Here is a 144,179-nt window from a genome sequence, read left to right as displayed (position 1 = left end):
TGTGAGCTTTCTCCTTTAAGTTTCGGTCAACTTGATAATTTACCTGTTTGTTGATTTTTTCAAAAAGCAGCTTTTATATTCCCATTTTCTAACCTACTAACTTTTGCTTTAATCTTTCTTAATTATTTATTACATGTGTATGTTTGCATGTATGTTGTTTCTTTAAAGTTTATAGATTTGGGGACCTCTTTTATTAGGTAATTTGCCTTTCTCAACAGTGTGTATTAATTAGTGTTTGAAATTAGCTTTACTTGGAACACAGATCCAGTACTATCCCATGGAGCATGGTATGTATAACTTTAAATTACTCATTCTGCCCTGCTAAATGACTTGCATTCACTCTCCCCTCAAATTATTTTTGAGAGACACTTAAAGGAATTTTCGTATAGGAGTGGCTTATTTTCTCTCACTGACATCAGAGTATGTTACCTATACGACTAATTTCTCAATTTATTTGACAGTTTTATTGTGATCCACTACAATTATTTTTATTAGTGCCCATTCAATGCTGGAGAATGGGATATGCTATATATTTTCACAGCAAAAAATCTGACCTGCACTAATTTCCTTTTTCTGCACTAGCACTGGGCCATTTTCCAAATACTCTTTTTGCCAACCACGCCCAAACCTATTCCACACCGAGACTGTAGTTCCGCTGTGGAAACAGACCGTCCCCACAAGCTGTTTACAAAAAGTGCAAAACAGAGCAGCTTACGGGCACCGAGTACGAACTGGAAATGTTTCCCCTTTACGCCGTTCAAGTTCAGTGAATGGATTCAATGACAGGGGAGGCAGTCATCTCAGAGGGGAAAGGGGCACCAGGTGAAGTATTAGCATCTTTACAAGTCTGTACACCCACCACACGAAGCGCAGGCAGAGCAGACTTGCTTTTTCACGAGGTTGCAATCAAACCTTCTGGACAGACCCCGGGACCGAGTCCGCGCGTCCCTGTGGGGGAGGGGCCGCACACACCGCGCGCTCGCAAACCAGACGTTTGCGTGCCAGTGCTCCTTTGTTCCTGACTCCAAGGGGCCCGCAGCTGCCCAGCCGCGGTTTTCACCTGCCGTCACTGGGGATGCACTGGGGACACACTCGGGGTGCGTTTCCTAGTTCGTTCTTGGTGATGTCCCTGTTATTTGACCTCTTTCTGAATGAGCTGATGAGGGACAGGAAATGTCCTGTTTTTAAATTTCACCTTACTTCTTATTTTTACTCATGAAGACATCCATCCCAAAGAATACATTTCTGTTGTTTACTATATCTCCAGGATTAGAAGAGCATTTTTAGTTTTACCTGAATAACTTTTGCTGGAAAAAAAAAAAACTTGGTCTCTTTGAAATTATGACCATAAAGGTTATGAGCTCCATTTTATGAAAATAATAAAAATAATAATACTACCTTCCTTCAAGTTCCAAAGATTCCCAGAGAGAAAAACTGAGTGAATATTCATTCTTGTGTAAGCTCTGTTCAGGCCCCAAAACACACATCAGTCCCACTTTTATCGCTGCCATTTAAAAAATACCACGTGACTGAAGCTCCTTGCCCAATTATATTTGATCTTCACAACAGCCCTGCAAAGCATGTGCTGTTGTACCCATTTCTCACATAAAGAAACTGGAGTGTGGAAAATTAAACTAACCTGCTCCGGAATGCGTGGCTGGTAAGGGGCAGAGGCAGGATTCTAATTACCCTTTTCCTGTTGCCCAAACATTTTATCTCCTTTACTAACCCTCATCTCACTGAGCCCCCTGAACTTTTTCATCACTGTCTGGTGCAAGATCCCATTTGAATTAAAATGTGCCATTGCATGTAAGGTAGTGTGCATTAGGATGGGGTTCAGAGCCTCCCACGTGCAGTTTAAAAACCCCTCTTTGACAGCTTCACCAGCACTCGCAGCTCACTGTGAGCCTTTGGAATCCGTGCATCTTGAGTGGCCCCACGTCATCCTGTTTGCGAGTGGGTTGGTCATCTTAAGCCCTCCTGACCCTGTGTGTTTGGGATGAGGTGGGTGCATGTCTGGAGACATCCAGGGTCTCCTGATGGGAGAACTCTTTGAGGGAAGGACTATGGCAATGATGCCAGTGAAAGCAGGCTGAGATACTTCCATGTAGAATCAGGAATCTGGTAACAGAGGAGAGACAGTGCAAAAACAGGAGAGGCCAAGGCATATTCTGAGAAGGGGACCCAGAAACACTGAGCCTGGCAGCCCACAGATAATGCCCCGTGGCTCCCACACTCTGTAGGAGCTTGTTGTGCCCACCCCTCTGCTGAGCATGTATATGTGGGACCATCGTGACTGTGACCTGAGCATCTACTGTGTTTCATTCACTGTCCCACTAATTTATATCTATAGGATATAAATTATCACAGTGATATCAGCAAGTAATTTAACCTCTCTACCTTATTTACCTCATCAGGATGACAGAGGAAATTACAGTAAGCTGGTTCTAAGAATTAAATTCGTGTTTTACAGAGTGCTCAGTACATGGTAGAAACTCTGCAAATACATTCTTTGTTGGATAGTCAGCAAGCCTCCAGTGTATTTTCGGCTATCTGAGCCCAGGGAAGAGCACTCTTCAGTGAATTCACATAGCATTTTATACAGGCCCGTTGAGTTCTTCAAATCAGGCTGTTCAGCTCATTCCTTCCTTGTTCAGTTATTGAAAAGATGTATTAAAATCTGTCACTCAGGTTTTGTATTCTCTATACTTACCAATTATTTATTTGTATAACTGATGCTAAAGTTATTAAAAGAATACAAAATTGGAATAGCTTTATCTTCTTGATAAATTGTAACTTAATGTTTATGCGCCATCCTATTTATCTGACAATGCCTTTATCTTGAATATGCATTCTGCCTAGAAGTCACAGCATCTGCTTGATTATTTTTTTCATCCTATCACTTTTAGTGTTTCTGTATTCTGATACTTCAGGTGTGTGTTTTAAATAGTGTATAGTTTCATTTTAATTATAGTCAAGACTGAAAAATATTTCACTTTTACTTTAAACTACTTTCACTTAACCTAGTTATGGTGTGTTTGTGTTATAAACTTTCAGCATCACTATTGTATTTAGTTTTTGGCTCTTTCTAGATTTCAGGTTTTTGCCTTTCCATTCTTGTATTCTGACTAGTTTCAACATTTTTATTTTTCTTTCGTGATCTTTTCACTTCCATGCAGAAAACGTCTGTCAAAAGCCCATCGTGTGGATGGTCGAGTGATAACTGAGAATAGTAAACACAAAGCGTTGTGTCCAGAATTGTGCTGTGGCTACACGCACACACAAACCTGCATTTACAACAGCAGGGTGAGCCATTAATGCCATCATGGAAATCACCAATGTCCTACTTAGTAAGTCCTTTAAGATCTGTGCCATATTTGGCCAGATCGACTTGAACACCCTTTTTCATTAAATGCAAATCATGGTAGCCTGAGAAAGGAACGAATTATCCATTCACCTCACACTCACACAAAAGTGAATGCTGTCAGCCTTTGACCTTTAGCATCCAGTTCTGTATTTATTTTATTACACACACAGTATACTACATTACGATATATATGTCCTTTATATATATTTTCAGATAGATAACTTTTATACTCACTCATATGCATATATGCTTATATATAATTCTTAGATATATACTTCCACATATAATTTCACATCAAGTTAAGCAGGATGAAAACATGTAAACATATACACCTGGTTCTGGTCAAGTAAAACACAAACGCACGAGGTCACCACAAGTTAAAAAGTGCACTTGAAAGGAATCAGGGAAGGAACAGACATGTAAACAGCAGAGACGAGCAGCTGCACGCACAAGGCCCCCCGAGGGTCCATTTCTTAAAGCTGTAGCAGCAAAAACTTCCTCGTTCAGTTAAGACTTCTCCCTTCACCCTGTCCCATTTACTCTTGAGGGGCTTCAAAATGAGTGTGGAAATCCTGTAAACACTAGACTAGAACTGAGTCAATCCTGTTGAAAACAGAGATGACAAAATAAACCATAAACTGACAGCAATGATGCATTTCACCAAACAAGTTTAAAAACGTTTTGTGACTTTTGTGACACACCACACTCTTAGGAGGGAGAGAAATGGGGATGGGCAAGAAAACGGATGGATGATCTATAGAAATGGCTCCGACAGCTGCCGTACATGGTAGATGTGTCTATAAACAGGGAACAGGCAACGGCCGATGACAGAGCCTCAGCACACTACACCACATGCCACAGCGAAATGCCACAGACTCAAGCGGGGATATTTTCCCAGCGCCCCACGGAGCAAGTCCCACTGGGTGTCTGAGAAAAGCTCCTTATCTCCCAGTGGAAAAAAACACTTAAACAACAACAGACTGGCCAGCCAAAGCATGACAAGCTCTTTTTTACTGCTTTGAAAGAGCATGCTGCCCTCTCCCACCTGCTCAGGCTCCGAAGGTCTCCTGCGGTGACCGCCGGGGGCCCCATTCCCCTGCCTCTCAGGTTCCTCCTGCTCCTCCTCCTCCTCCTGTCCCTCGCCCTCAGGGTCTGCATGCTTGTAAAGACAAGTTGTTCCAAAGGGACAGCAACCCCTGCCTGGAATATGATACCTGCAGGTCTTGGTTCTCAGGGTCGCCTTGTACTTCCGAATAAGTTCCTCCTTCTCTTGCTCCTCCTCCACCCAGAACTCACTGGGAATGACAAGGTTGGAGGTGACCCTGCACTCCGGGCAGGATTTGATAAGCCTGTTCCTAAACTCTCTGGCAGTCCTCCACCTGCGGATGCACTTAAGACAGAAGGAGTGGTTGCAGTTGGAGAGGATGCCAAAGCGGCAGTCACTGGGGTTGGCTTTCTCATAGATAACCTCCATGCAGATGCCACACACTTTGTCCTTGCTGCGCTGCACGGCAAACGAGAGCTCCATATCTCTTTCGTGCATTTCAATGCAGGCTCTTATGTGGTCTGCCCGCTGGTCAGCATCCATCGGGTGCAAGACCTGCCGCCCACACAAGTCGCATATCTCTCCGTGGAGATACGCACAGCTCTCCCCACGAAAGCACTGCCCCATGGCAGCATCGCGGCAAAGCTGCGTCCCCGTGCCCAGAGCAACGTACTCCCACTCAGTCACCGAGCTCTGCGGAGGAGCTTCGGGGGCAAAAACGGTCCCCCGGCCCCGGTAGGGCTGCCCGGGAACAAACTCAACAGCATCCGCCCAGCTTGCCGCCGCCGCCGCGCCCGCCCAGCCTTCCGCACCCGCTCCCTGCGCAGCTTCCAGGCCTGCGCCTTCGGTCTCGGCTTCAAAGAAGCCCCCTTCAGCAGCCGCGCCAATCACAGGCAAGGAGCGTGAGGACGCAGCAGGAGGGGCGCACGCCACTTCCTGAGGCAGGGGCTCATCTTGCGCAGCCGCGCTGGGGCCTGGCTCTGCAGAGGCCCCAGGCGGCGACCCCCGGCCCTCCCTGGCCTCCTGCCGGCCTGAGAGGTCGTGGGAGTAGCGACAGTTCTCCCCCTCCTTGCACAGCCCATGCAGATAATACCTGCAGACGACTTGCTTTGTCCAGCTGCCGCTGCGGCGCGGGCCGGGAAGAAAGCTGGGCCCGGCCCCGCCCCCGGAAGCATAGGCAGGCCTGAGACGTGCCGTGCGGAAGGGGGCCGGGCCTGCAGCCGTAGGATGCCGGGTAACTGGGCGCGTCCGGTGGCTGGGCCTCGGAGCACCCTCACCTGCTCCCTGGGCACCTGCTGAGGCATCGTCCGCCTCGTGGGGTTCTTTGGGAGCTGCAGGCTCTTCCATTGCACCTTTTATACCCCAAAACGGCGCCAGAAAAGCCCCAGTATCGCTTCTTTTCGGGCTCGAGGCCAGGAGCCGGCACGGCGCTCCTTACTGGGAGGTGCGCACTTTTTTTCGGTCCGTGTCACCCCCACTTCCTGTTACAATAGGTTCCTACCTCCTTCTGCTCCCGGCAGGCAAGACGGACACTTCCGGTGGGTGCACCTGCAGTTTCCTACCCGGTCCGCGGGAACTGTAAAATCTTATCGCGGGAACTCAGACCTCGTGCTTCCTTTGTTCCCGGCAGGCGGGCTGCCTGCCTGTCGCTTGTCACCTGGCCTCTGCCGCCGCAGCCGCGCTGTATGTGGGCTCGTCCGGAGGATGTTACCACCACCCTTTGAGGTTTTAATTTAATCTCCTCTGCTATTCACGCAGACGCATTGCATTTGATTGTTCGTTCGGATGTATTTGTCTGTTTTAAAAATCATTGAACCATAACCATTTCTCCCTCCCATGTTGAAAAGTTCACCTTGTTTCTGAAACATCTCACACGTGAATTTTATGAATTACTTTACTGTTCATATTATGTCTGTGTGGGGCTTTTTATTTACTTATTTTTTGCCCCACAATAGTCACTGATGGAATCTTTGATTATTTTTGTTTTATTGACAAAATTTGTCCTGGTCTTTATTTTCTGGAAATTCGTAGGGGCTTACGTTGAGAATGCTTTTGGTCAATGAGGCGTGAGCAGGGAGAACTTTTTATCTGAGTCCATTTTGTGTGTGTGTGCCTTTATGGCATCTGTTTATTGGGATTTCTGATGGTCCCCTTTCTCCGCTGTGCAGAAGCGTCAGGCTTCTTCCTTCCTGATGCTGACTTAATAAGCCGCTGTTCCCTGTGTGACCCTGGCTTTTATTTTCTCGTGCTAGTTTAAGTCGTGGTTCCCCTTTGTTTCCCTGGCTTTCTTTCACCAGGGTTTGTGCTGCATTGTGGTAGGACAGCCTTTCACAGCATATTCTCTACCATCAGCTCACAAGTGGTGCTTTTTAATTTCCACCTGCGAGCTTTTTGTCATTTTGTAGATACATTTAATAAGTTTAGTAAAAATATTTTCTATTTCTACTTTGCTAAGGGTAATAATCATGAATATATCCTGAATTTTATCAGGTGGTTTTCTGAATATTTTTGAGATATTATCATCTGTTTCCTCTGTATTCTTTTAATGTGATTATTTGCACTGATAGATTTTTAAAGATTTAACTTACCATTTTTCCAAGAATAAATCTGGTATGATATATCATCATTTTATATAGTACTGAATGTTGTTTACTAAAACAAGTTTTTTAAAATGAATTTTATATCCTAAATTTATATTTTAAAATGAGAAAAAGTCTGGATATAGCACCTAAATCAGATTGAAGCAAATACTAGAGTTAGGAAATTAATTAAAAGAAAACAAGCATGAAATAAGGGGAGTGAATCAAACAAAATCCTTTGAAATGATTATTGAAATTTCTGGTGAAATTTATCAGGAAAAATGAATAAGGCACAAATAACCAGGATCAGAAATTTAAAAAGTGGTATCACTACATTAATGACACATTAAAAATTGTGAAGGAATCAGGAACAAGGTTAGACTATTAAACCTTAAATTTTATATGAAATGGTCATATTTCTAGAAACACATTTATTAATAAAAATGATGGGCAGAAATAAACATACATATTAATCTGTTGGATAAATTAATCTGTAGTTAAAAACAATTCTTTAAATGAAAGCTTTCAAAGATTTCTGCCTGAAAAAAAATAGAAAGGCAAAAAATCCTGTATTTATTTATTAATATTAAAATCCTGTATTATTTATTGTAAGTCCTTGCTAGTACAAAAAGGCAAGCAAAGAAAAGATGCTAAAATTGGAAAGGAATTTTTAATGAAAGAGAGCCAAAAATGAAAATAACTGATAAAAACATTAGGTTTAATAAATCCATTTAGCAAGGACATCAGATAGGACTTCAACATACAAGGTCAGTTGTATTTCTATACATTGTAACATTACAAAGGCATAATCAATGACATGAAAACATTTAAAATTCATAGCATTTACACCAACATTAAAAGATAACCATCTGAGGAATTAAACTAATTAAAGTGGTGAAATTGAGATCACTTTTGCTCATGAAGGACTTTCCCACCAAAAATGTAGGAATTTTCCTCCTTTCTATCATATGGAATTTTGTATTGGAGATAGCAGTTCTTCCGAGGTCTGACTCACTTGCATTCTCCGACCTCCTCTAAATACATTGGTTCATGGATCTTCCTCTGACGACCCCTAAGAGTTTTGCAGAAGAAAGATTTGGGGCACAGATACCAGGTTTAAGTTTCAGGCTTTTCACAGATTCACAAACATAAGAATCCTGAATATAAACCTATTACTTGTTTAACAGTAATATGTTCTCAGCACTGTGTAAATGATATTTGATCCCTGTTTTTAATAAGCCAGTTCTATGATGATTGTGTATATATGATTTTTAGTGCAATGGACACTCCATGTGGGTTTTGAGCAATTGAAATGTAGCTTGAGTGACTTAGGAACTGAATTTGTATTTTTTTAAAGATTTTATGTGTTTTATTTTTATACAGAGCGGGAGAGAAGGAGAAAGGGAGATAAACATCAGTGTGGTTGCCCTTGTGCACCCCCTGCTGGGGACCCAGCCTGCAACCCAGGCGTATGCCCTGACAGAATCAAAATGGCGACTCTTTGGTTCACAGGCCACCACTCTGTCCACTGAGCCATGCCAGCCAGGGCTGGATTGTTTTTTTGGTAAATTTCAGAGTTCATTTAAATAGCCACCCATGACTAGTAGCTACTGTACTAGACAGTGAAGTTCCAGGTAGTGCCTGACCATCTTATTCCCTCGAACAGGAGGGATCAGAGATTCCCTAACCTGCCCAAGGCTGTGCTGCTGTCACCAGGCACCGCTTGCTTTCCAGTCCCCACCTGTGTGCTTCCCAATCAAGTTCACATCCCACCATCTCACAGTGAACTGTACCATCTGGTTTTATAGTACATGAGACAAAATTACATGTGCACTATCAGAAACTCAAACCCTATCTTCTGCTGCCCTGGCTGGCGTGGCTCAGTGGATTAAACACTGGCCTGTGAACCAAAGGGTCGCTGGTTGGATTCTTAGTCAGGGCACAGGCCTGGATTACAGACCAGGTCCCCAATAGGGGGCATGCAAGAGGCAAGCACACATTGAAGTCTCTCTCCCTCTCTCTCTCCCTTCCCCTCTGTCTACAAATAAATAAATAAATAAATAATCTTTTAAAAAAATCCTATCTTCTGATTATAGCATGTGAAATTGAATAACTGGGAATATCAAGCAGTGCATGTTGGAAGAAATAAGCAAGGATTTCCCATCCCAGTCAAATTATAATCTTAAAGAACTTTCTCTGTCACAGTCCATTTTTCTGTCCTTTTTCCCCCCTGAGCACTGATGTTTTCATGCAGTCTCTGAACATAGACATCTGGCCATTTCTCTCAGTTTATTCTCCCCCCCCCCCCCAAAGCACTGTGTGCCTCAAGGGCTGGGACTTTACTGGGAAAAACTTGTGTACCCACAGCAGTCTGAAGGGCTGCACAGGATTTCTGGCTGGTCAGCATTTGGGGGTCCAAGTTGAAGGAAGGGAAGCGGCATTCCACCTGAGCAGGCAGTGCTCAGCCCCCTGGCGACCAGGGAGCAGAAGGACAATGTGAAAGGTGCTTTACAGCAACGCAATGGTGACATAGTCCAGACGGCCGAACAAAAGCCTGAGAGGAGGGAGCCTAACTCAGAAGTGGACTGTAGGGATAGACAGAAAAGGACAATCTTTTATCCCAACGGGCTGAGGCCTGCTGGGCAGAGCCCCACATGGCTGATAGGTCTGTATTCAAAGAACACATATTATCTCATAGCAGTTTCCCCCAGCACACACATCTGCTTCCAGTCCAGCGTTCAGGTGTGTCTGTGGGTTTGGGGAGTGAGCTGGTGGGAGGAGGGATTGAAGGCGAGTATCTAACATCAGGCATCAGGAGTTCAAATTCTGAACCCAAGAGTACATCTCAGGCAAATGAATCCCAGTCTTTTGCTTCATCTGGAAAACAATAGGAATAATAATGGCAATAGTGATAGTGCAGTGGTAATAATCACAGTTTGCTCTGAGTATTAAATGAGAGAATTCTTATAAAATAATTATTGCACCAGTGCCTGTTACAAGGGACAGTCTTGGAGACCCCTGTGATGTCTTTTGTATTTTAGAATCATCCCAAGAATCGAAAGTCACTGTCCACATCCTCCATTTTCGATGCTCTGCATGTAGCAGTAATATATCTACAAATCTTTGGAAGTTCGGGGCACATGAGAGGTAGTGAGTCAATACTAACTTTCTCATGCTGATAGACCTACTGACTTTTATTTTGAAACTTACAGAGGCAGGTGTCTCCAACCCTTAATTTCTACGTCCAAGCTCACCAAGTTGAATATATTAGTTATGTGCAGTATTTTGTACCTGTTATGCTGCAGTAAAGCTGGGAAAACTAAGGTAAGCTTTAAAACCAGGTGAAATAAAATGTTACTTAAAAAAAGAAGAAGTTCAGTGGTAAACATGTCTTTGCAGTGTTTTTTGTTTCTGGTGTTTTTTCCCCCTCTCATCCTGCATAGAACAGACTGGGAGAGGTGTGCTATTTCAAGGAATCCACATCAAATACAAGAAACTTACTCCAAAAAATGCCTTTCTAATTTGATATATCAGCATGGATATTAAAATACAAGTGTAACTTCCCTGGCCAGGTGGCTCAGTTGGTTGGAGCGTCACCCCATACACCAAAAGGGCTGTGGGTTCAACTCCTGGTCAGCGTACACAGGCTGTGAGTTCGATCCTCAGTGGGGGTGTACCAGAGGCAACCAATCGATGTTTCTCTCCCACATCTACATTTCTCTCTCTGTCCCTCTCTCCTTAAAGCCAATAAACAGATCCTCTGGTGAGGATTAAAAAAACCTGTAACTGCTGCTCAAATACTCAGTCTGGCATCATAAAAAATTGCTCTCATGATACACACTACACTGAATTATCTTCATTGTAATTAAACACTGAAATTTTCAAAAAATCTCCCAGGTGCTTTTCCACAAGTGCCAACAATTCAGCTATGTGTATACTTTAGTGTGTTTAGCAGAATTTTGTCATGTTCATATTGATATGGTTTTACCTAAATTTTTTCCAACTTACTTAAATTTTAATGTCTAGCTATGTGAAATAGCTTACATAAGGCTGATGTTTGTATCAGAGAAAAAGACACTGGGTAAATGCGTGAAATCAATGTTTGAAGGACTTAGTGTACAGCTAATTATGTTCAAAAGGCAGAACCCAAGAGAGCATGAATTAACCTAAATAACCTATGCATTATTGAAAAATCACAAAGAAAATTAGAAAGCAGCTTCAAATGAACAACAATGAAAATATAAAAAAATGAAGACATCTAAGATGCACGTAAGGTCATGCTTAAAGGCAAAATTTATAGCCTTAAATACAGGGTCTGGTAGAAGGAACACCCGCCTGAGTGTGGTTGGTAGGGTCATAATATCAGTGTAGTAATTTATAGTTTTAATTTGAACAGTTCCCCTAAAATCTCACATGGTGTGCTTGAGTGTGATATTGTTATGTTACAGAATGACATGCTTATGATTTTGTAATAAAATATTTTGTAATTAAAGAGTGTTATTTGTGCCAGACCCTGTCCATTAATAAGGAAGGAAGGAGCTTTGCTTCTGGGAGAAAAAAAAAAAACAAAGGCAAAGGGAACAACAGATGGGGGAAGACTGTCACAGTGATGCTGGAGTCCCACGCCTTCTTCCCTTTAGGAAAGCCCACAGGGGTCATGTCATGGGTGCACACAGACCTGCCTGCCGTGGCTGTATGGGAAAGGGACAGCTTTAATCTGAAGTTTGGGTCTTTAGAGGAGTGATTTTCATTTCTGAAAACATAAAAATACTTGCCCTGGCCACATAGCTCAGCTGGTTGGAGCGTCATCCCATACACCAAAGTTGGGAGTTCAAATCCCAGTTTGGGCACATACTTGGCTTGTGAGTTTGATCTTCAGTAGGGGCACATATGTCAGGCAACTGATGGATATTTCTCTCTCACATCGATGTCTCTCTCTCCTCTCCTTCCCTCCCTTCTTCCTCTCTGTCTAAAATTTAAAAAAAAACATTGCCTTGGGTGAGGATGTAAAAAATATACAAATATCAAAATACTCATTACTATAATTTGCCATGCTCCTTTTCCCCTGCAAATGTTTAAGAAGTGATTAAAGGGAATCATGAACCATCATCCGTAACTGCCCAGGAGTTGGAGTTTGTCATAAGGAAGTGCATTAATATTTCTGATCACTAAAAAGCAAGGTGGATTGACCGAATAAGCAGAGGGGAAAATCCAGAAAGGTTTGGGAGCTTTGGCACGCAGTTAGTACTACTGATTTAACTGATGTATATAAAACCACCACACCTATTTCATCTGGTCTGTGCAAACACACCAGACACTTAGGCTTGTCTGTAACATATGGACATAAAAGATGTCTCAGTCATTTCAAAGGATTGAAATAATTCAGAAAATATTCTCTGACCCCAGACTGGAATTTAGCCAGAAACCAATAATAAAATCTAACTAGAAATTACTTCTGAATTGGAACATTAATAAGCATATCTCTAAATACTTCACAGGTCAGAGAAAAAAATTACCAAGTTAGAGAATATTAGGCTTTGATTAATAATGCAGGTGCTTATATAAACATCTGTGTGCTGGTGGAAAGAATACTTCTTAGAGGGAATTTTATAGTTTGAAGTGAATGTGTCAGAAAATGAAAAAGTCTGGTTATTTCTGATACAATCACTCAATTCTGGTAATTACCAAAAAAACAATTTTTTTCAATCCTTACCGGAGCATGTATTTATTGATTTGAGAGAGAAAGATATCGATTGTATCCAATCAAGGACTGAACCCACAACGCAAGTATGTGTCCCGAAGAGGAAATGAACCTTTTAGGTGTACCGTAAGGTTCGCCAACTCTCGGCCGTGGACTGGTAGGAGTCTGTAGCTTGTTAGGGCCCAGGCCAGGAGGGATGCTTGCCTGAACTTCACCTCATGCCCCGCCACGCTCCCAGCTCAGCAGAGCCCCCTGCCCCGCCCAAACTCATCCGCGGCAGGCTGGGAGGGCGGCCTCGGTGGTGCTCGCCTGAGCTCTGTGTCTGCTCCGCCCCCTGCAGGCCATTCATGGAAAAGCCGGACCCGGTTGCCAAAAACAGTAGGGACCACTCATATACGGGATGATGGCTTCAGCCAACTTTGCAACTCTGCCAGGACAAGGCAACAAATCTAACCAAATAACAATTTATGGAAGGATTGAAAAAAAATAAGGACATAAATTAATAAAGAAAAACAAATATATGGAAAGCAGAATAGCCCAGGTTGGTTCTTTAGTAGAATCAAGGATGCAAATTAACCTCTGGCATGCCTCACTGAAGAGAAATGGAGATTTTGCAAGGGACCAATATCAAGATATTACCCAGTGATATCTCAAATGCTCACACATATTTTACGAAGATTATAGGATGGTGTCATGGACAACTTTAGGTTGTTAAACATGGAATTGTAGTTGAAATGGCTAGTGTCCTGGAAAACACAGATTACTGAAAGTTAAATGAAAGTAAATTGGAAAGATGAAAAGCTTCTAGCTATTAAAGGAATTAATTGTAATGAAAATGTTTCTTTTTTTCCCCCCTACAGGACACTTTTTCCTACAGGGCACTGAAAATGTTTCTTACAAAGAAAACTCTAGGCCCGGATAGAGTCACAATAAGTTTTATTACATCTGTAAAAAGGAACATTATAGATTCATGCTGCTCAGATGATTTGAGACAAATTAACAGAAAATTGAAAAAGGAGCTCCAACAATTATAAAAGATGAATAACAAGCAAGGGTTAAGTCCCTGGATTCAATGCAACGTCAATATTTCAAAAATCAATTTTAAAAGCAGGCTCATGACCCCTAACCCCTATCTCAATCTTTGCTTTTAACAACAATTTTATTTTAATCCTCACCTGAGGATATGTTTATTGATTTTTTTTTAGAGGGAGGAGGGGGGAGAGACAGACAGGGAGAGGAAGAAACATCGATTGGGTACTTCCTGTTCATGCCACCTGTCCATTGGGTCACTGGGCCAGAGTGCCTTTAACAACTCCTGATTGAAAGCCATCTGGGAGTTCAAGTTTTAAGTGATAACTGCCTGTTCTCCTGGCTTTAATCTGCACTGCAGAACTCGGTGTTGTGTTTGGCTCTCCTGCCTGTTGGGTGGGCACATGTCCCCTCTTTGTTGTGGTAACATGATGTACCCTTAGAGATGTTCCCAGGGTCTCCAATATTAATCTACCAGTATTTTGGTAAATTTTAAGTTGCTTGTGTCACTTTTCATTGCAGTATAGTACTCTATTGTACAAACACATCATATTTTAAAATAATCCAAACTACTGTTGATGGACACATGGACTTTTTTCATTTTTCTTAAGATTACAAAAAAATTTTATATCCACACTTCTGATCATATATTTTCATGCACATATGCTGACAAAGATGTACAGTGGACATTAGGAGTGTTCTTTCTTTTTTAATTTAATTTATTTATCTTTAGAGGGGAAGGGAAGGAGAGAAGGAGAGAAATATCAATATATGGTTGCCTATTGTGAGTCCCCTGCGAGGAACTGGCCTACAACCCAGGCATGTGCCCTGACTGGGAATTGAACCATGATCGTGTGGTTCCCAGGCCCGCGCTCAATCCACTGAGCTACACCAGCCAGGGCAGGAGTGTTCTTTTTTTTTATAAGGATTTTATTTATTTTTAGGGAGAGGGGAAGGGAGGGAGAAAGGGAGGGAAAGAAACATCAGTGTGTGGTTGCCTCTCATGTGCCCCTACTAGGGACCTGGCCTGCAACCCAGGCATGTGCCCTGACTGGGAATCGAACCAGTGACCCTTTGATTCACAGCCCACGCTCAATCCACTGAGCTACACCAGCCAGGACAGGAGTGTTCTTGAAAGTGCTTGAACGAACTTCATGTTCACCATCAATTCATGACAGTCAGCCCTTGATGTTGTCAGTTTTTCTTAAAAATGTGGCCTATTTGCTGGGAGTGCAGTTATGTGTTGTGGTTTTAGTTTGCACCTTCCTAATGGCTGAAGATGTTGAGCATGCCATTCATGAACGTGCTCATCGGCCACTTGAACATTCCCGTGTTGAGATGTTTATTTAAATGTTCTATCTAATATCACATTGGGGTGCATAACAAAGAGTTTGACTCTACTTTTGAAAAAATCGACACAAATTTATTGAAGCTTATTTGGTCAGGAGCCTGTAGATGGATTAACTGCGTTCTCTGCTCAGGGTCTTAGAAGACTGCCAGCCGCCGTGTTGATTGGCTGTGTCCTACCTTAGAGCTCTGGGGTCTTCTTCCAAGGTCCTTTGGTTGTTGACTGAGTTGTTCCCTTGCACCCGTAGTTCTGAGGTGCTTCCCTGCTAAAGGCAGGCCCTTCCCGTCAGACTGCTGGCCACATCTGGGCCAGGCCCATGTCTGTACAGCGATACTTCTATCTCATGTTTACTGCAGTTTGGGCAGCTTCCATGTTGTTTTCAGTTAAACTAAATAAAACACCAGGGGTAATTCTTTTTTTAAAAAAAGAAGGGGGAAGCTATATGATTTCTTTTGTAGAAAATTCCATTTGTGAAAACAACCATGAGTTCATGGTACATCAGTATCTTTATTTATTAATGCCCAGGTAGGTCACAAGAATAGGGCCCAAAAGGCCTTATCTTAAAACATGAATCAGTAATATATTTTTTAAAGATTTTATTTATTTATTTTTAGACAGAAAGAGAGGAAGAGAAACACCAATGTGTGCTTGCCCCTTGTGCACTCCCTACGGGGGACCTGGCCCACAACCCAGCCATGTGCCCTGACTGGGAATCGAACCCGCGACCCTTTGGTTTGCAGGCTGGTGCTCAGTCAGCTGAGCCACACCAGCCAGGGTGAATCAATAATATTTAAAAAATTGTAATTAGGTGCCAACACCAGAATTAAAATAATTATAAATAATACATTTAATCTGGATCTATAGTGGTCTAAAAGGATTTTGTAGAAGTTGTTTTACAACACTTAGATCTGGTCTTTGAAACTGCTGTGTGTTACTCAGGGACCACAGTTACAGTTCTGGTTGCAGTTAGGGAAGGAGCAGTTTGTTATGACACCGTGTTAAATTGGGGAAGCACTAGCTAGCAAAATTTTGTACACACCGCTCATATCCACGAGTCAAAGAAAGCCCCTTATACATGCATATTTTATTTGGCACAGAAATATTTTCAACATTTCTGTGTTTTCAAAGCAGCAGTGCTGGTGCAGCAGAATTTTCAAGATAAAATGAAAATTTACACAAAAGTCTATCACACACACACACACACGTCAATGAATAGGTAAGTAAGCCTCTGGCCTCACTATGAAAATGTAGACCAAACTTGTGTAAAAGGGAAGAATATGTGTTTAGGATGATCTAAATGCACTCAACTGATTTTAAAAAAGAAAAAGAGAAAAAAAGATTAAAAAATAAGAATTTAAAAGGTATTAGGTAGTAAAAACAGATACAAAGGCATTGCACTCGTGTTAATAAGATGGCAATCCATTTGTTGGTTCTTTTGAAACTCTATTATGAGAACTCGAATTCTGTGTCTTCAAAAGGATGGAAAGATGGCTAAAGCTGTTTGCCCAAGACAAGGACTCTCCCCTTCGAACACACTTTAATCAGACTCTCCGGAGCCCTCTGTTCTTCTAGTTCCGCTCGGCTTTCTCTCTCTCTCCCACGGAATCCAGTTAAGAATACTGTATCCAGCATCCATGCTGCTAAAGCAGCCTAGTGAACACCCTGGAACCTACCCACCCTGGGTGTATGACCAAATTTCTCCCCCTCCTCCCTCGATACCTTGATACCCCAGGCTGCATTCAGTTAGAATCCTGTCCAGTTAGCCTCACCAGAATCCCCCACTCCTAGTTCTGATGTTTCCTCTTAGTCATTTTTCATCCACTGACCCCCACCCTGCTCCTTGGATACAAGTCCCCATTTTTCCCTGTTGGAGGAGGAATGAGGCTCAATTTTGATCTATACAAAGCCCCATTACAGCCCTGGCTGGTGTGGCTCAGTGGATTGAGCACTGGCCTGTGAATGGAAGTGTCGCTGGTTCGATTCCCAGTCAGGCCACATGGCTGGGTTGTGGGCCTGGTCCCCAGTGGGGTGGGGGGCATGCTAGAGGCAACTGATCGATATTTCTCTCGCACTTCCATGTTTTTCTCCCTCTCTTTCCCCCTCTCTAAAAATAAATAAATAATTTTTAAAAAGAAAAAGCATTATTAAAAACAAAACAAACCAAAACCCCACTAGAGTACCATCTTTAATAAGAGTCCTATGGTCCTGAAAAAGAGCCATGAATAATCTTTCCTTTAACAATTCAGGAGCCTGCAACTCAGAGGGAGTCGTACTCATCCCTGGACCACTTGGCCTCTCCCCCAGGATGTGGGGTGGGGCCTGAGTCTTCACTCCTGGCCGACTGATGAGGAGCCGCTGGTAAGCACGACTCCTGAGCCGGGGCTCCGAGGACAGTCCCTGGAAGCACGGTAAGGACAGGTTTTGGTACTTACAATTCCAATGTGCTCTCTGAAGCTGGGGTGTGCCCCCAGGCTTCGTGAGAAAGCTACCTGATGGGCTGGGAGTCCTTCCTGGTTTCTCAGTCACCTGCAGTCCCCTTCCTGAGCCATTGCTGACCTCATGCTCCATCGACTCTGTCCACCTCCCACTTGCTGGTGTAATGTTGCAGAGGATCATTTGGAACTTCAGTGACATTTTGGAAAAGTTACGGGTTCCCTGTATTGGCTCTTGTAAGACCTAGACCTCCACATCATCCACCTTCCTCCTCTCAGGCACGTTTTTAACTTTATTTTTATTGTTGACATTATTACAGATGTCTCCATTTCCCAACTCCCCTTTGCCCACCTCCTCCCACCCCGCCCCCCTTCCCTCTGGCCATCCCCACACTGTTGTCAGTGTCCATGGGTCATGCATTTATCTTCTTCGGCTAATTCTTCCCCCTCTTTCATCCATTGCCCTCCAGCCCCTCCCCCTTTGACAGCTGTCAGTCTGTCTCATGTGTCCACACCTCTGTTTCTATTTTTGTTCATCCCTTTATTTTGTTCATTAGTGAAATCATGGTCTTTGTCTTTCTCTGACTGGCTTATTTCACTTAGCATCATAATCTCCAGGTCCATCCATGCTGTTGCAAAAGGTAAGATTTCCTTTGCGGCTTTTTTATCCATTCAACTACTGATGGGCACTTGGGCTGTTTCCAGATCTTGGCTATTGTAAATAACACTGTGTGAACACAGGGGTGCATGTATATACACATATCTTGAATTGGCGTTTGGGGATTCTTGGGATGTATTCCCAGAAGTGGAATCTCTGGGTCAAAAGGCAGATCCATTTTTAATTTTTTGAGGAAACTCCATCCTGTCTTCCCACAGTGGCTGCACCAGTCCCCATTCTACCCACAGTGCACGAGGGTTCCCTTTTCTCCACATCCTCACCAGCACTGGTTTGTGGATTTATTGATGGTGGCCATTCTGACAGGTGGGAAATGATATCTCAGTGTGGTGTTAATTTGCATCTCTCTGCTAAGTAGTGACATTGATCATTTTTCACATGTCTGTTGGCCATCTGTCTGCCCTCTTTGGAGAACTGTCTGCCCAGGTCCTGTGTCCATGTTGTCACACCTTTCCCTTCCACTCCTGCACCTCAGCCACCTAACTGTGGGCCCCTGACTCGCTCTGGAGCTCTCAGGGGACTCAGAGCCACCAAAAACTCCTCCCCGGGGCTAAATTGGAGATAGGCAACATATTTTCTCCACTAAGATGCACTTTTCAGGCATGAGTATATGCACAGTATATGCACACACACACACATGAGATGGGTCCTAGATGTGTCCTCAGCCTAAAGGTAGCCCACCCCCCTATTTGTGGTCATGCACCAGAGCAAAGGTCAACCTAAAAAAAATCATCTCCACAAATATTGGTAAAAAGCATTAGCCCTTATTGAGTAGGTAGCATCAGTTTGTCCCACTTTGGTCAGAAACATAATTTGGGGGAAAATATAAAGTGAAGATAAACCACTGAGTTTGTATTGCTATGTTACCAGACTCATAACTAAGATTTTGGAACGAAGGCTATAAGAATGGCTTGCATCTGTCCATATGTTTGTATGTTATGTGTATATGGTATTTTTCTTATATCTGTATGGTATTACCAAAATAATTTATTAAATCTCTTAAGTGAATTCTACTCCAGTTGGCTTATAGATAAATGGACACATGTAAATATTTCTAAAAGTCCTGGAAATATAGAAACTACCCCAAATGTTGTTCGACTTCTTGTGACTCAGGTAAATCTTTGATACATAGATGAGCTTACAGTTGTTGGTTAAGTGAGAATAGGTGTATCTTCAGGTGGGTAACATGATTCTCCCCGTGTGTGTGTGAGACGTAGGCTTCTGTGACCTGCACCACATGTGCACGATGACGACATTGAAACTGTGTGTCAGCGGGCAGGACCGTGCGTCCTCACGCAGCAAGTGAAGTGGCCTTGCCGTGGGAGCTCATGGTGTCGAACAAAAGGAAAGGCAACCGACGCTGGCGACAGTCATCTCTGTCACCACTTCACCCAGAGCTGCTGGACTTTGTCCCCTGATCCAGTAGCGATGTGGTGGGTCCGTCCCTGGTGGGTGGCGTTGCTAACAAACACACAGAAGTGTCCTGAACACCTTGTGTGGGTGTCTCCCAGGACCCTGGAGGGGCACATACTCCTCCATAAACACAAAGCCCCGTGGACGTTCCTGGGCCTCGCTGAGTGCTCTGGGATGCCACCGCGCCGGGGCTGTGCTACCGGAATTGTGCTCTGGAGGCTGAGGGACTTTTCCTATGGGTCCTGGGCATCACCTTTGTAACTTTTTCCTTTTTACGTGCTGTCCCGCATTCCAATATACTGTCTCCTATTTTCTTTTTTTGTTCTTCAAAATAGTTTAGTTTTTCCAGTAAACTATTAGTGCTTTTCAACTTGCATATTAATTCTTGTAGGATTTTTCACACAAGCAGCTGCTCAAGCCTCTTGTCATTGAACAACAACATCAGGTTCCCCAGCAGCCACAGCTTGGTCCAGCTCCCTGTGTCTCAGGGCCCTCGGCCGCTGGGTCTGCTGAAGGGCCAGGGAGAGGAGGATGCGGCTGCAGACGGCGTGCCAGCACCAGGCGGCCAGCACGGTGCCCAGCATTACATGTGGGAAGCACCACCCCTCAGTCTCCAACGCTGGCTGGCTGTGTGCACAGCTGTTATATACAGTTGCTATATCACATGTGATACATACAGGAACAGTACATGCACACACACACATGGAGAATGCCTGTGGGTACATGTATGCACTGATGATGTGTGCATGCACATACATATATATGCACGCACAGATATATGTGCAGAATGCATACACATATCACCATGCCTGTATGCATATATGTGAATCACACACAGGTGTATGTACAATATATAAAGCATGCAACACGTGCATGCATGCATATCACATATATGTATATATACACAATATACATATATATAGGTATATACAAGACATCCATATATACACATATTTTTCAGATCTTGTACAAAAGGCTTTTTGTCACTTCAGCTTGTACAGTTGCCCTCTGAATACACTTGAACTTCTCAATTAAAATTATGCTAAGAGATAACATGGATTATTACCTATGTTGTGTTTGCTTAGAAATTATGACATAAATAGGTCTCTGTTTATATTTCTTTGTGTATATGCCTGTGTACCTAGATATATACATATACCCTGGAGAGGCTGGGGCAACAGTAGGTTTCCAGTTGGAAAAAAAAGTGGGTTCTGTATGGAAAATAATATAATAATTACCAAATAATAATAATACAAAAATAAACTGTTTCTCACACTCACAGCTGTGCCCCTACCGTGTGTATATACTTAACAGCTATAGTTGCTGTAGATCTGAAATACCATAAAAGCTAAACCTTGTTTAATTTTGGTAGATGCTTGTCTTTTATCAATTTCAGCCATACTCTTTGTCTATAAAATGCCATTTATTTTTCTATATAGCTTCTGACATTTAAACGTTTCAGCTCCACACTTCTGCCTTCCACTTCTGCTTCAAAACTGGGGCAGGTGACTAGTGTCTCGGGCCCCTTCCTTTGGAGCAAGGGCAGGTGCAGACCATGCCTGTAATCCTCCTCTCAGCTCCGCCCCAACCCCCACAGAAACCCAACCCAGCCTCCCACCCCTGGTCTCACGAGCCAGTTTTAGGGCCTGCCTGGGGGCTGCCCTGCTCTCCCCAGAAAACCTCCATTTCCATATTCTCTTAGTATGTGTGTGTTGCTGATAGTCTAGGCATCAAAACCAAATTTTGGGTGAGGTTCATCCTAGCTACTGAAAATGTAAATCACCCTGGCTGAGGGGCTGAGCTGGTTGGGGCATTGTCCTGTGTACACCGAGGTGGTGGTTTGATTTCCGGTCAGGGCACATGCCTAGGTTTCAGGTTTGATCCCTGGTTGGGGTGCGTATAGGAAACAACTGATCAATGTGTGTCTCTCTCTTTCTTGATCTCCACCTTCCTCTCTTTCTAAAATCAATAACAATATCTTCATGTGAGGATTTAAAAAAAAGGAAATATGAATCAAGGCCACACGTGATTCTGCCGGTACTGAGGCCATGACACGACCCTCACCAGGATACCATCCCCTTTGAAGGAGCAGGAACCACATCACACATTCCACTTTTCAAAATACACAATGGTGGGCCCTTTAAAAAAGCAGTCAGTATAATTTAATCTCCTCCATACATTCCAGGAAGCTGATTTAATTGACAGAACTAAAGAGCTCTTCAAAAAATTCCAGTTTCAATTACAAAATGACAAGTAGACACCTAAATGGGACTCCCTGCTCCCACTTGTCCCCTCCTACGTTCCTCCTCCAGCTTCCCACCATGACCTTCTTCCAGGGCCTGGGACCATGATCACCAGAGCCGCGCTTTCCCCTTAGTCAAAAATAAGTACCATTAACCTTTCCATGTACCTGACTACCCTGTGAATTCATACATTCCAACAATGGAATGGCTAGATCTGCCACTATGACCCAAGATATACACCTAGATATAACCATCACCGAAATATGATTCAAATGTTTAACATACGACTTCACCAATATAGTGTTGGAGACTCCAGAAACTTCAGATTTTTGTGGGTTTTAAAAAATTTTTTGGCTAATGACATAAATCAGGAACTTGCTTATGGGCCAATCTATAAGAATTCCTTATATTTCTATGTGCTTTCTTCCTTTGAATTCTCATAATCAAATGTTTCTACAGTTCTGGGCCAACTTATGCTATATTCTATGAGAGATTCAGCTATTATTTAGGCCACTCAAATATGTCAAAGATTGCACTCAAAATTGTTGTCAAGACATCAAAAATTAATTGTAATCTAGTGTTGTTTTTTCCAGCTATTTTGAGATATAATGAATAACATTGTGTGTTTCAATGTGATTCACATCACATTGTGATAACATTGTGTTTCAAGTATACAATGTGATGATTTCATATATTGTATATATACCAAAATGATTACTACGATGTTAGTTAACACATTTACCACCTCACGTAGTTATAATTTTGTGTTGAGAACTTTTCAGATTTACTCTCAGGACCTGTCAGATTAACTCTAGTCACAGTACTGTATCCCACACCCCCTGAAATTATTCCTCTTATAGCTGGAACCTAAGGACACACACAGGTAGGACACACTCTGGCCCCTTAGGAGCTGAAGACTAAAGCATCAGGTCACAGGACAAGGACATTTGTCTTTTTGCTGGGAGTAAAGTTTCTTTCTTTTCCTTTTTTAAAATTGATTTGAGGGAGCGAGAGGGAGGGAGGGAGGGAGGGAAGGAGGGCCAGAGGGGGAGAGAAAGACATCAATTTGTTGACCAACTCATTCACAGCTTCATTGGTTGATTCCTGCATGCGCCCTGACTGGGGATGAAACCCACAACCTTGGAACATAGGGACAATGCTCTAACCAACTGAGCTTCCTGGCCAGGGCTTGGGAGTAAAGTTTTTATAAACTTATTTCAAACGTGGCCATTTAGTTCATCTCTCGCTTAGATTTTGAGTCCGCTGAAGGCTGTCAACCTGTCGCACATTCTCAGGACGGGTCTCCATCAAGCGAGGGCGAGGGCGCAGATAGTTATGGGACGAGCACTATACTGGCGCGCATGCGCACTCTCTGGCTTTCTTGCCGCGGGTCCCACTGCCAAATCTTTCCGACCCAGCCTGCCAACCCATTTCCCACGTCCGCGCCCACAGGGCCTCCAACATCTAAGACCCAGGCGTGTTCCGGACACCGCTTGGCCCAAGTCACCTCCGGAGCAGGGTCAGTTGATTTCTTAGGACTCTGACAAGGAGACCAGAGCAGAAAAGCCTGGGAGGGAGCTGTGTGGACTACATTTCCCATAATGCCCCGGGAGACCTTCCGTTTTCTACCTGGGTGAGGGTACTTCGGAGGTGCCCTTACCTAGACTGTAATACGCGAAATCCTCTTATTTAAATATTCGGCAGAGATTGAAGATAAAGAATATGTAAAATGGAGTTACTTTAGCCAAGCTGCTAAAACTATTAATATTATGAAGGAAAGAGTTCATGTTTATTCTAACTAGCCTGGGAACTAAAAATCAATTAGGACTTTGCTGCCCATTCTCTACGTGTATTAAAATGCTTTTCTCTGTTTTTTTTTTTCCCCCAGCCTTTCCATTCCTTAGTATCCTGTGTAATTTTCCATGGTCTGTATCCTAATTTATTAATTTTCTGTTGTTCAATCTCCAGCCAAAGTCATGCAATATGAACTCATCCAAACTAAGGATGATTATGTTTTTGACATGTAGAATCTACGTGTTCCCTTTTCAAGTCTTCTTTGTCATTTTATTTAGGTTCCTCTTACGTTCACATGTAGACAAGTTGTGAAAATAATAGTTTACAATAGTTCTTTATAGTTTACAATAATATTACTCTCTGAGAGTAATATTTCAGCATTGCATTATCTGGAAGATTGTTCCTGTAGGTTCTCACTTGCAGTCCCTCATACCTTCGTCTGTTTTTTTTTAATTTATTTATCTTTAGATGGGAAGAGAAGGAGAGAGGAAGAGAAATATCAATGTATGGTTGCCTTTCGTGCGTCCCCTGCTGGGAACTGGCCTGCAACCCTGGCATGTGCCCTGACTGGGAATCAAACCATGATCGTGTGGTTCGCAGGCCCGTGCTCAATCCACTGAGCTACACCAGCCAGGGCCCTGTTTTTTTTTTAAATATATTTTATTGGTTATGCCATTACAGTTGTTCCATTCTTCCTTCACTCCCTTCCACCCTGCACACCCCTCCCCCACCATTGCCCCCCTTTCCTTCATGTCCATGTGTCACAAGTTCTTTAGATTCTATATTTCCCATACTATTCTTGCCCTCTCCCTGTCTATTTTCTACCTACTGTCAATGCTACTTGTTCTCTGTACCTTCCCGCCCTTCTCCTCCTCTCACTCCCCTGTTACTAACTCTCCATGTATCTCCACTTCTATGGTTCCACTCTCAATCTAGTTGTCCTCTTAGTTTGCTTTTTCTTTTTCTTTTAGGTTTTATTTATTTATCTTTAGAGGGGAAGGGAAGGAGAGAAGGAGAGAAACATCAATGTATGGTTGCCTCTGGTGCATCCCCCGCCGGGAACTGGCCTGCAACCCAGGCATGTGCCCTGACTGGGAATCGAACCTCGATCACCTGGTTCGCAGGCCCGCGCTCTATCCACTGAGCTACACCCGCCCGGGCTAGTTTGTTTTTTTTTTTAGGTGTGGTTAATAACTGTGAGTTTGCTGTGCTTTCACTGTTCATATTTTTTATCTTCTTTTTCTTAGATAAGTCCCTTTAACATTTCATATAGTAAGGGCTTGGTGATGATGAACTCCTTGAATTTGACATTATCTGAGAAGCACTTTATCTGCCATTCCATTCTAAATGAAAGCTTTGCTGGATAGAGCAATCTTGGATGTAGGTCTTTGGATTTCATGACTTGAAATACTTCTTTCCAGCCCCTTCTTGCCTGTAAGGTCTCTTTTGAGAAATCCGCTGACAGTCTGATGGGAACTCCTTTGTAGGTAACTGTCCCCTTATCTCTTGCTGCTTCTAGGATTCTGTCCTTCATTTTAATCTTGGCTAATGTAATTCTGATGTGCCTTGGTGTGTTCCTTCTTGGGTCCAACTTCTTTGGGACTCTCTGAGCTTCCTGGATTTCCTGGAAGTCTATTTCCTTTGCCAGACTGGGGAAGTTCTCCTTTATTATTTGTTTAAATAAGTTTTCCACTCATGGCTGTTCCTCTTCTCCTTCTGGTACCCCTATGATTTGGATGTTGGAACATTTAAAGATGACCTGGAGGTTCCTAAGCCTCTCCTCAATTTTTTGAATTCTTGTTTCTTCCTTCTTTTCTATTTGGTCATTTTTTTTCTTCCTTCCGGTCCACTCCCTTGATTTGAGTCCCAGTTTCCTTTCCATCACTATTGGTTTCCTGCGCATTTCCCTTCATTTCAGTTTAGCCCTCATTTGTTCCTCTAATTTGTGACTAAAATCAACCAATTCTGTGAGCATCCTGATCAGCAGTGTTTTGAACTGTGCATCTGAAAGGCTGGCTATTTCTTGGTCACTTAGAATTATAGACTCTGCCCTGGCTGGTGTAGCTCAGTAGTTGAGCACGGGCCTGTGAATCACACGATCACAGTTCGATTCCCAGTCAGGGCACATGCCTGGGTTGCAGGCCAGTTCCCGGTTCCTGGCAGGGGACACACAAGAGGCAACCATACACTGACATTTCTCTCTCTCTCTCTCTCTCTCTCTCTCTCCTTCCCTTCCCCTCTAAGATAAATACATAAATAAAAATCTTTTTAAAAAAGAATTATAGGCTCTGGGGCTTTGAGCTGTTCTTGAGTCATGTTTGATCTGTTCACACCTGTTATGTATGAGGGGCAGAGCCTTAGGTGTTCACTAGGGCCAGGCAACCCAGTTGCTGGGTTGTGACACTGTATGTGGGGGCGGGGGCGGAGAAGGAAAAAAAATGGCGCTTTGCTCCACTCTGCTGTCTCTCAGACGTCTGTCCCCTCTGAGGCTTCCCACAAACAAATTGGGCCCCTCTGGTGTTGGTTCCTGGGTATGTGGGCCCGTGTACTTTCCAGGACCCTGTGCATCTCTCCAATGAACTCTCTGTGGGCCTGGGAGCCTCTCCCGGCCCCTCAACCCCGAGAAAGTCTTTCAGGCTCTGCTTTCAGGCTCTAATTCCCATTGGGGTCCTAGCCGGAGCCGTCTGTCTCACTGTTTGCTCCTTCGCTTGATTTATCTGCACGCAAATGTGGGACCGCAGTCAGCCAGCCGCCCTACACCCTCACTGGGTCCGCCCGTCGCCACCCCATGCCTGGGATCCACCAACCGCCTCCACTCCTGGGTTGGTCGGACCCAATGATCTTTCCAGCCCAACCCTGCTCCACCGCTGACTCTGCCCCTCTTACTGGTCTGGCTGAGTGGTTCGTTGTTGTTGGACTTCCGTACAGTTCAATTTTCACTGTTTTGGCTACGTTTTTGTTTCTAAAACTTAGCTGTCTTTAAATTTAGTTGTGGGAGAGGGCACAGTGTTTCCACCTATGCCTCCATCTTGGCCAGAAGTCCCCCTTCGTCTGTTTAGTGACCTTTGTGTATTCCTCACTGACTTTGAAAATTATGTCTGGGGATTCTTCAAGGTCTAAGATTCAGTTACTTTTCCTGGGGAGGATCTGCACTGTTTCAACCAACTTCTCCAGGGCATTATTAGCGCAAGATCACGTTAAACAAAAAACACAGCTGAAGCTTCTCTAGACAATTCACGTGATCTAAATTGGGGAATATCTTGAGTGAGGTCTTATACTTGTAATACCTGAGACCTGGGTTTCCCCCCTGCTTTCCTATCACCTTAGTTCTTCTCATTGAGCAGGAATTCTCACAGTTACCTGAGTGTGGGGGATGATAATGACTGTAAACGGTTTTCCTTATCTTATGGGTGTATTTCAGCCTTACGCGAGTTTAAAAAAAGAAAAAGCAAACAAGCAAATGATAGCAGGAAATAGTGAATTATATTTTTTAAGTTTACTCTTTAAAATGGATTTTATTTACTTATTTGAGAGGTGAGGGAGGGAGAAAAAGGAGGTGAGGGTCATTGATGTGTGAGAGAAGCCTCATCAGTTGGCTCCCCTTTGCATCCTGACCAGGAACTGAACCTGCAACCCAACCATGTCCCCCAATCCAGAATCCTTCGTTTTGCCAGAGGGCCCCCAAGCCAGCCACACAGTCACGGCTGTTATTTATTTATCAGTAAATTTAAATCCTCCAGGGGTGCAGCATTACATGGATTCTATGTCCAATGGCCTTAACAGGAAGGTTGCTTCGGAATTTAGCACAGACCAGCCACTGTTTCCATGAGCACAAGTTACCTTTCTCCAGATGACTCTGGTTTTGTTTGGTTTATCACCAGGAGTCACTGTGTTGTTCTCTGCTTTGTACACATAAGCACATCTGTTGCCTAGATGGAATTTTCACCTTGAGCATAAACACCTTCATTTTTAAGAAGAGCCGTGTGCTCCCTCTGGTTCCAGAGACCTTGTTTACAACCAGCAAAAATGGCCTTNATTGATGTGTGAGAGAAACTTCATCAGTTGGCTCCCCTTTGCATCCTGACCAGGAACTGAACCTGCAACCCAACCATGTCCCCCAACCCGGAATCCTTCGTTTTGCCAGAGGGCCCCCAAGCCAGCCACACAGTATGGCTGTTATTTATTTATCAGTAAATTTAAATCCTCCAGGGGTACAGCATTACATGGATTCTATGTCCAATGGCTTTAACAGGAAGGTTGCTTCGGAATTTAGCACAGACCAGCCACTGTTTCCATGAGCACAAGTTACCTTTCTCCAGATGACTCTGGTTTTGTTTGGTTTATCACCAGGAGTCACTGTGTTGTTCTCTGCTTTGTACACATAAGCACATCTGTTGCCTAGATGGAATTTTCACCTTGAGCATAAACACCTTCATTTTTAAGAAGAGCCGTGTGCTCCCTCTGGTTCCAGAGACCTTGTTTACAACCAGCAAAAATGGCCTTGGCCACCATCTTCCAGACGTATTTGTTGTTGTAGCAGTCCTGTGCCCGGCAGGCTCCACAGGTGTCAAGATTGCAGATTGTCTTGAAATGAATGGGGGGAAAACCCTACAAAAATACTATGCTCAACAAAATATTTTAAAGAAATGAGGGCAAGATAAAGGTATTTTCAGGCCAAAAGGAAATAACAACAACAACAACAACGAGCCAGTCCTTGTCGTAGCCATCTTTCAGAGCAAGTAGACTGTCACCTAAAATTTGGTTTACTTGTCAAGACTCCAGTAGAATCAGAAAATGTTTATTACATAGTGAGGCTTCCTGGGAGAGCGGGGCAGGTCTGGAAATGTACTGAGAGATAAAAGAAGAAGACCAGCTTGGGGTTTTTATGGTGGTTGGGCTTAGGGCTGGGGAAAGGCTTCCCACCGTTGTTTGATAGCCCACCTCTGTCAGAAGAGGGAGCACCTGGGATTTTTTTTTTTTACCAGCTCATTTAAATGTGAGACAGGAGGCAAATGTGAAAAGAAAAATTGGAGCCCTGGCCAAATGACTCAGTTGGTTAGAGCTTCATCCCAATATACCAAGGTGGTGGGTGTGATCCCTGGTCAGGGCACATGCAAGATACAACCGATGAATGTGTCAATAAGTGGAACAACAAGTCAATGTCTCTCTCTCTCTCAAAATAAATAAATAAATAAATAGATAGATAGATAGATAGATAGATAGGAAAAAAAGAGAGTCAGTCTCCATTCCAGTACATTACCAGCAGATTTTAACTGAAGAATATTCTAAAAGATGTACCTTTCAGCCCTGGCTGGTGTGGCTCAGTGGATTGAGCACCAGCCTGTGAACCAAAGGGTCACTGGTTCGCTTCTCAGTCAGGGCACAGGCCTGGGTTGCAGGCCAGGTCCCGAGTAGGAGGCATGTGAGAGGCAACCAACATTGATGTTTTCCTCTCTTTCTCTTTCCATTCTCCTCTCTAAAAATAAATAAGTAGAATCTTTTAAAAAAACAGCAATAAAAGTATTTGATGGAGTTAAAGGAAAAGATAGGACTTTAAAAACAATATAATGCATGAGAAGGGGATGTGATGGATTTAATGGTTGCACCTTTTTTATTATTTAGGAAGAAATTAAACACCATCTTGAGTAACTTTACATTTGGAAAATTTGGGTAATTTCTTGCATAACCATTAAAGATAAAAGTTGACAGTATATAGAATTCGAACCAGAAGAGGAAACAATGAAGACTAAACACTGGTCCATCCAAACCAGAGGTCATACAGGACAGAAAAAATAAATGGACAGCATGGTAGATTTAAAAGCAAAATATTAGTCATTAAATATAAGTTGACTAAGTGCTCCATGTTTAAAACCAAAAAAAATTGTCAAATTCTATTTAGAAACTCTAGGCTGTTCATAACGGATGCATCTAACTGTAAAGTCTCTGGAAAACGAAATGTAAAAGGAGGGTAAAAAGACACCATTCCAATGGCGGCGTGTGAAGTCTAGAGACACAACGTAAAAGTACAGGCGATTTGAAATGTCAGTCTTTGAAAGGTCATTTCTGGGAGAGAAAAGAAAGGAGGAGGCATCCTTTGGCAACTGTGTGGTGCAGTCCACGTGAAGTAAAAGGGAATCTTTGGCATCTTAAGAGATAAAAAAAAAAAACAAACAAACAATTGGAGGACACACCAGCATCTCCCAGAAGCCATCAAAACAAATCCTCGACATCACTGAAATTTGCTGTATGGACAGAAGAGGGAGCTCTTGAACTAGGAATCTCATAAGCCAGCAAAAATCCACAAACATGAAGGGAAGACAACTCAGTAAGTCTTAGAAAGTTTTTATTTAAAGATCATACTCAGTATACTTCAACTCATTAAAAAATCCCCCGGTCAAATAATCAGGAATCGGAATAAAACGCTAAAGCAGCACTATGAATGGAATAAAATATATTCAAAGAAGCACTTTTGGATAAGGAAAATCACCTTGAATCAGACATATAAAAAAAGGAACAGCTTTGGCCAGGTGCCTCAGTTGGTTGGAAAGTTGTTCTGTAAACCAAAAGACTGTGGATTCCATCCCGATCTGGGTACGTACGTAGGTATGTAAAAAGAAAAGGAACTTTGCTCTGGCTGGTGTAGCTCAGTTGGTCGAGTGCCACCCTGTGAAAGAATGGGTCACTGGTTCAATTCCCAGTCCAGGGCGCATGCCTGGAGCCAGGTCCCCAGTAGGGGGCGCACAAGAGGCAACCACACATTGATGTTTTTCTCTCTTTCTCCCTCCGTTCCCCTCTCTCTAAAAATAAATAAAATCTTTAAAATAATGTTTAAGAAAAGAAGAAACTCTTAGCCTTTGCAACAGCATGGATGGACCTGGAGATTATTATGCTAAGTGAAATAGCCAGGCAGAGAAATAACATATGATCTCACTTATTTGTGGAATCTAATGAGCAAATTAAATGGTTGAGCAAAATGTAAACAGAGGCATGGATCCATGGAAGAGACTGACAGCTGTCAGAGGGGAGGGGGGACTGGATGAAAGAAGGGGAAGGGTTGGTCAGCGGACGTATATTCATGACGCATGGGCACAGACAACAGTGTGGGATGGCCAGAGGGGAGCGGGACACTGGGTGGAGGTCGGCAGAGGGGGGGGGGAAATTGGGACAACTATAGTAGCATAAACAATAAATCATAACTAAAAACAAACAAAAAATGAAAAGAATGAGCTCAGTGCCTAAAAAATAGTAAGCCTTTACAATGGGATGAATTCTCACTGAATGCTATGGAGAATGTGTTGCTTGATGAGAGCAGTATTTTAGGAAGACTGACTGGACTGTTTACTGAATGGGATCATAGCTGCAGCATACTACAAAAGCATGGAGCTTCAGTCAGTATATCTGTTTGATAATAAAGAGCAAAGTTCTGGGCTCGGTGTCTATTGGAAGGAAAAAGAAAAGAAAAAGCCATGTCTCTGTATGTGACACATATGAGCCACGCCTACAGACGTGGGAGAAAGTTGAGGCTGCGAAAGCAGGTGGGTGGTGAAGATGACTTTACAGGTGTGGACTTTGACATCAAAGTGGTGAACCCAACAGGATATGTTTGCAGGAGCCGTATGCCTCAAGCAAGGGAAGAAGGTTAGTGTTTGGATTGGGGGATTTTCTGCATAGAAGTCATATTGCAAGCACTGAGAGTGGTTAAGGTCTGTCCCAAGCACAGAGCACACGATTTTAAAGGCTAGGAGTAAAAAAGAACGCGGTAATAACACAGAGACACAGATTTCGAGGGCGGGGCGGTATCAGGTTCATACACTTAGGGAATCCTGGTTCCTGGATCCATACTTGCGGTTTTCTGGATCACCACCAGGGGGTGCCCAAGTCTCACTACGTCCCTGGTGATTTGGGTGATGAGCCAGTTTCAAAAAAATTTTGAGCTGCTTACTTTCTCTTGACTGAAGAAATTTTACTGAGTCATTTATACAGATAGGTTTTGTAAAATAAATAAATAAAAAGATCGCAAATCAGGACTACATGTCTCCCATTTTTACTTAGAACATGGGCCAATTATTGTGGAGAGTTGTTAGCAGCTCTCTTGGAGTAATTAATCGGAGTAAATTAATAGTCAATTTCTGTTTTCTGAGGTCATTTTTGTGTAGCTTTACTTGTTGTGCAGAACGTTTCTGACCTATTCTCAATGACAAATTCATATATTGCTATTGTTTTAATGTCAAACAGCATGGCTTTCAGGAAAAAGACAACGGCATTTAGTTATTTTTACAGCAAAATTAACTCATCAGCTCCAAGCACTCTGATTTCTAATTGTCTCCAATGGCCTGATCATTTGTTTTGTTGCATTCCCAGTCATGACGCCTGTGAGTAGGGCCAGCTTTATTTCTTCTTTTCTAAATCCCTTTATTTCTTTGTCATATCTTATTGCGCTTTCTGGGCCACTCTTTACAATACTGGACAAATGCGGTGGTCTTGAACAGAAGCTCTTCGAAGATGGTGAAATACAAAGGCACGGAGGGCTGACCTATGGGCCTTCAAGAATGTGTGCTCGTAGTCAACATGAGGAGGGATAAGTGAGGGTCCTCACTAGACAGATTCCTCCACCTTTATCGGGAATGTGTGGTAACACTGCACAGTTCTCCCCAGATCAGACCAACTTCCTGTTTTTCTATTTTTGCAATAGTGCTGGGATCAGGGCTACAGCTGTGTGTGTCAGAAGCAAGGGTGATCCCTGAGGAAGGAGCTGTACGCCTTCCATCCTTAGGCAGAATTTCTAAGGGCCTGATGGAGTGGCTTGCATCATCAACTCTTCTGGAAAAGTCAGGCTTGGCAGTGAACACAGCTGCATTGCCTGATCAAGAAAGACCCACCCAGGGGCTGAACTTTGTGCTTTCTAAGGGTGGGAAAGCTTGGCTTACAATTGATGACAAATGGAGAGAAAGCAACATAGGGAATATAGCTGTGAGAAAGGGAATGCATAAATGCTTTGTGCAACGAGGAAAACTCGAGCGAGTTTCCTAGCCAATGGTGAGACTGCAACTCAGTTGCACCAGGTGCCCTCAGGGGTGAAGCCGTATGTTTGCCCCTGACTTTGTAACCTGACGAGATCAAGTGGAATCCTGCACACCTAAGTGGCGTTGCTCTGGCGGAAATTTTGGTTGTATAATATGATACAGAACTGGATCAATTGTTAATGACTGAGTGGAACTCTAGTGCTCTGCCAGTGTCTGTTGACTTATTTTTCAAGGTATATCCACTACCCAACTCTGATACGGTATAATGCTTACACTGTTTCTAAGATTCAGCTCTCTTATGCAAACAGACCATACGCTAACCCTGACACTGATCGCCAGTGCCCTGAAATCCTCAGTTCAAGTCTCATCAGGATGCAGTCAGAACGGAAAATCACTGAACTTGGGAAGAGCTATATTTAGCTAACCATTATCTAATCTATGCTAAATAGTACAGCAGAAATTTATCATAAGATATAATTAACAGTAGATTGATGAGGAAATGGGTAATCAAATTAGTACAGAAACTTGAAAATGTATGGAATGGCTTATAGGATAGTGAGACCGTGAATTTCATGTTAACCTGTCTGAGCCATGGGGTACCCAGAGATTTTGCCACATGTTAGTCTAGGCATTTCTGTGAGGGTATTTTTGGATGAGATTAACATTGAAATAAGCAGTTTGAGTAAATCAGATTGCTCTCCCTCGGGAGGGTGGGCCTCATGCAATCAGGGGAAGGCCTGAGCGGAACAGAAAGGCAGACCCTCCCCCAAGTAAGAGAGTAGTTTTCTTCTTAGATGGCTTTTTAAAAAAGCTTTTATTTATTTATCTTTAGAGAGGAAGAGAAGGAGAGAAATATCAATGTATGGTTGCCTCTCGTGAGTCCCCTGCTGGGAACTGGCCTGCAACCCAGTCAGGTGCCCTGACTCGGAATCGAACCGCGATCGTGTGGTTTGCAGGCTTGTGCCCAATCCACTGAGCTACACCAGCCAGGGAATCAGATGGCTTTTGAATGGGGATATCAGCTGCCTTCAGACTTTAAGTGACATGTCAGTTCTTCCTGGGTTTCAAGCCTGCGGCCTTGAGACTGGAACCGCACCGCTGGCTGTCCTGGGTCTCCCGCTTGCCATCTCACCATGCAGGATATGGGACCAGCCAGCCTCAAGAATAGTGCCAGACAGTTAATGATAATAAACCTCTTTCTGTGCATGTGTATCTGTCTGTCTGTCCATACACCCTACTTGCTCTGTTTCTCAGAAGAACACAGTCATTTCTTTAAATCTGGCTCTGAATGAACAGAAAGGAAGCATGCCCGCATGGATGCTACTGGAGGGTATGCTATGCAAGCGCGACCCTGAATGTAGATGCTCGTACAACCATGATGGTTTTGCTGTGAAAGCCAGGAGCCTAGGCCAGCCACAAAGGGGGCGACCTGTGCCAGCAAGTTTAACTCAGAATCTTGGGGTGTTCGGTCTGTGTGCATTCCAGGCACTGGCCCTTGACCTGCTCTTGGGAGGTCACGTCTAAGTTTTTGGAGCATCCTGTGTCTTTGGGGACTCGGACTGCACCAGGGAGTCTGTGATAGCAGCGTGACATGTGGTGGGGACCTTGGGCCATGCTGTGTCTGTTTTGACCTCTGGAGCAGATGAAGACAAAGTAACCATGGGTACCCACATTGTTGTGGCCAATCCCAGCAGAAACTCTGTCTTGAGGGAGCCAACAATACTGTGTGTGTGTGTGTGTGTGTGTGTGTGTGTCTGTCTGTCTGTGTTTACTAAGATCACTTCATTCCTCTTGTGGGTTAAGGCATTCTCAACTAATTGTTTTTGTTGTAATAAAGCCATAACTAACATTTATTTAGTTCTAATTACAATCTGGGCCATCTGCTATAGCCTTGAAAGAAGGTCAATGCCCTTGGTTTTGGAGCAGACGTAACGGAGGTTCACATGGACCAGCTAATGCGCCGTTAAAAACCTCAATCCCACTTCTGATTCTGACTTCTGTTTCCATTGGCGATGATGCTTTAGCATCTCTTACAGAGAAGGATCTAAACAGAGGTCTTTCTTTTCTTTCTATGTTCTGTTTTAAAATAGACTTTTGCATCGGGTTCTCCAAAGAGTGCATGCATTTCACATGTGAGGGAACTTGGTATCTCAGGGAAGCCATAAGACCTCCTCGGGCTTGAGGATTTCGCCTCACACCTCTGGTTCCAAAGTACGCAGACTGCCTGAGAGGAATAAGATTGGTCTTCATTCTTCCTGCGTCTCTGAATGTATATAGATAGCTAAGGAAAACCCCCCCTGCCTGCTATTAAAGTTTAATAGGGACCCACAGTCTCGAAAACTCTGTGAAAACACTTAGGCACATTTATTTTCTGAATTTGCCAAGTTGTCAGTTTCACTCAGAAATGACTAAATAGGAATGATCGGCCTTGACTTGNTCTTACAGAGAAGGATCTAAACAGAGGTCTTTCTTTTTTTTCTATGTTCTGTTTTAAAATAGACTTTTGCATCGGGTTCTCCAAAGAGTGCATGCATTTCACATGTGAGGGAACTTGGTATCTCAGGGAAGTCATAAGACCTCCTCGGGCTTGAGGATTTCGCCTCACACCTCTGGTTCCAAAGTACGAAGACTCTGCCTGAGAGGAATAAGATTGGTCTTCATTCTTCCTGCGTCTCTGAATGTATATAGATAGCTAAGGAAAAACCCCCCTGCCTGCTATTAAAGTTTAATAGGGACCCACAGTCTCAAAAACTCTGTGAAAACACTTAGGCACATTTATTTTCTGAATTTGCCAAGTTGTCAGTTTCACTCAGAAATGACTAAATAGGAATGATCGGCCTTGACTTGGTCTTTCTGTTCAATTTAGCTCTTTTTACATTGGATCCAGATTGAAGCTGATGTGCGGACCCGGAGGCAATGTTGACTTTACCCCCATATACCCTTCTATGCTCTTCTCATAATGAGTGAATGTCTCATTCTTGATGTGTGTGTGCCTAGAGGAAGTCTCGGAGAGGGTGGCAGGGATTGATGCTGGTATGTTTTTGTTGTAAATATGGAAACGACACCGAAAGGCACCAGACATGTATCCCTTTCTTAGGTCTTACAGATCAGGTGGCCTGTTAGGGGGCTGAACACAGGCTGTAATGTTAGGGGACATGAACTGAAGCCTTAGTTCCATGATGTGACACCATAAGCAAGTCACCTCGTCCGCCATCCCGGCTCTGGGGGTGGTCTCTCTTCTGTTCTGGACATCTGTGGACCACTTCGTAAAGGGATCAGCACCACGCATCCAGTAGTGTTTTGTGCCTCCTCCAAAATTCAGTGAAGTTCGCAAATGAGGCGCTGACTTCTTGGAAGTCAGAGGATGAAGTCCTGGCCAAGAGCTTCATCCTGTACACCAAAAGGTTGCAGGTTTGATTCCCAGTCAGGGCTCAACCGTTTAGCCTCTCTCTCTCTCTCCAATGACAAAATGTCCTTGGGTGAGGAGAATTAAGACACGGAGATTGTCCTCCACTGGGGGAGGTTTATCTCAGTGTGCCCTGACATTATTGAACAGCCAGAACCTCCCAGGTTGCAGGCATTTGAATTTTATTAGATTTTTGTCCTCACTTTATTACCATATATCCTGCATGCCTACAGGGCACGCCTCGAGGAAAATTCAAATCAAAACTATATTTATCCCCTGGCTCCCCAGAGTGTTCAGTAAAGCACAGATAGAATTCAGAAACCCCAGGACAGAGGATTAACTCAGAGTCCCTAGTGATCACTGGGAGGGGACTTGGTATTGCCACCTCAGAACGTGACTTCTTTGAAGGTGGACAGAGGAATACTCACAAAAAGAACCAACTGAAGAGGAGAAAGAGAGTGGGACTGGGAGTATTTGAAGTAGCCCTAGCCGGGTAGCTCAGTTAGTTAGAGGATCGTCCTGATATGCAAAGGTTGTGGGTTTGAGCCCCAGTCAGGGCACATACAAGAATCCAATAATGAAGGCATGAATGAGTGGAACAATAAAATTAATCTCTCTCTCCCTCCCTTCCTCTCTGTCTCTAAAAATCAATAAAAAGGAATATTTGAAGAAATAATGGCTAACAACTTCCCACATTTGGTGGAAGAAAGAAACCCACAGATTCAAGAAGCTTATAGTGTTCCAAATAGTATAAATTGGAAGAAATCCACACCAGGACACATTATAATTAAGTTTCTGAAAACTAAAGAGGAAAAAAAAGTCTTGGAAGCATTGAGAAATGGCACATCGTGAACAGGGGACACCAGTTTGAATTAAGTGGAGTTCTCATCCGAAACCACACAGGCAGGAAGGGACAGGCACTTTTTTTCAAGTTATGGAGAAGAAAATTGGTTAGCAGTAAACTTAGTACGAAACTGTCCTTCAGGAAATGAATACTACTCATAAAGCAGCAAATTGCTGACTCACACAACAACTTTGATGGATCTTAAAAGCATTTTGCTGGTTGAAGAACATAGTCTCAGATGGTTAGGCCCTGGGCTTCTGTTTATGTGAAATTCTCAAGAAGACAAAAGGTCATCAGAGGTTAGGAGGATGTGACCAAAGGAGGTTGTTTACGGGGATGAGACTGGTCTTTGTTCTAATTGTTGGGAGGGTCACGTAAATCTCTGCACTTGTTAACATTTATAGGCTTACTAGACAGCTCATCAAATGAGAGCACTCAGATTGACTGTGTAATAAACTACAAAATAAATTTTCAAAGGTCACATTTGCACACTTCACAAGCTATGATTGCAAAGTTAAATGGAGATCTTAAAATAAAATGTTAACACAGCAAACACAGATTTATATAAGGCCAGTCACTTTTTCATATAGTATTTTTCCAGCAGTTAAATTATTTTTTAAAGATTTTATTTATTTATTTTTAGAGAGAGGGGGTGGGAGGGACGAAGCAAGGGAAACATTGATGTGTGGTTGCCTCTCTCGTGCCCCCTACTGGGGACCTGGCCCACAACCCAGGCATGTGCCCTGACAGGGAATCGAACCAACGACCCTTTGGTTCACAGTCTGGCACTCAGTCCACTGAGCCACACCAGCCAGGGCAAAAGTTTTAAATTTAATTAACTCCAGCTTATCAATGATTTGTCTCACGAGTAGCCTCTTTGTATCTAGCAAGGCATTAGCGCACCCGAGGTCATATAGGGTTTCTTCCATTTCACCTTCCAGGAGTTTTCTAGTTTTTCATGACCTGTCTAGGTCTGTGATCCATTTCCAGTTGATTTTCATGAGTGTGAGATGTGTCCCTACACTCACCTCTTGCCACTAGGAGGCCCCGTTGTTCCAGCACCGTTTCTTGGAGACACTGTATTTGCTCCATTTGTATGGGCTCGTTCCTTAGTCAGAGATCTGCTGTATGTTCCTGGGGGCCTGTTTCTGGGCTGGCTGTTCTGTTCCCGGGCCCGTCTGCTGTTGTGTCACCGAATGCCACTCTGTCTAGGTCACTGTTGCTTTGTAGTAAGGTTTGTGGTTGGGCAGTGTCTGTCCTCTGACCTCGGCCATCTTGTCCAATGGTGTGTGGGCTGCTCATATACACTTTGTAGTCAGTGTATTAGCATCCACAAATTAGCTCAATGGAGTTTATGGATCAAGTTGGGCAGAGCGGACATCGTGACAATGCTTTTGCTATGAACAGGGACTCTCTCTTTATCTGTTTAGTTCTTCTTCAATTTAATGTGGCAGAATCCTGTCCTTTTCTTCTTAGGGATCCTGTACATATTTTGTTAGATTTGTACATTAGTATCTCATTGTGGAGGCTGCTAAAGTAAATGGTGTTCAGTGTGCAATTTCAGGATCTAGGCATATTTAAATTTTATCTAACTTTAGTCACTTTAATATGAATGTTTAAGATGTATGTGATAAATAAATAGGATAATACACAAAACTTCTCTTCTTATCAGATCTGAAATGAAACCATCACAGATGCGGATACAACTGTAACTCTTAAACAATAACTAGTGTTTTGAAAAGACTTTGCTGAGTATAAGGAAGGGAAGAATTTGAACCTAGGACTGGATATCACCTAGGCATAGCTTGTCCATAGAATAACACACAGAGTTAATAGATCCTAAAAAGGTTTATGTACATTATCTTGCACAATAAAAACTAAGGCCCCAACCATTGTGCTTATCTGTATATTATCTATCAATCATATGTTTATGTTTATCATCTGTCACCAATCTATTTTTTACAGAAGTGCAGCCAAGAAATAGCATTTGTCTAAAGGACTGGAGTACTCAAGTGATCAAAGAGTTGCAGAGAAAAAATAGGAATATAGATATTCAAGAAATTAAGTCCTTAAGCCCTTGGTGTGGGATAGTGCTGTTTTGGGGGGTTCTGGCGTGTGTTATTTCTCATGCTAGAGAGTGCTCTGCACGTTAGTAGCTATGGTGTAATCACCAAAGCTATAAGCCTTCGCTAGACACTTCTTGGCTCCCTATGATTGGAAAACAGACTGTAAGTCACGAAGTGTTACAGAGAGCACTGGCTGGGTGGCCCAGTTGGCTGGAACATCATTCTGTACACCAAGAGGTTGTGGGTTCAATCCCCAGTCAGGGCACATGTGGGAGGCAATACCTTCCTCTCTAAAATCAATTTTAAAAAATATCCATGGGTGAGAATTTAATTTTTTTAATTTTATAGAGACAATATGACCTTCCAAGGATATTTCCAGAAAGAGAACTCAAGTGTCAGATATTTTGTTGAACAAGATCAGCAATAAATACACATTTAATATCATGTTTGCATATACATTTCAATTATGTTAAAATAAACCTGTTATCTCATGTATTCAAAGCCCCATCTGTTTTTTCAAATAATTGTTACAGCATTTGATAGTCACATCAATATATAAGTTATTCGCAAGTCCTTCTGTGAGCTGCTTCCATCAGTTATTTAAAGAAACTTAACAATAAAGCATATTTGGAAAACTAATAAAAGTAGAATTTTTATAGAATATCAAGATCAAGAGGACTTTAAGAAGAACAGGTAAACGAAGAAAAATAAGGCATGCCTTAGTAGAAGACCACAGGGCCCATCCTCATTTCCGTGGTTGAATTTCAGCTCTGGCTTTGGGCCTTCTGATCAGGAAGCAGAGAGGAGCACATTATCAGGAATTGCAGGAGAGCGAGAATTCCCTTCACTCTGTGCCCGAGAGGACTCGTTTGGGCAGGACTTCCCAAATGACTGGTGAGCAACAAATAATACCCTTTGACATCTGAGAAATAACAGCTTTATTGTTATGCTCAAACACCATAAAACCCCTCTCCAAAATGTACAGTTCAGTGGCTTTAATACATCCACAGAGTTGTACAAAAATCACCATTATGTGCTTCACTTTGTCTTTAGCCCGGCAGAAAGAAACCCTGTCCCCCAGGCAGTCCTTCCGTATGACCCCTCTACCAGTGCCTGGCCACCACTAATCTGTGTCCTATCTCTCGGGATGTGTCTGTTCTGGACAATCCATATACAGTGTACACATTCATACAATGTGTGGTCAGTATGTCTGGCCTGGCTTCTTACACTTAGCCCAATATTTCAAGGTTCATTCATGTTTGAGCAGGTATTAAGTGTTTATTTCTAGGGCTAAGTAATTTTTAACTGTATAATCATGCCATTTAAAAAATATTTTATTTACTTACTTTTAGAGAGGGGGAGGGGATGGAGAAAGAGGGAGAGAAACCTCAGTGTGTGGTTGCCTCTCGAGCGCCCCCTACTGGGGAACCTGGCTGGCGACCCAGATGTGTGCCCTGCCTGGGAATTGAACCAGTGACTCTTCGGTTCTCAGGCCAGCACTCAGTCCACTGAGCTACACTAGCTAGTGGCCCAGTTTTTTGTTTAATCCATTTGTCAGGTCCTGGGCATTTGGGTTGTTGTCTCTCGTTTGAGCTATTATTCACACTACATGCAAATATTTTTTTAAAGATTTTATTTACTTATCTTAAGAGGGGAACGAAAGGAGAGAGGGAGAGAAACATCAATGTATGGTTGCCTCTCGTGAGTCCCCCGCTGGGAACTGGCCTGCAACCCAGGCATGTGCCCTGACTGGGAATCAAACCGCGATCGTGTGGTTCACAGGTCCGCGCTCAATCCAGCAAATCTTTTTTTTTAATGTTTTTAAAGATTTTACTTATTTATTTTTAGAGAGCGGAAGGCGGGGAGAAAGAGGGAGAGAAACATCAATGTGTGGTTGCCTCTCATGCGCCCCCTACTGGGGACCTGGCCCACAATTCAGGCATGTGACTGGAATTGAACCAGTAACGCTTTGGTTCGCAGGTCGACACTCAACCCACTGAGCCCCACCAGCCAGGGCGCTATATGTGAATCTTTTTCATGTGAAAATACATGGTCAGGTTTCTTGTTTCTGTACCTAGGAGTGGAATCTCGGTGGCATTAAGTGCGTTCACAGTGCCGTGCAACCATCACAGTGGTTCCAGGGTTTCTGTTACCTTCTAAAGGCATCCTTGGTCCCCACTGAACAGTCCCGCCCCCACCCTCCCCCGCCCACCCCTGGCGACCACTCTTCCACCCCAGTCTCGGTGAACTCGCCTACTGTAAGGCCTTCCTAGGGCCGCAGTCACACCACAGCTGTCCTCCTGTGACTGGCGTATCAGCATCATGTTGTCAAGTTCCACACACGCTGTGGCATAGAACTTCCTTCCTTGTTAAGACTGCATGACGTTCCGTTGTGCGTGGGGCTCACACTCTGTTAATCCGTTCGTCTGTGGATGGGCACTTGCGTTGCTGCACCGTTTGGCTGCTGCGAGTAGCGCCGCAGTGGACGTCCCTGTCCAATAAATGACCTGCGTCTGTTTCTGCTCTCACTTTTTTTAGCCATGTATCCCTAGTCAAACTGCTGGTTTCTCGGCATCCTCACTAACAGTTTTTTTAAATGTTTGTTCTGGAAAGTGTGTTTTATTATTTTTTTAAATGTTTTATTTATTTATCTTTAGAGGGAAAGGGAAGGAGAGAAATATCAATGTATGGCTGCCTCTTGTGTGTCCCCTGCTGGGAACTGGCCTGCAACCCAGGCATGTGCCCTGACTGGGAATCGAACCTCGATCCTCTGGTTCGCAGGCCCGCACTCAATCCACTGAGCTACATCAGCCAGGGTTAACACTTTATTTTTTATGTTTGATTAATTAACCTCTCTTTTACGATTTTTATTGTTGACACTATTACAGATGTCCCCCATTTCCCTCCCTTCCCCCTGCCCCCAAGCCCTCACCCCTACCCCAGGCCTTCACCGCACTATTGTCTGTGCCCACGGGCTTGGCATGATGCATGTATGTTCTTTGGCTAATTTCTTCCAGTCCCCCCTCCCCCTCCCCTCTGACAGCTGTCAGTCTGTTCCATGTGTCCATGACCCTGGTTTTATTTTGTCCATCAGTTTATTTTGTTTGTTAGATTCTGCACATGAGGGAGACGGTGTGGTATTTGTCTTTCTCTGACTGGCTTATTTCACTTAGCATAGTACTCTCCAGATCCACTGACACTTTTGAAAAATAATAGTTATCCCAGTGGCCGGGCAATCTCATTGCTGTTTTAATGGGAATTTTTCAATGACTAGGCATCTTGCACATCTTTTCATTACCTTTGATTTTTCTTTTATCTATTCCAGTGAGTGTGAAGTGCTGTTTCCCTGGTGTTGTGGTTGGCATGGCTCCAAGACTATTCACGTTGTGAGTGTTTTCTTGTGCTCCTCGCCCCTTTTCTTGTCCTTTTGGAGAACTGCCTGTTCACATTCTTTGCATGTTTCTTTTTGGTACATTTCTTTTTTTTAAATATACTTATTCCTAGACAGAGGAGAAGGAAGGGAGAAAGAGAGGGAGAGAAACATCAATGTGTGGTGGCCTTTTATGTGCTCCCTACTAGAGACTTGGCCGGCAACCCAGGCATGTGCCCTGACTGGGAATCAAACCAGCGATGTTCTGGTTCCCAGGCTGGCTCTCGATCCACTGAGCCACACCATCCAGGGCTGCACATTTTTTAGTTGAATTGTCCTTACATTTGCTGTGGAATTGTAACAGTTCTATGTATATTTTGCATACTATATTCTTATAAGATAGACAATTTGCAAATATTTTCTCCCATGTAGTGGGTTGGATTTCACTTGCTGGGTGATGTTCTTTGAAGAAAAAATGTTTTTAATTCTGATGATGAACAATTTATCTAATTATTCTTTTTTTGCTTGTTCTTCTGGTGTCATATCTAAGGAACCATGACCTCATCCAACTTTATTCTTTTGTTATGGGTAGGCAGTTGTCACAGCATCTTTTGCTAAAAAGACTATTTTCCCCCCATATAATGACCTTAGTACCTTTGTCAAAAAAACAAAACAAAACAATCTTGCCCTGGCCGGTGTAGCTCAGTGGATTGAGCATGGGCTGCAAACCAAAGGGTCAATGGTTCGATTCCCAGTCAGGGCACATGCCTGGGTTGTAGGCCAGGTCCCCAGTAAGGGGCGTGTGAGAGGCAACCACACATTGATATCTCTCTCCTTTTCTCCTTCCCTTCCTATAGCTCTAAAAGTAAATAAATAAAATCTTTTTTTAAAAATGCAATCCCTTTTTAAGCCTCATTTTTGGACTCTCAATGCTGTTCCACTGATCTCCGTGTCAATGTTATGCAGCCATCACACTGTCTGGATTGATGTGACTCTGTAACAAGTTTTGAAATTGGAAAGTCTGACTCCAATGTTGTTCTTTTTCCAGATTGCTTTGTTTGATTTATACTCCCAGTTTTACTACTTGTTCTGTGCATGTTGTATATCTCTTTTTGTTCCTTCATTTATCCATTAGTTACAGGTGTACAGCATAGTGATTAGACATTTATATATCTTACAAAGTGATCCCCTCGATAACCCACCTGGCAGCATACAGAGTTATTACAATATTACTGAGTATATTTCCTAAGCTGTAATTCACATCCCTGTGACTGTTTTGAAGCTGCCAATCTGTACTTCTCAATCCCCTCAACTTTTCCACCCAGATGCCCAAACCCCCTCCCATCTGGCCACCAGCAGTTGGTTCTCTGTGCCTATGAGTCTGTTTCGGTTTTGTTTGTTTGTATATTTTGTTTGTTTGTTTTGTTTTTAAATTCCACATATAAGTGAGTCTCTACAGTATTTGTCTTTCTCTGTCTGATTTGTTTCATTAAGCACAATAAGCTCCGAGTCCATCTCCGCTGTTGCAAATGGTGAGATTTCATTATTTTTCATGGCTGAGTAATATTCCATTGTGCACATACACTTCATCCATTCATCTATCGAGGGGCACTTAGATTGCTTCCACATCTTGACTATTGTAAATACCACTGCAGTGAACATAGGGGTGCGGACATCTTTTTGAAATAGTGTTTTGGATTTCTTTGACTAAATACTCAGAAGTGGAATTGGCGTATAAGTTTTTGAGAAGTTTTCACCTTTGTGCAGACATCCCCTTTTGTGGTTGCACCTCATCTACTTTCCCCAACAGAGGCCCGGGCATTTGCATCTTACGTCTTTTACCTCCCTCTCTGGCCCTCTCACATCTGTGCCACATCCCAGCTCGATTCTGATGACAGCTGGGACTCTCAGTCTGAGTTCTTTTCTTCCCTTCGACATGTCTTGTCATTTTGTTGTGAGCTAGCTATTTGTGTGAGGCAGCGGGAGCCGAGTGTGAGAGTGCATGCTAACCTGGCTAGATTTGGGGCTGCGTTTAATGTTCATTGTAGCCGTGGGCACCAGAGGCCTCAACTCTCCTACTGTTTTTGTCTTCGATCCTCTGTTGGCTTTGTGGCTTTCCCTATATTCCTCCTCTTACACATTCCGTGTCTTCCAGCTCTGCAGCTGTCACCTTTGGTTTTGAATTTGAGTATTGTTGGCTTGACAACAGGGTATGGGGAGAGGAACATTCTGTTACCTTGTGGTTAAATGCCACTCTCTTCATGGGCCAGTATCTCCTGCCTGTGGCTGTCCCCTGTGCTTCTGTCCCCTCCCTGGCTATAGAATCCCCAATATCTGTCCACAAAGCCCTCTCCCCTGTTGGCTGGGGTTTTGTTTTCCTCTTTTGGTGAAGGAGGAAGGCTTAAGTGAGGAGGAATTCCTTTCCCCAAGTTTAGATGAGATTTCAGAGTGGAGCACTGCTCAGGGGGGGTAGGGCTTCCTGGAGGGGGGATGGGGCACAGGCCTTTGGAGAAGGCTTGGGTTGAGCTTCATAGCTACCACGCTTCTCCTCCCCCTTCCAAGCAGCTGTCTGTTATAAAGTTGGGGATTCCCACTCTCCCTGTTGGGTTTGGTCATTTTCCAGAATGACTGAGAGCTCAGGAAAGCGTTATAACACAGGGTCTGGACCAGGACCAGCCCAAAGCAGAAACCTGTAGGGAGAGGTCTGCCAGGGCCCTGGGTGCAGAGTGTCCCCTTCCTCAGGACAGGGGACCCTCCTGGCACTTCAACGACCAAGCAGAAGAATTCACCCGCACCTCAGTGTCCCGAGTTTTTCCTGGGGCCGATGGCATAGCTGCTTGAATCTTGGACCACAGTGGCTGTGAAGGTCCCAATGGTCAGACCTCCAGAAACTCAAGCTCACTGCAAAGCTCAGTCCTCTCTCCACGGGGCTGACCTTTCCGTCCTGACTGCTGCCATGCGTGGGCTCCTGGCACCGTGCAGTGTGACCTTGCCAGGAGCCCTGGTCCCTTTGTCATGTTATCTGTTCGAGGTCTCTGCATCCATCTTTCTCACAATTCTGTGGCTTTGTCATCTTCAAGCCACTGGCTGCCTGACCCTAAAGGTGTCAGCTAGCTATTCCCTAGGATTAAATGTTCCTCATTTCTGAGTTTCTTATTCAGAAATGCCCCTTGGTGGCACTGTGCCAGTCTGCTTCTGCCTTGATTGCCAGTAAAAGAAGTATAACTGCTGGAATGAATTTCCGAAGGGCCGGGTCTCTGTCCAGCGGCTACCACCTGCTATTTCGAATCCTAGCTGTTGCTGATNGAGGTCTCTGCGTCCATCTTTCTCACAATTCTGTGGCTTTGTCATCTTCGAGCCCCTGGCTGCCTGACCCTAAAGGTGTCAGCTAGCTATTCCCTAGGATTAAATGTTCCTCGTTTCTGAGTTTCTTATTCAGAAATGCCCCTTGGTGGCACTGTGCCAGTCTGCTTCTGCCTTGATTGCCAGTAAAAGAAGTATAACTGCTGGAATGAATTTCCGAAGGGCCGGGTCTCTGTCCAGCGGCTACCACCTGCTATTTCGAATCCTAGCTGTTGCTGATGGGAATCATAAAGACCCCGGGGGTATAACTCTCCTGGGATGAACTGTCATTCTTTGAGGAAAGCCTCATCCCCCATGAAATAACCAAGGGGGGTAACACCTACACAGTCCTTCCTGAGCCGAAACAGAGAAGTCCTACCAGCCCCGTGGCCTGTTATTATGGAAATCTTCACTGAGATAGGACAGTCTGAAATAAGCAATGAGCAAGACCAATATCCAAATCAGAGGTTGTGACATGAAGCAGGAATATGACCTTCCTTGAAATAGAAAATAGAAATAAAGCTTATGGAAAGTGTTCAACTATCTAGACTGAAAATTACATTGGGAATTTATTCATAAACATTAATATGGCTTTTGCTTTTTGAAGGGTTCGATAGCTGATTTTTTTTCCATGTGGAATTCTATATATTTTGTCAATTGCTTCAGCCTTCTCTGAGTTAAATGCTTGAGTGCATTGGAACTGGAATAGTATAGCTTATTTTAGCTCTGGCTGGTGTGGCTCAGTGGATTGAGGGCTGATCTGCAAACCAAAGGGTCACTGGTGTGATTCCCAGTCAGAGCACATGCCTGGGTTGTGGGCCAGGTCCCCAGAAGGGGGCACAGCAGAGGCAACCACACATTGATGTCTCTCTAAAAATAAATAAATAACATTTTAAAATAATTGCTTATTTTAGCATAGCACTGAAGAGCACAGAACAGAAGAGAAACATCTCTTATTATAGCAGACAATCACAATATGTTTATATCGATGTAAATGCATATGTATCAATTAATATGTCTAAATAACGATGCAGACAAACAAGAACAAGCTCACTTATTTTTTTTTTCATTTTGGGAAAGAGCAAAATAGACTTTGGCAAGACTTGGCAATTAGTGAGTAAGGTATGTAAGTCTTGCTGAGTGGTTATATTTATTTTAATGAGGCTGATATTGTGGAGCTTATGGTGACATTTTTTAGCTGCCATTTCCTTGGTGGGTGGCCGTGAGCAAGTTATCTATTCTTCCTGTGTTCTGTAACCTGGAAAGGGTTATTGAGAAGGGGAGAAATGAACGGCTCTTAGCAAGGTGCCTGGCACAGACCAATCATGTAATGAGTGGTAGCTTTCAGAAGCACTTTTAAAAAAAGATTTCATTTATTTTATTTGTAGAGAGGGGAAGGGAAGAAGAAAGAGAGGGAGAGAAGTTCCATTGTACGGTTGCTTCTCACACGCCCCCTGTTGGGGACCTGGCCCGAGATGCAGGCAGGTGCCCTGACTGGGAATCGAACCAATGACCCTTTGGTTCGCAGGCTGGCGCTCAATTCACCGAGCCACACCAGCCAGGGTCAGAAATACTTTTTAAAAGGGTAATTGGTTTCTAGGTGTCAGAACACCCACCTTGGTTTATAAAATTATTGTTCCTAAAGTAGAGCTGAGGAAGAGTTAGAAATTGGATACCCAAATGATTTTTGACATCTGAGTTTGTAGCTGCTGTCTACTGAATGCTCCGGAAGTCCCCATCATTAGTGTGCGGCTTGCATGCTCATGTGCACACGCATTTTGTGGCCAAATAAATGAGTCTGATGATATGCAAAGTGACAAGTCCTCCCAGCTGCTACATGTGCTCATGAGAATTTTTTAGATTTTCAACAGGTTTTTTTGTCTCTTGCTTCTTACTCATAATTTCTATTCCTATACTTTTTCTTATATTTTATTTCATCTTTACTGTATTTTTTACATTACCTCTGAGCCCCCTTATGCTCCCCACCCCCCACAGCTAGTGGGGGAGGGGAGATTAGGGGGTGGAGATTTTTTTCGGGGGGGGGGTTAAGACATCCAAAGGTCTAGCTGGACCCCACCTTTCCCGGGAGAGCTGAGAACAAAGCTGGCTCCACATACAAATGGGCCCAGAAACACAGAAATAAGATTGCATTGGCTCATTAGCTCCCTCGGTGCCCTCTTGGGTGATTCCGCTTCTCTGAACACCAGACTCATCTTTGTCTCCGCCCGGGGAACTAATGGAAGAGTTGAAGATGCCGGAGTGATTAGTCTTATTGTGGATAAGGTAGTCCTCAAGTCTGACGCCAACAGCTGAACACTGTGAGAGAGTTTCCCGGCCTTTATCTGATGACCTTCCTTAGGGCCCCCACGGTGACAGGACAAAGGCTACAAAGCGCCAGGAAGCGCTTGTGACCTAGACCACCTGAGCGTCGGACAGTGTGCAGCCAGGACAGCCACACACACACCCGGCCGACCCTGGAGATGCAGACGTGAAACCGCCTACTGCCTCCCACCCAACCACGCCAACTCCTACTCTCTCTAACCCTGACACATGCGCACTTTCACTGCTCTGGGAGGCTCTGCCCTCCCTCCGCAAGTCCTGGATCTCGCCCGCTGGGGCGTGGTCCAGACCTCCCTTGTCACTTCTCTACCCGTGTTCTGCTTTTCCATTAAAAGGCAAACCAACAGGCTTGTGTGGCTCAGTGGATGAAGCTCGGGCCTGTGAAGCAAAGGCTCACGGTTCAACTCCCATCCAACCCAGGGCACATGCCCGGGTTGCCGGCAGGGGACGCACTAGAGACAACCATACATTGATATTTCTCTCCTTCTCTCCTTTCCTTCCCCTCTAAAGCTAAATAAATATAAATATAATCTAAAAAATGAAGAAATATATTTTTTAAAAAGCAAACCATGAGCCCCCAACCCACAAGCCCTTCACCACCATCCCTCTTCATCCTTTCATTCATTCACTTCCCATGAAGAGGGAGGGGCCAGCATTCATTCCTTCCATTCACTCTAATCGCTGCAGCCGCGCCTGAGTCTGCTCCTCGGGGGATGGATCTCGGTGACCCCCACAGACTCAAGGGGAGAGGACCCACCAGTCCGCACCTCACGTGATGACACAGCAGCATTCGATGTACTCAACTGCTTTTGAGTGCCAACACAATTTTCTGTCTCGTTTTCCATCCCCCATTCCTCCTCTGGTTCCCCCCCATCCGGCCCCTGCACCCCCATCTCCACCCAACTGCAAATGTGGGGTTCCTCTGGACTGGTGAAGGGCCCTCTTCTCTTTCTTTCTTCCCAGATCAACACGGAATTTTCAACGTGTCCCAAAGGTTGATGCCCCTCATTTTGTATGTCTGGCCACACCTCTGCTCCGAGCTTCAGCCCAGGATAGCTAATGTCACCTTAGTCGATTTACGGAGTTCTGATCCTTGGTGTGCACAAAACAAATGAGCTTTTGGTTTCCTTTCTTTCATGGATCTTTTTCATCTTAGTCAGTGCCGTGGCTGTACATCGGGTTGTTCAAGCTAGAAATATAGGAGACACTTTGCCTCCCACCCAACTTTACCCGCCTGTGAGGGCTACCAGCGTGGTCTCCAGCGTTCCCATCAACCCGTGCTCCTCAGCCCAGGTCAGCAGCATCTTCGCCAGCATCCCTACAGCGGCCTTGCGAGTTTCCCCTTTCATGGATGCCCTACACGCCGTTCTTCTATATCATAACCATGGCAACCTTCCCAAAACATGAATCCGATGTGATTTACGTTACACTTCAAGTCCTCAGATGGTTTGTTGTTGTGTATTTTCTTTTCGGGGAACCTGAATTTAATGCAACTAATGTTAATGCCTTTTTTCTTCTTATTAAATTAAATGTATTGGGGCAAGGTTGTGTAGTAAAACTATGTAGGTTTCAAGTGCGCAGTTCTGACACATCCTCTGGAGACCGCACTGTGTGCGCACCACCCAAAGTCAGAGCTTCTTCTGCTACCATATCTTTGACTCCTTTTACCCTCCTATTTTTTTAAAGATTTTATGTATTTATTTTTAGAGAGAGGGCGAGGGATGGAGAGAGAGAGAGAAACATGGATGTGAGAGAAACATCGACCAGTTGCCTCCCACATGACATCTGACCAGGGACTGAACGGGCAGCCCAGGCACGTGCCCTGACGGGGAATCGAACCGGTGACCCTATGCTTTGGGGGAGGACGCCCAACTCACTGAGCCACACAGGTTGGGACTACCCTCCTATTTTTGAAAATCTATAGTTCATTGTTGTTTCTAGAAGGCCTTGATGATCTGCCCCATACTCACACTTCGACTTCCTTTTATACAACTGACCCTTTTCATTACTGTCCTTGATATAAAAGAGGTTCTTTTGATCCATTCACTGAGCAAGGTCTAGAGGAAACTGAACTCTTGTAGGAAAGAGTAGCCCTGAGGCAGAGGCAGAGCTCGCATGCCCTCTGGGTGCATCTTCAGTGAGCGCCTGGGGGCTGAATCCCTGTCTCACTTAGAGGAAGGTCCCAAGGGTCTCGTGGCAGACGAGGGGTAGCCAACAAGGCACAAGACGCACGCACCTGAAGAGCGGGTTTTTTCCAGCTGTATACTTTTTTAAATGCATTTTCTTTAAAATTTTTTTCTTTTTTATTTAATCTTCACCTGAGCATAATGTTTTATTGATTTTAGAGAGAGAGGAAAAGAGAAAGAGGGAGGGAGGGAGGGAAGGAGAGAGACATAGATGTGAAAGAGAAACATGGATCAATTGCCCCCCCATACGCACCCCTACTGGGGATCGAACCCACAACCTATGGTGATTGGGATGATGATCGGGATGGTGCTCCAACCCACTGAGCCACCCTGCCAGGGTGCCTGAAGCAATGTTTTGAAAGCCACGCTCTCCAAATCCTTTAGTATTGGAAATGGGCCACGGGCATTCCTTCAGCCCAGCTCATCGTCCAGCCCGCCCCCGACCCCGTCCTTCAGATGAGGGCCCTGAAGCAGGCACATTGCGTAACCAGAGAAATGCTGGGAGTCAGAGCGAGGATTGTCAGGTTGACCGATGTCCAGGGACATATTTTGCCTTTCAAATGAAATTTAAATTAATTTTAAAAATTGGAAGTGGAATTATTAGCCACCAATACCAAACCATTTATAATTAGTGTGTGTATTCGATAGGTTTTTTAAAGAACGTGTAAAAAGAGAACTATTTTCGTTATCTCTTACTGCGCGGATATTCTGCTCTTGAAAGCTCTGCCCGACCACCAGGTGGCAGCAATGCACCCACTCTGAGGACAGTAGAGGGTGAACTACAAAAGATGCAGTTTTCATTGGATACCAGCCAGGTTCCGCTTATTAATCAAACAGTCTGTGGCTATTTGCTATATTTCTTTTTTTTAAAGATTTATTTATTTATTTATCTTTAGAGGGGAAGGAAAGGAGAGAAGGAGAGAAATATCAATGTATGGTTGCCTCTCTTTCGTTCCCCGCTGGGAACTGGCCTGCAACCCAGGCATGTGCCCTGACTGGGAATCGAACCACGATCCTTTGTTTAGCAGGCCCACGCTCAATACACTGAGCTACGCCAGCCAGGGCTATTTGCTATATTTCTGAAATACGTTCTCCTTCATACGATTTATTCACGGACTTGGATTATGTCATGTAAAGTTGTGTTGGGTTTTTTTTTTGAGGCAGGTGGTATGTAGGAGCATTGTTATTCTAATATAGAAGCACAACATTACCCTTATCACAACACTCAGAGAACATTTTCCCCTGTGGGGTAGCCGCAGCAGGCGCGGAAGAGAAATAGATAAGGGCCAGCGGGGGAGGGGACAGACTGCCAATCTAGGGGACAACACTTCAGATCCTTCTACCCACATCCGGGATCAGCCCTCTCCCTGTCTCTGCAATTACAAGGATGTGTAGAACACCGATGTCACGTCTGCTGAACCAGAGGAGGAGCAGCGAGGCTGGACTGAGCGATAACACTGTATTAGGGACAGTAGCTAGTGTTCATTGAACACTTCCTACCGAGCTCTAGGCACTTGTGTTACCGTTTAATCCTCTCGACACACTCCAGAGTGCATTCTGTGATACGCGCACTTTCCAGGTAAAGGTGAACTGTTGGCAGGGAGTCAAGTGAGGACTAGCGAGAAGGCACTGCAGATTCCCACCGTGCCACTGCGGGCTGCCAACCTCTCTCTTGCCCCCAAGTTGAGCTTCTGTGTAAGGCTTCATCCTGGCTAGTTGTGTGTGTGTGCATCTCCCCCTACACACCTTACCTTTATGTCAAGGAGTCAGGAAATGTGAATCCTTCTATTTTTCAAAGATCTTGACTCAAGTCGGAAGGTCCTCGTTACATAAATAGTATCTAGAACAAACGCACTGCGTGCGGTGCACGTCAGACTACCATCGTTGCTGTGCGGTAGCTTTTGGATGGAGGCCATAAGCTGTAAAATGCACAAAATATTCCTGCACAGCTGCTTTGTATTGTACTTACTGGGGTGACATTGGTTAATAAAATTATATAGGTCTCAGGTGTACAATTCTAAAATGCATCATCTGTATATATCGTATTGTGTGTTCGCCACAGTTTGTTTAACCCTCACCTCAGGGATACTGATAAGGAGAGAGAGAGAGAAACAGCGATGTGAGAGAGAAGCATCAGTGGGTTGCCTCCCGTAAGTGCCCTGAGTGGGGATCAAACCCACGGCCTTTTGGTGTACCGGACGACACTTCAACCAGCGGAGGATCCACTCGGCCAGGACCGCTCACCAGTGTTACGGGGCAGGACCCGAGACTTCTTGCCAGGTGTGAGGCTGCATTCTTGCCCGTCTCTCTACGGTTTAGTCTGAGCAGACATGTGCTCACAGGAAAAGTGAACTGAGAAAGACCAAGGGGGCCCCCACTGGCTCAGCCCTGGTTGCAAAGTGGAAGGTGTGTGGGTGAAGGAGATGCCTCGTCCTAGGCTCAGTGTCCCAGATCACGGATGGTGGCAGAGGGGGACCTGGGCACACCTGGGTATTGGCTCCCGTCAGCCACCCCCTCCTCTCCCAGCCCCTCTGCAGTAAATTCAGCCTCCATCACTTCTTACTCCTCACGCGTCTGCGTCCAGCTTGCCAGCGCCTCAGTCCTTCCGCAAACTGCAGTCCGGGCAATGACCACCCTATACAGAATGTAAATCAGATCACCCTATTGCCCCACTTAAACTCCTCCCTGTCTCCCCATTCCTTATGGGGTACAACTGGAAATCAAAGAGTACATGCCAAGGAATGCACCCCCTCCCCCCCCACGATTTGTCCGACCTCTGCTCTTCCCAGAGGTCACTATGACGCAAATGCACGTGGGACTCACCGTCTGCAGTGCCGGCAGGTGCTCTGCACCCCAGCGCCTACCCACCCTCCACTCACCGGCCACTTCCAGCCCAGCCTCAAATCCACCTGCAGCTGCACAGGTCCAGAAGTCCCCTGATTGGTTGTGCCTCCCAGTCGGCAAGGGCAGCCCCTTGAGGGTTGACCAGTGTCTTCGTTTCTGCACTTCCCACTGTGCACAGTGCCTTCTTTCTCATGGGATTCTCTAAACACTGCATGGGAGCTGCCATCCTTTACCACCCCCAGCCAAAGCCCTGCTGGGTTTTCGGTGCACTTCAGACTCCATGCTATCCTTCCCGGCATCCTTGGGGACTTCTCTGTGGGTCAGGGCCCAGACCAGCCGCGTGGTCACCCGGCTTGCGTTCTGGGCCTCAGCTTCCTCTTCTCTAAGATAAATCAACACCATAAAAGGCATCGACAAAACTGTAAACTCTATCACTTGTTTTTAGAATGGTTCTTGAAGGGTGAAAAAAAATCTAAATTTCTGGAGACTCTGATTTGCCTTTTATCCCCCGTGAATAACTGATTTCTTAAACATCACACTTTGCAGGGAGACATAAAAGCAAGTTCAGGTCCACATCTATGAGACTGATAGCATAATGCAGAGGTCACTTGGTGATTAATAATTGAGAGCCTATGCTGGAATTTTCCAGAACCATCCTTCTTGCAAAAGACCTTGACATCCCTCAGCAAATAGGTGAGCACATGCTATTAAATTTTTTATTAGACTGTCAGCCTGTGTATCTGCTCTAAAACATGTAGCCCATAAAAACAGATTTTAGTTCTCTTTAGCTGACTTGATGCAATTTCCTTCAATGCTGCTGACTTATATTTAATGCCCTTTTCTGCACTTACGTCCAAAAAAGCAGGAAGAACACTGCAAAGCAGGCCATATTCTCAAACGGAAAGCATTAAAGGGTAACGATGTAATTGAGGTCCTGAGTCCCCCCTCCCCACGCCCAACAGCAAAGCAGAGTGGCCTTTGTGTCATGCAGGACCTGTCTGCAGTATTTTACTTCCGAACCTTGTCAAGCAACAGGAAACTTGTTAGCTTTTGTAGCGGAACCAAAAGATAATAAATAGTAGCTGTAGTTGTGGGGGTGGAAAAGAGCTTTATCAGTCTGAGGCCGGGGGTTCGTGACCATCACAAGGAAGAAATGCACAATAGATCATTCCTGGGACCCATTACCTGCGAGCTGTTGGTGTCGATGGGCAGAAAATCCACCCCTTGTCACTGCTTTAAACAATTTTGTTTTTATCCTCATCTGAGGACATTCTTTCATTGCTTTTAGAGAGAGAGGAAGGAAAATAGAGAGAGAAACATTGATGTGGGAGAGAAACATCGATCGGTCACCTCCCTTATACACCCAACAAGGGATTAAACCCTCAATCTGGGTAGGTAGCCCTGGCCAGGAATTGAACACTCAGTCTTTCAGTCAGTGGGATGATGTTCCAACCCACTGAGCCACAACATCCTGGGCTCTTTCCCTGTCCTAATGTTGCAGTTGAACAACAGAGCCAGGTCTTAAAGGAAGCCCGCCCTCTGCAAGTTTGAGGAGTCATTATAATCCTCCTCCTTATCATGATAAAATATCATGTTGCCATTGTTGTGTTTCAACAGATAAAGTAAGGAAAGATCGCACCAGAAATGCAGTGCTTAACTTTGTCCCTGCAAAACACCATATTTGATCATTCTTTGTCTCTGCTATTCCTGAGCTCCACTGCTGACTTCTTATTTTGAAAAGACTTTATTTATTTATGTTTAGAGAGAGGGTAAGGTGGGGAGAAAAAGAGAGAGAGAAACATCAATGTGTGGTTGCCTCTTGTGCACCCCCTACTGGGGACCTGGCTCACTACCCAGGCATGTACCCTGAGCAGAAATGGAGCCAGTGACCTTTCAGTTCGCTGGCCGGTGCTCAATCCACTGAGCCACACCAGCCAGGGCAAAAATTGGCCAGAATTTTAAAGGCAAGGCTGTGACACCTTAACTTAGAGCTACGCTGACATAAAACTTTATCCTTGGGCATCTGAGACCGCAGGCTCTGAACCCCCCAGCCTACCTGCCCACACAAAACAGGGCACAGACGAGGGAAGAAGGTGGGCCAGCCATTGCCATGGGGCATCTTAGGGGGTGGCATCGGGTGGGGAATGGGGCCAAAGGATGTGTAACAAAACCAAGTGCCCAGGTTGGTGAGCGACCTCGACCGAGGTCCAAAAAAGAGTTAATGATCAAACAGACACAGGGTAGCAATGGCAGAGCCACTGTGAGCCCGCTCTGTGTGTCAGGTTCCGTGTTAACTCTGGCATGTTGTATATCCATGTGTATGTGTATGTATACTCACACATATGTACATGCATGTACATATATATATTATATAAATGTCCAGCTAATGGATCAGTAACACCAGTCCCACTGCTCGTAACAACATTACTTCTTGATTCCTGGCGTGACATTTTAGAATGTTGCAGTATTAATCAATATAAACTGATAGAAATATTAAATAGAATTTCTATTGCAAATCTCTGGGAATCTCTTTATTTTAGTTTACTTAAAAACCAGTTTTGTATTTTTCAAGTGAAGTTGCCAAACAATATTGGTTTCAGAGCGACAGCATAGTGGGTAGACATTTCTATACCTTCCAGAGTGATCACCCACCCTAGTAGGTCTCAGACCCACCTGGCACCGTGCATGGTTATTACAGTATTGTTGGCTTTAAGGAGAATATCTGACCGTGTTTTCCCCCCTGTATTTGTCTCTTTCCTAAAGTAGTATGTAACACAGTGTGGAAGAGAACAATTTTGACTGAGTCTCGCTGTTGGTTTGAAAATGGCTAAATTATACCTTATTTAAATCTCATGCTGCAGACTGACTCCCTTTTCAGATCTTCTTGTGCATAGATTGTGTTTGTTCTTATTTTTATAATTCTCACTCAAGGATACCTTTGTTGATTTTAAAGAGAGGGAGAGAAGGAGAGAGAAATGGCCATGTGAGAGAGAAATATTGATCAGTTGCCTCCTGTATGTACCTCGACCTGGCATCTGTCAGATCTGCAACTCACATATGTGCCCTGACCAGGGATCAAACCTGTGACCTTTTGGTGTACGGGATGGTGCTCCAACCAACTGAGCCACCCAGCCAGAGCAGGATTTGTACTTGTTCTTGATTCTATATTGAGTGCCAGACCTGCGGGAGTCACTCAGTGAATGACCACAGAAGGGACCCGTGGAGACACCCAGCCCACCTTAGGGCATAGAGACAGCAGCTTTCCCAGCCTTGTGAGGGCCCAAGGCACAGAACACAAACCATGTGGTCATCAAGAAAAAATAAAGTAAGTCGGTGTGGCTTTTCCTCACTTCTGTTTGGCTTCCTTGGAGCAGAGGTGCTTCCAGGAGGCCAGGCACTTTCTGCCTGTCCCCAGAGACACACCAGGGATTCTGTTCTGTCCCAGGGTGCGCTGTTGGTGAGAGGAAAACGTGTTTCTGGGGAGCTCTTCCTAGTGGCAGCAGCTTTCTCGGGTGACCTGGTGCTGCATCGATAAAGCGTCCGGCCCACAAACTCCCCAGCAGTCAATGAACAACGGCCACTTTACTGAAAGTCCCTGACACAATGCTTTTCTGAGGGAATTCTGCCTCATTCAGCATTGTTTCCGTGGAGCTGGCCAGCCTGAGCACCAAAGTCCTTCAAGGCTCTTTAAAAAAAATTTTTAACCCTCACCCAAGGATATGTTTATTGATTTTAGACACAGAGGAACAGAGAGAGAGAAACATCAAAGTGAGAGAGAAACATCGATCGGTTGCCTCTCACATGCACCTGGTGAGGATCAAACCTGAAACCTAGGTATGTGGCCTGACTAGGAATCGAACCTGCAACCCTTTGGTGTATGGGATGATGCTCCAACCAGCTGAGCTACCTGGCCAGAACAAGGCTTTTCTGGCTGCTGTTCCCCTTTCACTGCAAGCAACGAGGAGCTAGCAGGCTGTTCCTCAGAGAATTGCAGTTACATCGAATCTCTAAAAGCTGGTTCATTTCTACTCCACTTTCAAGTCTGTGGAAGAAATCAAATAGGCCTGGCTATCAGATTGTCTCCACCCCCACCATCCAATCCAAAGGCTCAAATTGAAGAGCCTCTGAAAGGCTGCCTCGAAGCCTTTTTCTTCTGTCAACAATCTCTCTGAGTATTATGTTTGGAAGGCTCGGTTTCACAACTGTATCAGCACTCTTGTTCTGGAATTTCCAGAGCCAGTTCTTCAGAAAGGCTTTCCCAAGCAGGTATGTGCAAGTCATGTCCTGTTCATACATCTGCTAACAAGAAGATCAGCCCTGGCTGGGTAGCTACGTGGATTAGAGTGATATCCCAGTGTGCCAAGGTCGTGGGTTCGATCCCCAGTCAGGGCACATGCAAGCATCAACTAATGAATGCATCAACAAGTGGAATAACAAATTGGTGTCTCTCTGTCTCTTTCTCCATCTCCCTCCCTCCTTTCTCTCTCTCTCTAAAATTGATAAATAAAAATTTATTTAAAAGATTAAAAATTCGGCAGCCCTGCTGACATCCCCTTCCCGAGGGAGGAAGTGAGGGTGGTGCATGCGGAGGGGCCGTTGGGCGAGGAGGAGAGAACACAGACAGACCTGGCTGCATCCTCAGGCACTTGCTCACGAAGCCCGAGGACGCTTCGGAGACAGAACCCAGGCTTCTCACTTTCAAACTCCCGCGGCATCCGGTGAGTTTCAGGGGCGGTGAGTCCACAGGCAGAGACGAGGGCCCTGCGCCCTCTGCCCTCCTCGCGCACCAGTCCTCTGAGCTGTCCTTGGCTGGGGGGCGGGGACAGAGCTCCAGGCAGGTTGGTTTCCCCGTAAATCTGAACGTGGGCCTGAGCGCTCACCCTGTTCCATTCCAGCAGTCAGTGGGGGAATATTTACGAGCAGCCTTCAGAGGTATTAGTGGTGTCACGGAAAGAGCTGGAACGCCGAATTTCAAACACCAACGGAGGCCGCGTGAGAACTGGGCCTTCCCTGGTTAGTCCTGAGCTCCTGGGCAGAATGCTCCGTCTTCTCATCCCCGCTCCCTCACCCCGAAATGGGCCAGTGGCACCTTCCACACGCGGTGCTGTCAGAGGGGCTGATGGATAAGTGTGCATCACTGGGAACACCAGGAAAAACGTAGTCCAAACACGGTGCCTTCCCTTCTCTCCAGTGCCTTACACATCTTATCTTAGCCACGCGGGCTCCAGGGGACAAGACTTCTGGGAAGCTGCTTTGCAGACTGACACCCAGCAGGAACTTTTGTAGAAGACACTGGCTCAGTGGCAACCGGCGCCGACGTGAGGACAGCACAGCTGCCGGAGGCAGGGAGCTGCCCCTGCCCAGTCCTGGGAATCCGGTCGGGGTGGGGGTGTTCCCTCTCTGGGAAATACGACATGTATCATTTTTACTTTCAGGAGTTTGCAGATTTTCTTTGTGGCCAGACACACTGCTGATTTGTCTGCCTGTCCCAGTGGGTGGGTCTCAAAAATACCCAGAGACAGGGAGAGAGGGGGCTTTTTACATATGTTAAAACCAAGGCCAGTCCTGGCTGCCTGGTGTCTCAGCTGCCTCGCTCCGGACAGTGAATTCTAGGCTGAACCCCTGAATGAAGAGCAAGGATCTCACATGGCTTCTGTGCATCTGGAGCAAGAGCTGGGGTCCTGCAGGAGCCCCACACCCAGACCCTGCCTACTGTCTTGGAGGCCAAGACATTGGTGCTGCGGGCAGAGGCCAGAGCCCCTAGACAGGTACACGTCCTGGACAGGCTGGCGTCCTGACAAGTCGGCTTTGTGTGAGAAGGCTCCCGCACTGATTCTGGGGCACGGTGCACAGTGAGGAGAGCAAGACCTATGGGGGAGGGTTTGGGGAATGAAAGGATGGCAGGAGTGTCTTAGAATCTTTGGGGAAAAGAGCAACGTGTGACCAAGAGAAAGGTGTGAGAGTTCACAGGCCAAAAGTGAGTTCCTAACTGTGCCCAGGGCTGGCCCGTCCGCCTTCCTTTCCCTCAATGTCAAGGTAGAACTTACTGCTGCTCATGTTTCCTGGGCAGCAACACACGATTTCTAGTTTTTCTCCAATTAAGCAGAGGCCATAAATTATTTAAAAGAAAGACAAAGCTGAGGAATTCTCCAGCCAGTCTCGGTCAGCAAGCACAGGATGGTTACTTCGTGCTGAAGATACTTACGTGTGAACTTTGCTCACACTTACGAAGAAGTGGAAAAGGAAGGCATAAATGAAAGTGTAAGAATGAGAAGCAGTCAGAGAGGCTGGGGGCAAATCATGACATTCAGATTACAAATAATTATAAAGTATCACCGTGTCTGGTGTGGTTCGAGCATCCGTGAATTGAGCACCAGCCTGTGAACCAAAGGGTCACTGGTTGGATTCCCAGTCAGGGCACATGCCTGGGTTGTGGGTCAGGTCGCCAGTAGGGGGTGCGTGAGAGGCAACCACACATTGATGTTCTTTCCCTCTCTTTCTCCTTCTCCTCCCCTCTGTCTAAAAATAAATACTGTATTTTTCAGACTATAAGACACACCTTCCCCCTCCCTCCAAATTTTGGAGGAATAATGGTTGTTAATGCTGCTGTTGAGTTCTGTTTACATTTACATTGGTGAAATGTGATGTTATTTATGTTATTAAATATTTTACCACATTTTTTGCTTCAAATTTTTTCCTATTTTTCTTCTCTAAAACCTAGATGCAAAAATATGGTAAATAAATCTTTTAAAAATAATTATGAAGTATCTATACAGACACCTGGAGACTCTTCACTTTCTATTTCAATTTCTTTTTTGCCTTAGCTCACTTGGGAAACTGGGTAACCTGAGAACTACTTTATTTGCTTGTCACTTTCCCATTAGAAGGTTGACTTCATTTCTGTTTTCATTATGGGGACACAGTGGCTTGTCCAGAACTTCGTCGAAACCCTATGCAGACAAATCACAGCATTTTGATAGGAGAGCTCTTTGCTTTGAGGGAATTTTATAAGGAGAAAAAGAAATCTTATCTTTGAAGTCAAACCTCGCTCGTCAGCCCCGACATGCACGTACACGCAGCCGTATATGTTGGGGGCGCAGCGTCACTGTGAGACCAAAGTACATTCTTCACACCGTGGGTGCACAATAATCCGGGGTCCCCTCTTTAAAAGTTCAGTGTGGAAGTTGTTATGTGGCATTGTATCAGGGGGTGAGAAGCACCCTTTCTTCTTCTATACTCTGTAAACTGCTGGGTTGTCAGAGTGCTCCGTAAGGAATGCAGGCCTCCTGCTCATTGTTAACTGAAGACACCCCTGGGTAGACAGAAAACGTCATTAATTGCCTTTGACAGACATCACGCAATACGTGCTTTCGACACCGTGCGGACGACGCCAGGCTGGGTCCTTTCGAACTGGGCATTGGAGAGCTGGAGATTTTTGGAGGAGACACTGGACACTGATGACGTCTGACTTGGCATTAGAACTGGACAGAACAGGACAAGTTCTGGACAGAACTCAGCGTTAGAATGGGACGAGCTAGAACTCCGCTAGAATAGTTAGAACTGTTAAGGCCATGGATTAGAATGTGGAGCCCTCGCTCCTCTTCCGGGCAAGGAGACTCTTCAGCAAAGGCGGGCTGAGCCGGGAACCTGAGCTCTTGCAAAACAATCAGCCTGGCCCAGACTGGCGTAGCTCAGCAGGTTGGGCATCGTTCTACAAACTGAAAGGTCGCTGGTTCGCGTCTCAGTCAGGGCACATGCCTAGGTGGAGGGCCAGGTCCCCAGTAGGGGGTGTGTGGAAAAGGCAGCTGATTGATGTTTCTCTCTCATATCAATGTTTCTTTCCTTCTCTTTCTCCCTCCCTTCCTTCCCCTCTCTCTAAAAGTTAATACATAAAATCTTAAAAAAAGAAAATCAGCCTGTGGTAAATCCAAGGGAACTGCAGAGACAGATGGCTGTGGTATCACAGTGTCGTTGTTCATGACAGGTCACGTGTCATCATCCATGTGTCCCGTCTGGACCACAACAGACGTGCCGCTAGAGTACATCTACCCAGGGAGCTCAGCCAGGAAATGCAGCCGAGGCGATATGTTTGTCAATCTAAAGGCACCAGGTGCCTACCGGGCAGGCCTGCCTGAGACAGGCAGGTGTCCAGCGTCTGGTCCAGAATGTTATCCCCAGCCCCTGTTAAGTTCCGGTGGTCCCCTGGCTTCCCCTGTGCGTGCCGAGAATGCCACCTCTGCAGCTGCCTTGGGCCTTCAGAAGAACTTTCCAGAAGCCCCAGAAGCTGAGCAAAGCTCTGCTAGGTTGGAGGAGCAGGACAGCAGCCTGCTCCGGGCCTGTTTCCAAGAACACCCAGACATGCCACTTGCTTCTATGTGTTTCTTTATGCGAGCGTGTGTGAAGGTAACAGTTTGCATGAAACTCAATGAGCATACCGGCGGACACCCATTGTAACGCCCTTTACTTTGCTTGTTCTCTGAAAAATGTTCTTTGGAAGCAGGTGTGCAGTGATTGTGAGCTCATGCAGTGTTAGGCTTAGGGACACAGCAGCAGGGCTGGGAAGGGCCAGTAACGGGCTAGATGGGATTCGTTAGTCCCTGGTAGAATCATGAGATTAATGAATGAAGAAAACACTACCTGGTGTTCCTCCTGGAGGTGTTGCAGCACCACACACGCACACACACACAGCAGGGGTGTTCTTAGCTCAGAACTTCGCTGAGAGGGTTCCAGGATGCCAGGGGTTGGCCAAGGGTATGGTAGCTTGGCGTTGGTGGCCAGGTGAGGGTGGGATGTATGTGCTGTTACGTTTTATTGTTTTATTTTTTAAATGTTTATTTCAGATATTTTAATGCAGTTTTTTTAAAAGATTTTGTTTATTTATCTTTAGAGGGGAAGGGAAGGAGAGAAGGAGAGAAATATCAACGTATGGTTGCTTCTCGCGAGTTCCCTGCTGGGAACTGGCCTGCAACCCAGGCATGTGCCCTGACTGGGAATCGAACTGTGATCATGTGGTTCCCAGGCCCAGGCTCAATCCACTGAGCTACGCCAGCCAGGGCACATGTTTTATTTTTTTTAAGGTTTCGCTTTAGTTATTTTTAAACAGAGGGAGGGAGAGAAGCATCAATGTATGGTTGCCTCACTGGAGACCTGGTCCACAACCCAGGCATGTGTCCTAACTGGGAATCGAACCAGTGACCCTTTAGTTCAAAGCCCATGTTCAATCCCCTGAGCTACATCAGCCAGGGCTGTTTTACATGTTTTAAAAGGCCTCATGGAAATTAGCCCATGAGTGCTAACCAAATATGTTTCTCTAAAACATATATAGATGTATATGTTATATATCTATATATGTTACATATATATATATATATATATATATATATATATGTTTTAATCCTCACTCGAGGGTATGTGTATTGATCTTAGGGAGAGAGGAAGGGAGAGAGGGAGAGAGAGAGAGGAACATCAGTTGGTTGTCTCCTGTATGTGCCACGACAGGAGATCAAACCCCAAGCCTTTTGGTGCACGGGGGGGACACTCCAACCAACTGAGCAACACGGCCAGGGCTAACCGAATATATTGTAACAGAAAATGTCCTCCAGCCGAAGATCCGGGGACCACACCTGCGGGTGAACACGCTGGGCCTTTTACTGGTTCCAGCAAGGGAGAGTACCTGCAACTTACACATGGGGAGCCTGAGGTGCGTCTCCATGTGAGGGGTCAGAGGGATGAGCTACAGAACTTGGGCAGGGTGGGCGGGGCTCGCCACATGACTTGGGCGGGGTGGGCGGGGCTCGCTACAGCACTTGGGCGGGGTGGAGGTTTGCAGGTCGTAAGGACCTATGGCTGAATAAAACTCCAGTCCTGGCGTTGGAGCCCACGGGCCGGCAGGGAAGGCAACCCCTCCCGTGTGTGGCCCCTGCTCCAGGCTCACCAGGTAGCCCACAGGCAACAGGGCTGCCGCCAGGTCCCCAGGCCAATGAGTAAGTGTCAGAGTTCAGTGTCTGGAAACATAGAAAATAAAATATTCGGCGAGCCAAATCCATAAAAACGGAAGAAGGAGACATATACACGACTAGAAATGGAAAAGACATAACCATGAATACAGACAAGTGTGAAACTTCTGAATGCCCAAGGTGCAACATGAGGCAGTTACTGTTCTAAGAAAATACCTATAACAACTCAATTCCAGAAGCACTCAAGGACTGAACCTGCCCAGGGAGTTAAACCCCGAAAGAAACAGGGCCGTGGACACCCGGACAGGCTCCAGCAGGGTTCCATTACACTGGAACCTCACTACATTACAAACATAGTAAGCGGTTGCCAAATAGACTGTTTTTGTGTTTGACACACCAAAGCCAAGTGCAAAGTGATTGATCTCAATTATGAATATGGACATCCAGAATCATAAGAAGGGATCACCTCAGCACCAGAACAGTGGTCTTAAGGAGTCTGTTAAAGTAATACAACAGAGTGACTGAGAACAGGAAACCTGACTGTCTCCATGGATACTGGCAAGGCTGTGACAAAAATCTATCAGAAACGTTTTCCCCGGAAAGCCTTGATCGTTCAAGAATGCGTGGATACTTTTTTATTATGACAACAAAAATATGTGCCTTCACACAAGTTCGATGGCGAGACATAGAACCTTCCCATATTGTCAGGAGAAGACAGGTGTGTATTTCTTAACCCCTGTTAATAAATGACCCCTATTATTGAACACCATGCTCAAGTTGGTAAGTGAAACAAGTAAGGGAAATATTGGACAGGAGGAGGCAAGAAAAAATCTTAGAAACAATAAGAAACCACAGTTACGGTGGTTATGACATCAATAACAAAATCTACTATTTTCCCGTGCGTCCAGTGAGAAAATAAAACAGAAGCAATCACTCCATTGAGAGTACTGGCCAAGTGATGGAAATATTCAGAAATAAACAATGAGAAATGTGTAGGACCTGTCAGAACAAAACCATAAAACCTACTCAGTGATATAAAATGAGATTTGCATATAGGCCTAGATTGCCTTATTCTCAAGCAGAAAGATTTATTTTATGAATTCAGTGTGACCCTAGTTTAAAAAACAGAAACATGTCTGTGTGGGGGGGAGAGAGGACGAGAGTCAGGAGGAGCATTGACTTAAAATATTCATATTAATATGAATATTTGATGCTGATATGAAGTAAGCCTTAGAAATTTAAAGGCATTCATAGATCATCAAAAAATAGAGCCAAACATTTAAAGTTTAGTCACCAAAAAGTGGCATTTTGAACAAGTGGGGAAAATATTATAATTGTATTACCAAATGGCACTGTTTATATATTTTACTGGCGCAAGTGATGAACCATTTGGAGAAAACAAAAAAAGGCATATTTACCTTCATTACCTGCAGTAAGTGAATCCCAGGGAGTTAGAAGACATAAAGGTGAACAGATGAAACCATGAGGATTTAGAAGAAAATAAGAGTAAGTTTATTTATAATCAGAATGGGGAAGGCTTTTTAAAACTAGAAACGAACCCCAGGATCTATGAAGGAAAATATGATAAATTGACAACATAAAACTGTACACTTTCTCTATGCCAATAAATAAACCAATAAATAACATCAAAAGACCAATAAACAAAATATTTGCAGATATAAGACAGAACGGTTCCAAAGTGCACAAGTGAATTAATGAAGATAAAAACTTTTTTTCAGTCATTCACACTTTTCTAACCCGTGTCCTCATTATGTTTGAAAATGCAGAGTGGTTATTTGGATGGTCCAAATATGAACTACTTTTGTTTGCTTTCTATTGTTTTCTGTACAAAATACAAACCAAAAAAGGCTTTTTTTCAAAATCAAAAATGGAGTAGGGAGCCATTTTCAGATAGCAATAAGCAATGAAGCATTTTCTTAACATATATCAAAACACCAGCTTGTTTCTAAAGGTAGTTTAGTAACAAAAAACATAAAAAGGAGAAAAAAGAAAGAAAATACTGGGTGTTGTCTGTCCCATGAGAGTGGGTGAACTCCGAGTGCCGGCTCTCCCCGAGGAATGTGGGCCTGGCCTTATTTATCGATCTCGTTGTATGTAAGGTATTCTCTCTGCACCTGCGCACAGGTGCTCACACTCACACACTCACACACACTCGTGCTCACATGCACACACAAGTCACCATCTTCCCCACTACAAACAAGTCCACATGCATCAGCCAGAAACGAGTGAAGTAAATGGCTGGAGAAATGTATGCGATTTCTTTTACTCTGAAAATTTTAATTCTAAGTTGGGGGGCCACGGCACACCGGAGATCCCAGGCCACAAAGCCTGCTGCACATCTGAGCTCCGGGCAGTGACTGGAGGACACGATTGAATAGGAGATGTTTTCTTTTTTTTTTTAATATTTTATTTATTTATCTTTAGAGGGGAAGGGAAGGAGAGAGGAAGAGAAATACCAATGTATGGTTGCTTCTTGTGCATGCCCTGCTGGGAACTGGCTCCTGCCGGGAACTGGCCTGCAACCCAAGCATGTGTCCTGACTGGGAATAGAACCGCGATCATCTGGTTCGCAGGCCTGCGCTCAGTCCACTGAGCTACACCAGCCAGGGCAGATGTTTTCTTGTATCTCCCTCCGATGTTATCAAAAAATAAGAAAGATGGGGAGGGGCCAAAGGATTAGCATTAGCCGGACAGCCTGAGTGGTGAGTTCTGTCACTATATAAGTTCAACATTGGAGTTTCCTTGGCTTTCAAAACACACGTCGCACAGCTTTCTAGGCTGAGCTGGGTGGACGGGCTGTGGGGAAGCAGGTCCCCAAAAGCCAGGCACCCGAGTTACTGGCTGTGCAGCCACAGTTGGCCCTCCAGCCCCTCCTGCTGACCACGACTGCCTGTCATCAGGGAAGCCTGAGCCACACCATCCCCTCCTGGACACAGGGAACAAGAAGAGGTCCCAGCCCCTTGCCCTTGCCCTGAAACAGAAAAAGCACACGATACTTTCATGTTATATTGTGCACTTCTAGGGATCCACAGATTTCAAAGCCATATCTACCCCGTACATGTGCACACATCTAACGCATTCATTTTAAAAACACACACACGGCTTAATTTAGCTTTAGATGTTTCATTATCTAAATGGTAATTCTTTTTATTTTCTTATCCACACCTGAAGACATTTTTTCATTGCCTCTTGAGAGAGTGAAAACATTGATGTGAGAGAGAAACATCCATTGGTCGCCTACTGTACGCGCACGAACTGGGGAATCAAACCCACAACCCAGGTGTACCCCTTGACTGGGAATCGAACCCTCAGCTCCCTGGTTACAGGATGATGCTCTAAGTAAATGAGCCCCACCTGCTAGGGCTGGGCTGGTAATTCTGACAGAACACCCCCACCCTCTGGGTTTTGCAGGGCAGAGCAGATCACTTGCCCCCTGTGTCGGGGGCACCCCATCCTCAGGGGGCTCGCTTGAACTCTACAGAAACCGCCCTGGCTTGACCTGTCCGGTCCTCCTTGGATGAGGCCGGGTGGCAAAAACTGAGCTGGTAAGAGGATCATTTACAAGGTCAGCTACGTCTTTCTGTCTTTTTTAAACATTGAAACAGCACAAAACTACTTCTACCAACTGTCTTGATAAATGAAATCTGAACTATAGAAAAATCAGCCGTTAGTGTTTAGCTTTAGTTAGGTTTAGGTCTGTTTCCTGTCACCAGCCAGCTATTGGAATGAATTTAGTGAATGGGGTACATTATTACCGGAAGCAGAACCGATCAGGTGTGTGCACGGGCCAAAGCAGACGTGGAATTGTCACACACGTGACATGCAGGCATGCAAGACCAGGCGTGAAGGCCCCTCTGCCTGGCCCTCTTGGCCACCCTGCCTCCTAGCTGGGCTCACCAGGAAGCAGGGACGGGCAGAAAGACCTTCCAGGGTTCCCACTGACTAGGAGGCCGTTCCAAGGACAGCCAGCCGCCCCTCTGAAAAGATGAAACAAAAACGCGCTGACATCCTGAAAGTGACAAGGACACTGGAACAGATGCGACTGAGGGCGATCCACCCCCCAAGACCCGGTCACCACCAGCCTGTACGTGTCCTGCCCGCTGGGAGGCAGCTGGTCAAGCAAAGTCTTTGGACACAGCTTCGACGAAGTTGGGCGCCGACATGAGGATGCCGATGGTGCAGATGATGGTGAAGACGGAGAAGGCCATGAGGCACAGGCGGTCCACCACGCAGGCCGCGAACTTCCACTCGCTGCACACGGCCTCGCTCTCGTCCTGGCTGCGGAAGCGGTTGGCGATGTAGCGCACCTCCTCCAGGATCTTGGCGAGCTCCGGGTCACCCTCAGAGGGCGGCCCGCCGTGCAGGAGGTGCTCGTCGTGCGCGTGCGCCGGGGAGCAGGCCAGGCGGCCGCACACGACCCCCGAGTCCGGCGTAGGGGCGCAGTGCACTCCGTCCAGGCCGCGGAAGCCGATGTAGAGCAGGTTGCCATTGGGGGCTGGCGGCCCCGCCACCGCGCTCATCTCCACGCTGGCCAGGCTGCAGCGGCGCGGCTTGTGCTGGCACGCGGGGCGCACCTTGTCCTCGCCCGGCCGCTTCATGCGCAGGAACCAGGCGCACCAGTTGAGGAGGATGACCCTGGTCTGGGGAGACACAAAGGAGCGTGAGGAGCGGCCGGGACTCTCTCACCAGCCGGTGGAACCCTACAGCACCCTGGGGGCGGCGGGCACCCCTCGCCCTCCGGGGAAGGAGTGGGATTCTTCTCCGAGGGAAGACAGCTGGGTGGGAAGAGAAGCCTGCCTTGATTGGAACTACAGCCCTAGACTGTGTGAACAAGGGAAGTGGCTTTGCCTCTCTGATCCTTCCTGACTTAACGCCCAGAGATTTTATTTTACTTTACTACATCAAAGTGTGGTTCCACCTATCTGTGCATTCATTGGTTGATTCCTGTACCTCCCTTGACCAGGGATCCAACCTGTAACCCTGGTGCACGGGAATGACATTCCAACCAACTGAGCCACCCAGCCAGGACGCCCCAGAGGTTTTTAGTTTACAAGGGCAACCCAGTGACATGTCAGATGCTGCCGAAGCCCTAGCCTGGAGCTGCTCAAGCTGGAGTGTCCGATCACTGGCAAAGACAGGCTGGAATTTAAAAGCAAGGACAGAGAAGGTCAACAGTGTGAAACAGGAAATGAGGGGAGGGCTCCCAGGGTGGAGGGGGAAGCTCCCAGGGTGGAGGGGGCTGTGCAGGGCCAGCAGGTGCTGAACTGTCGAGGCTCATCCACTTGTTTTGTCCCATTCAATACACAGAACCGTTGGGGATTTCGCTCACCCTAGGCACCCTGTGGGTAAAAACAAAATGAAACAAACTCCTGGACACCAAGGCTGCACTAATCAGGGAGCCTAGGGACCTCCAACCTCAGTCATCAAGCTGCAAGGAAGAGTGAACGCGATCACAGGCATGAAAGTCTGAGGCGGGGGTGTCAGCCTTTCTGCAAAGGGTCAGACGGTACCTATTTTAGCCCGTGGGCCGTGAGGTCTGTTTTTCACTCTGCTCTGCTGATACAAGGCAAAAGCAGCCGCAGACAGCCTGGAAAGGAGCAGGTGTTCCTGTTTTCTAGTGAAATGTCGAATAAAATGTCATTTGTGAAAGCGCTCAGTAGGCTGGATATGGGCCTCTGACCTGAACGGTATGATCACGTGTGGCCCCCACACACAGAAGACATGGGGGGAGGGGCATGTTCTTGTTTTGCCCTCTGGTGGAAAGAGAGCCATCCGTTTGCCCTCAGATGAAGGGAGCCACCCGAGGCCTCGACGCAGGTAAAGCAACGGGTTCCTGCAGGGGCCTGTTTACACCAGAACCCGAAACACAGGGCCTGCCCTTGAAAACGTTTTCACTTTGGTTTGATGTAGGCAGGCTCCACCGGCCACATAACAGCGACTTCTGTCAGATGTGAATTTCACGTCTGTTGCACTTCCTGGTGATCATTTTTATGCCACCAAGGATGACTGCAATACACAGTAAAAGGGACAGGCAGTGAAAAGGACAAGGAAGCACGGGAGCAGTTTCCTTGTGGCTGTAAACACAGCCCTTGGTCCCAGCAGGTGGCTCTCTGCTTGCCACCCATACCCTGTGATCTCCAGTCTGCTGGCCCTCAAGGCTTTTCCACAGTCCGTGGTTTCCATGGTTTCCACGTCAGCCCTCCCCACAAGGCTCAGGAGAGACACCATATCACTGGGGCCTCTTAAAAGCTCTGCAAAGTCTGTCTATGCCCCCATGTTACAGATAAAGAAGCCAGGGTCCGAAGAGGCCAATACATTGGCTCAGGGTATCATAGGAATGACATCCCTTGACTTATGTGGACTCCTGACCTGCCCAAGGCCCCACAGGGTTCAATTTCAGACTCCCGAGAGTGTAGCCCCAACCCACCCCGAAGGCACCGGGGAGCCAGGGCCAGAGCCGGAGGGAGCACGTTGCGCAGGAGTGCGTCCAAACCAGAGGCAGCTGGGCACTCAGAGAGCCAGGCAGTAGCACCAGCAGCTTCTCCCGCCCCATGGGGGGCTCTGTGCCTCCCCGGGGGGCTCATCGCAAGCTAATATGATCCACACTGCCAAGTCCATTTTAGCTTCAATCATTGGCTTTCAAGGCTCAACTATCTCGAAAGATGACATTGTCCTCTTGGCACTCATCACACTGTGCTTGTGACCCCTTCCGTTCGGTCACAGCTTCGTTTCTGGCTGTGCAAATGTCACATAATGCCACTGCGCTCGGCAGTATCTTCTTCCGAGCTGCAGGTCATAATAAAAGCCCCTCAGAGGCTGTTTATGTTTCAAATACACTTGGAAAGAAAGAAAGAGCCACGCAGAATGCTGTGTGAAATGAGAGCGTGAGAGACAGGCTTCCTATCTCATTTGCAGCCATTGGATTTAGCACACTCTTGTGTTAAGAGGCGAATAATTATTGCTCTTCATGAAGATGTTTTTGGAACAGTCCAGCGCTGCTAGGTCATTACAAATGGCTTGGCGCCTTTCTGTCTTAATTCCCTTATTTTTTACATCAGTCCAAATATAAGACATAAGAACATGTGTTGGTATTTGCATAAACCAACACTGGAAGGGGAAAAGGGGACTTAATTCAAATGGTTTTCAGCACTGGTGGTGGAGGGAGGGGCAGGGCTAGGAGCAGAATGTCCTTGAGTGTTATCTCACTTTTATGACATGGGAATGTGTTCCCTGTTTCAAACAGATACATCAGTGGACAGAAAGTGCGTCGGGGTTAGAAAAGAGAGGACCTTTTCAAAACAAGCCCGTGGGCAGGGCAACATGCCCTGCAGATGAGCCGGCGACATTTAACAGAAGCTCGCCCTCCTGCTGGTGCAATGAGGTATGACAGTCGTTATTAAGTGTAAGAACTTGCCATGGACAAGGGTCTAAGGGGACATAGGAGCTTTGTGAAGCCATTTTTTTTAGATTCCATATATGAGCAAAATAGGTATGTGGTATCTGTTCTTCTCCACCTGATGTGTTTCATTTAGCATACCCTCTAGCTCCATCCATACTGTCACAGATGGTGATATTTAGTTTCATTTACCATACCCTCTAGCTCCATCCATACTGTCACAGATGGTGAGATTTTCTTCCTTTTTATGGCCTAGTAATATTCCATTGTGTGCATGTACCTTATCTTTATTTATCTGTTTACTGATGGCCATTTAGCCTGCTTCCGTGTCCTGGCTATTGTATATAATGCTGGAAAGCCTTTACTGCAGCTTTAAGCTTTGCTAACTTTAAAAGTATACATGCTACCAACTTACAAGATAAAAAACCTTACAAAATAGTGGCTATTCCTGTATGAACTTGGCATAACTGTAAATATTACACAACATATGTTGTTAGAAGGCCCAGATCGCCCTGCTCCTGGAGGTTCAACAAAATGCACCTTTTTATCTTGTAGCACATTTAGCCACCTGACCTTGGATGCCAGGGTCTCTAAACACGGGCTCCTTTGAACGTGAGAGGACTTTGTTAGCTTCCCGCTGTCCCCAGGCCACCCTCTCTGGACAGGAAGGCTGGAAGGTTTGCAGGGCCCAGGTCTGGAGCAGGTGGGGACAGCCCTCACAGGTGCCGGGATGGAGGGCATCGCCTGGGCTAAAGGACAGGCTATTAAATTCAATCCTTTCTTTTTCACCCATTTTCTTTTCTCCCATCCTCTGTCCCACTGGAAATGACAGACCTTCATTCAGTAGGCTTTGGACTGGCGTGCATCCCCGTGTACTGAATGTCTATTTCAGTACACAGCGATTCTCTTCTTACTGTTTGGAGGACCCAACGGCGCCGCGGTGTGCTCCTCTGGCGGCTGGGTCCAACCCCAGCGTGGTTCTCTATGGCGCATGTGCGAAAGGGAGCTTTGAAGTCTCTGTGCCAGGAGGGCGCACAGGGCAGCCAGTGTGTGGGCCCTGCTCCTGGGGCCGGGTCCTAAGAGCCGCGTCACCGTTCCGCAGGCAGAGCTGTGCAGGCAGGTGAGGTCGCAGGAGAGGCACGGCTCTTGGTTAGGGAACGCCAACTGTTGGGACTTTTTAACTAGACCGGTCATCCTGGTGCCTCGGTTCGGAGAGGCCCCGACTCCCTGCGGCAGGGGTGGGGGGTGGGGGGTGGGGGGCGGGGAAGGGACGCACCCACTTTGGCATCTGGCCGCCATCAGGGTCGTGGTGGTGGTACTGCAGCACGATGACGGTGACGACCACGGAGAGGCCCACGATGATCATGGTGCTGGCGAAGTACTGGGCTGCGGAAAGAGTGGGCGCCGGGTGAGACGCGGCCCGGTGGCGAAAAAGTCACAGGGTGGACGTGGACCCAGACCTCCAGTGAGACTCCACAGCCCCTCGCAGGGGGCTGAGGGGGTGGCTCCCACGAGAAAGCACGTGGACCTGCATTGCAATGGAAACCACCTGGATGGGGGGCATGTGGGCACCTTGTGACGACTGCAGGGCAGGGACGTGCTAGGGGTGTAACTAGAACAGACTGGGTGTCGCCTGACTGTGTTATCAGGCCTGGAGACTTGGGGGACTGGTGCGGAAGATGAGTCCTGCCCTATCTACCCAGAGGCACTGGGGGAGGTGGGTGCTGCTGGCCGTGTCAGAGGAAGAGGGCAGCGGCAGCAACTTTTCAGGCCGGGCACATGAGCTTCAGCTCTGATGGGCAACTTGTGCATCTCCACCTTGTCTCTGGTGAGAAGCAGGGGAAAGAGCTCCCTCTGGCCCTCCGACCGCCATCTGTGAGTCTGCACCGCCACCCAGCTTCCCAGGGCCTTGGGTCATTCATCGACCAGCACAGCAAGGGTGGAAACGCCTTCTCTGAAGGTTCGGTGCAGGAATTGACAGTTCTATTGGCCAGGGGCCCAGGACAAGCCTGGCATAGGGTGGCATTCCTTGATTGGCAGCTCTGATGACTAATCCTGCAATGGGGCGGAGCTATAAGTAGGAAGCGTCCTTCGGCAGAGACAAGTGTGGGCCTACACCCTGGGGATAGGGATGCCTCATGCCCTCCAGATAGGAAGGAGCTCACTGCCCTCCCCGGAGACCAGAGGTGCCTGTGACAAGCTTCTGGAGGTGGACCTCTGAGACTTAAAGTTAGCACCAGGGACCAGAAGAGGCTGGGGCCTTTGAAGGGGTGATTCAGTTAAAATGAGATCATTAGTGGGACCTCATCCAATCTGACCAGTGTCCTTCTGGGAAGGGGAGATTTGAAGATCTGGACCCAGGAAGAGACACCGGTGATGAATGCAGAGAGGATCGCATGTGAGGACCCAGCCAGAGGGCAGTCATCTGCAGGCCAGAAAAAGAGGCCTCAGAAGAAACCACCTACCAACACCTTGCCCCTGGACTTCCAGCTTCCAGAACTGTGAGCAGATACTTTTTTGTGTTGGAAGCCCCCAGTATGTGGGATTGCACTGGGATGTCTCCAGCAGGCTAATGCAATGACCTAGGGAGGGACGTGGGGTGAAAGGATCTCACAGCTGAAATGTCAAAACCTAGGTCAAGGCCAACAGCATTCTGTCCTTCCAGACACGGGCTGTGGACCAGCCATGCCTTCCCCATTGGCTGGTCAGTCAGGGCCTGGTCTACCCACCACCCACTGAAGGTGGTTTCCGCTGTGCGTCCCTGTTGAAAGCACTGTGTTGTAAGGTGGTAGGAATGGTGGCAGCCCATCACGTTCATGAAGTCTGTGTAAGCCTCCCCCACTCCCACCTACCCCTAGGTAACCACAAAGGATGCTGTCAGGTGGTGTGGGCCCACAGGAGTGATTGCAGATGGCATTCCTGCTTCTGTCCCCCACTGCCAAAGGGGGCAGTGACTCTAGTGTGAAACCTAATACCCAGTGGCAGAGTGTTTGCTTCCTGTTTTCACATCCGGCCAGGAGAGCCGGTTCCCTGGCCAGGACAGAGCCCTGGCCGCAGTGGTGAGGGTGCCAGATCCTAACCGGTGCACCACTGAGAGCCCCTTCACGGGGCCCTGCATATCCGGTCCAGGGGAGCTCCCAGCACAAAGCAATGCTGTCCCCTGTCCCTGTCATCCCCAACAGAAAGTCATAATTAGATCTGTCCTGGCTGAAGCACATTTGTCCTGCTTGCATGCCCATGCATGCTCCAACTTGACACGGAGACATCACATTATCCCAGGAAACAGTGGCTAAGAATCGAAGTGTGTGCCCATCCCGTTTTAACAAAGGGTTTGTGAGAAGGCGATGATTCGAGCTACAATAATGAATCTCTCATGGGAAAATCTCTGGCTCCAAAACAAACATGAAGGGAAGAAGTAGGGAGGAAGGGGGCATTTCTGCATCTTAGAGCCAAACTGCAAAGCTGAACTCCACACTGCACTCACCTGTGCCCAGGTGAGCAGAGGCCACAAACCACTCTGAATAGTTATCAGACACCTCCTCACGGCAGACGCCAGGGGGCGCTGCAGCTCTCCATGATCTTGGAAGAGGCCCCTTGCCCAGAACCTGTGCCAGGAGATTCCGGGGGCCCCCTGTAAGCCCGTCTCCAAACACAGCCCGACGCTGGCTTACCTATCAAGGGCACTGAGTCGGATGTCGCAGGCATGATCTCAGCCACCAACAGCATGAAGACGGTGAGAGAGAGCAAAACTGTTATCCCTGAAAGAAAAACAAGGGGCGCCAGAGACAGACCGACCTAAGACCTCACACCCATCTAATGGGATTCTACCCTTCGAGTCAGAGAACTCGAAAGTGTCTGGGCGAGGGGCAGGTGTGTCCAAGACACTCCCGAAAGCAACTGCCTGGTTCCCTGTACTTATGGGATGGGCAGTTCTCCGGGGACAGTCACGGCATTGAGAAGTGCTTGGTGGAGCAAAATTTCAGAGCCAGAGTTTTAGAAGGACACAAAACAAATCACTGCAGTTAGCGTTAGTATCTCTTGTTTTTTTATTACTTTAGTGTTGAGAGGTGGCCTCGTTTGGCAGGAAAAAGAAAAGAGCCCGTTCAAAGTCCTGACTTTGCTACTCACTAGCTGTGCAACCTTGAATGAGTCACCGAACGTGCCCCAGCCTTGCGTTCAGAAGATACGGATGTGACAATGGTTTATACATACACCAAATATGCTCTTTGGTAACTGTGAGAATTTGAGAAACTCATTTGGCCATTGTAAGTGTTAAATGATCTTGCTATTGGATGACCCTAAGGAGTTACACTGTGTAGGGCAATTTGCAAATGCAAGCTGATAATGGATTAAATGCACCGTCTGCGGTGCACGTGCACGCTGGCTGGTTGCTGTCAAAAAGCAGAGTGAGGTGGCAGGAGGGAAGAAGGGACCCTTCCCTGGGGGTCCCCACGTTCCGTGTAGGATCAGAGGGTGCTGTGGTACCTCAGCAGGGCGTGACAACCACACAGAGCTGACGCCAGCAGCCTGTGGTTCAGGGTGACGTCTTGAGCCAGGCGGCCCTGTCTAACTTTTCCCTCCGTGCGCCTGGCGCTGTCCAGAGTGCTGAACCCCGCACATCGCCCTCCCGTCTGGTCTCAGATTCCCAGGGAAGATGAGCACTTACCTAGGGAGATTTTCTCCCCGGAATCTGCCGGGAGCAGGAAGACCAGGAGGGCCAGGGCCGAGATGAGCACACAGGGGATGAGCAGGTTGAGACCGTAGTAGAGGGTCCGGCGGCGGATGGTCACGGTGAAGGTGATGTCCGGGTACGGCTCTTTACAGCATCCATAGAACTTCTCGCTCCGCTTGCCCGGGATGCCTGCGTGGGGAGGGGAGAAGGGGAACCATTGCTCATGTGAAACTACCCTGTTTGTTCAGTTGAATGCGTAGCACACGAAACACAGCCATGGAGTAATTTACGTGCTAAAAAGCTGGGCAGTCAGTGTTTGAATAAACACTTCCTGTTTTATCAGAGTTGTTTGGGAGTGTCTTAGCGACAGGTGACCAAATTAGCAGAATTGTTTGATGGGTTGGAACCACATGTGCTTACAGGCCGAATGTTTGTGCCCCGCGCCCAAGTTCATATGTTGAAAACTAGCCCCCAAGGTCACGGCATTAGGAGGTGGGACCTTTGGGAGGTGACTAGGTCAGGAGTGTAGCGTTACACTCTTGACACGGGATTAGGGACCTTAGAAATGAGACCCCAGATTGCTGGCGGGCCCCCTCCGCCATGTGAGAACCCAGAAGACCACAGCTATCTCTGAGATGGAAAGCCGCCCTCACCAGACACTGAATCTGCTGGTGCCTGGATGTTGGACTCCAAGCGCCCAGAATTGTGAGAAATAAACTTCAATCATTCATAAGCCACTCAGTCTGTGGTCTTCTGTTATAGCAGCTGAGCGGACTGAGACACCATGATTATAAATAACACAGGGGTCCGGCACACATAACGCCACTTTTTATTCCACAATCACAAGCACGTGATTCTGTAACAGAGCACTCACACACTCAAGCACACCACAGGCCATTTTAGGTGAAATGGCCAACTTCAAACTATAAATTACTGCACCCATGTCATGACCCTACCAAACACACTCAAGCAGGCATCACCTCCACTGGACCCTGTGTCTTGTAAACATCACACCATGATAAATGGAGCAGATCCGGACCACGCAGGGACGCCCATAGAACTAGCGCCATTGGAATGTCTCTTACTGAGCCCCTCGTAGGAAGCACCGAACTTGCTAATTGCTTTTGTTTCTAATCCTCTAGCTTTCAGTAAATCGTGGAGGGAACTGCAGGGTGCCATAAATCCTCCCCCCACCCAAAAGCAGAGTGGACACAAAAGCCCCCAACGTCTAAGCCAGCACAGGAATAAAGCAGTTTCCTCTGGGCAGCGAGCGTTGCATCCGTGCAGGGCCTACCCATGAGGTCCCACTCTCCGTTTGGGATGTAGCCACTGGTGTCCGCCTCCCGCATCTGCAGATCCAAGGACCAGCCACCGTAGGACCAGGACCCGAACTTCAGTTTGCACTGCTGCACATCGAAGGGGAACCAGCGCACGTCGATGTAGCAGGAGCTCTTGAATATGCCTGTGCAGGTGACCGGCACTATCAGAACACGAGTGTGTGTGTGCACGCAAGCATGTATACTGTATCACACATACAAGTTATATGTAATGTTACTCAGCCTTTCCAATGATGGACATCCTGCCATTTGCCACAACGTGGATGAAACTTGAGGGCCTTATGCTGAGTGAAACAAAGACAAGCACTATATAGGGTATCACTTATACATGGAATTGGACAAAAAAAGTCGAACTCACAGAAACAGAGTTGCATGGTGGTTGCCAGGGTATAAGATGCCTAAGTTTGAAGGACTGGACATACAACATGGTGACTATGGCTAATAGTATTGTAAACTTGCAATGTGCTAAGAGAATAGATCTGAAGCATCTTTTAAAAAAGGTGAGGGTGTGAGGTGATGGCTGTGTGATTGTCTTGATTGTGCAAACAATTTCATGGTGTTTATGCGTGTTGTCATCACATTGCACAACCTGTCAACTACACCTCAATAAAGCTGGAAAATGTTAAAAATAAAAATGCATAAACACACAGCCATGCCTTGGTCTCCAGCCTCATGTGCCGTTCACCACACACGACGCCCGCCCCTCACAGAGTAAGAATCTCGTCCTCCAATAAAGGGCTGGTGAGTTAAACATGACATTCTTTGCAATGCTCCACATGTCTTTTTTTATCCTCACCCAATGACATATTTTTAAAAATTGATTTTAGAGAGGAAAGGAAGGAGAGAGAGAAAGAGAGAAGAAAACACCAATGTGAGAGAGAAACATTGATCGGGTGCCTCTTCTACATGCCCTGACTGGGGATCGAACCAGCAACCTTTTGCTGTATGGGATGATGCTCCAAGCAGCCAAACCATCCAGCCAGGGCCGCCTGTCTTTTTGATCAGTGCTTTGTGCACACATTCTCTGGCCCTCTCATCCCCCCCTGGAAGAGGAGGCAATGAGGGCACTAGGGCCTCTCCACTGAGTGTGGCCAGAGAGGCTCTAAGCCCATATTACCCCTCCAGACGGCAGCTGGGCCTTCCGGAATAAGCAGCATCTTTAAGCAAGGTCAGAGTCAGCCCACAGCTCCTGGGAGAACCGTCAAGACTGACACCCAAACTCAGCCTGCCTCGCTGTGGGGGGACCGAGAAAGCAGTCTTACCTGGAGGGAGGTACTGGCAATGCCCAGAAGAATTCACCAGCACGTTGGTGTGGAACGTGGCATCAAATCGCTCATCGGCACTGCAAACAGGAAGGGGATTTCATGAGCTGGTACCACCCCCGGCGCCCTCTGGCCCGGCACCCCTGCGGTCCAAGTAACTTTGTCAGGTGCTGCTGTTTGCTCTCTGGCCACCCCGGCGTCGGTCCAGGAACATGTTTTGCAGCTGACCTGAATGATCTCCTCAGACAGGCCCGAAGGGGCCAATATCCGCTCCCATTTCATTGAAACTGTGATTTTTTTCATGTGCCTCTAAAACAAAGTTCTGCGCAAAACTGGAACCCGGGGACAACTGGGGAGGGCGTCGGCCGACGGGAATTCAGCCCCTGTGTAGGAGGGGAGATCGGGTGAGGCACATGGCCTCAGAGCTCTAGTTCCACAAAATGCTCATTCTTGGCAGAGACAGGACAAATGTCTCTTGTTTTCTGTATTCTTTGGCATCTGGGGCCTTGCTGACTGGGGCTGGGCGGGGGGCGTCGGGCGGGGCACTGTCCCCTTTCCTCACCTGCCAGGGCTGGCCAGTTCCTAGAGGTGGTAAACCACCAGCTCATGAGTGCAGGTCTCAAATACAGACTGACCAGCGCATAGACCCCACCCCAGCATCCCCTTTGTTGGGGTCCCACACTCCAGGCCACTATCCATGTGCCCTCATCACCCAGGGCCGCATGCCAGACAGCTAAGGACAGTCCCAGGGCCCCAGAGCCTGCTGGAATTATTCAAAAGCCACCCCCCAGCTTTCTCCCCACCCCTTTCCTGCCCATGACCCCTCCCTCGGCCTCCTGTGCAGCCCCAGTGCCTCCCCGTGGGGCCCTGCCTGTCCATGCCTCCCGATGCTAGGGAACTCTGAGTATGACAGACGTCTTCCTTCACGACAGACATTTCTGTGTCGGCATGTCTTATCACGTCTAACTAAAGCGAATCTCGAGTGCCCTCCAAACGCAGCCCCTACGCGTTAGTTTTAAAAAGTAAACTGTCTTAAGAAACTCAGGCTGCTGGTCAAGGGGCTGGCGCCGCAGCACAGAGCTGCATTTATTTTAGCACCTAGGGACCTCTGGCAGGGTTGCCCCACTTTCTGCGGAGCCCGAGGCAGCCTCTTCTATTCCTCCGGGTCTTTAAATGCAAAACTCAGATCAAAAGGCAGTTGAGAACAGCCTTCGGTGTGACAGATGCCTTCGGTGTGACAGACTTGGAAAGAGATCCAAGAAGAGAAGTCAGTGAAAGGCATCAACTGTTACTGCTTGGAGAAGTCTCATTCTCCCCAAAAGGGAAGAGCGTATCGCATTTAGGAAACCAAAAAGCAACATGGAAGTTCAAATATGAGTTGCAAAATAAATTGTTATTATACGTGACTGAGAGGGTGGGCTGGTAAAACTCAGAGAAGAAACATAGAACAGACAATGAGGGCCTCAGAGTACAGGCCAGGGGGGGCTCACTAAGCAGAAGAGCTGGAGGGCTCTGGCTGGGTGGCTCAGTTGGTTGGAGCATCGTCACGCGCACCAAAAGGTTATGGGTTCGATTCCTGGTCAGGACATATACCTGGGTTGTGGGTTTGATCCCTGGTCAGGGCATATACAGGAGGCAGCCAATCAATGTTTCTCTCTCTTTCTTTCTCTCTACTACCCCTTACAATCAGTAAACATGTTCTCGGGTGAGGATTAAAAAAAAGAGAAAGACAGAGAGGAATTATCCAAGAAATCACACAGACAAATTTCCTAGACCCTAAAGGAACCAGTCAAGAACGAGGGCAAGGAGAGGCGTTCCCCAGGAGTGTGTCCTCAGAGGACTTGATTCTCAGGGTCATGGACTTCAGGATCAGCTCCAGAGAAATGAGGGTGAACACTGATTAAGAGGAAGTCAGCTGTTGAACTGACCCTGGAGACTAAAAAGGGGTTTTGATGTGAGGTGTACAGGGGGCCTGGAAAAGGGGCAGGAGCCAAATTATAGCAGGGTATGAGGGGTCTCTGGGGAGTGGGTTCCAATGTGGAGAATAAGTAATACACAAGAAAACACCATGGACTTGATTAAGGACACTGTTTTGGGTTTGTTTGTTTTTTTTAAATCCTCACCTGAGGACATTTTCCATTGATTTGAGAGAGGGATGAGGAGAAAAAGGAAGAGAGAGAAACATCGATGTGAAAGTGAAATATCAATTGGTTGCCTCTCTTATGTGCTCCAACCAGGGATTGAACCCACAACCTAGGCATGTGCCCAGACCGGGAATCAAACACTCAGCCATTTGGTACAGGGAATGGCGCTCCAACCAACTGAGCCATGTGGCCATGGCAAGGATATTGTTTTTTAAAATCTTGTAAAAAGAAAGAAAAAAAGGCAACCAGAAATTCCAGGTGAAAAAACCTGTAGGAGAAAGTCATGGTTTGAATATGAAACAAAAATCTAACAAAGCTTAAAGGGAGGAGGAAGAGGCTAAAGAATAATTATAAAAGAATATGATTATGATTAATCACAAAAGAATAGTGATCTGAGATGAAGAAATACAGCCTCCCCTTACTTCTAAACAGAGAGAAGGAGAGAAGGAAGCGGGCTGAGGATGAAAATCTTTGCTTGACAGTAGTCTGTACCAAACTGTTTTTTTTTAATTGATTTGAGAGAGAGGCATTGATATGAGAGACATCGATTGGTTGCCTCCCGCACACACACAACCAGAGATCAAATTGGCAACCTAGGCATGTGCCCTGACCAGGAATCGAACCGGCAACTTCTTGGTAGTGTACAGGGTGATGCTCCAACAAACGGAGCAGCAACCCAGCCAGGGCAGCACCCAACTGTTCTGACGAGTCACATGATAAACAGCGAATGGGCATTCAACAGCTGACCATAGGGACCTCTATGGAGCATTACAGTGCGATGTTGCAACCAGGTTCCCTGGAACCTTTCCCATCCGCAGAGGTGCTTTCTGCAAGTGTTTCATTCCCAGATTTTCTTTCCACATTTAAAAACTCCTAATAAAAGTCCAAACACACTCCAGCAACTGTTTACAAATTTGTGACCCTTCACAGAGACTGCCGGAGTATTCATCCGCGCGGTCCGTTGAACTCCTTTCCGGATGGAAGTTAAACTCAAACTGCTCTAGCCCTGAAGGGGCGTATGTTTTGCACCTCTTGTAAGAGAGCCACCCCGTGTGGGATTGCAGATTCACACGGCTCTTTTGGAAAATGTACACCGCTGACAATTCTGGTACAGACGCTGCACCTGGCTGGGCATGCGTTCCCGCCACTGCACTGGCAGAAACCCAAAGTGGGATGCCCGGGCGCAGGCGCAGGAGAAGCGGAGCTTCGCCTGTTTCCAGCTAGGGTGCTTCCTGTCTGGTTTCTCTGTCTGCAGCGAAGACCACCAGCATTGGTTACAACCGCGATTCAATTCTAGGAGGAAGAAAAAAAATCCTCCCAGCTCTTCCTGCACACAACTGGGTCAATTTAATTGAAGAGACCCTTGAGATTGGAAGACAAATGGTTTAAAAAAAAAGAGAGGTAAAAACCTGTTACTATTAGCAACAGCTCACCTGTGTGACTCAGTGATTTCTCAGTATGGCTCAAGCAAAGCAGAAAATTGAGATAAATGAGACCAGACCACTGCCATCATTAGCCAAATGCAAATCTTAATATTCTCGACGCCAGTTGTAGGGTTCTCTCCCCTGGGCAAACTGACCATTTTGCAGAAATGGTATTATAAAAGTAAACTCTTACAATAAGCGTGTGCTGACACCTCTCTCCTGTCGGTTTTGACCATGAGGGTGGAGATGCAGTTTGTTTGGAAAAGGGCCCTGCTCCTACACACTCAGGGTCCGATGTGTCCCTATGCACAGGAGTGACCAAAGCCCCTGCAAGGACCTGGGAGGGGACAGTGTCAGCTCTGTCGTCCACACCTCTGGGGCCTTGTGCACCTGGGGATTTCCAGCACAGGAAAGTCCTGCCCAAGGCCTGCCGAAGGCCAGGCGGCCTACGCTTTCCAGCTGGTCCAGGTAGAAAGATCGATGGCTACAGAAGGCAGAGCCTGTTTCCTCCTGATAAAGACGTAAAAATAATTGCTTCCAGACCCCTTCCCCTGATTCCCAATTCCTGAGACCAAGTACTCCACGACCCCACCTTACCTGGACCCGCCCCCCACCTGGTGTCAGACTGTTAACCCCTGCATCAACAGGACACACAGCTGCTGGCGTGTAGCAGTACATCTTCCTAGTCACCCCTGACTGTATGGGTCCCCTCACTTTCCTTCAGGCAGATCAAACCCACAACCCTCACTGGACAGGACAATGCCCCGACCAGCGGAGCCACCTGGCCAGGGCTGAGACCTGTATGATTGCAGTAGCCAATGTCACCCCAATCCCCAAAGAATTCCATTCAAATTAAAAAATCAAATCAAATCAAAATTAGTTTAGCCTGGCCAGGGTACACACCAAGGTGATAGGTTTCATTCCTAATCAGGGAGCATCCAGGAGGCAACCAATGTCTCTCTCTCTCCAATTAATGAACATATTCTCAGGTGGGCATTAAAAAAAATTACATAGGTTCCAGGTATTCAATTCTATGATATATCATCTGCACACTGTATTGTGTGTTCACCACCCCGAGTCCAGTCTCCTTCCCTCACCATTTACCCCTTTACCCTCTTCTTCCTCCCCCACCCCATTCCCCTCTGGTCAGCAGCACTCTGTTGTGTGTGTCCATAAGTTTGGTTTTTGCTCAATCCCTTCCCCTTTTCCACCCAGCTTCCGAACCCCTCTCCCCTCTGACGACTGTCAGACTGTCCTCTGTGTCTATGAGTCTTAGACTAATTTCTAAGGGAGCCTTCCCCTGTAGGTCGAAGGCAGCACAGCCCCAGAGGGCAGTGGATATTCTCACAGCAGAATGAGGGGAGGGGAGGGCTGACCGTGGCCCCACCCCTGGGCTGCACGCCCCTCCCCCACCAGCTGGTGGTGATGACTGAACATCCCATCAGGTTCCTGTCTCCCGTATTTATTACACAGACCCTCACAGTCACGTGGGCTGTCTGTCTGGTGCCACTGAGATCAATAAGCTCATTTACAAAGGCCATGGTCTTGGGCACGATCGGTCCCGCCGCCCTCTGGGTGCAGAGAGGGGGCTGCCCGGCAGACTGGCCCTGAGCCCTGGCTGGGGCTGCCGGCCTGGCCATCCTCGAGCAAAGTGTCTCTAGACAACTCTGCCCACTGTAGCTCCTGGCCCCGACATCCTGCTCAAACCCTTTGCACAGCGGCTTGCCTGTCGTCACTCTGAGCCAGCTGACAAGGGGTTCGGTCCCAGACAAGTTGAAGGTCAGATGCCGAGGAAAGGTCATTGAGAAGCCACGAGATGGAAACTGGGGAAGGACGGGGTCACTTGTTCCAGGATGAAAGACGAAAGGCCACAGCGGGGAAGCCCAGGGGAGGTCTGGGAGCCGAGCTGACTCAGGCACAGACACAGAGGAGTCGTTTTGCTTTGTGTGACTCGCCGCAGAACAAGCCCACTCCAGCCGTGTAAAAGTACACCAGAGGCGGCCCGGCCTGAGGCCCCTGACACGCCGGACACACGGCTGGCTGACCTGGGGCAAGTGGCCACCGGCTCTGAGCACCACCTCTCCACCCTGGTAAAGATGGGTGCTCATACCGACTTTGGGGCACTTTGCAGAGAGGGGGCACCGCTCAGAGAGGCCAAGGCCCCCTGCTGGCAGCCCACGTTGTTGGAACACACGCAGCTCTCAGGGAAGCTGCTGCCATTCACAAGGGCACCGTCCTGGCTCTTTGTGGTCTCTCCCCTCTGCCTGTCCTGCTGCGGGCTGAGAAACCCCCTGAGTCCCAGGACGCTGTCCCTGCCTCTCCCGTCATCCATCACCGCTGTGCTCCCCACCTGGAGCTGGGCTTGAATCTCCCACCCGCCCCAGGGGTAAAGGCTTGGAACTCTAGTGCGTGACTCTGGCGTTCGGTGGCCAACTGCATTGACCACTGTCCCTCCCATGCCCAGGGCCCTGACAGCTGCCAACTCTGAGCCCCTGCTTCCCTGTTCGAGGCCAGGGGCCCTGGCCACCAAGCACCCTCGGTCCACGCGTGGGGCAGGCAAGTGGAGCTGGCCCCTGGAAGCAGCTGTGAACCCCTGTCAGAGGCGGTGGCAGCCGCCCTGAGCTCTCCCATGGGCACAGGCCCCATTGCCCACAGAAGCAGCTCGCTTTTGAATGCATTCTGTGTTGGCTTTCCACCTCCCTCCCTCCCATCTCACTTCCTCTCCCAAGTAAACTACGTGCACTGAAGCCCTTGTCTTGGGTGGACTTCTGGGGGAGCCTGAGACACTTGGTAAGAAAATAAATTCTATTTCACTGACAACTCATTGATTAGCACAATATGAGCCCTCATGGGCTGGATCACACCACACCTGAGTTTGTCCTACATGCATTGCTCCCACCCCAGACTCTGCCATCAGCCACAGGGTCATGTGAACACGTGACAGAGAGAGGCTGTGGCCAGAGGACAGCACTCTCAGAGCCAGACGCAAGCCTGAGACGCACAAATATAGGTTTGTACAGGCTGTGAGAAAGGGATGGTGGAGCCCTGGCCATGTGGCTCGGTTGGTTGGAGCACTGTCTCATACACCAAAGGGTGGCAGGTTCGATTCCTGGTTAGAGCACGTACGAGAGGCAACTGATCAATGTTTCTCTCTCATGTCAATGTTTCTTTCTAGCTTGTCAATAAATGTATCCTTGGGTGAAGATTGAAAAGAAAAAGAAAGAAAAGAATGGTTTACACCCCACAGTGTCCTAAAAATGCAGAGGCAACAAAAGCTTCTTCAATACATTCATCAGCAAAGATCAACAAACATTGTTGTTACAGGATTTTCTGCCTGGCTGGCTTGAGAACGGAGAAGCCCAGAGAGGCAGGGGCAGCTGCCTGAGGCTGCACAGCACGGGGGCAGCCAAGATGGCCAGGTTCAGGCTGATTACCAATGCCAGCGAGGCATTTATCTGCCCAAAGGGAAAAGCCATGAGTGACAAGCCGTCCAGAACTGACCCTCATTTGGGGCCTGGTGGTGTTCAGAGAAATCCCTGAACTTCAGGCTTAAAGTAAAGGGGAACAAAGCGAGCAAGAAGCCCCTGGGGTCAGCACCTGGCAGGCGTGTTTTTCGCCACGCCCATGTTCTCACTGAATGCCCCGGCCGCCTGGCTGGCAACACGGAGCCCTGCTCGCCATCCATCAGGGAAATAAAGCAGACAGTCCCAGGGCTGATACAGAGATGGCTGGTTTGCAGGCACCCAGCCTGCTCTGAGCAGGAAAAATGGATTATTGATACACCTCACCAGCCATTAGCAGCTCACGCTGGGACTTCAGTGTCCAACTGGAGCGGAGCATGCAACGTGATAGATGTGTTGTGACACTTTGCCTACACTGATCCAGGGCTCCTTTCAGAGCCATGGCGACCCCGAGCAATGGCACAGCCCCTCCTCAGGGAAAAGCCCCCTCATGCACACACATGAACCAGACATCACGTGAGGCTGCAGGGGTAGCTTATCAGGTGCCTGGCACCTGGCAGAAAGATTTAAGCTCATTTCTCCAAATCCCCAATAACACAGCATCAGAACGTCAGGACCTCATTAAACCCAAGCTGGTTTGGGTTCTTCCTGTGTCCATTTTTGGATTCAGTCCCAGTTTCCGTTTCCGTCCTTCTCCTTCCCTAGCTCTCCCGTGGTCACGGGGACCCAGCCCCTTCGCACCTCCTCGTCCCTGCGTCCTGCCATCTCCTCTGTGCACAAATATTTTTTGAGCATGCTTTCATGCTTTCAGTGTCCAGGGGAGATGACAGACCCAACATGCTGTGAGGGGACAGGTTTTTTTTTTATGACAGCGTATGACAGAAAGACATGCCTGGGACACTGGTGGGGACAGGGGGGTCAAGCTGGAGGTGTGTGAGATGGGCAGGGCAGGAGGGGAGACCAGGCAAATGCATGCAGCCTGTGGGTGTGTAGTGGGGAGGGTGCGGGGGGGGAGGGGTCAGGTACCAATCATCTGGTTGGTGGATGGCTGGCAGGGGGTCAGGGGGTCAGCAGATGACTGCATTTGCCTTCCTATGGCTTTATTTTTTTTTAATCCTCACCTATTTCTTTTTAAAATTGATTTGAGAGAGAGTTTGAATGAGAGACAGACAGACAGACATCAATGTGACATGGAAACATCCAGCGGTTGCCTCCCATCAGCACCTCTACTGGGGATGGAACCTGCAACCTTGAGTGTGCATCCTGACCAGGGATCAAACCTGCGAACCGGCAAACCTACAACCTCTTGGCTTACGGGATGATGCTCCAACCAACAAAGCCACCGGGCTAGGGCCCTCCTACAGGCTTTGTCGGATGCCCTTGGCTGGCTGCACCTTTCAGCTACTTTCTTCATTATATTGCACAGTAAGTCTTCACTTAACATCTTCCACGGGTTCTGCCACCTGAAGGGGATCAATGTGTAATGAAACCAGTTTTGCCGTAGGCTGATCGGTACAAATAAGAGTTAAGATCCTAGAGTGTTCTGTCAGCATTGCAAGGACACTGCGTTGAACAAAACCACATTGTCACTCAAGAACCTGCTGTCGATATCTGTTTTGGTCCTTATCCCCCCGTCCCCCCCTGCAAATCTTCCACCTCCTTTCCAGTTCCACCATTTTCCTTGCTTACCAGGGGATGGCTGGTCTCTGCAGAACACGCATTCATTTCCCTCCCTCCCTGGGCACCTGGAGAACTGGGGGGCACTTCCTCTCTCGATCTGGGCTGGTTCCCTGTCGATCTGGCCACCAGCACTCACTGAACAGGCTGAGGGTTCCGAAGCTGAGTCCCTAAGGGGACTGGCAGCCCCCGTGCCCCCTCGGGGCACATCAGCCACCACGATGGGAGACTCTTGCTCCATATGGAAAAGGCTCAGGGAGACAGACCTCAGGAGAAGCCACACCTGCCAACACCTTGACCTTGGACTTCCAGCCTCCACGAGAAAATGAATTTCTGTGAGAAAATGCATTGTTGTTGTTTAAGTCACCCAGGCTGTGGTCACAGGGGGTCACGCACCTCAGCTGGTCACTAGGGGCCACTGCCTGAGATGCGTAGGAACTAATTTAAGAAGCTGGAGAGTAACAGCAAGTCGAAGGGGAACAGTCGTCCAGGGACAGGCCCACTGATTCATGAGAAACACAATCGCCAGCAGGAAGGACAGAGAGAATGGAAGTCAGCACGGGAAAGGGGACCCGTCAGCCTCCTGGAAGCAGTCAGTGAGGGACGAACGCATCGTGGGGCCTGGGGGATCACCGTGCCACCATGGAGGGCAGTGGCCGGTGGTCACAGAGGAACAGGGTTTTCCTCCCTTCCAGGCAGGACCTAAGGCCACAGCCATCGTTAGGAACTCTCTCTCTTTTTAAAATACGTAGCTGTTTATGCCATTATAAACCTTCCTGTGACGATACGCTTTGAATTCCCTCTGCGACATAGCAAAGGATTTTAACGCTTCTGGACATTGACTCCACCTGGATAGCAGCCTGTGCAGAATCTGGCCCATAAGTCAGAGACAGCCTCGGGTGACAGGTGAGTCTTGCATTTCTTGACCTCAGGAGGACTATTGAATATGGCCACCCTCTGCCTTTCTCTGTCAGCTGTGGGACAAGCTTCCAGGGGTGGCCACTTCCAGGGGTGACAGTAGCGCCCTTTGCTCAGGGCTCTCCCCATGGGCCGTGAGCACTGGGTCCAGGCAGCAGCCTCCAGTCCTGCCCCCCAGGGGCCAGCCACTTCCCCTGCTGTGACCGTGATGCTGACATCCAGGGGCACAGTCACGGCCACAGGAAAATGACTCAGCATCACTATGCACAGAAACATCTGCGCATCTGTGAGGCGCAGCCCCAGGGACGTGGCCGCGCCAGGTGGTGCACTGGGGGGCGTGAGCCTGCATGCCAATGCAGAGTTACGCTGGGGAGGGGGCGGAGCCGCTTCTCAAAGGCCCCTTCCAGAGCCTGGCGGTGCGGGGCAGCCACGGCCCCAAAGGACCGACCAAGTATCAGGCATACCCACAAAATACTCAGCCGCGTTTAGTCGTGCAGCGTAGGCAAGGGTGAATGCACGCCTTCCTTCGTCCCGTGTGCTTACCTGTTATACAGGAGAATGTCTGGCTTCCAAATCTGGCCGTCTGGGAAGCGAACGTTCTTCACGCCCGGGTATTCCGACGTGTTCCACTGTAAGTAGTGGTCTGTCCAAGACTGACAAACACAGACAAGGGCGTTGAGCATACCTGGCTTCCTTGCCGACTAACAGCACTTCTATGGGGTTATTACATAAGCGCAAAGCCAAAAAAGAGATCCAGGCGTTTATTACCATAATTGAGTTGCCAGCTATAGAATATAAAGGCACTGGGAATTAAATGATCCTTCCTTCCCAAATGACCACGAGTGACATAAAAACCGCATTTCGGATCTTGCTATCACCGTGACCACGTTCAGAGGGGCGCATGCAAGTTAATTCTAGTCCATCACGTGCCTCCCAGCAACCCCCTCCTCCCAGAGAGATAGGTGTTTTCTAGCCAAATGAACAAATATTTTGCTTTCAAACTTCTCCATAAGGATGCTTTGTAAAAATAAATGGGCTTATTTCCATTGGAAATATAAGAACCAGGCTAAAAAAACACAGTCTCTTTATTTCCATGAAACACTTGGTACAGCTTCAGGGAAATGTCTCGGAAACCTCTACCGGTGTGTTTGGGGGCCTGAAGTCTTAGCGCTTGGGAAACAGCGCTTCTGATGCCACGACCCCAAAACACACACGCTTGGCCTTGGTGGGAAAATGCTGAGTCAGGACACACGGCTTGGGGAAGGACTGGGAAATATCCATATACACGCGAACACGGAGAGCATCTCCTCGGGCTGGCCTGAAAGTGGATTTTGAGTGACCTTTGCCAGAGGAAGGTCCATGCCCCCCTTCCCCCCACCCCCCCCCACCCCGTTCCCCCAGGACCACACCCACCAGCCCCACCTGGACCAATCACTGTGTAAGGACTGCTCAGGGGGGCTGGCCTGAGGTTGCTATGCAACCAGCCTCATCCAGACAGCGTCCCACAGACCTGGCAGGTGTGGACTCAGTAGCCCTTAGAAGCAGGGCAGGCCCCAATCCTATACCCAGGCCCCTGAGGGCCGCGTGTGCTCTGAAGCTCAGACTTTCTCAGATTTAGAAAGGTAGGGGAGCCATAGCTGGTGTGGTTCAGTGGTTGAGTGGCAGCCTGCAAACCAAAGGGTCACCAGTTCAATTCCCAGTCAGGGCACGTGCCTGGGTTGCAGGCCAGGTCCCCAGTAGGGGGCATGCAAGAGGCAACCAATCAATGTATCTTTCATACTTCAATGATTCTCTCCTCTTTCTCTCTTCCTTCCCCTTTCTTTAAAACAAATAAAATCTTTAAAAGAATGATAGAAAGTTAGATGATGCCACCTGCCCAGCAGGAACCCGGGAGACTCGTCATAAGCAAACACATCACTATCTTGACAGCAAAGCATGCGTGTTTATACTAAGTGACACACAAACTGCCCCCACCACACGCCAATTTCAGTTTGATCTCGGAGTCAAGGACTTGGATGCAAAATCCCAAGAACAACTGCAAGGAGGGGGCATGTCACTATTCAGAGCTGTCAAGTTTTGGGAACGCACTCCTAGAGCCAGCACAGTGGGGTGCAAGGGCCTGTCCCCAAGGCCCCCCCATCCCCCAGAGGGGGCAGGCCAGCATCGGAATGGTCGTCCCAGTTCTGGAGCTACCTGACAGGACGAGAGGGGACAGCCAGGTGAGTCATATCATTTTACAGCCATGCACCTTCGCAAATGGGGACGTGCCGGTGCCTAGCGTGCTGAAGAGTCAGTCACCTGGGCACCTGGACAGACTCACCTGGCTGCTGTCTCCAATCAGAGGTGGGTGGTTGGGGGAGGGGAGGCTGGTGCCCAGAAGGGCCAGTCTTATTCAAGTAGCATCACAGGAACGCCTGGGCGCCCGCTGCACTGTGTCTGGGGTGGCCTGCTCCGTCCCAGCACCAATGGCCAACCTTGTCCTTGGCATGAGCCCTTCCATGCCCCACACCTGTGCCCCCTTTCCCTGATCTCCTGCCTCACCCGGGGTGCCTGTCTGAATTGTTAACTGGTTATCCCACAGCCCATCCTTGTCCCTACCACCTCCGTGCTGACCTGGGCCCTAGGGCCCCCAGAAAGTGAGAACAGGTGGTTCCAATGGCCACGTGTCTGAGCTGACGGTGCCCCCCAGCAGGTTCACACGTCCTGTCTCCCCCTCCCTGCCCCCACTCAGTGGCATGCACCCATGGGCCCGAAACCTGGCCATGCCGCTTGCTCAGCCCATGGGTGACCTTGATCGCCCGGATGCAGGACAATGGCCTGATTGTCATTCCTGTTGACCATAGCAGATGCAGGCACATGGACCCTGAGAGGGGGCAATGGGGAACTTTGAACTTGAACTCGGCTGGACAGAAGTGTGGGGCACCCCTATTTGCAGCTGGCACCTGAAGTAGGGGTACCCATGAGGGACTGAGCCCCTAATGACTGAGACCCTACACTCTGCAGGGAGACAGGGAGATAGTGTCAGAGTCACATGGACAGACTCCCGGCAGAGGCCCAGGAAATCAGAGAAGGGACTGGTGCTGTGGAAGGCACCGTGTATTTGCTGTCGAAACCTACAGATACACATCTGTTCTGATGGGTCTCTGGTCAACTGTTGTGATGTCTGGGGAAGAAAGGGGCCTCCCACTCCTGTCCGCCCCCTGAACTTGGTCTTCTGCCAGTGTGACAGAGCGATGGAAAGGTCACCCTTGACTGTGGGATGCCAGCGTGGCCCTAAGCCGGCCACCTGGCTCACTTACCTACAAGCACAAGGGGTGAAGCAATCGTTCGGAAGTCAACCAGGATACACTTTAGAAAGCAATACAATTTACAGTGTAACACTACAATATGAACGCTACTATGCACATCATTAGAATTAGGAGGTGAAAAACAGAGAATAGCGCATGTTGCTATGTATATTGTGCACCTGCAGTTTTTGTGCGTATAATACACAGGATTATTTACCCAGGGTATGTAACCATTATACCCATGTATAATGCGCACCCTTATTTTTCCCTCATTATACATGGTGGGAAAGTCCACATTATACATAGCAAAATACAGTAATATGAGGGTTGAAAACCTAGAGCCAGAAGACTGGTCAAAATTCCAAACCAAGAGAAGATAGATTTTTTTTTGGTTTGTTTACAGAATGCGTGCGGCTCTCTGGGTAGCTCAGCTGCCTCCGTCGTTTGGTCTCACAGATTAAATCAGATTGCATCTGACAGGCTTCGGAAGTAATAGAACTAATCCACAGAGAAAATCCACCAAATGCTTCTTCCCAGAACTGTAAAGAGGCAAATAGAGAGATCAGCCACTTTCTCCTCCTTCAGGCCAAGTGACCAGAAAGTGAGACAGATCAAGGGCAAGTGTCAGGATGGGAAACAAAATCAATAAACTGAGAATTTATGGGTTTTTTTTTTACATTTCTGCCTCTTCTATTATAAATGTATAGAAAAATCTAGCATTTGCAGAATGCTGACCTGAGATACCTCGGGGAGACTATGTGGTTTCAGATTTCCAGAACAGGAATGCAGTGGCATGAAACCCCAGGGGCCCGGTGTCCTGGGCTCTCTGTCCCCATCATGGCCACAAGGCCACCCTCCCTGGGGACCCCGGCCCACTAGCCTTCACTATCTGCCCATGAGCCAGGCTGGCTGCAGTGGCTGGTCCCCAGGGAAAGAACTTGAAAAGCAGGGATCAAATGGCAGCTGTCTTCTCAATGGTCCCAGGGCAGCTTCCAAGGCTGCCCTGGTGACATCTGAGTCCCCCATGTCCAGGCTATGGCCGCAGTGGCCAGGGCACAGCTTTCCAGATGGGAACTCTGAAAGGGACCGATGCTGGGAGTAGGTGACCACTAAGGTCCCTTCTAAACCCCAGGTAGTTGCAAGTCCATCAAACTGAGCCTGGAGTCGGAGTCACAGTGGCCATGAGAGGTGCAGGGGCAGCTGCCCAGGTGACTGTGTCACACGTGACCTAAAGGTAGCTGGCACAGGGTCCATATGGTGGGCACCTGGGAACAGGTGCTGGTGAGCGATGCCATGCCTAGAAACACCATTGCTGTGAACCCCGCTGCCCACCCTACCTCTAGTGGCCCTTTCAGGGAGTTACTGGACATTTAACCCTTCTTTAGATTGTAAACGACACAGCCTGCCTGCAAAATGGCTTGGAAGGAGAAACCGGGTTTCATCCATTCTTGGGTCCCCTCACGGGACCTACGGCAATGCCTCCCAAGCAGGTGCTCAGAAAGATGAGTGGAATAAGTACATGAGATTAAAGAGGCGAGTTTTGAAACAACGGAAGCGGGGGATGCTTCTGCAAGTACAAGACCTAATTAGACCTGAGATGCGCTTGGAAGAGATTTATAGGTCTCTGGTGGATCTTCTGAAACAAGGATGTTTATTTATGGAGCAGCCGAACTCAAAACACTACGTGATAATGTGGTTACAGTTTCCTCCTGGAAATCAACATCCTTCAGAAAAAATTGCCAAGTCTTTGTGCTGCTGAAGAGCAGCCACTTTCTGAGGACTGAGAAATACAGACGCCAGTCGGGGGCACAGGCCTGGCCATGACCCTATATGTCGTGAGCACATGGCGCGTCTCCCAATGTCAACATCAGCTCTGCAGTTTAGAGGGAACAGGAAATGCCCAGCTTCGTATGAATAAGGAAGAGTTTGCCTTGCTCCCCTCCAGAATTCCTAGGGCTTTATCTTATAGTTCAGTGGTCAAATATTATTTGGGGGTTCCCTTTATTTTGTATCACAATATCTTAGCCCCTCCTCGGTTCATCTTGAGTTTTCTGTTTCATTCATTTGTCGTACAAAAGGTGCTCAGGGTCTGCAGCGGGCTCAGAGCCAGGCAGAGCAGCAAACAAGTCCAGAGAGAAGCCCGGCCCTCCGGAAACACTCCTTCTGGTGGGGGAGGGGCACTCGGAGCCCACTGACTGGTAAACGATGAAAAGGTTGCCACTCTAGTGTGACTAGTGTTTTCGAGACAAAAGGGGGTGGGGTGTTGTGGGTTGCATGTCTGTCCCCTCCTGAACTCTCTCTGTTGAAACCCAGTGTGATGGGATTGGAGGTGGGGCCTATGGGAGCGAATAGAACATGAGGGTGGGGTCCCAAGAAGAAGATTCATGCCCTTTTAAAAAGAGGCCACCGAACTTGCTCACTTTTCTCACCATGGGAGGCCACCGAGGAATGGTGCCTGTCTGACCATGACCTTGGACCTCCAGCACCCAAAACTGTGAGAAGTAAATAACTGTTGTTGATAAGCCACCCAGTTCAGGGCATTTTGCTACAGCAGCCCAAGCTGACTACGGTAAGGAGAACAGAGTGAGCTGGCGGTGAGCAGGGAGGATTCGGGACAGTAGGAAGGAGCTCAGAGAGCCTGACTGAGAAGCAATCTCTAGGAAGAGACTCTAGAAGAAAGCGGGGGAGGAAAGCAAGTGATTCTTACAGGAGGAGCTTTCCAGACAAGGCGAGGAGGGGCAGAGCCCTGAGTAGGGCATGCGCTTGGGCGGGGCGCTTGGGCGGGGCGCTTGGGCGGGGCGCTTGGGCGGGGCGCTTGGGCGGGGCGCTTGGGCGGGGCGCTTGGGCGGGGCGCTTGGGCGGGGCGCTCAGGACATCAGGAGGGAGGTGCTGGAGAGGAGGCAGGGGCTGGGCAGGCAGGGAGTCAAGAGCCACTTCAAAGCCTTCATCTCCTGCGCCACAGAGTGAGCCAGGAGCCCCCGGAGGGCTGAGCCTCTGTCTTCTCTCACTAGGATCACACTGGTGGCTCTGTGGAGAAGAGACACTTGGGGGGGAGGGGAGGAAAGGCCAGCAGGGAAGCCGGGCTCGGAGGCTCCGAGACAGCGGAGGTGAGAACAAATGCTGGCTTAGATGGGGTGGAAGCACCAGGTGACACTCAGTGTTGGCCCCTGGGTCTGTTTTGAAGGTGGAGCTGCTGGAATTTAAAGCTAGATCAGATGCAGGGGGAGAAAGATAAAAGCCTTGGGTGGCCCTGAGGCTTTTGGTTTGAGCCAACCCATGCCTGGAGTCCCCATTCATCCCAACAGAGAGGGCCCTAGGAGGGCAGGTCTGGAGCCCACTGGATTTAACAGCCTTGAGGCCACACGGGGGAGGCGACAGTGGGGAGGCCGCCCAAGGGCATCAGCTCACAGGTGTGGCTTCCAGCCAGGAGTGCAGTTCCTCCAGCTCCCAGGGGATGAGTGGCTGGAAGGAGAGGAGGAGACAGAGGACTCTGGGAGTGACCAGTGACTTAGGACAGGTGTCTGCACACCTAACAGACAGGTGTCTGCACACCAAGTGAAGAAGGATTTTAAGGAATGGAAAACAGTCAACTCCACCACACTCTCCTGAGAAGTTCAGGAAGGTAAAGGGGAAAACCAGTCCCTGGAAAGCCCAGAACAATGGAGTTCTACCCAAGGTGGAGTTAGGCAGGGCAGGAACTGGTGGAAAGGGGCACTAGGTATCACCCGGTGGGGTGGTGCAATTCTGCTTCCTGACAGAGGGGGAGCTGCTGAGCTGAAGGCGTTCCTGGCAATGCGCGACTGGACCCTTAGGATTTGTGCATTGTATTTTGTATGCGGATTTACCCTTGAAAGAAAAAAAAAATCTATATAAACTATAAGATCTGCATGCAATTCATGGGTGAAAGTACACTGATGTTCGCTCTTCTACTTGGAACTGCACTTAAAAATAAGCTAGGTCAATAGAAAGATGGATCGCTAGCCAGGCGTGTGATGAAGTCAGCATAGTAAAGTGCTAAATAATTATAGAGCCCAGGAAGCAGCTGTATGGGTGCTCACTGGAAGTTCAACTTTCCAGCGTGTCTGAAGATTCTCATTAAAAACTTGTGAAAAAAACTACTAATAGCATTTAGTAACCTGGGGGTCAGTGGTTGGCTCACCCAGAGCCAGAGAAGGATGGGTTTCCTGAGGATGAGAGGGGACAGGATGGGGGTATTGGGGTGACACTGCTTGGAGGGACCCATAAGGAGAGGACGAGACCAGGGAGTCTTGGGGGGTGCTAGGGGCCACACTGTGGCATGTCTGTCTGCTAGGCAGAAGGACCCACATACCCTATTATGATGTGAGAGGCAATAGAGACACCGTCTACCACAAGGCTCTCTGCAGGGACCAGGAGGTGGGACCTCGTCCTAGGAGCATAGGCCCTGCACCCAAGGCTCCAGGAGGGAGGCTCCAGTGGGTGAGCACAGGTGTGAGGGCAGGGCCTGCTCACTGAAGAGCGCTACTTTCAATCCTTCTCGGAAAATGCTCAGAGATTTGTGCTTCACTCATCATAGATAGGCTGTGCGAGGGGCCTCACGCACAGCTAAGCGTGCCCCGGGGACACACAGCAGATGATGGAAGTGGATTCGTTTTCCTCACATCAACTCCCACTTGCATTCCCGCTAAGACTCGCCTACCTGAGAGGGCCCTTGGGAACCCCTTCGCCTGAGCGCCTGCCTCTCCCACTTCTCTTAGCTCAGCCCAGCACACGACATGACCCAAGATCCAAAGGGTCAGCTCAAAGCACTATGCAGATGGTGCTAAAACTTGGGCGACAAACACTTTCAAAGGTCAGGTGTGTTTTAATTCTTTGCTTTCAACACAATTAAAGGAAAAACTCATCACACTGTCAGCTGGTGGTGCGCCTTGAAGAAAACTGTATGTGATATTTGGCGTGTCACATGGAAGAAATTCGAGGAATTGCACAACACCGCTGTGACAAAGTGCCTGTCATTATGAACTCCACACATTACAGCATCTGTTCTTAAAAGTGATACAGTGGGTGGAGCCTGTATCGATGTCTCAACTCTAGTAATAAAAAATAGCCACTATAAATATGTAAATGAGCTGAGAACAAAGTTGCAGCCTTGGTAAGGCAATGAGTTTCCAATTCTTTGTTTAATAATTACTTACTAAAATTTGTAATTAGTGTCCCCTTGATGAATTTTGTACCGAAATTCATGATCCTAAATTAATCCTGAAGAAAAAATTTTCATACTTATTTTTTGAAGGAATACTTTGATGCAAATATTTACATTGGAGAGAACCAAGACAGGTGATTAATAAAAAGACTTTCAAACACAACGTTCTACCACAGCAGGATGAAATTTGGTATGCAAAGTGGAATAGAGGAGCACAAAGACAAAAAGGCACTCTGTAAACTACCTAACCATTCAAGAAGGGCTTGTCTGTATTTTTGAATGACTGCTGTGGATAGCAAATTATGTGCTACTTAAATAGATTCCATTCAAAATAGAGACTGACAGTCTTATTTTTAAATCTCAGTATTCCCAATTTGATGCAAGTGGCATCATTTGCAACTAATCCATTTTAGGCTGGAATTTTAGATGTCACACCGAAAACCCATGAGTGGAAGAATGCAGCCCTTTGAGATCTCGAGGGGGTCACGGGTGCAGGGAGTGAGGAGAGCTCTGGGTTCAAGTATGTCCACGTAGGGGGGCGTGCAGAGTGAGGCAGGCACTCCCGAGTCCTGTGGACCAGCAACGGCGCAGGTGGACACCTCCATGCAAACCTGAATCGTTTGACTTGGCTTGCCTGACATGCTTTTGAAACGTTCCCAGGTCACCCTGTCACCAAACGCAGGCCTGCCCAGAACCTGGGACTTCACTGTCCGCACATGCACAGTCAGGGATGACAGCCAGTCCCAGCTTTTCTCCCGGGTCTGCTGCTTTCCCTACAATTCACACACTAGCAGCCCAGAAGCAAGTGCACGGACATCCGTGGGCGGGGACGGCCATGGTCTCAACTTACCATTTGCAGCCAAATGTTGGTGGTTAGAACTTGGTTCCTCTCGTCCTTGAAAAGAAAAAGAAAAGAGCAGTAACTAGGGTGCATGCAGTTTGAGATGGGGGGAACGTATGGGAATTAGAATGCACCAAGCCCTCCCAAGCATCCTCGAGCAGCACGGCGCCCAGAGTGAAGCTTTTCTCCGCATTCTGAGGTCATATGCATTTACGACAGAGCACTTACAAAAGGCTGGAAAGCATAAAACAGAAAATTAAAACCCTGCAACTGTACCATCTTTTATACTTTAAACAATTAAATTGGGTGCAAAGTCCCATTTTTTGAAGTCAAGTGCATTACCAAGATGTATAGAGTTTAAAAGGAATATAAATATTTTACGCCGCCCTCCCCGGGATCAGATAGTGAGCTGTGACCGCTGCTGCCCCAAAGGCTGTGTGGCCCCTGTTTGTCCTGGTCCCTGGGGATCTGCCTCCTTTCCTCTCATCTTTTATTTCCCTGGCCCCATGCAAGGCCCTTATCACACACCTGCCAGGTAAACCCCGCCCAGGTGAGCAAACTAAGGGCCAGAAAAGAGACATTGGCCGGGGTCCTTTTTCGACGTTTCCAGCTGCCTGTGTGTGGCAGAAGCGCACCAGCCAGTGTACCCGCTATGGCTTTGCCCCAGCCCAGGGCACCTGAAAAAGACACTCCACACAGATTGGCCTCGCCAACTGGGATGGCACCTCGTGGCCGGCCAAGTCCATAGCCGAGCAAAAGCCAGTGCAAGCAGAGACAGATGAGCATGTTTCCCGCCACAGTGAGACTGGGAACATGTTCTGCAGTATTCATTGCTCAGTTCCTCCCTGAAGGGCTCTGCAAATTAGCAATCTCCACCCTCTGCAGGAGAAAGTGCTGATTAGTGATCCCAGGCAGACAGGCCCAGGGGCCCAGATCGTGAACCCTCCCAACAAGAAGTGCCGGTAAGGTCTGCGGGTGGCACTCACAGACACAGCGCCTCGGCAGAAAGAACACGGCATCTGCGGGGGTGTGGCCAGACGACAGGGATGCAAATGACAAATGGATGCGGCTTCTCATTAAAATAAAAATGTGCTGGCTGTGTAAGGAGCTGGCAGAGACTTGAATGCCTCAGCACCCCTGCCCCAGCCGCTCACACTCTGGGCACCTTCGAGAGGTGAGATTTGGGGGTTCCCAGGGGAAGAATGAATCCTGCAGAGAGGCCGGGCGGCCTGTGGAGGAACAGGATGAAGCCTGGCGGATCCCAGGTCAGGGGCTGTGTCTAGAAGAAGCTGCCAATTTAATTACAGGGGGGAAAAAACCTATTTTGCAAAATAACACATGCCAAGGTTTTTGATGGAAAAAGCTGTGGCGATAACCTTTTTTCCATTCTCTGCTCCACCGAGCAGAGGACCCCAACAGAGCCGTGCATTTGAACGGCAGAGTTCTCTCGTACCAGCCCCATCTCCAATACTAACTTGAAAGTGCTGAGGCTCCGTTTTAGGACATGCATCTGTGGCCGTGATGTATTATGGAGTTGTTGTTTTTAATGGACTTAAAATTAGCCACTGTGTTCCACTGAGGTGGCTCACTTTCTTTTAATTGCATTGGTATCTTCATCTTCTCCAAGAAAGGCTTCTGTGGTTTGGGACTTCGACTCCTACCAATCTAATTAAAAGGCTTTCTTCTTTGCGGCATCTCACAGAAACCTCATTAGAGCGAGACGGGGTTTCTGCGGAGCGCCGCGGCTAGGGACCTGGTGCGGCGCTGCGAACTGTAATCAACACAAGGCCGCAGGCAGCTGCCGTCTGAGTGTCTCGGTGCCAGGTAGGGGAGACTCGGGAACATGAACCTGCAGGAGGAGCACATGGGCTGCTATGTGCCCGGCCAGCGTGGGTGTCATCCCAGCGTGGGTCCCCGTCCTCCCCTCCCCATCCAGGGCTGCCCCACGACGGGGTGTCACACCCCATCCTTCCCACCCCCATGGCAGTGTCCCCTCCCCCTCAATTTCTTATGTTGAAACTTAACCCCCACCATGAGGGTTTAGGAGACAAGGCCTTTAGGGAGTGCCTGGGTCAGGGGGTGCAGCCCCCATGGAGGGGATGAGCGCCCTTATCAACGGGACCCAGACAGCCCCTCGATCCTCCCATCACGTGATGAGCCGGTGAGCAGACAGACCGCTGACCCCGAACCCAGAAGCAGGTCCTCGCCGGACACCACACCTGCTGGGCGTGCAGGCACTAGATGTGAGAGAGAGAGACGTGTCCTGTTTCAGGGCTCCGTCAGTGGAACGGTCGCTGCAGCAGCCTGACCGCTGCTCAGCTCCGGTCAGGTCACAGCTCAGCTCCGGTCACAGTCTGACCTTGCTCGGCTCCACAGGGGGGCGCTCTGCCCTCCACCTGCATGGCTCGAGCAGTCGTGTCTAAGGGCCCAGGGTAACACGCATGCCCTTTCCACAAGCCATAGCCCAGCCAGAGGTTCATTCATTCACTCACTGACTCACTCACTGACTCAACAAATGTGTAGGGAGCACTTCCTGTCTGAGGCCTGAGGCCCCCATGACAGGTACCGTGGGAACCAAATAGGCCCTGCTCCTGAGCTCATGGGGGCAGGGGGAGAATTACACAATTCAACAGTTATACACTAGAATCTCAAACAGTGGACACAGGACAGGAACAGGGCACCTTTGACAGGCAACAGAGACAGGCTGTACCCAGAAGGACCAGAGGCAGAGTCTTCAGGATGAGCTTTAACTTGCACACCTGAAAGGCTGAGGTCCTCGTACCCACCACGCTTACCACGTGCCCTTAGAGACCTCACTGCTCCTCACCTCCGGGCTTGCCCTGCCTCACACCCAGCCTTCCTTCCTCCTACTCAGGGTCAGGATGAGGTGGGCTGCACCAGTGGGGGCTGCCTCCTGCCTCCCCAGGGTCCCCACCAGGGAGCCAGCAGCCCCAGTCAGGCTTCGAGCCACAGAACCCGGAGCAGGAGGGGAGGCCTGGGGAAGGTGGAGCTCAGTGTGACGTGCAGATGGCTGGTCCTGTCTAACAACAGTCCTGCCCACTTCAGAAAGGACCTGACAGCCAGCGCTGGGGCTGTCAACACACAGGACAGCCACCTGCCCACTGAAGCTGCAGCCCAGGGGACTGATGGTCCCCAAAGTCCGAATGCACCAGGGTTCCCACACCTGAGTGCTTACGGCCACCCTTGATCCCTGTCCTTCCTTCCTGCACCCTCAGCACCCAGTGTGCCCTGCTTCCTGAGTCTTCTGCAAGGGGGCCTGAGACACGAGTTCAGCTCTGCAACCGACTTCGGAGCTTCAGGGTTTGCACATCTCTGCACACACGGAAGCCAGGTGGAAGCGGAGGACCAAGCCTTTGCTTTAGGAAGATGGCAGATGGTTCTGAAGTTCCAGATGTCCCTCAGGCCACAGGCAGAAGGCAGTTCGTGGTGGGGTCCCCTCCCACCCCCATTGCCGGGTCTGCTTAGGGATAAATCCGGCTCCTCACCCAGGAGGGAAGCTCCCTTCTCTCTCCTCCAATTAACCTCTGCTGGCTCCAAAGCCGCCAGCCTCGTGTGCTGCACTTGAGCTTGTCTGAAATCCTGAAGCAGCTGATGGAGTCGGATTTAATAGCTTCTTCCCTCACAAGATGGATGACACGCTGGGCAAGCGCTGGCGAACTTTCCAACCCTGGCTGAGAGTGTGGAAAGCGCTCATTTAATAAGCGCCAGGCGTGCCTCCTGGGCAGCAGGATCTGAGTGTGGGCTTCAGTGATTCCAGACCCTCAGGCCACCACTTGGCTGTTACTGCCCTGTTCCATCCCAGGAGGGCAGCATGGGGTGGAGCCCAGGCTGGCGGAAGACCCTCCGGGCCCCTGTCCCAGCTCCCCAATCCGCAGGCAATTCTGTGCATTTCGGTTTTCCTGGAAAAGGGGAGAGAGCAGCTTCCCCAACCTCCTTCTAGAGTGGCAGAGGCTCAGGCCAGCAGCTGGCCCTGTGTGGTCTCTCTCTCTCTCTTTCACACACACACACACACACACACACACACACACACACACAGCTCTCCTGCAAGCCCCACCCCCTTCCCATCCCTGGGACCACACAGGAGGAGGCAGGACCCGTGTGCCAGGGAATTACGGGGGGCTGGAGTAGCGAAACGCCCCCAAACTCAACCATCCTAAGCCTCGTGTTTGTTTTTGAACCTGAGCACTTCAGAATGTTACTAGGCCTTAAAAAAAAAAAAGGAGGGAAACCCTGTGATTTGTGGCAGCATGGATAAACCTGGAGGACTCCGTGCTAAGGGACATGAGCCAGAAACGGAAAGACAAATATGTGTGATTCCAGGAGTCTGAACCATCTGAAGTGACCCATGTTGTACAAGCAGAGAGGAGGGTGGGGGTCGCCAGGGTGGGGGAGGGGGAAACGGGAGGGGTCCGTCTGCAGGTTCGGAGTTCAAGTTCTGGAAGATGAACAGAGCCCTTCCTCAAAGAGAGGGGACAACTGCTGCTGCCTTTGAAATTTCCTAAGAGGGTAGAGCTTAGGTTAAGTGTTCTTTTCATAGAAATAATAATGCTAATAATAATGGAAGATAAATAAAGATGGCAGGGGAAACTTTGGGAGGCGGGGACTACGTTTATGGCCGAGTTTGTGGTGGGGGTTTTGCAAGCAGATCCCGTTTCCAAACTCATGAGACTCATTAAATATGTATTGCTTTCTGCACATCCATCCTGTCTCAATCAAGTGGCTTTTAAAAAATTACACTCGGATTTAAGTAGCTTTTGAAAATCAATCTCCTGGGAGAGTCCTGTATACGCTTTCAAGTACAAGTCCAATCATGCGTAATGGGCTATCTTGCATTTTTACCCCATTAGACTTTCAGGAGTTATAAGGCAGCCCTATTGCACCCTATTTTGCAAAGCTCCAATGCTTTTTCTCTGCTTTTATGGAGAGGTTGAAAAAAACAGATAACAATAGATCTCACTGTGTCTACATTCTTGTTTGCACAGAAAAGAGCTGGGTAATATGACTTCCCATTTGCATAGCGCTCTGCAGTTTATAACAAGAATTACTTCTCCTATCTCATTTACTCTTTCCACCGATCCTATCTTTGGCCCAGTTCTGCAGAATAATAAGTTCCGAGTTTGATTTTCCCTGAGTCAGCGAGATATTAAGTCTGACAAATAATTCATATCCAGAATAGGACACAAACTCCGACCAATCAATAAGGCAAAGGCAGGCAATCTAGTAGAAAAATGGGCAAAAGATGAACAAGCACATGTTTTCCACCGCCGAGGATGTTGGTCAGTGATAATCTGAAAGTAACACGGCTCATCTTTAAACAGAGAGCGTTTTTCTGACTGTCACACACACAGCCAGCAATCCGCACTGCCCTCGTTCTCGTTCAGTAACCCGAACCCTGAGTGAGCTCCACACTGAACTTTACGTGTCTCTGATGCAGTGAGCGTATATCCCCTTCATCACCAGGAGCGTAGGGGGCGGCTTAAAGACAGTGGTGAAACCAGCCTCGCTCCTGTCCCTGGGTCAGCCGGCAACCTCTGACCAATCCAACTCAACACCCGTGTGTGAGCCGCCAGCCCACACGGTGCCTGATGCCACCACAGCCACCTCTTCGGTGCTGATAACAGGAAATGGTGCCCTTTGGTACGTGTATGGCACAGAGGTTCTCACACGATAGCCTTGGGGCTTCCGAGTCACCAAAGCATTTTGCGTCACGGTAAGAAGTCACGAGCCTGTGACTAGAGATCCCTTACAGGCACTTGGCCGAGCTGTGCCAGACCACAGGGCTCGTGGTGCCGGGACCAGAGTGGACACGGGAGCAGGTAAGAAGACCCAGCTGACTTCCTGAAGCTGAGCACTAAGGAGATTTGCGAAAAGATAAAGCAATGCCACCCTTCTCAGGAAATGTGCTGTGCTCGGGGAAATAGAGTTATTTTTCATACAATATTATATATGTTAACATAACAGAGGCTTGTTTTCACTATAAATAAATTGCAGTCCTGCGCTCTGCTCCTCGGGAACTGTGGACTTAGGGCCATTGAGCTTCTCTGAGACTCGTGTATGAAAACAGGGCGCTCGCCACCACTCCAGAATGATACAGGGGTTACACAGGTAAGGCAATAAAACGCGTCTAATGCCCTGGCTGGATGGCTCATTCGGTTGGAGCACCATCTCATACACCGTCCCATACACTGTAAGGTTGCAGGTTCTATTCTCAGTCAGGGCACCTGCCTTCGTTGTGGGTTCAATCCCCTAGACAGGGTGCATACAGGAAGCAACCAATTGATGTCTCTCTCTCTCACATCGATGTTTCTCTCTCCCTCTCACTTTTTCTGCCCACCCCTTCCTCTCTCTCTAAAATCAATAAACGTATCCTTGGGTGAAGCTTAAAAATTTTTTTAAGTGCCTAAAACATAGTAAACTTCTTCACCTTTTAATTTTCAGAAACAAGTTCCTCCACTACAAAAAGAAATCAAAAGATTCAGAGAGTTGGTCCAAATGGGGGACTTCACTCCCCTCCAAAGGCTGGTTGTGAGACACTGCCCGTAGTAACGCTGCTTCCGTGCTCACTGAAACCCAGCCTTAGAAGGCAAACGTTTGCATATCCCCACTGTATGTTCTTAGGGAGTCAGTGGTTATTCTGTGATAGGATGTGCAAATGCGAATCCTTTCCAACAGGCCGTGTGACCCTGACGCCCTTCAGACTCTGGAAGCTGCCCTCTGCCCCACAGCTGTCGGCCCCGGAGCAGGGCTTCGTCAAGGGATTTTGCTCTTTCCCCACAAAGGTTCTCGGTCAGAGCTGAACTGTTTGGAGATACATACATATTTCTAACAGTACTGTTAAGCACCAACAGGAAAGAAAATGCATTCTGCTCGCACCCTTTAAAACCCATTCCCTCGCCCTGGCTGGCGTAGCTCAGTGGATTGAGCGCGGGCCTCTGAAACAAAGAATCGCGGTTCGATTCCCAGTCAGGGCACATTCCTGGGTTGCAGGCCAGTTCCCAGCAGGGGACACAGGAGAGGCAACCACACATTGATATTTCTCTCCCTCTCTCCTTCCCTTCCCCTCTAAAGATAAATAAATAAAATCTTTTAAAAAATAGCCTTGGGAAGGCTGACATGTTTAAAAAAAAAAAACCATTCCCCCGAAGAGCCCGGTGCTGTATATAGGAGCCCGGTGCTCCTCAGAACACCCCCGAGGCACGGACTACGCACCTTAGAAACCTCTGCTTCTAGAACTGTCCAAAGTGATCACGGGCTCTTGTCCTCTGCTTTTTTTAAAAGATTTTATTTTTATTTATTTTTAGAGAGAGAAACACTGATGTGAGAGAGAAACATCGATCGGTTGCCTCTAGCACTCACCCCAACCGGTGATGGAACCTGCAACCCAGGCCTGTGCCCTGACCGGGAATGGAACCGGTGACCTTTTTTTCACAGGACGATGCCCAACGCACTGAGCCACACCAGTCAGGCTCCTCTATTTTCATCCCGAAGCTAACCCTCCACATCTCTAGAATACTTGAGGAATCTTCAAAACTTAGCCCAGGGTATAACACCTTTCAATTTCCTCCCCACAGGTCACCTTTTGCAGAATCCCCTGTGAGACAAACCGTGACACGTGGTGGCACACTGGCCCTTCCTGCTTTGGGGAGTTTCAGTGCCAGGTGAAGAGGGGCTGGCGTGTCTCTGGGCTGAGGGCCTCCACTTGGGCAATGCTAACTTTTTTTTTGCCTTTTAAAACTCACTGCCCAGAGCCATACTGGAGGGCACAAGGCCCAGGGCCTAATTGCTCCAGCTGCTCCAGTGTGTGAAGGTACAAGAGGATGCCCCAGGGGGTGACAGGAAGTGACTGCCCGTCCCCTGCTGACCTTGACCTTGTGACCCTTTCAGTGAAGCCCAATTCTGGCACTGCCCCATTCTCTGCAGGGAGGGGGAGGGGGTTCAAGAGGCACTTTGAACTGAGCCAGAGAGGTCTTAATATTTTACTAAGGGGGGCAGGCCTCCCTACCTCCCCCGGAATGACACCTTTGGAAGAACAAAGCCTGAGAAATGGATCATGGAAGTGACATCTGACAGAGAGGGGCACCCACCTGGAGTTGGCAGAGCTGGCAAGTAGGGGCGCAGGGGTGATGGGGGGTGGGGGGATTGTGGAGCGCAGGAGAGAGGGAGCAAGAGGCTCCCATCACTCCGTAGGAAGCAGGAATCAACGTTTATCTGAGCTCTCCCTGGACGGAACCGTAAATCCTCTTTATGCCTAAGCCGTTGTCCTCGCTGCTTCCGTGTCCAAGCACTTCCTTCAGGGTTTACATCACACGGGGCACATAAGTCGCATCTGCCTGAGCCCAAGGCAATGCCCTGTGCCCAGCCGGACACCCCCAAGTGCCTGAGTTACGGACAGGTGTGGGGCTTCAGCAGCGGCCTTTTCCAGTAAACTCTGTTGGGAAAATTGGTTGCTCAATGTCCCATCAACACCGAGCTCAGCTGGCCAGTGTGGCTGGGGTGGAATGCCGTCTTGCAAACCGAAAGGTCATGGGTTCAATTCCAGGTCAGGGCACATGTCTGGGTTATGGGTTCAGTCCCCCGTTGGGATGCATAAGACCCCTGGTCTGGGCGCATAAAGGAGGCCACACTGATGGATGCTTCTCTCTCTCTCTCTCTTTCTCCCCTTCCTCTCTCTCTAAAACAAATCAATAAATGTATCTTCGAGTGAGGATTTGAGAAAATAAAATAAATAAAATGAAAACAGCAAATGCAAGGGAGGAAAAGGAGGAAAGGAAGGCGGCAGATAGACGCAGCTAACCTACGAAGCAGAGTCCGGAAAGAGCCCCACCCAGGACGGGCGTGCCTCTCCTGCACTCCCCAGGCCCTGAAACGGCAGAAAGCCTTGGATCGAATTAACATGGTTTCAAAGACCAGACTAAAATAATCCAATGAAACGAAAGGGCGACTGCAGAGCTAAATAAGCAAACTTAATCAAAACAGCACTACTCCGGGGCTAATCAATTGCACGCCGGAAGGAACAAAACGGACTCAGCTGAAAATTGAGTCACTGGGCTCAAGGCAGGGCATGAGATCAGCAGAGGCTGTGCAGGGGAAAAGCACAGAGAGATTAAGTCAATTAGGGTAGAGGCGGGGGATGGGGCGAGGCCGGGAGGGCAGGGCTGGGCCAGAAGGGAGACCAGGCGGGACACGGCCGGTGCCTAGGACGCCGAGTGGCAGACCTGCTTCTGGTCCCTAGCAGGACAGCACAGGGCACGGTTGGGACACCGGCCGCTCCCACACATCCAGACTTGCTGGAGGAAACCAAACTAGTGTCCTTCTTTTCTCTAATGTTTCGATTGCAGTTGACTTCCAATAGCATTCCATATTCGTTTCAGTAGTGTAGCGAAGTGGTTAGAAAATAGGGAAATATACCCGATGAAACCCAAACCACTAATTGGAAAGAGCATAAGCACCCACTGCAGTGATATTCACAGTAGCCAATATCCAGAAGCCCCCCACCAAGTGCCCATCAGTGGAGGAGTGGATAAAAAAGGCTGTGTGGTGTGTTTACACAGTGGACTACTACTCAGCTGTGAAAAGGAAGCAAAGGTCTTTAAACCGCAAATCTAATCCCAGAAGGAAGTAAGAGAAATCCCCAAAAGTGAACAAATAAAAGAAAGAGGAAACCCAAAAAATACTGTTTGTTGCCGTTGGCAGAGCCATGGGGTGGGCGACAGTGGCCAGTCATGTTCACAAGGAGTGTGGGCAGTGCCTCCAGGAGACTGAAGAGAACACTCTGGCCCCACAGACACACTACACATCCACGCACCTGTCACCAGGATCTTAAAGGGCCAGCTGCTGCCAGGAAACAAAGCTTGTCTCAGTCTGGGCTGATGGTGGATAAAAAGCGGTAGACGGGTAATTCCACTAAAAAGGTACAGGTCTTTCTTGTGGTGGAGGATTGAAATGTAAACCAGCCACAAGGCCTGGGAATCTTCAAGCCAGGAACAGAGCGGCAAAGCTGTCCCAGAGACAACTGAGCCATAAAAGGAAAAGAATGAAATCCTACCGTTTGTGACGGCATGGGTGGGTCTAGAGGGTGTTATGCTGAGTGAACTCAGACAGACAAAGACGAGTAGCGTGTGATTTCACTTGTGTCTAAAGGACAAAATAAACAAAACAGAAACAGATGTGTACGTAGAGAACAAGCTGACGGTGGCCGGGTGGGCAAGGTTTGGGAGGATGGCGGGAAAGGGGAAGGCATTGAGGAGTACCGGCTGGTGGTTACAGAGCAGTCACACAGACAGAAAGTGCCGCACCAGAATACACTCCATGATAGTGTAATAACTGTGTATGGGGCCAGGTGGTACTTATCAGGGAGAATCACTTTGCAAGACACATACATTTCTAATCTCTATGTTGTACACCTGAAACTAATATAACACGGAATGTCAGCCGTAACTGAAAAATAAAATAATAATTAATGAGCAAAATGGAACCAGAGGCACAGAAACACGGGCCAGATCGACAGCTGTCAGAGGGGAGGGGGAGGGGGGACTGGCTGAAATGAGGCGAAGGAGCATATATGTGTGGCTCTCGGGCAACAGTGTGGGGACGGCCTGAGGGAGAGGGGGTTCCGGGGGACCGGAGTCAGGGGGGGAATATTGGGACAACTCTGACGGCATGACCAATAAAATAGAATTCAAATCAGAAAATAAACTGAATAAAGACTAAAAATCAAACAAAAACGAAAATCACAAAAGCTGTTCCAGGCCCGTGAAACTTGAGGCCCCAGAGCAGAGGGAATACGCACATAAGCGCTTCCCTCCAAACAAAACACCCGCAAAAACAAAAAGCATCTTTGCTTAGAAAATACAACTATGGTGGCCGCTTCGTGATGCAAATTATAAAATATGTAAGTGGTACATTTTCCATAGGCAAGACACAGAAAACTAAATCATCAGAAATTAATCCCCCCAAATTCAAACGCCGGAAATATCAGAGGGTTAATGCTCAACACATGTTTCAAATGATCAGGCACATTAAAATATCAAAAGCACAATAAACAATCACGTGCTCTTGGAGAAAATAAGACAAAAGTAAAAATAAAATAAATTCTGAGTGTTTCTCAAAGTAAAAAATATAGTAGTTTTTAAATTTCGTATTGCCGACACATTTTCCCCCTCTTTGCCCACCTCCACCCAGCCCCCGCCCCCGCTTCCCTCTGGCCATCCCCACACTGTTGTCTGTGTCCATGGGTCACGCATGTATGTTCTTTGGCTAACCCTTCACTTCTTTCATCCAGGGGCCCCCCACCCCTCCCCTCTGACAGCTGTCCGTCTGCCCCATGTGTCCGTGCCTCTGGTTCTATTCTGTTCGTTAGCTTATTTTGTTCATTAGATTCCACATAATAGTGAAACCATACGGTCTCTGCTTTTCTCTGACTGGCTTATCTCACTTAGCACAATAATAAATGGGTTATAGGTCAGATTATAAAGAGCTATAATAGTAATTAGTAAGGCCAAAGCAGACCTACCAAATGACCTACTGTGCAGTAAAGAATGAGAAAGAGATGAAAAAGACAAATGCTTCGAAGACAGGAAGGACACAACTAAAATATACAATATGCATCTAAGAGAGTTTCAGAAGGAGAAACCTTAAAGAAATGATGGCTTAGAAATTCCAGCACTGACTGACTAGTCCTCAGGTCAAAGATGTGAAAGCTCTGCAAGACGAGCCTGACTCAAACACTAGTCAGCGCTCAACCCTTCCTCAGACTGTAACCTGTAAAAAGCTTAGACGTAATCACGTCCACGCGGCAAGAAAGCAAAGCTGAACACACCAAATCAAGGACTCTGGTGGGGTCGGCGCAGCTGACGTCATGGGGTGACGAAAGCGCCACCCTGACATCTGGGAAAGACAGACGAGTCTGGAGACGGGTTCCAGGATGCGGCCTTGGGTTATAACCAGAGTAGAAGATAAATATCTGTGAGTCAGAGAATAAGATAAATATCCAGGAGCCTGCACGGCACAAACAGAATGACTGATGGAGTAAGCGTATAAATAAGGGAGAGAGCACACAAATCTCTCACGCAGGGGAGTTCTAAGGAACTTAGGCAGACAATTCACCTTGGAAGGATGGAGAACTTAACTCCCTGGTCCTTGACTGTGGGCTGTGCATAGCGACTTAGTTCTCTACAGAGTACAGTTTGGAAAGGAGGGACACACAGGGACTGGAATGGAGGGACCCGGTGAACATCACCTGAGGCCAGCTGGTCAAGGTCAGGATCAACAGAGAGGTCGTATGGAGGGTACGGACTGGCCTCCACCCCAAAGCACATCACCCCCATCTGATCTCGCAAAAGCACCCAGCACGTCCCTAGTCAGGGACCTTCTGCACGACACCAGTGCCCTTCAAAAGTGCCACGACACAAGGACAGTGTGAGTAACTGTCACAACAGGGAGGAGCTGAAGGAGGCATGAGGATTAATGCAATGTGCTGTCCTGGGTGGGATCCTGCAACTGAGAAGGACATTAGGTTAAAACACTCGAAACCCAAAATGAATGACGGGCCTCAGGCAAAAATAATCCATCATGGGTGGTTCGAGATTGTAACAAAATGAACCATACGAATGACTGATGATAGTAACACAGAACACCGGGTGTGAGGTGAGTGGGGACCCTGTAGTAACTTCTCGAGTTTTCTCTAAATCTGGACCTGCTCTCAGATAAAGCGTTTATTTAAAAAACAGTCTCATAGCCCCTGAAACCGTAGACTGTGAGAGAGAATATCATAACCGTGCCTGGAGCCAAATGGAGTTTACCTACGGGGTACGGCAGCTGAGATGCCAGCAGGTGGCGACAGTAGCAGCCAGAAACCCATAAAGGGACATTTTCAAAGCACGGGAAGTAATCATGGAATTCAGCTTTGGATTCCGAGCCAAGCTAAACTGTAATCCAAGAATAAGTTTCCAGTAAATGTATTTTTTTTCAGACAAATAATTTACTCACACCACCTCACTGAAGTTATTACTATCCAGTGTACTCCTGAGAGAATACACTGAATTCAGAAGAAAAGAAAAGGATGCAAAAATCGAATGCAGCGTGTTCAAAACACCAAAACACTTCCAAAGACAATTTTTTCACATTGTTTAAACCCTCACCTAAAGACATGTTTATTGACTATAAGAGAAAGAGGAGGGGAGAGAAAGAGAAAAAGGAAGAGAGAGAAACATCGAAGGGAAAGAGAAACATTGACCTGTTGCCTCCCATACACATCCTCACCAGGAATTGAACCTGCAACCCATGTACGTGTCCTGACTGGGGATCGAACCTGTGTCATTTTGGTGCACGTTCCAAACAATGGAGCCACCTGGCCAGAACCAGGTTATTTTTGACTTCTGAGTGTGTGGATGGATCCAATCACACTGTTTCCCCTCCGACTAGATCTTCATTCTAGGGTTTCCTGTTTCATCAACTCTGAGATGCCATTTGATGACAAGACACACGTTTTCAAAAAAAATTTTAATGTGAAAAAAATGCACACCTCAGGATGGATGGAAATTGGTATAAAATGTACTTTTATAGATAATGAAAGTGAGGAAAAAAATAGGTGAAGGAGCAGAGACTTTAGGTCCCTGTCAAAATGTCATTCACTTTAGCGTTTGAAAACCAAGCAGGGATGAAGGGCCTAAATGATGATGGGGGGGTGGGGTGGAGTTCTTTCAGAGTCAACGGTGAGATTTTTAGAAATTACCTAAAAGGAAGAGAAATATCTCAGCCTGCAGACACCCCAGGCTCATGCCAACAGAGAAGGCTAATGAGGGTAAGCCATTGAAACACGTTGTGAAAGTCTCAGACTCAGAAAGCAAGGACGAACGTCGCTTCGGGGATGCCAGGGCACGCAACTATAACTCAGAATTATGACCCACTGTTCGCAATGCCCTGGCTCCACCACCATGAAGGAGGACCACACGGGAGTCCTCTCCTCTTTCAAATATGTCAGCAAAAGCACAGCCGAAGAAACCAGGAACATTTAAAGCAGTCGGAGGCACAACGAGGGAGAGGGGGGACTCCGGGGCTCCAGCAGAAAGACAGGGCAATGTCCCTGGGCCCCTTCAGAGGGGTCAGAGGTCACCCCCCTGACCCTGACCTACGTGCACGGCCGGGTCAAGGAGCCTACAGGGGCTCCCACTGGCCCTAGGTGTCTTCCTCTCCAAGCTAATTCTGGGACCCAGTGCCCACCCTCGTGACTCACTCTGACAAAGGGCGTCCTCTTCACAGTACAGACACCTGAGGAAGAGGTGGGAGCACTGTATGTGATGTGCCGGCCCTTCATCCTCTGCGGAGCCTCAAGGTCCAACCCGGACCTGAAAGCCCAGCATAGATGTCTGAGTGGTTTTTTTATGTTTACCCTCACCCAGGTTTTTTTTTAGTGAGACAGAAAATGGTGATGCAAGAGAGAAGCATTCATTGATTGGGTGCCTCCCACATGCACGCCCAGATGGGCGATTGAACCCACAAGCTAGGTACATGCCCTGACCGGAATCGAACCCGCAACCTTGTGGTTACAGGACGAGGCTCCAACCGACTGAGCCACACTGGCCAGGGCCCGCCGTCTGAGTGTTTTATGTTATCATGCAGGTTGGTTCCTGGGAGGCACCCAGGGCCCAGGAACCCAGTGGGGCAGGGGCATCTGTTTTAAAGTCCTATCCTCGTAGAACCAGGCAGGGGTCACATTGCAAACCGACTGTCTAGGAGTGGGGGCCCAGACTCTGGTGGGGAGGGGCACCAGTGACAACACAGCACTGTGATGCCCGAGGCTCCCGGGACGCCTGGCTCCCACAGCTGTCTCGAGAACTCCAGGAGCTCCCCAAAACCTGATACAGTGAGCGGTTCCCCACTGGAATCAGATAATCCTTTCTGTTTCTCCATGAAATCTATAAATAATGACCCCCTGCCCCCAATGCCCATGGATCTTTAGGGCTCTAATTTTTCTCTCCCCGACATGCGGGGAGCTAATAAATTACTGGAGCCAGAAATAATTTGGCAATTCATTCTGACTAATCACCGCAGCGCTGGAAACGCTCACCGAGGAAAACTCTCCACTTCCTGCACCCCCGGACCCAGCGTCCCTCTCTCACCTCACGCAGAGCCTTTTCTAACATTTTCCCTCCTTGATGTGAGCAGCGTGGGGCTCCGGTGAACCCAGTTCAGACCGTTCACAGGTGTCCTTTCTCATTCTGAAAAGTGCAGTGGAGTGACTCGCGCCACGTCACACAACCAAGAAAAACGCTCCTCTCACAACGCAGGACCAGAATTACTTTGACATTTTGGGGGTAATTCACATGATTAAATAGTTTGTGTAAAGTTCCAAAGGGGTTCCTGCCCTCGTAAATTATCTTCCGTGGAGTGTGAGCCAGTTACTAGGGCTGGAAACACTGTTTTCATCATAAAGCCTGAACCACCTGGGGAGGAAGCGCCCAGCGTAAGGGAGGCTTGAGTTGAAACCTGCACAGTAGTCGCTGCTGAATTCCTACCGCGCAACTCCTCACCTCCTCACCCCATGCTCCTTATGACCGGCCCTTGACCTGAAGGCCCAAATAAATTCACACGTACTTTTTATATTCATTATGACCCCATAACAATTGGTTTGGTTTCAATCTAATAAAGGGAGGCATCTTCCCTACCTTTCAGCCCACTGACAGGTTATCACAGAAGATTAAGTACTGAAATACTGAACGATTCTCAGGGAAGGAAGAGCCCCTGGCATGTTATAATCTCATTCGAGAACTCTGCAAATGACAAGGATGAGTTGCTCTCTATCCTCTTCTCACCCACTGATGACGCTTCCTACCCACCCTGTCCAACCACGTGCCACAGCACCCACTCACTCTTCTGCCCCCACCCCGTGCCCCTTAACTTGCTCCGTCCCAAGTTCAAAGTCATCCCTTCCTTCCTGGCTACTCTAAGAGCCCTGACGGTGGCTAGCTCTGCCCTCAGGTCCCAGGAAGGGTGTTGGGACATGGAAGAACAAACGCAAACTGCACCCAGCACACCGTGAATAAAAATCGTGCCCACTGAACTCGCACATGAAGTGGAAAGAAAAGTACGGCAAAGGTCAGGGAGACAGGTCGCCACTTGGGTGGGGAGGGGTAAACAGACGGGTAAACAGAGCTTCCCAGAACAGCGCATGAGAGAGACAGTGACAGATTGCCACTCAGTATGTGTGTCTTCTCTCTTCTCTCTGGGTTATTTTTAACACCAAATGTATAAGTGATGTGCACAACGGCCAGGCCCTGCTACGTTCTGGAATTTTCTTTTCCTCTGGGTGGACTTTACACCACAGACAGTAGGAAATAAATGACCATAAGAAAACCAAAGGGTGATCGGCTTCGGTAACTGTGGACCGTTTCTCTAAATGTGCACTAATAACATTCAAAAGTGAGTGTAAAACAAATGTAATCACAAACCACATCACCTAGTGTTTTAAAATCTTAAGACTCATTATAACCAGAGACATTGGAAATAAGAACAAACTGACAGTAACCAGAGGTGAGGTGGGAGGGGATAATGGGGGGAGGGGGGCGTTTCAGGAACAAATACAAAGGACAGGTGGACAAAACAAAGGAAGGTGGGACCAGGGGTGGGAGGTGGGGATGGAGTTGGGGGAAGTGGAGGGGGGAAATGGAGACAACTGTACTTGAACAACAGTTAAAAAAATACAGAGCTTAAGACTCAGAGCTGACGCAGCTCTGGCAAAGCTGACAGTTCCCATCAGCGGGAGTCAGGCAAATACCAGCACATACTTTCTGCAAAGGAACCTTTACATTACTTTTAAGTCAAGAGACTTTAAAAAAACTATTAACTTATGGAGTTAATTCCACATCTAAGAAATGATCCCAAAGAAGCGGTCAGACATCAGACGAGAGAGGGAATTCCAACGATGTTGATTACAGTGTTATTTATAGCATTGGCCATATTTCATGTAAACAAGCCAACTGCTCAACAATAATTTGTGGCATTGCCACAACAGGAAATGCTATGGAACAATACAAATACTATCAAATGAATGAAGTCTTGCAAAACATCTATTAAAACAGAAAATGGAAGAAAAGCATCCCATGAAATTGTACTACAGCAATACCTGATTGTTTATAAAGGATTGTTTAAATTCTGTTGTGTAATCCTCTTATCTTTCATCCCGTTTAGTCATAAAGATGCGGATTGATTGTCTCAAGACTGAACCGCCCTCTGAAATCTTCTCCAGGTCCAACCTGCTTTACTACGAATTACTTGACATCTCTAAATAAAACATACGCAGGTATAATGCCGACCGCAATATGCACGCACCTGTAAGGATGATGGGCAGCTTATAACGGAGGTCTCGCAGGTCTCTGGGGAATGACGGCAGTAGGAGACATGGGTCAGCGCTGAGGTGATTTACAGACCCCGCTTTATACGGCTGGTTGTGAGTATGTTGCTGTGTGCATTTTTTAAAAGATTTTATTTATTTATCTTTAGAGGGGAAGGGAAGGAGAGAGGGAGAGAAATATCAATGTATGGTTGCCTCTTGTGTGTCCCCTGCTGGGAACTGCATCCCCTGCTGGGAACTGGCCTGCAATCCAGGCATGTGCCCTGACTGGGAATCGAACCGCAATCCTCTGGTTCACAGGCCCACGCTCCATCCACTGAGCTACACCAGCCAGGGCTGTATTTTAAACTCAAACAATTCCATAGCCCATGCATTTTCTCCATGTTACATGCACATTAAATAATTAAAATGTCCACCTATGTGCAGACATAATGGTTAATGCAACATCCAATCTTGACAGAGTTCATGAGCCACAGTCATCCAACACACAACCTTGTAACTGTCCCTGAAAGCCAACAGAAATGAATCCCTGGCTGAGATTTCCATGGGAAAGATAAAACAACAACACGAAGCCCCGAAAAGCAAATCTAGGGGAAAATACGAGCTGGAGAAAAGAACGTCTTTTAAATACAACGCAGAAGCACTAAGCCTAGAAGAAAGAAATGATAAATCTCATCCTGTTGAAATGAAGAATTTCCGTTCATCAGAAGACACCATGTATCAATAACTGTCATGCTTCAATTAAAAGTTTACAAAAGCGAGGAAGACAGAATGTTAAACCAGGGAAAACACAAGCCAAAGTGTCTGAGAAGGGTACGTGCAAAACATGTTAACTAAGGTCTCAAATCCATAATACAGAAAATACACAGACCAAAAAGGAAAAAAAAAAAACACAAAAGACCCAGAGAAAAACAGGCAAGAGCCCTGGCTGCGGGGCCCAGTATGGATTGTCGTTCCACACACCGAAAGGTTTCAGGTTTGATTCTTGGTCAGGGTGCATACCTAGGTTGGGGGTCCGATCCCCAGTCAAGGTGTGTGTGGAAGGTGACATCTGTCTCTCCCTTCCTCTCTCTCTCACATCAATGTACATATCCTTGGGTGAAGATAAAAAAATAAATAGGGAAGACACGTGAATAGACACTTTTCAGGAGAAGATGCCTAAGTAGAAAATTAAGACATGAAGGTGTCTTCCACATTACCGGTAACCAGGGAACTGCTGATTGGAGTCCCGAGGGAGAATCCCTCCCTACCCAGCAGGACGGTGGACGAAAACCACCAGAATATCAAGTGTGGGCAGGCAGGTGGAACAACGAGACTTTCTCACACCCTGCTGGTGCGAACGTTCATTGGTACAGCCGTTTCGAAAACTGCCTGGCCTCATCTGGAGAAGTTAAAAATACACCCCACCCTGTGACCCAGCAAGGACACAGGGGACAGACAGAAATGCAAAAATGTGCCCCTCAAAGGGCCTGTGCGATATACACACACAGCAGAGACCTCCCTCATAGACGGTAGCTAGACTCAATGTACATATTCACCGGTAGAATCATCAATCACGTGACAGTGCATAATAAAAATGAACACACCACAGCAACAGGCAGTAGTGGGCGTGACTTTCAGGAAAAAAATTGCTAAGCAAAAGACACAGGACCGAAAAGAATGCGTGCAGTGGATTCGTTTAATGACGAGGCAGAGAAGGGTGGGATTAAACCTGGGGGTCTGACGTCATGTTTCCCTGTGGAACAGACTGCAGCACTGTGTTAGGTGGGGAACCCCGGGTGAGTTCCCCGGCGACAATTCACTGAGTTTGTTGTGACGTTCTGGCACACGGCAGCTGTCTATCGCGCTACCATTCGACGTTGAAAATGCAAGTGAAGACTCCCAAACGAAATGTTTGTGTCTCTGTGAGCTGCTCCAGTGTATGAAGAGGATCAAATGCCAATAAAACATCCCTAATGGAAAACAATGAATGAACTAATGTTGCCTGACTAGTGACTGTGATTGTAAAATCTGTCTATTGGGGCTTAATCCAATCCACTTTGGCAATCAGCAAGGAGCCTTGGTTTAATTTGCTAAATCTGCACCTCCCAACAGAACCTCGAACGTGTGAGCCCTTGAAAACAGATACGTTGGATTAGAAAGTCGCTTTACGTTTCCGATGTTTCGAGCCATTTTAAGCTCTACCTGAACGCTTACCTTCGCTCCATAAAATGAAATGTACGGGTTGTTCCGGCTCTGCCTGCCTTTGCCCTGGGTGAACACGCCACCTCTTCGTCCCCAGATGGGAACATTTACAGACAACTTGCTCCTAGCGACCCGAGAGAAAATTCCCCACTGTGAGAATCATCTCACAGGTGGCACTGAGAAACCATGACAGCTACCAGGTCCATCCCCTTCGCCACCTGCAGTCGGAAGAGGTCAGCCCTGCTCCATCTACCACCTGACTTTGAACCTGGAGTCAGCCTCCTGCCCAGGCCTTGCAGGCAGCCTGTTCTCATGCCATGATTTTTAACCCCTAAGACAGGATTCTATACAGTTCCTTGTTTAATCTCGCACAGGTTTCAGTCAATTACCTGGGCTTCCTAGGAGCTGTGACCTCAAAGCTTTGCTGTACCTCCCAGCTTCTCCCCTTGGAAACTTAACAAGCCTCTTATGCAATGGCTTACACAGGAAAAGTGATCAGAGGGGGTGGAGGAGGAGATAACAGGGGGAGGAAGGGGGAGAGTCTGGAACATGTCCAGGAACAAGCGTAAAGGACCCAAGGACAAAGACAATGCTGGGGAGGATGGAATGTGGGGGTGGGTACAGCAGGGGAGAGCAGTGGGGGGGGGATGGGGGCAACTTTAACTGAACAACAATAAAAAAATTAAATAGGAGACAAAAGAAATGCAAAAAATCCAACAAGGAGAGGTAAGAGGAGTAGATTGTGTGTGTGTGTGTTTATACACATGTGTGCACAGAGACACACTGTTTCACAATAGTTTGGGCTTTTGTGTGTGTGTGCCAGAATCGTTTATGGCTGATGTGGACTGTGAATAAGGGAGAAACTGAGACAAACATCGTGGGAATTGCTGGTAGAAGGTTCCAGATGACTTTCGTCTTCACCGAGCGAACTGCCAGCTCATCCAGATGAATCAGCGAGAGCACAGCGAGGTCCACGCCGTCTCTCGGCGATAAGACGGAATCTGACTGAATGTGAGCAACGCATCAGGGATGAAGCAGGCACTCTGACAGCACCAAGCCATTGGGGAAATATCTGCGGCGGCAGCCCTGAAAGGCACCATTTCCAAGGAAGACTCCTTCAGTCCGAGTGCCCGTAATTCTCAGTCTACAGAGCTAACAGACTGTTGCCCGGTTACGTCCGGGAGCCGTCAGAGCCATAAAGAGGTTTGCGAGAGAGAAAACTGGTGCCATAATAAACCTGGGTCGGCCGTCCAGGTGCCCCATAAACAGGCTTTAATTCAGCATTTGCATTCTGCCATCAGCCACGAGGAGCTAGGGTTTCCCGCCCACCTTCAGGGAGAACAGTTAGAAAAGCTGGGGAAGCGGGACAGGTGCAGGCTCATGGGCACCTGGAAAGTGACAGGTAATGAGGAAGTACAAGGCCAAGTGCAGGAGGGGCGAGAATCCCAGAGAGAATCATCGGGGTGGGGGCCACTGTTCCGATACGGAGTACGGCTTCGAAGGCGATGCCAGAGAGGCCTCAAGTGTAACCAGATCGGGACAGACTCGAGAGGAGTGGGGACGACATAGGAGTTCAGGGGCCACAGAACACAGAGTCCCAGTCAACTGCCTCTGGGGACGCCCTAGAACGGAGATGTGGAAGTCAGAAGCAGCCCTGCCCTCACAGGACGTGAGGCCAGCTGCCCATCTCAACTACTAACTGCATTAGGGCAATTTGTATTCGCTGGTGCCCAGAGCCACCGGGAGATTGGTCAGAAACAGACAGCAAATGAGAGGAAGGGAGTGTTTTCAAGACTTGTCCCCCCTCAACAAATTATCTCCACAGTTTTTCAGATAACAATGTCTGGGACACAGTTTAAAAATAACCAACCAGGCTGAGAAGCCACAGTGTGAATCATTTCAATAGGCACTTTTTAAACATTTTCTAAAATAAAAATGGGCAGAGGGATTGAATATGCAATGATGATGAGAGTTACATAATAGCGGGGCAAGAATACGGTTTATTTTAAAACGCCTCTCAGTTTACAACTTGGCCTATTTGTGTCATTTTCGTATTAATGCCTGCTAATTCGTGTTCGGGGCACCATTGTGCCGTTACGCCCCTTTACTACTTAACCCTTTCTGTACACAACCTATAAGTGCAGAGAAAAGAGAGCGGAAACTGTTCCAGAATGTCTTGAGTAACGGTGACTTGGGCAACCCCTCATTAGTCCTTTTTTTGTCTTGGTTGTTTAATTTGGTCAGGAGTCTTAAGAAGTAACACTTCTTAGCCCTGGCTGGTGTGGCTCAGTGGATTGAGCACTGGCCTGATAACCAAAGGGTGGCTGGTTCGATTCCCAGTCAGGGCACATACCTAGATCACAGGCCAGGTTCCCAGTGAGGGGCATGCAAGAGGCAACCACACATCCATGCTTCTTCTCCCTGTCTTTCTCCCTCCCTTCCCCCCTCCCTGACAAGAAAAAAATGAAACCTTAAAACAAGAAAAATAACACTTCTCACAATGTTACTAGGATCATTACTTAATTGTCCCTGAGGTGGTCTTTCTAGACTGTGTTCAAGGTGTGTCGGTTTCACAGCTAATATTTGGTAATATTAAGTTATAGAGTTATAGCATTTTAGATGCTGGCTAAATGCAAGTTTATACGCCAGAGGAACCTGAGCAGAAGGCCCCCACAGAGACATCAGGCAACATCCTGGCCCTTAGGATGCTGGGCTTCCCACCGTGCCCGCCATCTGTGGCAGCAAACCCCAAAAGCACGACCCTGTGGTGCTTCTACTGTCTCGTGACTAGAGCTTCCAAAAGAGGTGAGCCTGCAACCCACCATCCATCAAATACCAAAACCCTTCATGCATAATGATGTGTTTTATATTTGTGTGTAATTATGAGTTGATTCATACTGTTCACTTTCAACGCCTTCTGAACGTGCTTTCATAACTGCGTGCATTTGTCTTATGCAAATCCATGCTTGGAATGGCCTGCAGATGTGTGCGCACAGGTGAATGGCTGCATGGCGTGAATAAAAAAGAAATACTGCGGAAATGGATGGCCGTTTAGAACCGCACATGTGCGTCTCTTCATAATGATTTCTGACATATTATCTCATTCCCAGCCCATGAAGTAAGTGAATAATCACCTTCAGTCGGAGTACGCATTTAGGAATGATTTAGGTACTGTTACTTAAAAATTTGTCTATGTGCCGACGTGAAGTTTATATACATAGCTATAGATCGTAGGTACCTGATCCCAAATGTCTCTGGAATCTGTCCTTTTCTCTGCGTGCCCACAGTGACCACCGTAGTCTCGGCTTCCTTGTCACCTGCCTACACTGTTCCTCCTCTCTCATCTGTCCCCCCAACACACACCGCCCTCAGCATCCTCTATCCAAACCCAGATCTAGTTATACCCTCTCCACAAATATCCACCCCAAATTCTCACTCTCCAGCGTGTCTTTCACCAAGGGGCCAGCTGAGTAACTGAAACAGACCCCGGCAGGCAGGGCGATCCTTTGAAGAGTCCTATTTCCTCTTTAAAATGTATGCACAACTCTTTTATTCTGATATATAATTTATACTTGTTGGCTTTAATACAAGTGTCATGGTTTGGATGGTTTCCATTTCTAGGAACTCGGGCTACCGCAAGCTGACTCTGCAGATTCACAAAACCCCTGGCACGCAGCCTCGGAGGCCTCCGAGGTGCCCAGACTAGGACTCCGGGCTAAACCTGAACTCTGTGGTGGCTCTCAAGGCACCTCCTACTCTATACCCGTCCTGCCTCTGAGCTCACCTCCAGAGTTCACCTCCTTCCAAAAATAATCCTCACCTGTATCTTGGAAGGTGTGCTTCTAGAACACAATGCTTATGAAAGAGTCTATAAAGAAAAACAGGGATTTGGGTCAACCCTGCATCCCTCTTAGAAATTCTCCATAGACATGAACACATTCAATTTTCTGAGTGCTCTTGCTGAAGCACCTGCAGCAGAGATGAACTGGGGCCAGTGTTCCCCAGAACACACCTTGGCGAAGGGGAGCTCCCCTCCACAGTGCTCTCGGTCTGTCCCCACCCTGGTCCCCATTACCTGGTCCCTCTCCTACTTTCTCCAACTGGCAAAGTCCTCCCCACTTGAGAAGAAAAATAACTTTGAAATCATTCCCAGCCCCTCTAAATGGAAACGCATGTTTCCTCCCGAGTGCCCCTGTGGCCCTTTGTATAGGCGTTTGTGTTGAATCGCACCTTGAGGATCTCCTGTGCACACATCAGTCTCGCTGGCCAGAATGTGAGTTTTAAAAGTAGAACCTAGTCCTCACTCATTTATGAATTCCCAGAACCTAGCAACGTTCACAAGCCAAGCTCAATAAATACGTGTGAAATAAACTGATGAACGAGAGAGGATCTTTCACAAAAATAAAACATGCAGCATCATATGTCGTCTTCTGAACACTCCAGCCAGGAAACCTCTGCTGGCAGAAAGAACAGTAAGATTTGGGCGGGGGGGGGGAGGTTGGGGGGAGGTGGACCATCTCTAAGACAGCCCAGTTAGAATGGGCAAATGTCCCTCTAGAACTGAATTTGTAAAGGGACTCTTGTGCCAGTCAAGACTGTCTCCTATGAAGAAGGAGAGGGAGAGAGAGGGAGGGAGGGGACTGGAGAGCAAGGGGAGAGGGAGAGAGACACACACACAGAGCCACAGAGCCAGCCATTGAGTCTCTGTCCATGGTGCTGAGGTTCCGGCTGAAACATCCTGGCTGTGCTTCAAAACCAGGCCGAGCCAAGTCAGACTGGAATACAAATCTCTCCATATTTCATTATCTCGGATAGAGAGACTTCCTTTTCACCCCACATCTCAGGACAGTCACAGTCAATCTGTTACAGTCCAGCCAGTTTAAGGAAATTGAGCTGACGAAGTCACCGACTCCAAAGGAGGCAGAGGGCCCAAAGGACTGGGATGCTGGATGTGACTTTTCCTCGCAGCCATCCCTATAGCCCGTTAGCGACCTTGGGCAAGTGACCCCACCCTTCCAGGCATTAGCTTCCCCACCTTTGGGTTCAGTAGCTACACAATTAAGATCTAGCAAACCTTCTGTGAATCACCGGCATGTGACAGGTGCTTTCCCTTATTATTATTATTCTCATTTTACACATGAGGAAACAGGGCTGAGAAAGGTAACCATGCTCAAGGCCACTCCATGGGCTCATGGCATTTTGTGGCTGGGACGGCCAACAGGTTCGTGGGTAGATCCACGGCCAAGGTGAGACCAAGGCTTTCTCCACCCCCACCCTGCCATGGCCTCTGGCTGCTGATGGCTGTTTTCACATGTACCTCTCTCATGCTGGAGTGTGGATGACACATGGTGCTTATGATTTTTTTACGGCGCTTACAATTTGTTACTCTTACACTTCCTAACTTGACAAAGAAATTTGCCCTCGTTTGCGAATGCTCGTTTGTTTTTTCATCTTCACACTGTGTCTCCCTAGCCTATGCCTAAACTTCCCGCAAGATCCCAAACCTTCCTATAACCTGATTTCCTATGGGTCTCTTTAAAAGGCTGGGGGTGCCCAGGAAGAAGCTGGCAGCCTCTTGTTGAGTGGCCGGGTCTCCGAACCAGCCCTAAGAGGGTCTGCTCAACTTGACTGCTGCCCCTGCTCCTCAGCTTGGTGGTCATGCACCCTCACATCCCAACCATTCAGCCTAACGATGCAAGGATGGAGCACACACATGGGGAGGCGGCCTTGCAGGAGTCAGCCCTGGGCGCATAGGGGGAGGGGTCTCCATCCTCACCCTATCATGCACCACTTGCAGAGGGTGCGAGCTCAGCTGCCTGGTCCTCTGCCAGGGCGTGGGAGGAGACTGCTTTTTGCTTTGATGAAGATGACCATAGCCATGCATCTAGCTTTCTGGTCTCTCAAAGGTTGCCTCCACATTTTCGCACTCATCACAATGACCAGTGACATGCTAGCATGTCCATTTCATCAACAGGAAAGTACAGACTCAGAACATTTAAGAAACTTAGGCAAGACCAACCATGCAGAAATGAGCAGAGGCAGAACCTGCCAAGGCTCCCAAGTCCTAAGCGCTCCCTCTAATAACAGGGACGTCACTCCATGAAGTGCTTGTCCCCCAAATGCGCCCCACACTGCCATTTCTCTGGTCTAGCTTAGCTCAACATTGGAGCTTCCTCCCAGCCTCTCTTCCTCCAACTCAAAACCTCCATCCTTTTTCTCTTCCTGCAGTCCAACCTCTGTAAAGAGCAATTTATCGCCCTTTGATAACCTATGAGACAGCACTTGGCTGCCTGGACAGCCCCCTCCTACGATAGTCTGTCTACATCATCGCACACATTAAGTACTTTAAAGCAAGGTTCCATCTGTAGGAGGAAGCACACATTTAACACAGGTGTAGTATGAGAAAGGAAGCCATTCGTCACAGCTACTTTAATTACGGTAAGTGGTGCAGTACACATCAGTGTGGGAGTGTGGGTACACTCTTTTATTCCCTCCTCAGTCCTCCCCTTTCTTATTCACCAGCCACCAGCTCATTCTCTGTATCTACGCAACTGTTTCTGTTTTGGTTTGTTTATTCATTTGTTTTTTTTAGATTCCACATGTAAGTGAGATCGTGCAGTATTTGTCTCTCTCTAACTTATTTCATTTAGCATAATGCTTCAAGGTCCACCCACGTTTTTGCAAGTGGCAAGATTTCATTCCTTTTTACTGTGTGTGCACATGTGTACATATATGTACAACACACAATATATGTGTATACTATGTACCTGTGTATACATGCATACATATATACATATGTACATGCATACATTATACATGCATACTATAGTATATACAGTATACTTAGTATATGCAGCATACTATAGTATATATACTACATAGTATATAGTGTGTATGGTATATATACTGTATATAGTATATGTGTACTATGCATATAGTATAGCATATACTACATAGTACATGTAGTATATAGTATATATAGTATATACCCATACTACATATACTGTATACTATATACTATATACTATACTATACATACTACATACTATATAGTATATATAGTATGTATATATACTTTATACATACTATAGTATTTACGGCACATTTACACGTATGGCGCATCTTCTTTATACATCCATCTATGGATGGACAGCTAGGTTGCTTCCATATCTTGGCAATTACCAGTAATGCTGCAATGAACATAAGGATTCGTGATCTTCTCAAATTAGTGTTCTTACTTTCTTCAGATAAATACTGAGAAGTGGAATTACTGGAGAGTAAGATAGCTCTGATTTTAATTTTTCGAGGAATCTCCATTTTGTTTTCTATGGTGGCCGCACCCATTCACAATCCCAGCAACAGTGCACTAGGTTTCCGTTTTCTCCACACCCTTACCAGCACTTGCTATTTGTTGAGTTATTGAAAATAGCTCTTCTGACAGGTGTGAGGTGATAGCTAATTGTGGTTTTAATTTACATTACCCTGATGTTTATTTTTTTAATCAAATTATTTTTTGGTGTTAAGTTGTATGAGTTATTTGTATATTTTGGATATTAAGCCCTTATCAATGTATCATTTGCAAATAATTTCTCCCATTCAGTAGGTTGTCTTTTTGTTTTGTCAATGGTTTTCTTTGCTGTAAAAAAAAACCCTTTCCATTTGTAGTCTTATTTGTTTATTTTTTCTTCTGTTTCCCTTGCTTGAAAAGATATAGTACAAAAGATATCGCTAAGATCGATGTTAAAATCTCACTGCCTGTTTCCTTCTAGGAGCTTTATGGTTTTGGGTCTAACATTTAAGACTTTAATCAATATCGAGTTAATATTTGTACCTGGTGTAAGAAAGTGGGCCAATTTCATTTTTTTTTGCATGCCTCTGTCCAGGTATCTCAACACCAATTATTTAAGACTGTCATTACTCCATTCTACAGGGGTGGACCAAAGTAGATTTACAGTTGTGAGCACACAAAATAGTTTACTGTTGTATTATTAATTAATTTAAAAGATATCTGCATATCTTTCTCCATACAAACAACTATAGACCTACTTTGCCCAACCCTGGATATCCTTGCCTTCTTTGTCATAGATTAACTGACCATACAAGTGAGAATTTATTTCTGGGCCCTATAGTACCATACTGCTTTTATCACTGTAGCTTTGTCATACCGTTTAGTATTAGAGATTGTGATACTTCCCACTTTGTTCTTTCTCAGGTTTTCTTTGGCTATGTAGGGTCTTTTGTGATGCCATATACATTTTAGGATTAGTTGTTCTACTCCTAAGAAGAATGTCATTGGGATTACCTGAATCTGTAAAGTAGTTATAGGTAGTAAGGACATTTGAATAATATTAATCTTTCCAACCTATAAGCAAGATATACCCTTCCATTGAATCGCATCTTGTTTAATTTCCTCAGTGTCTCAAAGTTTTCAGAGTACAAGTCTTTTACCTCCTTGGTTAAATTGATCTCTGGGTATTTTATCATTTTTGATGCAAATGTAAATGGAATTATGTACTTAATTTTTTTCTTTTGACTATTCATTATGTGTCTAGAAATGTAACAGGTTTTTGTAGATTAATTCTGCACCCTACAAATTTCCCGAAGTCGTTTGTCACTGGCTATTAGTTTTTAGTTCTAATCGTTTTTAGTTCTAGTTAGTTCTAATTTTTTTTTCTGGTGGAGTCTTCAGGGTTTTCTGTATAGAGCAGTGGTCCTCAACCTTTTTGGTACCAGGGACGTGTTTCATGGAAGACAATTGTTCCACAGACCAGGGTGGAGGAGAATGGTTTGGGCTTGACTCAAGCACACTACATTCACTCACACCTTCTGCTGTGAGCCTGGTTCCGAGCAGGCCCGGATGGCGACACGTCCCTGGCCAGAAGGTTGGGGACCTCTCCTCTACAATACCATGCCATCTATAAATAATGAGCTTTACGACTTCCTTTCCAACTTGCGTGCCTTATCTGTCTTTTCCTTGACCCACTGCCGAGGCTAAGCCTTACACTGGAGTCCCCTTGCAGGGGGGCGGAGCCCCTGAATAGAGTCCCCGACCATCCTGTGTATGTGGAAGGCAACATCCACAATGGTGCTCACGGGCCCCTCTGAGGTTGGGGATTCTCGAAGTCCCTGGTAACTAACCTCCCGGGGCTCTCCAGTCTCCTCCATGAAGCCCCTGGGGTCTCTGTTGCAGAGAAGCTGGTCCGGTGCAGCAGAGGCCACCCCCGCGCGGGCTGCACGTGCCGAGGGCCGTGGGAAACCCTGGAGCGGTGGGAAACCCGAGGCCGCGCATGCGCACACTTTCATGTGCCCAGCCCGCGCACTGCCTGCTGGGAGGAGCCCCTCTGGGCCATGAGGCTGAGGCCACAGTTGTGTTGACGCTCTGCTGCTCGGCTTGCTGGGCTTGTCCGGAGGCTTAGAGCTCAGGGCCTTGTGGCTGGGACCCTTTGCGGCGACCTTGCAGGTAGGCCAGCGCCCCCACGGCGGTGGCAGCAGTGGAGGGGTGGCGAGCGCGCGGCCCCTCAGCCCAGATGGTTCCGGGGTCTCCCCGGGTTCTCTGTTCGTGTGTCTGTCTCTCTCATTTGCTGCCCAAAGCTGGTTATTCTGCTCTGGCTGTCTGGCCTGAGTGATCGCAGTCTGCATCCCCGCCTGTCCGCTGTCACTCCCGGGCGGGGGCGCCAGGTTCTTCCGGGTGCGCGTTATTTGTAGCACTGTGTAATACCCCCTGTCTCCTTACCTGACTGTTTTGAACCCCCGAGGTGGCTCTCAGCACTTCGCCAGTGCAGTGCGGGCTGCTGTCCCACCTCATTTCTGCTCTATTCTTTCCTCCCCCCCCCGCCCCCGCCCCAGCCCCGAACACCCTTAGCGCAGCGCCGCACATGGGCCAGAGCAGAATCCAACGTCTTGTACAGCCAGGCCCTCCAACCCATTTACAGTGAATAGAAGCATTTGGGAAAATATTTGTGTTGTGGGTGGCCAATGAAAATTGAATGTTCAAAGCAGTCTAGATGAGCAAAAGAACAAAGTTGCAAGGCCACTGTATAGATCAGCAACTGAAGGGAGCGCTGAGAAGTCTGCAGGGCCTAAAGCCCGTGGGGCTGGGGCAGGGCCTGGAGGGTCAGCCCAGGGTGCTTGGGGGGCGCGGCCTCGCTCATCCTCAGGGCAGGACTACCACCACTGCCCTAGGCAGGAAAGCAACACATGTGCACTATTGAAACTGGGAAGGCGGAGGGGGGGGTCCTAAATGCTCACAGCTAGCCCCCCGCCTGGACAGATTAACCAGCTGCTAAGCGGAGAGCCAGGCCAAACTACAAACCCCGGGCATCAGAAAAGTCTGTGGATGGCCAAATGATACCAAATGTCAGACTGCATGACCACACTTATTCCATATGTGAGTCTAAGCTATGACCACTCGAACCCTGTTCTTGCAGATTCCTGGCTGGGATACTTCCGTCCCGAGTTTCTAAGTGGGGGACCGGCGGCACCGAAGTACTATGCACAGGTGGCCGGGGCGATGGAACAGCTTCACTGTTCTTCTTTGGCAGGTGGGGAGACTGAGGCACGCAGCAGAGGGCAGGCTGGGTCGGGGTCAGAGCTCGGCCCGCTTGGCCCTGGGCCAGCTAGGGGCAGCTAGCATGTCGCGGCCAAGCCACGCCGCCCGCCGCGTGGACGACTTTTGGGAACCCCGGCGAGGAGGGGGCAGCGCTGAGGCCGCGCAGGGACTCACCACGTCCATGATCTGCAGGAGGCTCAGGGAGAAGTAGACGGTGAGCGGCTGCGAGTCGTTGGCCACGGGCCTCTCCAAGGGGTTGTAGTTCTTCACCAGCTCCTTGTAGAGCTTCCTCTGGAACTCGCCTTGCAGGGACACTTCAGGAGAGAAGAGCCGGCGGGGCTGCTCAGGGAAGGCCGGCGGGGGTGCACCTTACGCCCCCCTGCCCACGATCCCAGCCACCCCACCAGCGCAGCTCAGACGAGCGGGACTAGTCCTCCCCGATACCCTCTCTCGACCTGCATAGCTGGCCCGGGCGCAGGGCGCACTAAGCCGCCCCGGTTGCGCCCAGGAGGAGTGGAGCGTGGGGAGCCCCGTGGCTTTACCGTTCAGGAGTGACGCGGCCAGCGCCAGCCAGACCGAGCGGCGCATGTTGGGTCCCGGAGCTGCCACGGGCCGGCGCGCCCCGCGTCTCGGTTCTCACCAGTCAGCAGCCAGCGGGGCCTGCTCCTGCGCTAGGAGCCGCCTCTGGCCGCTCGGCTCGCGCGCCTTTAAAGAGCTGAGCGCGCCCCCGCCCCGCCCGCCCCCCGGCGTCTCCACGTGACGAGCACCCCCCCCCCCCAGTCCCCGACCCCCACCCCCGCCGGCTGCCTGAGGAACCGCAGCCGGCGGTACAAGTAGGAGGTGCGCCCCGCCTGCCTCCGTCTCCAGGGAGCCCTCCCTCCTCACAGCGCATCAGACCAAGCCGGGCGATGCCCAGGGCCAGCTCCGCTGTCCTTTGTTTCCACTCCGCTCCCTGTGGCTCTCAGACAGAAGCTGATCTGGGACAAAGCCCTGGGGAGAAAGGCGGCACTATTCTGGGGTGCAGTCTTCTTCCACGCTGGTGGCTGGGTGGCAGCGACCAGGAACTGGGCTCCCACGGGTTCGGACGTCTCTCCAACCAGAAGAGACAGACCTGAGTGGAAGCCCCCTCCGACCTCCCACCAGACCCAAATGTTCTATCAGCGCCGCCAGCCTGGCTTCTCAGCCAGGTTCTGGAAGTGCCCGGAGGAGCGGCGAGGTCGGGTGGGAGGCTGTTTGACAGCGGGGAGGGAAGCTGCAAAAGTGTGTGGTGGCGTCCCGGGTGGATTTCCCCTTCGTGTGCCAGCCTCTTCTAAGGGCGATTCAAAAGACTGGAAAGTTTACTCCCACCCCTTTGCTGGAAGGCAGTGGTGTGATCTAGGGTACTTGTGAGCCTGGGAGAGAGGTAAGCACCAAGAAGACGCTCACAGAGGACAAGCAGGGCAGTGGGGGGCGGTGGTGGTCAGGGGCTAAGTCAAGCCCTGGACATTGAGGAGGGGGCGTGGCTCTGGAAGAGGAAGGGGCCGCGGGCGTCCAGCTCTGATTTGATAGCTGTCAGCGGGTGGCAGACAGCTGAGTGGAGCAGGATTCCCTGTGCCCAGCAGGGGGCGCTTCCGCCCACCTTCCTTAAAGCCCCCAGCCTCTGAATTGCACCCAGGGCTCAGCCCTGCGCCCATAGAGACTATGCCCACATTTCTGAACTGCTAAGACACGGGACTCTCAGAGGACACCCAAAACCGGGGAAAGGCTCACCAAAACGTGACTGCCCTTGACTTTACCCCAGCAGTAGGGACGGACGACTGAGCCAGTTATTTGATTTGGGAAAACGAAGGAAAGGGACAGGCTTGCAGTGAAGTGTCTTACAGCAAACCCACACCTGTTAGCGGGCACATGTGTAAACAAATCATCGTGAAAGGCTCAGATAACTGTGAGAGGATCCTGAAGGAAGGAAACAAAGATCCAGATAGGGAGAAGGGTTTGTAGAGGAGGAGACAGCTGTTCAGGAGGCATCTGGCCAGGAGAGGGGACACCAGGGCCATGTTAACTGGTGAGCAGACAGGCGAGCCCTTAGCTTCATCTGGCTGCTGAGTTGCACACCATCTGTGGCAATCTGGATGCACACAGAGCTGGCACTCGGTGAAGGAGCAAGTACCGGGTATTAGCTGCTGGCAGAAAGGGACTCAGAGAAGGCACATAAAACCCAACAACATAGTCGAGGAGGCAAAGGAAGCCTGGGCTGGAAGATTCTCTGGCGCACCACGTCTATGGGCCCGTGATCCTTGCACTGACTGACCTATAGGTGCCCTGAAAGGGCCTCAAAGCCCCGCCCTCCGTTCTAGAGGAATGCGAGCCCAGGGGGCCCAGGGAGTTCGTATATTTTGAGTATGGCCATTTAGGATCACGTTCCTGAAAGCATAACCACTTCCTTGCATCCCTCGTACCCCATAATACCAGAAACTTTCTGGTGGGACACCGGGTCAGTAGTACTTATTTATGCCCTGTGTTCCTCTAGGCGCCTGGAGGACCTACTCACACCATCCACTCACTCAGTTTATAATTTAGAGCTGATGTGTGGAAAAATAAATTCTCCTCTGTGCTGTGCCAGTAAGTAGACCTGTGAGTTAGACGATATTCACCCCCATCTACGGGACTGTTTCTTCATTTGTAGAATGCAGAAACAGGAGTGGAGGGCATTGGAGAGTAGGGCCAACAGGCCCCCCTCTCCATTCCACTCCCAACAGAAAGAAATGGTAAATAAAACAAGAGAAACCAATACATCCTTGAGCTTCAAAAGGCAAGGGCCAGAAGGTCCCCAGGCAGAATAAACAGGGGACGCGGTGCCCTCCCCCAACCTGAGATAATAGGACAACCTGAAACACTGTAAAGTATGTTTGAAGTGTAAAGCTTTTGGTTATGATGAGTGATATCAGCCAAGGTCCCAACCTTAAGTAGTAAGGGAAGCTGAAAAATACAGTCTTCCTCCTGGGTCAGGGAAGAGAGTGCAAGGCTCAGCAGGAATTGGCTCACCTGATTATATATATAGTTATGTGTATATTTAATCAATGCAGGGTGGGGTAAAAGTAGGTTTCCAGTTAAAGTATGTGAAGCAGAGTTTATTCATATATTATTATTTTATTATTTATAAATTATTGTATTATTTTCCACATAGAGAACTGTATTACCTATTTTGTACCTTGCTGTGTAGGAATATTCATACATGAAAGCCATATATATATATACATATATATATATATCTTTTATTTATTTATTTATTTATTTATTTATTTATTTATTTTTAGGAAGAGGGGAAAGGAGGGAGAAAGAGAGAGAAATATCAATGCGTGGTTGCCTCTCACATGGCCCCCTTCTGAGGGCCTGGCCTGCAACCCAGGCTTGCGCCCTGACTGGGAATCGAACCAGCAATCCTTTGGTTTGCAGCCCGAGCTCAATCCACTGAGCTACAGCAGCCAGGGTCTGTACATATCTTATACATACAACTTAGATGGTTCTCTATAAATATGGATATAGATATAGATATAGATGTCTCGTATTTCTTTCTGGCTCCTAGAACTTGCAAATGTTCAGCTTTAGTAGACTGGCAATTTCTTAACATATTTCTTCTAATTACATTCCTACCACAGCATATGAGTGATCTGGTTGCTTTGCATACTCATCCACTGCCTCTGATTCAATACCAGACCTTCTAGTTGGTAGATAATTTGATCTCATTGTGCCTTTTAATTTGCATTTCCTTGATGACTGGGGAAGTTGGGTACCTTTTCATATGTTTATTGGTTTGGAACATCCTTTTTGTGAAGTGGTTTTCCAGATTCTTTGCTCATTTTTTTTCTATTGGATTGTCTGTCTTTTTCTTAGTTATTTGTTAGGAATTCATTCTTTGCTCAGGATAGGAGTCTTTTCTCAGACATATATAGTGCATTTTTTTTACAACTCTGTGGCTTCCTTTTTGCTTTCTTAATGTATCTTTTGGGGAACAGATGTTCTCAGTCTTAGTGTAAGTCCAACGGATCAACGTTTCCAATCACAGTTTGCCTTGTCTGTGTCCTGCTTTGGGTTTCTTTGCCTTCCCCAAGGTCATGAAGATGCCAGGTTATGTTGATTCTAAGAGCTTTAGACTTTTAACTTGCACACGGAAATTTTCCCCCATCTGGAATTAGCTTTTGCATATGCTATGAAATATAGTAGCAATAGAGGTGCCTTATTTTATACGGGTGTTCGACCCGGTACCATTTAATGGGAGGATGACCTTTTCTCTCTCTGTATTGTCTTGTCACCTGTGTGTGTCAAATGACAGTGCACCTGTGGCTCGGATCTGTTTACTCACCCTGGTACCAATACCACATGCTGGTCACTCCTCAAACGTCATAATAGGTCTTTCCACTTGACCGTGTGAATTTTTTAAGCCTGCTTTTCTACTTCTTCAAGACTGTCTTGGGTATGCTTGACTCTTTTCATCCTGACATCACTACGATTCACTTATAATTTGGGAGGGGGGAAGATTCTGTGGAGACTTTAGACTGATTTGGGGAGAACTGATGTCTTCACCACGCTGAGATCTCTCATCTCTGAACATGGTGTTTTCTTCCATTTATTTAGATCTCCTCTAATTTTTCTCCATAATATTTTATCATTTTCAGCATAGATATTTTGGGAAACTTTCATAAGAAGTACTCATAGACAACTGATGTTTCATGCTACTAAAGTGATAGGGGGTGAGGGGACGTGGAAGAGGGCAAAGGGGAGAGGAATGGAGATGGAGAGAGACTTGATTTTGGGTGGTGAGAGCCCTGCACAGTGTGCCAATGATGTTTTGTTGACTTGTACACTTGAAACCATTACGGTTTGATTAACCGTCACCCCAGTGAATTCATTAAAATTTTAAAAAAAAATTTTTATTTTATAATTGTTGCATGTGTCGAAGTGCATTTGATCTTTGCCTATCATTCTTGTATCCAGTGGAATTCTAAACTTGCTTATTCATTCCAGTCATTTTTCTATAGATTTTTAAAAATGTACAGTCGTAACAGCCGCCACATCAAACAGTTTTAAACTTTCCCTTCTCTTGACCTGTTCCACTAGCGAGGACCATCAAATTCGATATTTAATGGAAGTTACAGCTGATTCCTGATCTCGAGCAGAAGGCCTTCAATAATTCACCACTGCGTTAGTTCTCTGGGACCTCCACAACAAAGTGCCAAACACCGGCTGACTTAAAACACGGAAATTTATTGTCTCACAGTCGTGGAGGCAAGAAGTCTGAAATCAAGGTGTCAGCCTGTTCCTTTGGAAATTCTGCACGAATCTTCCCTTGTGTCTGCTTGGTTTCCTGTGCCTCTGGCGCACCCTGGTGTTCCTCGGCCTGTTGCCGGGTCACTCCAGTCTCTGCCCCCATCATCGCCCCCTTCTGTCTGTATCCAAACTTCCCTCTTAAAAGAAAAATTTAGAGAACCGGGGAGAGAGAGAGACATCAATTTGCTGTCCTGCTTATTGGTGCATTCGCTGATTGATGCTTGTATGTGCCCTGACTGGGATCGAACCCATAATCTTGGTGCATTAGGACAATGCTCTAACCAACTGAGCTACCTGGCCAGGGGTAAATTTTCTTCTTCTCGTAAAGATAGCAGGCATTTTGATTGGGGCCCACATTAGCGTTCTCATGTTCACTTTCTTACATCTACAAGACCTTATTTCCAAATAAGGCACATTCACAGGTCCTGGGGGTTGGGTCTTCAGCATGTCGGGGGCGGGGGCAGAATTAAACCTGCAACAACCAGTAGGGAATATATTAGCTGTAGTTTTTTTATGTTTTGTTTTATTTTGTTTCTTTTTTTTCCACCACCATCCTTCATACAAGGAAGAAATTCCCTTCTATATTTAAAAAAATAAAAAATTTTAAGTTAGCCCTGGTTGGTATAGCTCAGTGGATTGAGCACCGGCCTTTGAAGCAAAGGCTCGCTGGTTGGATTCCCAGTCAGGGCACAGGCCTGGGTTGTGGGCCAGGTCCCTAGTAGGGGGCACATTAGAAGCAACCACACACTGATGTTTCTCCCCCACTCTTTCTCCTTCCCTTCCCCTCTCTCTAAAAATAAATAAATAAAATATATAATTTTTTTTATTAGCTGACTTTCTCTAATGCATTTGGGGCTTATCTTCAAGTTTCTTTGACAAATTGTGGGAAATAGGAGTTACATGTTCCTTGAGAGTTTGGTAGAATTTATTTATGTTTTACTGCCTCAATCTCTAAAGGGAGAGTTTGATCACCATTTCAATATTTGTTACTGATCTTTACCTTTTTTCCCTCTCTTCTGGCACCAAATTGAGTTAAGTTTCTTTCTTTCTTTTTTTTTTTCAGAAAATTTCTCACTTGCTCCAGGTGTTTATATTTCATCCTCGATAGTCATACACAATATGCTTGTCAATACATTTTAAATGTCAATACATTTTGATTGCTTTTAAAGTTTATATCAAATCAATATTCTTTCTAGTAAAGAAGAACAAATTTTCCAATATTCCAAACCATTAATAATTGCATATTTTCCCCAGGAATCTTTCCCGTGTATTCTTCACTCGGCTTTAATTAAGGGCTTGTCCAATTGCTGTCCTACAGTTTTCTCTTATTATCATGCTAAGAACTATCTGCTTTTTTGAAGTAGCTAATTTTTTAGACCTCATGCTTTCCTCTTTATTTTCTTACTGTCACATTTTATTTGTTTTTTAAAAGATTTTACTTACTGATTTTTAGAGAGGGGAAGGGAGGGAGAAAGAGAGAGAAAAATCAATGTGTGGTTGCCTCTCTCATGCCCCCTCCTGGGGACCTGGCCTGCAACCCAGGCATGTGCCCTGACTAGGAATGGAACCAGTGACCCTTTGGTTTGCAGGCCGACACTCAATCCACTGACCCACCCAGCCAGGGCTACTGTCACATTTTAGTAGAGCAAATCCTTTGAAGCATGGGTGCATGGCAATCATATTTTGAGACCTTACTTTCTGTTTACTGTGTCCTCATAGGAGATTGAGTGACTAGCTTGTATAGAAGTCTGCGTTGGAAGTCACGTTTCTCTAGGAAGGTAAAGGAATTGTTTGTTGTCTGAGGCATTTGAATCACTCATATTTTGCAGTTGTCACTTTTTAAAAAGATTTTCTTTTTTTTAATATTTTATTTATTTATCTTTAGAGGGGAAGGGAAGGAGAGAGGAAGGAAACATCAATGTATGGTTGCTTCTCGTGCATCCCCTGCAGAGAACTGGCCCCTGCCGGAAACTGGCCTGCAACCCAAGCATGTGCCCTGACTGGGAATCGAACCGCGATCATCTGGTTCGCAGGCCCGCGCTCAATCCACTGAGCTACACCAGCCAGGGCTCAAGATTTTCTTTCTTTATTTTTAGACAGAGGGTAAGGGAGGGAGAAGGGAGAAAAAGGGAGAGAAACATCAATGTGTGGTTGCCTCTTGCGCTCGCCCCACTGGGGACCCAGCCCACAACCCAGGCATGTGCCCTGACTGGGAATCGAACCGGGCAGCCCAAGCTCAATCCACTGAGCCACACCAGCCAGGACTTGTGTTCATCATTTTTTGTGCACTTTGTTTTCACTGACCCTCATTGCTTTGACGTGTGGGTGGTGAGTGTCCTGTCATTCTTTTTCCGCATTGTATCAGGTGTTCAGAAGCATCTTTCATTCCAGACTCCCATGCAATTCTCCCATGCAAAACCTACAATTCTGAGGTTTCTGGTATTATTCCATCGTTGTTTACCTTCTTTTTCTCTGTTCTCCTTTTTCAAAGCTCCATTTGCATGTTGGCCTTCCCAGATGGGTCTTTTTCTTTTTCTTATAGTTTGTCTGATTGTTGTTTTGCTGTAAACACACTTGAAGAATAACCGCTCTGTCTTCCAGTCTTGCTATTAAATATATTGCTTTTCCCATCATGATTCTGATTTCCAAGAATTCTTTGGTCTCCGAATGCTCTTTAAAAGCGTCCTGTTTGTATCCCATGGATGGACTAGGCTCCGTTATGTTCATTGGCCTCACTCCTTGTGGGCACTTAGCTTCATGGTAACAAAGACACCATTAGTCCTTTCACTTTGCAACTCTTAAAAGTTTCTAACATCTATTAATCGACGTCATCTTATTTGCTTTGTCCTTCTGCCCTGGCATTACAAGTTTCCTCTTTATTCTGGTATTAGCAGAATGTTTCAAAAAAATCCCTTTAATTAAAACATAAACCTCTAGTATAGTTATGTCAGTTTCCCTGCATTTGTTAGCTGTTCTATTTGTTTGCATGTTTTCTCTGGGGGGAAGAAACCAGGAGTTAGTCTATACGTAGTCAGCTCGCAAGAGCCATGCTTTCTATTTGTAATCCGCTTCTTTGGGGAAAATGGCAGACCATTTCCAGGAGTGCCTACTCAGTAAACAAATTCTGAAAGGGAAGCACAATGAGATCGTTATTGACCTGAAGGTGACATTTTAAAAACTACTTCAATAAAAACAGCGTATACTAGCTCAGGAGCAATGGAATAGCTGGGCACCCCAGACGGGGCCACGTGTATATTTAGGGATAGAATACACAATGGTGGTAACATAAATATCAGCAAAGGTGTGTTTGTTACTCAGTAAATGGTGCTGGGGAAACAGACTTGACTCTTTCTGCCTTACAGAAATAGATGCATGGGAAGTAGCATTTAATAGGCTACAGTTCTATAAAGAAGGTGCATCTATTAAGCTAATAGAACCTGCAGAATGTCTTTGTGACCTTGAAGACAGGTGTCTTTCTCAACCAGAATCCAAAAGTCATGCCCAGGAAAAGGAAGGGCCGATGCCCTTGACCCATGCCGAAGTTGTGGTTGCTGTCTGGTGGAGACACGGTTCAAATACAGATGATGGATTGAGCTCCACTCTTTCCAGTGTCTAGAATGCGCGGAGCACTCCTATGGATCTTAAAGGGAAAGACCAACAGTCCAACAGAAAGAAGAGATGGGAAGAAACATAAGGAAGGCTTTCAGATGGAAAAGCAGACGGAATGCCTCACTGAATGAGTATGTGTTTAACCTCCTGGTCAGCTCAGATATGCAGATTTAAATGCCATGGTACCATATTGGCATCAGATGGGTCCAAACTAGAAAATTCACTGGGGTTAAATGCTACTGGGGCTTGATGGGCTGGGCACCTGTGTTTACTTTGGGACCTGAACAGTGGCAAAGCCATTCTGAGGGGCAGTTGGGTGGACTGTGCGTACACCGCTGACCCCACAGTCCCCCTCCAGGACACGTTCCCCAGAGTGTCAGTGATGTGCACTGAAGACTGACATAAACACAGCCAGCCTTGCATGTGACGAAGGCAGCTGGGGACAAGCGGTGGCCTTCCTTGAGGAAATAAATGGGTAACAATGTGGATGTGCACAGTGCGGACCTCAGGCGTTATTTACATTCACCACACATGCACAGAACAACTCAAAGCCCTGGCAGCCGGGTAGCTCCATTGGTTAGAGCATCTTCTCAATGGGCCAAGGTTGCAGGTTCAATCCCCGGTCAGGGCACATACAAGAAGCAACCAATGAATACATGAATGAGTGGAACAACAAATCAGTGTCCCCCCCATAAAACCAATAAATAAAAATTAAAACAAAACAACTTTATATCACATGTATTTTAAGGGAAATGATTAAAAATGTTGTGAGTAGACATTCTTCAGGGACAATGTATATACATCGTGGAGATTAGGGAATCTAATCGTGTAGATTAGATTCGTGTAGATTAGATTCGTGTAGATTAGATTCGTGTAGATTCCCATCGTGTAGAATGGGAATCGGGATGATGAATGAAGGGGAAACTAACAACTAATGCAAACCAGTAATAAATAATGAATGAAATAACCCAAAAGGAACTTTGCAAAGAAAACCGATAGTGTGTGTGCCATAGACTGAGCAATGTGGTTAGGTTACTTTGTCCATCTGTGGTCCCAGGAGGTAAAACTAGTTAAAAATCAGATGCCAGAGACGGAGATGCCCGGTCTGGAGGCAGCAGCAGAGTTGGGGGAAATCGCTGCAGAAAAGGCCCTAACTCTCAGGAGGACGGACACCTGGCCACCCAACTGAACATGACTGTGTGATGTGACAGAAAATCTATCAGGGGAAACAGGACCGTGACCTTTTGCTGACATGCCAGGAAAGAATGTCTAAATTCCGTTGGCACGGAGATGGAGGATTCAGATTTAAGGCGTCAGACCTCTGATCACGGGTGTGGGTTCCGAGAGAAACGGGACTGGTGGGGGGCAGCTGGGTCCCGACTCCCGCCAGCGGGTGCTCCGTCTAAGGCAGAGCCCATGGTCAACTGCGGGCTGTGTCCCACTGCGTCACGTGCCGGCGCGATGGCTGAAGACACAGAGGCAGGAGAGCACAGGGGCCGAGTCCCTCGTGGGAACCAGCCGCTGGGAAGATTCTGTTGTGTGCAGAGGCGTAGCAGGGGTGTCCACCGCGGCAAACCCCGGCAAGCTTCTCCTCTTGCATTTTACAGGTGAGATCAAGAAAGGCGATGCAGATAGCCCCGGGGCGATGGGTAAAAACCAGCTGAGGTTCAAGCCAAAGCTCCTCCGTGCTTTTCAACAGAGAGCCCTTTACCTTCATCTCTCCAAGGCTGGAGTTGCATTTCTTTCTTTTGTTTCCTAAGATTTTATATATTTATTTATCTTTAGAGGGGAAGGAGAGAGGGAGAGAAACATCAATGTATGGTTGCCTTTTGTGCGTCCCCTGCTGGGAGTTAACCCGCAAGGAACCGGCCTGCAACCCAGGCATGTGCCCTGACTGGGAATCGAACCACGATCATCTGGTTCGCAGGCCCCCGCTCAATCCACTGAGCTACGCCAGCCAGGGCTTGGAGTTGCATTTCGTTCTCCACGTGGATTCATCCAGCACTAAGATTTTGATCCTCTTATAGGTTTGCCAATCATAAGCTTTCTCGTTGCTCCTCAGATAAAGTTCTGTGCCATAGACCCCTGAAAGGACAGCCTTAGGGTGGTTACGCCAGGACCCCCCCGCCGTCCCTTGGTCTGTGGGTGGTGGCCTGGAGGTGACTACCTTCGCCGTCCGTGGACTACAGTGAGTGAAGGAAATGTAGTGTCCCCACCAGCATCGTGGGCATCTCCTGGTCGGGGTGGCCTATTGTTCTGTGGGATATAAAGGAGGAGGCTGGCCCATGGTAAGCTCCTCGCAAGGCAGGGGACGCTGACCCAAGTGATCCACCAGTGGAACCCCAGAGCGGTCCCCTGGCTGCTGAGGGCCGCAGCCACCTCCCTGTCCAGGTCTCCCTGGCGGCCAGCTTGGCGCTCCTGACCCTGCTGTGAGGCGTGGTTGGTCACCTCTCCCCGGGTGATTGTCAAGACCCACCCCATATAGCTAAAATCCTTCTTTTCTATGTTCTCAAATGGATTCTCTTTGAAAGAATAATTTTTAATAATTTTTATCCTCACCTGAGGATGTGTTTTTTGATTTTAGAGAGAGAGAGAGAAAGAGAAACACTGATGTGAGAAACATCGATCAGTTGCTTCCTTCACACGCCCCAGTTGGGGATCGAACCCACAAGCCTTTGGTGTACAGGATGACACTCCAACCAACTGCGCCACCTGGCCAGGGCTTAAATGGATTCTTAAGATACGCTCCCATTTACAGGAAGTGGTCTGAGCAGATCTGGTCCATGACAAAAAAGAACCCAACTGAATCACTCATTTGCTTTCTTAACTTTCTAGACAGTGGTCTTCAACTTTGACCAAGGACAGCCCCAAGTGCAGGAGAAGATGGTGGGACGCCGGCTTCGTGCCATAGTTTCCAATGGTTACAGGCCACCCCTGGGCGCAGGGGCAGGCGGGTGCTCATGACGGGCGTGTGGAAGCCGGGTTGGGCAGAGCGTGGTTCCGACTGCAACGTGTCAGTGAATTGGGATTCTGGGGTCGTTTGGGGTGGGGCTGTCAGTGAGGCCGGGAGCCGTGTGATGAGGGGGAAGACATCTCAGGATATGTGTGGGGAATGTACTCTGAGATTCTGTGTGGCCGTGCTGAATCCTGGTGGTGATTCCGTTGTGAGCCCCGGCTAGGCGTCTGAAGAGAGGTCGTCCCAGGAAATCCAGCAGAACAACAAATTGGCCAGACAGCTTTGACTGCCAGTGGAGTAACCAGCCATCCCGGTGTGCCTTCGACTGCAGGGCTTCCTGGGGTGTGGACATTTCAGAGCTGAAAAACCAGGAGAGTCCTGGGCAGTCTGGGTTGCTTGGTCAACTCTAGGATTCGCAAATGGTGGAAAGTCACCACGTAAGCAGAAATCGGTGATTGGTTGACTTGCGTAGTCAAACCACGGGGAGGGAAGTTCTAAAACCCGGGTTGAAAAGTCCCAGGAATGGATCGTGCCATTCACGGACCTCCTCCAGCCTTGAGCTTCCAGCAGTTTCATTTCCAGGAATGTGAGCCGTTTTTGAGAAACACGTGTGTCCAGAAGTCTCCCATGCATTCTGATTGAATTGGTCTGTGCTTGGGCTTTGGCGTCAGGATGTTTAAAACCTCTGCTTTCCGTGAATAGCAGAATAGGCCCCTGATTTCCGAATGTGTCTGTCCATTGCAGACATGAGGAGAGTTGACTCTGGACCGAATCCTCTGCAGCAGCCCAACCAGATGTTGGTTCAAGCATGGCCAGCGGTAGGCGCGGATGTGAGGATGCCCATGCTCAAGGCTCAGGGGCTGAGCCCGAACGGACCGGGCTGTGGCCCACACTTTGGGAGTCTCCACACACAGGCAGGAGATTCTGAAGTGCAGACATATTTGGGGCCCATCCCTAGATCCTCTCCCAGAATAGCCCTGGGATTTGACCAGGGGAAGAGGGAAGATTTGTGGGTATTTTAATCTTTGGATCCATCCACAGGGGACCATTTGCAAACCCTGTGAGTCAGCTGAATGTCCGCTCTTGTGCTTCCGCCAGGATCTGGGTGTGGGAGGGAGGGGGTGCATGTGATTAGGAGGTTTTGGAGGCAGCTGGGATGAGACCCTGACCAGACAGGGGCTGAGTCCTCTGAGATCCATCCTCTCACTGTCCCCAACGTGTCACAGCCATCGATCAAGGCTTCTGACAGGGGTGCAGTGACTGTCCTGACTGGTGCCTGTATCAGCCGACCTTTGACATTACATCATGCTCTGCTTCAATTGCCCCTAAAAGGGGGGCGACACTGCATACTGTAGATGACCTACAGAAAGCAACTGATGTGTTGTTAGTGCAGAATCGAGCATTACCATTTCCCTCCTTCTTGCCGCTTGGAATATCTGTGTCCCCACGCGGGGACTTGTTTTAATCACGGCCACTTCTTCTGGGGCCGACAAACATCCTCTCTCCGGATGTTCAAGCACTGTGGTAGCACCCCCAGACGGGTGCGTAAGGTGTTATGACGCCCGGGCTTAATTTCTCAGAATTTGTTCATATGCAGCCACAGAATGTTTAAACCAACGCTGACGTTTTCAGAGAAAAGGACTATGGGATTCCGCAGCTGCGACGCTAATAGTATGCAGACATCGAGCCAGGCCTGCAAGCGAACATCATCTTTCAGATATCATGACTCGGCAGGTTTCCGATGACACGATCCATTGATATTCAAAAAACGAGACTGAATGATCCTCTGATGCGATGACTCCGAGTTTCCATTTTGGTGACGCACACCCGGAAAATGTAAATCTGAATTCACGTGAATTAAAAAATGCTCACCCCCAAACCCGTGCCTACTGCCGGTCACGCTTTGATCCCGAGAGAGCAGAGCCGCACGGGGTGTCCCTTCTGTGGGGACAGGGCTCGGTCCTGAAGTGGCAGCTTGTCCACAAGCGGCAGCCGCCAGACAGCTGAAACTGAGATTGATTTTTGATTTGTCCTTTTTAAAGAGAGTGGACACTACTTTGGTCATAACAGGTACAGTCAAGTGTTCGGGCCGTGAGCGGGGAATGAGAAAAAGCTGGGTCTTGGGTCCACTCAGGACACCTCCGATTTTGTGACTGGATGGTTTTCAGACTGCTTACCTTGGCAATTCGCATGCACACACATAAGACGCTGGAAAAAAAAAAAAAGCAATATGGGGAGAATAGACAGAATCTCACAAGGTAAGAAGACCAAACCAAACAAAAAACCACACACTCAGTGAAGGACAGGAGCCACACTGGAAATGACCAGAATGCCTCAATGTTCCCCCTCCTTTCTCGTGGGTTCCACCCCAGAGATGGCCTGGAACAGGAAGCCTGGCAGCTGTACTTGACCCCTGTTCTTTGCCCATCTGCCGGACACCAATCCAGGGAGACCTCACTGGCTGGGCCACCCCAGTCAGAGTCCCTCCTTGCTGTGTCCATCCAGGGGTGACGGTGGTGGTTAAGGTTAGAGCCGGGCCGTCAGACAAGCTGGAGGGAGGCCCCACCTGCCAATGCCCAGGGCGGGCACTGTGTGGGCAGAAACAGGGGCCAGAGGCCGTCCCTATTCAGCCCCTGTGAGCCCTTTTCTTCCCCACGGTCCATGGCACATTGCTGTTAATCTCCTCTCCTCCGTTTTCCATCTACATCGTTTGCTTCCTATTTGCCTTTTCACTGTAAGACTGAACAGGAAACCAAATCACAGCGCACGCAGAGGTTCGTGAGTTGCGATTATGAGGCAAACGTCCAAGCCTCAGCCACCCAGGTCAGGAAGCAGGGCCTAGCAGTCACCCCGAAAGGGCTTCCGTGAGCTTCGTCTGACCACGGCCGGCCCGGCCCCTCCCCTCCTCGAAGTGCTGATTTCTGTAACAGGCACGGCCTTGCCTTGCTTTGAGGTTTTACTGTCCAGGGGTGGCTCCTCGGTACTGCGGTATCACCATGTTTGGTCAGCTCGCTCTGTTACTTCTCTGTTAGTCTGGGGACACTGCTCTGGCCCTTCCCCCACCCACCACCCTCTGGCCCCGGTTTATCTGTTGGAGAGTCTAGGCTCTTTCCCCTGTGGAGTTCTCTCCGCTCAGATTTCAGACTCACTGTGCAGCTCAGCAGCTTGCCCCACCCTGTTTTCTGCAAACAGGCAGCTGGACCCTGAGCCCCTTGAGACTCGGGTCCAGCCCCTTTGATGGGACTACAGGTGTGTTGTGCCCATGGCCTTTCACCAGGAAGCACAACCCCCGGGTGTCTTCACTGAGTGTTGGAGCACGCTAGTATACTATCTGGCAGTCCCTTTGTTTTCATCGGTCCTTTTACATTTGTTAAGGGGTGTCTTAGGGCCCACAGTGTGGTCTCTCGTGGTGGGCATTCTGTGCACACCTGAGGGGGCCGTGCACTCTGCCGTTGCGGGAACATGCACTCCGTCCACGTCAGCACCGTGCAGCTGACGGGTGCTGCTGCTGGGTCTGCCTCCTTCCTCTCCAGTTCTCTGCCCGCTGCACCGGTCAGTGACCGGGTGAGGCCTGCGGAAGTCTCCGGCTGCAGCGCTGGGTCATCTGCCTCTCCTGGCACACAGTCCGAGCCGCCGCTGCCTCCTGTATTTTCACTCCATGGTCAGGCACATGCACGCTGAGGGTGGGCTTTGGGTGAATGGATCCCTTCACTGTGATGTGATGCCTCCTCGTTATTGGTGCAGAGGTCTGCTCTGTCCAAAACGGATGTAGCTGCTCCAGCTTCCCTGCGGCTGGTGTTAGCGTGGTGTATCTCTCCCTACCCCTTTACGTTTACTTTCCCTGTCTCCATATTTAAGCTTTGGTTTTTCGGAGATAACGTACAGTCGGTGTTGGCTCTGATCCACTGCCTGATTGTCTTTTAGCTGGTGTATTGACATTTAATATGACTATTGATATAGTTGAATGAATCTATGCCATATTTGTTATGTTTTTTCTATTTACCTATTTTCCGTTTTCTATTTGTCTTGCTTTTATTTCTGTTTTCTGTCTTTTTCTGCCTCCTCCACTTTTGGTTGAGCATTTTATACACTTCAATACTCTTCCCTTAGCTTATCAATGATATTTCTTTTTAAATGTTGTTTAGCAGCTGCCCTAGGCTTTGCAATATGCATTTGTGAGCACTCCCTTGCACCTATGACGCACCGCGTTCTCTGCCACCCACTCCACGTAGACTCCGGAATCCGGCAGCATCGCCTGCTGGTCTCCTCCAAAGACCAAACAGGCACCAACAAACACCAGACATGCTGCAAAACCCCTAGTTCAGTCCCAAGGTCACAGCACTGACCGGCACACTGCAGGAACGGAAAAGGCCAGCGGTTGTTGTTCAGCTCATTCTCATTCATGTTCCATGTTCCTGGAACATGGCCGATTGTTACTCAGCAAAAAGATGAGACCGAGCCCAGGCTAGTATGTCACAGTGTGAAAGAGCAAACAGACCACCCAAGAGAACTCCCGGACGGACAAGGGACTCTCTGGAGACCCCATGCAGGTGTCTATCCCAGTAGGGACCTCAGCACTGTCGGTCCTTGTCCTCACACACATTACGTCAAAGTCCCAGTCCTCCTACCTGCCGAGTCTCAGCACAGGGAACCGCGGAGACCAGAGGGCTGGCCGCAGCAACCTTGTCACAGACCGACCACTGTCACCGTCGCAGCCTGCACCGCCCCCGTTCACCCGACCTTCACCCTCCTTAGAACTCACACAATTAGGGCCTGACCTGCAAGTTCAAAAATCAGACAACTGCTTTTAAATGTAAACATAAAAATTAAAAATCCTGTTTTCTCACAGTTCTGGCCAGGTGACTCGGTTGGTTGGAACGTTGTCCCATACACCGAAAAGTTGTGGGTTTGATCCCTACTCAGGGCATGTGTGGGAGGCAATCAATTAATGTTTCTCTGTTTCTCTCTCTCTCTCTCTCTCTGTAAAATCAATAAAAACATATCCTTGGGTGAGAACTTGAAAAAAAAAATAGGTTTTGTGAGGTTTCCAACCCTGGTGTTTGTGGCTGCTGGTGTGGTCACCAAGAGCAGTCACCTGGGGCTGCAGTGACTCTGGGGACATTGGTCCTTTCAGCGAAACCACATGCAGGCATCACATGGAGACATGGAGCTGCAGAATGCAACATGGGGTTTAGCTTTCTGCGTGTGCCCAAGCTGGTTGTGCCCATACACGCCAGCCCCCGTCCTGTCCTTCTGCCAGAGTCCCTGTCATAGGCCCCACGAGGCCAAGGGCAGCTGTGTGCAGAGAGGTGCAGCTCCTGGGCTCTGGGGTCGGTGGGGTCACCAGGGCCACCTCTGTGGAGAGCATGGGGTTCCATTGAGGAGAGAGCACCACACTGGGCCGGCAGGGTGACAGACAACGGTCCTGTCACATGTCCCTGTCTGCTCTTTGGGCTGTGGAAGGTGGAACGGCGCAGAGCAGGACACTGTCCCAGGCCCCAGGAGCAGGCGGCTGAGGATGGATGGGACAGGGCCTCCCGCCCCCACTGTCCTGGAAATTCAGGAGGGTCTCTCTCT

The 144,179-nt window shown here is 47.8% G+C and overlaps 2 protein-coding genes and 2 pseudogenes across 2 annotated transcripts; all 4 read right to left on the bottom strand.

The window, feature by feature from the left end:
• Positions 1-3,316: 3,316 nt before the first annotated feature.
• MKRN3 (makorin ring finger protein 3) lies at positions 3,317-5,851 on the bottom strand. The gene has a single exon (XM_037053794.1). It carries the CDS (start codon positions 5,757-5,759, stop codon positions 4,203-4,205), a length of 1,557 nt encoding a protein of 518 aa, XP_036909689.1. The 5' UTR covers positions 5,760-5,851; the 3' UTR covers positions 3,317-4,202.
• Positions 5,852-27,354: 21,503 nt separating this feature from the next.
• On the bottom strand, positions 27,355-27,739 carry LOC118992090 (60S ribosomal protein L35a-like; annotated as a pseudogene).
• An 84-nt stretch (positions 27,740-27,823) lies between these two features.
• Positions 27,824-28,139, bottom strand: LOC118992079 (60S ribosomal protein L35a-like; annotated as a pseudogene).
• Positions 28,140-66,253: 38,114 nt separating this feature from the next.
• On the bottom strand, positions 66,254-127,388 carry LOC118992078 (neuronal acetylcholine receptor subunit alpha-7). The gene is made up of 10 exons (XM_037053825.1): positions 127,273-127,388; positions 126,905-127,044; positions 96,636-96,680; positions 87,860-87,969; positions 77,693-77,772; positions 76,388-76,555; positions 75,088-75,282; positions 74,093-74,179; positions 71,698-71,807; positions 66,254-67,665 (listed from the first exon to the last, which is right to left on the bottom strand). The coding sequence occupies exons 1-10, from the start codon at positions 127,316-127,318 to the stop codon at positions 67,141-67,143; spliced, it is 1,506 nt and encodes a 501-aa protein (XP_036909720.1). The 5' UTR covers positions 127,319-127,388; the 3' UTR covers positions 66,254-67,140.
• Positions 127,389-144,179: the final 16,791 nt, after the last annotated feature.

Source organism: Sturnira hondurensis, unplaced genomic scaffold, assembly GCF_014824575.4.
Source record: "Sturnira hondurensis isolate 20B ecotype Veracruz unplaced genomic scaffold, ASM1482457v3 Scaffold0007865, whole genome shotgun sequence".
Classification (NCBI taxonomy): Eukaryota; Metazoa; Chordata; class Mammalia; order Chiroptera; family Phyllostomidae; genus Sturnira; species Sturnira hondurensis.
The sequence above is the reverse complement of the archived record's forward strand: the minus strand, read 5'-3'. Positions and strand labels throughout refer to the sequence as shown.

What these genes read in the sequence shown, in the direction of transcription:
- MKRN3 (XM_037053794.1), bottom strand. Translation starts at nt 5,759, where the DNA reads ATGGAAGAGCCTGCAGCTCCCAAAGAACCCCACGAGGCGGACGATGCC.
- LOC118992078 (XM_037053825.1), bottom strand. Translation starts at nt 127,318, where the DNA reads ATGCGCCGCTCGGTCTGGCTGGCGCTGGCCGCGTCACTCCTGAACG. An exon ending in CGACTCAGTGCCCTTGATAG is followed by an intron (nt 71,808 to 74,092) that starts GTAAGCCAGCGT and finishes CTCTTTCCGCAG; the next exon opens with CCCAGTACTTCGCCAGCACC. An exon ending in GCGGCCAGATGCCAAAGTGG is followed by an intron (nt 67,666 to 71,697) that starts GTGCGTCCCTTC and finishes GTGTCTCCCCAG; the next exon opens with ACCAGGGTCATCCTCCTCAA.